Source organism: Microcaecilia unicolor, chromosome 6, assembly GCF_901765095.1.
Source record: "Microcaecilia unicolor chromosome 6, aMicUni1.1, whole genome shotgun sequence".
NCBI lineage: Eukaryota > Metazoa > Chordata > Amphibia > Gymnophiona > Siphonopidae > Microcaecilia > Microcaecilia unicolor.
Window position 1 is genome coordinate 344,057,226 of NC_044036.1, and position 139,910 is coordinate 344,197,135.

Genomic DNA, 139,910 nt, shown 5'->3' on the forward strand with positions numbered 1-139,910 from the left:
TAATTGTAATTGTTCTTCCACCAATTGATGTAAAATCAACAGTTTTTCTCTGGTAATCGGCCACTGCTCTACCCAAACAGGTTTGTCAGTTTTCCATTCCAAAGGAAGAGAAAAAGACATATTTATGAACTGTTAATCAGGTAGGATCAATGATGCATCTAATTGTTCCAAAAGGTCACGACCCCATAAATTAAAGGGTACTTGTAAAATACAGGGCTTAATATGTCCTAGAACCTTGGTATCGTTAGGATATGTAATAGATAACCATTGAGAACTTTGGGAGGCTGACTGAGTTCCCCCTATTCCTGTCACATGTGAAGTATCTTCAATGGGCCATTCCACAGGCCATTGTTTATAAGCTATGACAGAAACATCCGCCCCGGTATCTAATATACCAACAAAGGGCTTTTGTTGCAATAAAATTTGAGCAGTGGGTCGTGCATTAGAAACCGGTTTTAAAACTGCACTTACCTGTCGCGTAGATCCAAAGCCCCCTGTACGAGAGACAGTAGAAGGAATAGGTGCTGTAAAATATGGTAAAATAATTAATTGTGCCCACGAGTCCCCGGGAGAAATTGTTAAAGGTGATGAGGACCATACTTGAATTTTAACAATGCCTGTGTAATCAGCATCAATAACTCCAGGGATAACATGAATACCTGCCTTCGATGCAGAGGAGCGAGGTAATACTAAACCTACAGTAGCCGCTGGAATGGGTCCTTTAAAGGTAGTATTATATACCAAAACTTCATGAGGTAAGATGGCAGTTTTACATTCCGCTGCAATAAGGTCAATTCCTGCACTACCTTGTGTAGCAGTAGTACTATGAGCAAAAGACCCTTGCACTCCCTTTGGACCGAGGTTAGGAGTTAACCCGGAGCAAAGTTTTTTGGGGGTGGCGGTGTGGAATTAATTGGATTAGAGCGACATTGATTGGCCCAATGATATCCTTTTTGACATCGAGGACATTTTCGAGAAGGTCGAGAAGGTCCTTTTGCAAAGTTGGCACCCCCTCCTGGGGCTCTACACTGAGCTCGAAAATGTCCTGGTTTCTTACAATTAAAACACGTCCCCTGTGGCTTATTACCTTTTTGTATAGCTCCTGCTAACAAATTCATAGAATAACCATGAGTCCCCACATCTGCACATGCGCTCAATAAATCTGCTAAAGTAATTCCTGGGCGATGAGCTACAGTCTGCAATGCCTTTTTGCAATCTGAATTTGCATTTTCTTGGGCTAATTTAATCAATAACTCTGTTTGCGCATCAAGATTATCAATTTGCCTAGTTACAGCTTCCTGCAATCGATTAACAAATTGAAGGTAAGATTCGGTTGCACCCTGTTTAATTGATGCAAAAGATTTTGTTGGTTTATTCCCTTCTGGTGTTCTTTTAAATGCTCGCAAGATACAAGTGCCTATGGCTTGAAAACAGGTATCGTTTTGTTGAATTTGCATATCAAGGGTTGAAAATGGTCCCGATCCATAAATTTGATCAGGCACCAAATTAGTCCCAGTGATAAGTTGTGCTGCTTGCTTATATTCATTATCCCACACTACATATTGCGCAGGAGTTAACAGCATACGGAAAAGGTCTTTCCAATCTTTTGGAGTCATTAAGTAACCGTTACTAATCCCTTCTATCATGCCTTGAACAAATGAACTTTTTAAACCTGATTCTACGATAGCTCTACGTAATTCTCTCAAAACTTGATAAGGTAGAGCAGTCCATTCTGCATGATGTGTTTCGTTCCCTGCCTCTATTGTTGTAGTTCTAGTAACTGGGTATAAATTAGGATTAGGTTCCGAATTATCCCATAGATCATCGTTCCAAATGAATTCACCATTTTTTCGTGCTTGCTGTATACCTAATTGAATTAAACTAGGTCGTTCTACGCTCTTTGGTGTTTTGGTAATAATAACGCTATCATTAGCGTTGTTGTTTTGGATATTTTCAATTGGTTTATTAGGGGTAGTAGTAGTAAAGTCAGGAGTTTTGTTTTGCTCTTCCCTTCCCATATCGGTGGCCAGCCGACAAGAAGGAGGAGAAGGTGTAGGTCCAAGAGTCGCGGGAGGTAAAAGAGACCAGGTCTTGCCTGGCAATTTGTTGGATATATTTTCGTTAGTAATGCCTGTCAATCCAGAAGAGAGAATTACTATAGTAGAATATATCTCTCTCCAAGTCAATAATATAGGAGTCGAAACTCTAGGCTCTAAACGAAACTGCTGCCCTATCTTTTCCCATGTTTGAGGATCGAATGATCCCTTCTCTGGATACCAGGGACATTGACAAACTATTTCCTCAATTAAACGCTCTATATCTTTAAGAGTTATTGGATTTCGGGAGGAACCATATCTTTGCGTTATAGTATATAGCTCCTGTGCATGTTGTTTATGTGATGATGTTAAATTTCCCCCCATACTTACAGTGTTCCGTAGAAGGAATGGCGCGCTGACTGTTCCAGTCGTAGTAAGTACGTCACGTTTTCACCGATCACGTCGGGGATCACCAGATGTTGCAAAATAACTCTCCTCTCGTGTGTCTGGGCAAAAAACTCTTTATTTGGGAGTCAATCCCCTTCTTATATACTCTATGAATATTCATGGATATTACATGTATTATCATTACTATTGGTTACATTTTGCTTACACAACCATGATCATGCATTGCTTACAAGAACAACTCTACATGAACAGCTCGTGAACCTGCTCAGGAATGTACAAACATCACCTGCTATTCTGCTACTTTCTCAGGAAAGAACAAAAACATCACATGCTAGATTCTCAGGAATATACAAAACATCATCTGCTGCCTGTATCCAAATACATTCTATCTACAGTAATGACCATAATACTCTACATAAGAATGTAAGAATAGCCATACTGGGTCAGACCAATGGTCCACTAGCCCAGTAACCTGTTTCAAACAGTGGCCAATCCAGGTCACAAGAAACCCAAATAGTAGCAAAATTCCATGATACCAATCCCAGGGTAAGCAGTGGCTTCCCCATGTCTGTCTAAATAGCAGACTATCGACTTTTCCTCCAGGAATTTGGCCAAACGTTTTTCTAAAACCCAGATACGCTAACCGCTGTTACCACATCCTTTTAGTTCTATTCAGCTCATTCTTTAAGGCTCAAATCATCGTGCAAAAAACTCTTTCAATTTACTGCCATTTCATCTTGGGATTTGTTACCTGCCGCGTTATGGCTAGAACAAGGCTACCTGAGATTTTGATGATCTTTAAAATTTTGGCTTTTTCAAAAGTATTACAAATAATCATAGAAATTTTCTGCTCCGTTTGTTAATGAGCATAATACTCTACATAAGAACGTAAGAATAGCCATACTGGGTCTGACCAATGGTCCACTAGCCCAGTAACCTGTTTCAAACAGTGGCCAATCCAGGTCACAAGAAACCCAAATAGTAGCAAAATTCCATGATACCAATCCCAGGGTAAGCAGTGGCTTCCCCGTGTCTGTCGCAATAGCAGAATGTGGACTTTTGCTCCAGGACCTTGTCCAAACCTTTTTTAAACCCAGATATGCTAACCGCTGTTACCACCTTCTCTGGCAAAGAGTTCCAGAGCTTAACTATTCGTTGAGTGGAAAAATATTTCCTCATATTTGTTTTAAAAGTATTTCCATTTAACTTCATTGAGTGTCCCCTACTCTGTACTTTTTGAAAGAGTAAAACAAAATCAATTCACTTTTACCTTACAGTCAGTTGATTAGTTCTTTACTTTTGAAACTTAAAAAAAATCTATTTGTAAATCATCTGCAGTTATTGGTCAGGACAGTTTATGAAAAGTAGATGCTATGCTATGTTACTGCCTGTAGTGTCTGACAAGCTGCCAGTGTCATTTCCCATCACTTGTTTTTCAGAACTACAGCAGCGGGTGGCTCAGCTTCTAGGGACAGAGGATTCCCTATTTGTGTCCTCAGGCACCATGGGAAATCTCATTTCTGGTGAGTACTGAGAGCTACATTATCCCTGAGGATCACCATGTCTACTGGTCTGTCCTATTCCGCTTCTACAGGAGCTATAGGGAATAGCGCAGAAGCTCTGGCAATGGAGAGGAGAAGTCAGAACTTTCCAGCAGGATTTACTAGATGATAACCTATTCCGTTGCTGGAAGGATTGAGGTGTAGGTGCCTCCTGAACATATTGTGGTTATAGAGGTTTCTAGTGTACAATCCACGAACTCTCCTGTGAGCAGAGAACACGAGAAGCACTTTCACCGCAGACCATCAAGTTTGTGGGGGAAACATGCTCTCTTTTAGGTCCCTAGTGGTTCTTCATTTCTCCTCTTTCCCCTCACAGTGATGTGTCACTGCAGGACCAGAGGTGCAGAGCTGCTACTCGGTGAAACATCCCATATCCATATGTATGAGCAAGGAGGAATTGCTCAGGTAATGCACAGGGAGAGTACAAGACAGCAGCTGTATGTGCAGTTGTCATGGTGAGGATACAGGCGGGAAATGCTTTCTAAAATTATCCAACCCTGACCCCACCCCCCACCCCCGTGTTGAATCTATTTTACGTTTGAGAAATGGCAGGGCCATCCCAAGGAAAACCTTCACCTGTCCTAAGCATCCCGGTCCCCCCAGTGTCCCCTTTCTCCTCCCTACCCCAGCCAGGTGGACAGCATCTTCCCTTCCCTACCTGGAGCTGTGCTGCTGGTGCAATGCATTACGTTCCACCAGGGCAGTCCTTATGCAAAGCAAAAGCAGCTAGTGTAAGGCCTTGAGCGGACGCACGTGGTAAAGGCCTGCTGCATTCTGCCTCCTCTGAAGTACATCTGCTCAAGGCTCCACATGGGCAGATCTCACTTTGTTTAAGGCTGAGTGCCATGCCACTCTGCCACCCCAGATGGACACCTGATGAAGCTAATGGTAGAACCAGCCCTGGGAAATGGTTCTTATAGAATCGCTCAGATGCTCACATGTTATTACATGTGCTTTTCTATAGAAGGTGGGTGGGTGTCGCTGAAGGTGTAGTTTGAGTGGAACAGAGTGGAGCTATGTGGTGTGAGCGTATTTCATAAAACACCACATACTGCACACAGTAGAACAGTAGAGTATCTGGAACTGTTATTTTTGTGCCACTGGGAATTATTTTGGGACCCTGTTTTACTAGAGGTTGACTGAAACTGGGGTTCTCAGTTTTGACCAAATCAGCAGCTGAAATGTTCTGTTCAGGCCAGCCGCCGTCACACCTCCAGCCCCAGTCTTACCCCCCTGCCACAGCCCCTCCGCTCTCCCACTGCCCGAAGGCCTTCCCTGGCCCTCCCTTTTAAATGCCCTGGTGGTCTAGTGGGCCACCAGGGCCTACCTTTTAAATCATTTGGTGGTCTAGTGGCCTCTCCAGTCACTCCTGCTTATGCTGGTTCCAATCCCAAAATGGCCGCCAGGACCTCCCATGGCAGCCTTGGCATCCAGTATGGCCAAGTAACCAGCGAGGGCAAGAACGACTGGCGATTGCTTTTGCCCAGAAGAAGCCACTAGAGCATTTAAAAGTAGGCCCAGGGAGGGCAGAGGGGTTGTGGTGGCAGCTGGGTCGGGGGGTGTGGGGGAGTTTCGGTTTCAGCTGAAGATGCAGTGGCATTTTCAGCCGAAACCTGAACCCAGATTTCAAGTTGGTTTCAGTGCTGCAACTGAAATTCAGTCAGCCTCTAATGTGCACATCTTAGTTGTCTTCATAAAATAGGTTTATGTTTTAAAATGTACGGCTGCCCAGTTCTAAACTTTCCCTCCATGCGCTTTGCCTTTGTGATTTTTTATTTGTTTTGGATTTAGCTCACACCCTTTTCAGCTGTAGCTTCAGGTACAGGACATATTTCTTTCCCCCCCCCCCCCCCTCTCCCCCAGGGGGGGTCACAATCTAAGTTTGTACTTGAGGCAATGGAGGGTGAAGTGTGATTCTCTGCTGCCCCTTAGTGGCTTTTACTGGTAATGACTTTTTCTTACAGTGAAAAACAGCCTCCTTTTTTAAATCACAGCTTCACATCTCCTCTTTCTCTTGAGAACAGATAGCAGGAGTTCACCATCGGACAGTAAAGGATGTCCCAGATGGCAGAATGGATCTCCAGGAGTTAGAACATAGGATACAGCAGCAGTACCCAGACCCTCATGTCCCACGCACACAGCTGATCTGCCTGGAGAACACACACTGCGCTGCCGGGGGACGGATCCTGCCACTCTCCTATCTCCAGGAAGTAAGTGGACAGTCACAAGGGGGCTCCGTTTCGTGCTTTTAATGCCTTTGACTGGCTTTGCCATTGCTCCCCTCCAGGTCCGTCACCTCGCTGACCGCTATTCATTAGCTGTGCATATAGATGGCGCACGACTACTGAACGCAGCAGTGGCTCTGGACGTGCCACCGGCCGTGATCACACAGCACTGTGACTCTGTGTCCATGTGTTTGTCCAAGGTAAGGACCTCGTGCTTTAAACTTGTCTGGGGTGAGGGTCTGTGTGCTGTGAATTCTCTTTTGCCTTGTCTCTCCATCCTCACAGGGGCTGGGAGCGCCTGCAGGAGCAATGATTGGTGGCCGCAGGCACTTCATCGAGGAAGCTCGGCGCGTGCGGAAGGTGCTGGGGGGAGCCATGCGGCAGGTGGGCGTCCTGGCAGCTCCTGCACTTGTTGGCTTAGTGCAGGCAGAGGAGAAGTTGAAGGATGACCATTGTAAGGCCAGGACTTTTGCACAAGGTGCAATAAAGATTTGCAGTGTTAACAGTTTGTACTTGAACATTTCTTGAAAATGCGAGACAGGAAAAGTGTTAAATTGGAGTGGCAGCCTCCTGGCTGAGTCCTGTTTGGGAGTGGTGTATAGTGACTCCCTGGTCTGCTTTCCTTGACGTGACAGAATTTCATTAGCATTGAGTCTCTTATGTTTTCCTGCACTGAGAGGAGGCAGACCTGTTGGAGACTTTTCCTGTGCTGGACTGTCAAGGGTGGAACTCAGCTACTAATACTACTACTATTTAGCATTTCTTTAGCGCTACAAAGCGTACGCAGTGCTGCACAAACAGAGCCGTGCAATGACATCTGGCCTATCAGCCACCGCACTAAGTTTTTTGGGTTGTAAACCATCTTGGCTGATCTATTGACAAATCTGCTTCTATAATTAAACCGTGTTCCTTGCTTTCTCGTTTCAGGTGTGTACGACCTGGCAGCCCCCTTCTGCTCCGTTGACCTGACGTCAGTGGAGAGCAACATAGTGTTTTTCCGTGTGGATGAGCCCCGCATCTCTCCCCAGGAATTCTGTGACCGCCTGCAGCATGTAAGCGAGGAGGAGGTTGCGGTGTTTGGGTGGGGGACTCGTGTTTTGATGCAGGTGTTTTTTGAGCGGACTCTGCGAGCAGTCTGGTATGATGGTGTTTCAGCAGAGGACACAGAGCTGGCTTTGCAGAAGCTGAAGTTTGTGCTGCAGAAGTACAGGGAAGAGCTTAAGGTTATCTGAGAATGCAGGATGGGGCAGCAAGCAGGAGCTGCGTTTTTGATTGGTCAGTGATGATTCCTGTCCCTCCCACATTCAGGAAAGCCAAAAGAACGTCATTCTGCCAAACCTCCAGGACTCAGTATTTCCGTCTAGTGCCAAACTACACGTAAGCAGAACTTGCTTTCTGCGAAACCTCTCCAGGGCACTACATGTGAACATGAGCCCACCACAGCTTTTACCTCATGGGATAGTGTCTCAGATCACAGCTGAGAATAATCACTTTCAAACACTAGACTAAGGGAATCTCAAGGCCCATATTCTCCATCCGCACAGAAACATTTTGATTCCATGTTTATTACAAGATTACAAAATAAGTACCTGAATATATGTAAACCGCTTTGAATGTAGTTGCAAAAACCTCATAAAGGCGGTATATGAAGTCCCAGTTCCCTTTCACAGGCTGCTTAGTATTGGTAGAGGCTGATTTGAATTTTGATTTCAAATTCACCACCGAAACTGGCCTGAAATTTGGGTTAGGGTTTTTCGCATTTTCAGCCGAAAGTGAAACTCCCTCCCTCCCCAATCAGAAAACATGCCCACTGGCAGCAGCTTCCCTCTCTCAAGCCCCTCCTGAGCTTCCCCCCCCCCCCCCCCCCCCCCCCCCCCCAGTGGCAGCCTCCTCCAGGGCCTACAGTTTTGTTGGTGCGTAGTGGGAGCAGGAGCGTCCCCACTCGCTCCTGCCCACACCTGGCTCAGAAAATGGCTTCCAGAACGTCCACGTGAGGTGACAGCCTGGGTAAGAGCTGATTCCAATTGCAAAATGGCTGCTAGGACCAGGAGGGGGTGGAGGGAGCAGACTCGGGAGGTGCCATCAGGTCGAGAGTCAGTTTTTTTTTCTGCCGAAACTGACTGCTCAATTTTGGTCGCAGATTTGATTTCAGTTGGGCTCTAATACGAGTTGTGGTAAAATAACACATCTTAATGGTAGCCCCCCCCCCCCCCCCCCCCAATATTTTGGGCTTTAAAATCAGCCTTTTAAGATGTACAAGAGAGGTTTGTTCTTGAAATTGATGTCAATGGTCTTAAACTACATATTGAAGTATTCTGGATGTTTTTCCTTTTTGGAATTAATTTATGATGTTTTCAGAAATTTTTTTGAACAATGAGTAGGTAATTATACTTATCTGAATCTCCCTGTTAACGGTTAAAAAAATGGTTGAGACAATAAGTCTGTGATTGACCTAATGTCAGTGCGAGTTCTCAATGAATATGAGCACAGTGTCTGTTTTAGAAAAAAATCTCTGCACAAATATAACAGTGCTGGGGCGTTCCTGTAACCAGCCCCTCCATATGACACATTGATTACGATTTATAACAAATTACTACTCTACCTATGAAACGTTATTCCATTATTATACTTCCTCTGTGCACAAGCCGGCATGTTTGAAAATATGTCAGATTAAATAAAAATGTTACCAACAATAAAGAACAACATGGATGCAGCAGCTCATAGGTTTGTTTGCTTTGTTTTGAGTGTACGGCGATGATGGCTGCCTGAGGAAGGGGAAACAGAGCTTGACCTAATTGGCTTCAACTCCTTCCTTCCTACTCATACACAACGCCATCCATCCACCTCTCCTCCCCTGGGTGCCTTCCCTCCACATGCTTCGTCAGCCTGGTGGTCTAGTAGCTTGCTGTGGGGCAGGAAAGATCCCCATTCCTGCCCGCTGCTGCTGATCTCTCGCTGCCACCGCTTGTTTAAAATGGCTGCCGAGACTTCGTGGCAGCTTCGCAAGACCCGCTGTGCAGCTCTCAAGTTTGTGGTCTCAAGTTTTTGGACATTTTGGGTCAAAAGGTTCTGCCAAGTTTGGTTGTGTTTTAGTTAACCTGTGTTCAAATGTATAAAGAACAAAACAAAAAAAAAAACCTTCTGAAAATAATACATATATGTGATTTCATTTTGTGTTATAATTGCTTAAATGTGAGGAGGAGAGGACAGAGTTAGCTCAGGGTTTATGTCGGGATTCTGGGGTTACAAGTTCATACGAGCTCTGTAACCTATGGTAAATAGTGTACTATGTGTTATTTTTCTTGCAGAAATATTTGTGACAAAGTGATATAGTTGTGTGTTTGTATACGAAATACTTCTGCCAAAGCGGGACCACGCTAACAGCAACTAAAAGCCCCCTTTTCAACAGGGTTTTTGAAAGCAAAGCCCTCCAGGCACTACATGGGATGAAGAAATGAACCCCAGCCCCATCACTTGGCAGCTTTATTTTTGTGACCTGGCAGTTCTCTTCCAAATCCTCAAGGGCCACAAGTGGGACAGGTTTTCAGATTATTCCTAGTAAATATGTGTGAAACAGATTCATACAATGGAGGTGGTGTGCATGCAAATCTATCTCATGCATATTCATTAGAGACAGCATCCCCTTCTCTAGCTGGGAATCGAACCTGGACCTTCTGTATGGCAGCGATCAGCACTTGCCACTGAGCCGGCCCAGTCGCTCAATTCAGTGTTAAATGAGGAACATGTCAAAGATGCAAAATTCGTCAGAGCTCCTGAATACAACGTCTACACATTTATTTACCACTAGAACTAGAAACACAGGGGTAAATCTAAATATAAGTACCAGAACCCTACACTGTATCTCAAAAAAAAATTGTTACTGGTAGTACATTTATAGAATATACAAACTTTTATTCATATGGCTATAAATCTTTACAATTAAAATCCACTCTCAAACGAAGGAGATGAAATGAAGGAATCTGGTGCACTGAAGGTAATCCCATCAATCAATCTCTGAAACCTAACCACAGTCTATAACATCAGATGTTACAGTCCACATAAGAAACAGAAATGTGATGTAGCATGTCCTGAGACACAAGGAGCAGAGCGAATGACGAACACAAGGTGAAGGAGACCATAGGTAGGATTTCTGAAGATTCAACAGTGATTTTTCCTTTTTTTCAGGTTGCAAAGACAAGATAATACCAACAAAAAGGCCCCTTAGATGCACCAAGCAGTTTCTTTAGGCCATGCAAAACGCAGGAAGGAAGAACACAGTGTCTATTATTTGATTTTTAACAGGAGAAGAGAGCTTTCTGAGGCCAGTATTTGTTGTTTCGTTACACATTTGAAATGAGCCAGACCAGAGCGAACCTCAGCCCTACGCTAGAGTCAGTCGCAGGTTCATCCAAAGAGTTCCTCTTGTTACAGTTCATTAAGATTAACTTACACAGGCAACATCTGGATGAGCTTGGAATTCTTTACACAATTAGTGGCTTCCATTAGTTCTTGAAGATCTTTTCCCATATATTTTACAGAATTGACAATGACACTTCACTGCTCTTGTATGTTTCTTGTTAACCGTAGCATCAAACTTTGTGTCTGTGGGAATGTCCCAGATGATTATAATGCATTCATTCTCCTTAGTGCTGTCTGGGTGTTTTTCTACCACAGCAGTGTTATAGAGTTGACATAGCTTCCAGTGGATGAGATGTACCTTGTGGAAGAGGCTTATTTTTACGTCCAGTTTATCAAGATATTTTTGAGCCCAGTCTATCATTCCAAAGCTATACAACTGCACAGAGTTTGCAAGCTGATTGCTAACTTGTATCTTATTCTTGTCTGTTAAGCATTTTTTGTCCATATGAAAAAAGCCGTCCTGATGTTATCTGAAAAACACTTTACCACTTGGAGTTGTTCCATCAAATGCTAATCAGAATAGCTATACAGCTTCAAAACTGTCTACAAACAGGTGTGATGTTATCTGGGGATTATCAAAACCTCTGGGATGAAGGATAAATTTGTAGTCCAATAGGTTGATAATTTGGTGGCTTTAGTGCCAGACAAAACAGGAGTGGTGACAGGGAATCTTCCTTCATTATCCCTTTTTGAATCCTGATGTTAGGAATGACAGCTGTCCTTTATAATTTAGGTGACGTGTAGGCTGCCTCATCTTCATGTTGGACATGATGTACTCAATCAATAGGGGATGCTATCATAAGCTTATGATCAATCCATGCTGTACCAAAGTTTGTATTTTTCTTACAGGTAGCATAGTTCAAGAAATATTTAGTAACGTGTGAAAAAAAAAAAAAAAACCAAAAACAGCACAATACAGAATTTTCAGCTCAGAGCAGTCTGGGAGCCAAATGTTCTTAGGGGTAAAATGCTCCTTGCCAGAAAATGTGAACTTCTGGATAGTTCCAGCACAGTTTGTAGCAATAAAGAAAAGAAGTTTTTTTTTTCCAGATTGTGCTACAGTTCTTACGAGTCTTGTCAGGCTAGTGCCTTCCCAGTATGGCTCATATGACTACAGAATGCCTGGAGGGCTGGCTGTGAAGCATCTGTGCAGAGAGGAGGAAGAGGCAACCACAGGTGACTTCCGTGGTAAAGGAAAGCCAGGCCAGTGCCATAGACCAGCCAAAACTGATGTGAACCTGCTGGAAGTGCTTCTGGTCATACATCTGACCAATCTCACTAAATGCGGCCTGGGAATAACTGATGTACACGCTGATCCCTGACAAGGTCATCGCACCTGGAACCAAGAACAGAGACAGCAGCAGTGAGAAAGCTGCAGAACTCAACAGTAACTTGACACACTGTATATGCATGTAATAAATAATGTTATTATTATAATCATGCAGCATCACGGCGAAATGTGAATCCACATTTGGAAGGCAGCACTGTCTTACTCTCATGTCCTCTGGATGAAGTATGAAGGGCCTGCCTACTACTTCACAAGCCCAGGACGATCACAAGAAAGCTCTAATGGGTTTCAGAGCAGATGGGTCTCACATGCCACCCACCTTCTTCAGATAAAGAAGTACATGGCATAGGTCCCCCTGGCCTTTCTGCAGCACCATTTCAGACTAAAGGCCAATGAGATACAGGGCAGCAGGTGCCCTGGAGAACTCACAGTGAAACCTTATGGCTGATATTAACACAGAGAGAGCAACTCCTGATTAGGTGGGTAAGATGGTTGTTAATTAGGAGGACAGAAAAAAAAAAAGATGATGATGATACCTTCTTTAATGCACTAACATCTTCTTTTCTCTGTTTTGTTTATTTCTATTTATTACCTTTAAAAGTGGATTAACAAGGCTACCTCACCACTTTCAGCAGGAGAAGTATGTTTTAGGGCTGGAGTAGTTGGGTTGTTTATATTAGAGAGCTGATGAGATGAAATGTTGGTTTTAAACTCATGTAAACATTTCACTGTTGTAAAGTTGCTTCAGGCGTTTGTGTAGAAATGATGGATAAATGAAATGTTTCCATCAAGCCTCAGTCTTGCACAGGAGATTTGTTCAGTATATTTATTTATTTATGTATTTGTTGCATTTGTATCCCACATTTTCCCACCTCTTTGCAGGCTCAATGTGGCTTACAATACGTCATGAGTAGTGGAAATACATGAGAAAGTATACATTTAGTAATAACAGAAGGATTTTGGGTAACATGATGATAGAACATGAACATAATAAATATATAAGAAAATATACATTTAGTAGTAGTGAAAGGATCGTGGGTAACATGATAATGAAGAAACATGTTAATATTTTGGCAAGTAGATAATGTGGAGGCAGTTCTGGTTATGTGTACAGGAGTTCATATTTGTTGACCATTGTTGTAGCTAGGATTTAGTAGGACTTTAAGCCCTTTGCAAAGTAAACAAAGCAGGGGCTAAAGATACAATTTGGCTTTGACTCAAAAACAGGCTGAAGGTCCACGGTCGTCTTAATCTTTATTGTCATGGCCTGATTCAGGAGATTGATAGCTTGGTCCGATTCTGAACACTGGTTAAAAGAGGTACAGCATGAACAGGAGTGTGGTACTGTGGTTATACTAGAGAATACAGAGTGAATGGGGCAGTACTTCCTACAAGACAGGAATCAGTAGCCAAAGTCAGGTGTTAGCAAGTATAATGACTGTTAGCTTAGCACGGTCTAGCGTTCTTATGGAGGAACATCAGGGTTAGAGTTAACTTCTGTCTATAAAGAACTTCAGTTACAGGCTTCTACCCTGTATCTTCCATGGACCAGTGATTCCAAGTTAAGAAATTAAAAACCTGGGAAGACCACCATCTGGTTAGTTCCTGGGCAGTCTGGGGGGTGAAGTTGGTGGAGTCTGCCTAGGCAGAGGAACACTGAGATCCCACAAAAAACAATCAGAGAAAGAAGTGAGTGGGAAAATGACCAGGCTGACCAGGAACAAACGAGGAGACTTCTAAGAACAATAAACGTTTACTGGTGAAGACTACTACTACCAAAAACACAGAAGAAACCTGTCTTCGCAAAAAACAATAGCCGTCACAAACAGCGAAGATGACGTGAAAAAAGAAAAAAGAACAGAAAAAACACACGACACAAAAAATGAAAAATAAAAGCAAAAGACGACACAAGCAAAAATGAAGAAATACTATGTAGATTTATTGAGGTGATATGACTCGACACAGCTGTGTTTCGGCCCAATCGGCCTGCGTCAGGAGTCTGTTACACCATATGAATGTTCTCTGGTAGTATCGGTTCTTGAAGGGTTTTCAGTAGAACGTGCCTTCGCAAACACTCTGCCTTTAAAAAGGCTGTGTGTAAAATTAGACACAAATCGTTGAAGGAAATTCTGGTTTAAGAAATAGATATGGCGTGCCGATATCTGAGCGAAATACATATCTATTTCTTAAACCAGAATTTCCTTCAACGATTTGTGTCTAATTTTACACACAGCCTTTTTAAAGGCAGAGTGTTTGCGAAGGCACGTTCTACTGAAAACCCTTCAAGAACCGATACTACCAGAGAACATTCATATGGTGTAACAGACTCCTGACGCAGGCCGATTGGGCCGAAACACAGCTGTGTCGAGTCATATCACCTCAATAAATCTACATAGTATTTCTTCATTTTTGCTTGTGTCGTCTTTTGCTTTTATTTTTCATTTTTTGTGTCGTGTGTTTTTTCTGTTCTTTTTTCTTTTTTCACGTCATCTTCGCTGTTTGTGAAGACTACTACATATCATTTCTAAAGCGCTAATAGACGTATGCAGTACTGTACACTTGAACATGAAGAGACAGTCTCTGCTCGACAGAGCTTACAATCTAATTAGGACAAACAAGAGTTAAGGGAATATTAAAGTGAGGATGATAAAATAAGGGTTCTGAACAAGTGAACAAGGGTTAGGAGTTAAAAGCAGCATCAAAAAGGTGGGCTTTTAGCTTAGATTTGAAGACAGCCAGAGATGGAGCTTGACTTACCGGCTCAGGAAGTCTATTCCAGGCATATGGTGCAGCAAGATAAAAGGAACGGAGTCTGGAGTTAGCAGTGGAGGAGAAGGGTGCAGATAAGAGAGATTTACCCAGTGAATAGAGTTCCCAGGGAGGAGCATAGGGAGAGATGAGAGTGGAGAGGTACTGAGGAGCTGCAGAGTGAATGCACTTATAGGTCAATAAAAGGAGTTTGAACTGTATGCGGAAACGGATAGGAAGCCAGTAAAGTGACGAGAGGGCTAATATGAGTGGAGGAGTGGCCTAGTGGTTAGGGTGGTGAACTTTGGTCCTTGGGAACTGAGGAACTGAGTTTGATTCCCGGCACAGGCAGCTCCTTGTGACTCTGGGCAAGTCACTTAACCCTCCATTGCCCGCCGCATAGAGCCTGCCATGAGTGGGAAAGTGCGGGGTACAAATGTAACTAAAAATAAATAAATAAATAACGACACTGGCTGAATATTAGTCGTGCAGCAGAATTTTGAACATATTGAAGAGGAGAGAGATGGCTAAGTGGGAGACCTGTAAGAAGCAAGTTGCAGTAGTCTAAGCGAGAGGTGATAAGAGTGTGGATAAGGGTTCTGGTAGTGTGCTCAGAAAAGAATGGGCGAATTTTGCTGATATTATAGAGAAAGAAACGACAGGTTTTAGCAGTCTGCTGAATATGTGCAGAGAAGGAGAGGAAGGAGTCGAAGATGACCCCAAGGTTACGAGCTGATGAGACAGGAAGGATGAGAGTGTTATCCACAGAAATAGAAAATGGGGGGGGGGGGGGGGGAGAGGTTGGTTTAGGGGGAAAGATGAGAAGTTCAGTCTTGGACATGTTTAGTTTCAAATGGCGCTAAGACATCCAGGCAGCAATGTCAGACAGGCAGGCTGATACTTTGGCCTGGATTTCGGCTGAGACTTCTGGTGTGGACAGGTAGATCTAGGAGTCATCAGCGTAAAGATGATACTGAAAACCATGGGATTAGGTCAGAATACCAAGGGAAGAAGTATATATGGAGAAAAGAAGAGGTCCCACGACAGATCCCTGAGGTACACCAACTGACAGTGGGATAGAAGTAGAGGAGGATCCACTACAGTATACACTAAAGGTACGCTGGGAGAAATAAGAAGAAAACCAGGAATCAACAGAGCCCTGAAATCCAAGTGAGGACGGCGTATCAAGGAGTAGGCTGTGATCAACAGTGTCAAAACGAGCAGATAGATCGAGAAGGATGAGGATAGAATAGAGACCTTTGGATCTGGCCAGGAACAGATCATTGGAGCAAGCGCTGTTTCAGTTGAATGAAGGGGGCGAAAGCCAGATTGAAGTGGATCAAGAATAGCTTGAGATGAAAGAAAGTCAAGGCAACGGCGGTGAACAGCACGTTCAAGTATCTTGGATAGGAAAGGGAGGAGGGAGATGGGGTCCAATGAAGGTTTTTTAAGGAGTGGTGTGACAGATAAAAGGGATGACAGTAGGAGAGAAAGTGTTAAGTAGATGGATGGAAATAGGATCAGAGGAACAGGTAGTTAGTTTCGAGGAGGAATTAAGACGTGTAGTTTCCTATTCAGTGATTTCAGAAAAGAAAGCAAAGGAGGCAGGGGTTAGAGGGTTGAGAGAATGGACTAAGGGAAGGAGAGGTGGATGTGACCTGGTTGAGAATTCAAGTTTAATCTTGTGAACCTTATCATGAAAGAACTCAGCCAGAGTCTGGGGGGGGGGGGGGGGGGGGAAGTGAAGGTGGGGTTGGAGGTGAAGGCACTTTGAGGAGAGAGTTCAGTGTGGCAAAGAGACGTTGAGGGTTTGAGCCAATAGAATTTGTCAACTGGATGTAATAGTCCTGTTTGGCAAGTAAAAGAGCAGACTGGAAGGAGGTCAGCAAGAATTTGAAATGTATGAAGTCAGCATGGGCACAGGATTTCAGCCAAAGGCGTTCAGCAGAGCAGGCACAGGAACGTAGGTAGTGGATTCTACAGGTCAGCCAAGGGTGGGGTTTGGTATGTTTTACGGAATGGGGAATGGGAGGGGCGAGAGTATCCAGAGCAGAGGAAAGAATAGTATTATAGGAAGAGACAGCCTCATTGACAGACTTGGATAACATAGTGGTAGAGAAGAGATTTGAAACACTGGAGGACAGAGTAGAAGGGTAAATAGCCTGAAAATTCCTAAATGTATTGGTTAAGATTGGACGGGACTGGGGAGGAGGGTGTTTAAGTGTGAAAGTTATCAGATGATGGTCAGAGAGGGGAAGAGTTGAGGCACAGAAACTGGAGAGTGAGCAGTTTGAGAAGAGGATAAGATCAAGACAGTAGCCATTCTGGTGATTGGGGGCAGTGGAGCACAGTTGAAGATTGAAAGAGGATGTTAAAGCAAGAAACTGAGAAGCATAAGAGTCAGAGGGATCATTAGCATGAATGACGGAAGGAGATGAAGGTTCAAGAAGAAGGAAAGCCAGGCATCAAAGTCAGTGAGAAAGGAAGAAAGGGACTTATCAGGGGGTCGATACTCAGAGAGGCAAATAGACGGATGGAGTGGACTTCGAAGGAAGAAAAACAGTGAGACTGCGGTGGAAGAAGAGGTTGAAATCTACAAGAGGGTGAAAGTAGTAGCCCGACACCACCTCCACGACCAACCGGGCAAGGAGTATGGGAGAAAAGATAACCTCCATAGCATAGGGCCGCGACTGAAGCACAGTCTTCAGGGTAAAGCCAAGTTTCAGTTAGGGCAAGCAGATGGAGAGTATGAGAGATAAAGAGGTCATGGATGTAGGAAAGTTTGTTACAGACAGAGCGGGCATTCCACAGAGTGCAAGAGAAAGGCAGGGAAGAAGGGGGGAGGAGAGGAACAGAAATTAGATTGAAGATATCACGGTGTGACCTGCACAAATAGGATGAGAGCTGATGTGGAGGACCAGAATTGGGATTAATGTCTCCAGCGGAGAGCAGGAGAAGGAGCAAGAGAGAAGAGTAGGAGAGGTATGACGACAGCGAGATGTACTCAGATAGAAAGGAGATGGATGAATAGAAGGAATGAAATGTTGAAGGTTGAGAGCTGAGGAAAAAAGAGATGGTGAGATGATGAATACAGAGGGTGGACAATGTGTTCCTGCAGTGTACAGTGGTTTCAGATGGAGAAACAGATTAGGAAGGGACAGTACTAAGAAGAAAAAGTATACTGGAGCCATAAGTAGTAACTGGGAGAAAAATAAATGTAAAGAGAAAATGCCCCTAGAGCGGAGGCCCTGAATAGATTGGAGTGGACCTGGGAGTCACCCCGGAGAAGGCTGTAAAGGATATGCAGATGAGCTGCAAGTCCTCCACAGCACCTGAAAGGCAGAGCTGGGCACCTCTCAGCCGAGGAAAGGCTTACCAGGGGTTAGGCCGAAGCCAGCATTCCTCCCCCTGAGGGTCGCCTGATCCTAGCCAAAAAGCACCTGGAAACCCTGGGCACTTGGAGCAAGGGCCCTGGGAAGATCGGGGTAGACCTGGGAGTCACACCGGATACAGCTGTGAGGATATGCAGAAGGGCTGCACGTCCTCCACAGCAACTGGTGGGAGCGCTGGGCACCTAGAGCGGAGGCCAAAAACACAGCACTGTGTTTTGGCAGTGAGCCTGCTTCAGGAGTCTTCACAGAATGTATACTAAATCACCAAAAAGTAAACAATCGCTGGTAAAAGTGATGAGAAAATACGGTCTTGAAAAAGACCTTTGTCATAAAATTGAAAGTGCAGCGTTGGTGAGCGTTTTCTGCTCCGTGAAGTGGGCGGAACCAGGAGCTGCCTGGACACCATTAACTCAAGAAAGCCTAGTAGCTTTTGGTACTGCCACTGAATCCCAGCCGTACCCAGTAACTCCTGGAAAGGACGCAGAATGTCTGGATATTTCATGTGGTTATCCAAATAGCTGCTGCCACTGGATATTCAGGCACAATTTTGGAGGCGGTGACAGACCACTGTTACCCCTAAGTTGTTTTCTGCTTGGAGCTACAATCAAGTGAACCTCAGCTGCAGCTTAGCGTTGTCTTTTGAATTCTCATTCTCTGAAGTGTTCCAGACTCCTTTGCTGATATGAATGTTTCAATTCTCTTTTCTAAATTGAAGCCAACCTCATCTGTGCAGAGCTGTTAGCCCTTAAGGTCCCTTCTGAGTTCCAAGCACTCCTTCGTTGATAAACTGGGATTTTAATGGGTAGAGCCTAACAACAGCGACAGCTGGGGCATGCTTGGCACATCATGTGATGTGCTCGGCTCGGGAGGTTTGTACCTGCTTCGTACTCCGACAGCCACCTTATACACACCATAAAAATTAGCCAGAGGTCAGAAGTGAAGGACAAAGCGCATGGTAGCTGGGAGAAGCCAAAGGGTAAAAGTGTGTGTGTGGGGGAGGTAAAGAGTCATGGGTTTACATTTCCTATATGTAGACACCTAGGGAAGTGGTTTGGAAATGCATAGGAACAGCCACCTTTTGGAGGGCTAGGGGTAGCAGTAAGTTGGCAAGCTACAGGTGGGCACTGGGCAGCCAGGACTCTGATGCCAAAAGAGGGAAAATAGTGTGGTGTGAAGTATGAGTGTAAACAGGGTCAAAATAGAAGCGGGCATATAGGAGATGAGGAACATCCTAATTTACAAAGGATTTGGGTAAAGTTTTCTTTGCAGCATCATCAGGGAAAAGGAACAAAGGAGAATCAGTTTTAGTGAGTAAGTTAGTAGCCCGTACAGTAAATACGATCATTTTTGATTCAAAGGGTGATGTGTGCTTCTTGGCTCGAAGTGGCAGGATGAAGAAATAATTTAAACTAATATATATTCTCCTAATGTGGAGGAGAAGTGCCATTTCCCTTTCCCTATTTGAGATTCTACACGGAATGTTGCTATTCCACTAGCAAAATTCCATGTAGAAGCCTGCCCTTGCAGATCACCAATGCGGCCGCGCAGGCTTCTGTTTCTGTGAGTCTGACGTCCTGAGGTTTTTGCAACTACATTCAAAGTGGTTTACATAATATATACAGGTACTTATTTGTACCTGGGGCAATGGAGGGTTGAGTGACTTGCCCAGCATCACAAGGATCTGCGGTAGGAATGAAATCTGGTTCCCCAGGCTTTCAGGAAGCATTTCTTTACAAAATGAAAACGTAGATTTACAAGAACAGCAGTACAAATCTTTGGTGAGGGTGTTTATACAACCAAAGCAAGCCGTTAAGGATAACAGAAGATGGTAGATGACCCAAGGATGCATCATCTTTCGTACACTTGAAACATCTGTTTGAGAGCTGTGAATCTGTTCAGAGAAACTGGGAGCAACAATGTTTTAAGCTGCCTGTAAAAAGTAAAATAAGAGGATCACTTCTTAATAAAGATATTTAAAAAATGTTAAAAAGAGCATTGGGTTAGGGTTAGTATGAATCACGCAGAAGTAATTAATATGCATGAGAGAGATTTGCATGCACTGCCTCTTGTCTGTAAATTTCTCTCATGTCTATTCATTCTGGATATCCTAAAAACCCAGCTGGCTGGGGGATTTCCCCCCCCCCCCCCCCCCCCCCCCCCAGACAGGACTGGGATTATTGTTTTCAGAGCAAAATATTGGAGAGGGTGTCCTGATGTGGGAGAAAGTTCTGAATGAGGTTTTGAAACCGATCGCCAGATTTGGGGAGAGAATAGAACTCATTTTCACATGGATTATCTCCTACATAACCAGATGCTTATCTTTCAGTTGTCTGTCAATCCAATCACCTAAATGAGTAGTTGCTTAAGCATGTGAGCAGTTCCCTAAGCATGTGGTACAACACAGCGCAAACACTGGGCCTACTCTCTGGCTCTTTCAAGTTGGATGGTGACCGTATTGCTGAATAAAAACCTTTCAGCTATAGAGCACCTTAAAAGGATAAACAGTGACTGCTGCAGAAGAGAACTGGCCTAGTGGTTAGAGCACTGGTCTTGCAATCCAGAGGTGGCCGGTTCAAATCCCACTGCTGTTCCTTGTGATCTTGGGTGAGTCACTTAACCCTCCATTGCCTCAGGTACAAACTTAGATTGTGAGCCCTCCTGGGACAGAGAAATATCCAGAGTACCTGAATGTAACTCACCTTGAGCTACTACTGAAAAAGGTGTGAGCAAAATCCAAATAAATAGCAAGATTCTAGAATCCTAAAGAGTAACAAGATTCCATGCAGAATCTCAGAGTATCAACATTCCATGTGGAACCCCAAAGAAGAGGAGTGGCCTAGTAGTTAGAGCACCGGTCTTGCAATCCAGAGGTGGCCAGTTCAAATCCCACTGCTGCTCCTTGTGATCTTGGGCAAGTCACTTAACCCTCCATTGCCTCAGGTACAAACTTAGATTGTGAGCCCTCCTGGGACAGAGAAATATCCAGAGTACCTGAATGTAACTCACCTTGAGCTACTACTGAAAAAGGTGTAAGCAAAATCCAAAATAAATAAATAAAATATTTCTGCTTAATCATATAGTTATTACTCCCTGACAAAGCTCTGTAAACGGTGACACCAAGGACCTTGTTGCAGCGTTGTTATAACATTCATTCATAAGGAGTGTTTGGAGACATGATTCAGTTAAATATGTCAATTATGTAATTTTTTGATTAGGTGAATTTTGGGAGGCTTTTGTTGAAGGAAGATGAAATGATAGGAAACCTACTTTCTGTGTTTTGGGAATGAGCTCAACTTTTTCCTTCTTTAAAGCAGTGTTTAGATATGTAATTTTCCCCTACCTGAGCAAGCCAAAATAGATTTCCTGAGAAATAATTTGTAAAGAATAAAGGATTGGAAATATAATAATGAAGCAATGAATGGTAACAACATGTATAAAATGAGACCTTCAGTACTGCATAAGAGTTGTTAAATTGATTTTGGTACAGTTCAGTTTTAATCTATTTATAGGTAATTACAATATGCATTTACAGAACCCCTTTTTTCTGTGATTTTGTGAGTTATCATTGGGAATTTCACATTTGATACGTTTTAGAGTAATATTTTACTTGCCTTGACTATGAACAAAATCCAAATCAAGAAATAGACAGATGCTTTTAAATACTGAGCTCCATATGACTGGGTCCTGTCACTCTGCAGTTTTATTGACTGCTGCATGGGGGAACTATGAGTACAGTCGGCATCCTGCATGCGCTATTTAAGTTGTGGCTCTGCTACCACAGCGCTCGAATGTCCCAGCAGTGAAGAATGCAGCCCTCTAGAAGTGGAGTTTTCCAACGCGTTCCTTTTTCCCAGAGCTATGATCGCACTATGGTGCTGCCAGGTGGTTTACAAACCACAACTTAAGATATTAAAAGTGAAAGAAGGAAGTGCAAATAGGGAAAGAGGTGATGTAGAATGGACAAAGTGTGTTGATGAACTGACTAACTGACAGTGGAGTTAGGAAGTGAGGAGTCAGGGAGCAGCTGTAGGTTTGCTGCAAGTTTCAATGAGCTAAAACAATCTAGCAGCAGTACAGTACAGAGCCACCGAGAAGGGGGGCAGGGGGACAAAATTCCTCCGGGCTCAGCCTCCAAGGAGGGTCTGGCACCCGGGTCCGTCTCTCACCTGCTCCTGACCGGACCCGGGTGATCTTGTTAACGCAGTCATCCAGGTCCCGATAGGAGCAGGAGAGAGACAGACCCTGGTGTTGGGCCCCTCCCCTTAGAGGCCAGGGAGGAGCAGACACAGTTGGATTTGGGGCCCCTGGTTTGGCTGGAAGGGGTCCCCAAGCCTTCCCTTCAGCGCTGTTCACTGCATTGCCTGCCCTGCTTCCGCTCATGTGCGACATGAAGAGAAGCAGCTGCACTGGGCAGGCAGTGCGGCAGAGAACAGCACTGAAGGGAAGGCTACTGCTGGCGGGGCTTGGGACCCCCGCCCGCCAGCTAAGGTGTGTGTTGTGGTGGGGGGCAGGGAGATGGGGCAAAATGCCCCCTACTTTGGGCTCCGGCCTCCCCAATCTGGCCTGGCTGTGCGGTGTCCGGGGGACAGCAGCGGCAGTCCTTACCCGGACAGGCTCAGTCCCTCAGTGGCCCTGGTACGGTATAAAGGGAACATTTTCAGATGAAGAAATATCTCGTACTCATGTACATATTTGCTGTTTGTCTCTGTTTGTAATCCAGATCAAGACAGCTCTCAGATAACATCCAGAAACAGCAGGTGTGAGAAATTGTTTTAAACTCGATGGCCACTGATTACATGTAAATACAGTATATTAAATGTTGCCTGCTATCTTCAGTCTCTGTTCAACAGAAGAGAGAATAATCGTGGTAAGGTGGCTGTAGGATGTGGTTCGTGTTTCGATATGTCTGAACAGCTGGACCTGGTTGCATTTGACACTGGAGGCTGTTATTTATTCATTTTGATTTATTAATCGCCTTTATGAAGAGTTTCTCCCACGGTGGTCTACAGCGTGACATAAAATGTACAATTTTCTTAACAGCATAATATAAGCATAAGGTCAATCAATGAGGTAAACCTGGAAATGGCAAACTGAAACCTAGTAATGGGACTAACATGATACAGTATCAGAAATATAAACATTTAACATGACTGTCAAACAATCATATAACAGAAATATGATAAATGTCTGTACAATCAGAGCCACCGAGAGACATAGCCGGGCCCAGAGCAGAACTGGACCACTGCAAGCTGCCCCCCCCCCCCCCCCCCTCACATTGCTGCTCCCACTCGCCCCCTTACCTTTCTGTCTTTGACTCCAAGGGGGGGCTCGGGCCTAGAGCTCGGAGACGGCAAGCTGCTTCCTGCATGGCTGCTCCTACAGTCTGTCCTCTCCTGCTCCTGTCCGTGCCGGGAGTCCGGACACGGATGATTGTATTTACGTGACATCGGGTGGCACGCAGGAGCAGGGGAGGACAGACCGGAAGCAGGCAGAAAAAAGAAGCTTGACAGTGCTGGGCCTGGGCCCCCCTTGGAGGCCAGGCTCGGGAAATATTGCCCCCGCCAGCAGCCCTACAAATGATACCATAACAGACATACCATAATATATACATAAAACATCACTGTAGAACAGTCATATAACAGAAATATGATGTTAGCAGAATATGAATTATACAATAACAGACAGCACAAAACATTCAAATAACATAGATATAATATACACCTATAACAGCACTACAGAACAATCATATAACAGAGAGATGATCAATGTAATCAGAATACAAAAGATACTGACAGGCCAATGCTCAGAACCCCTGTGGTAAAGCCAACAGCGTAGAACGCCAGAACAGCGCAGAAAACTTGCTCGCCAAAGCTCAAAGGAAATGGTATTCAAATATATGTAAATGTAAAAACAAGGGGGGAATGTGCTTGGCACATGCGCAGAACAGTTTGTCAGTAAGCTCAGCTCTTGTGTGCATTTGCCATGCAAACCCAAAAGCAAAATACACATTAGCACCTGTTTGCTCCACCTTTAAATTTTTTTTTTTTTTTTTACTTGGAAGGCTTATATTTAAGCGCAGGAAACAGGCGCCAATATGTGCATTCACTTTCGGGTTTGCTCAGATTCACGCTTGCAGCCATGCAAGGGCTTCTTCCCTTCCAAAAGAAATCAAAACTGGTCGATTTTAAAGACCAAATCGTGAGAAATCCTCCCTTCAAACACCCTAATGCCTGCTCTGAGCTGGCGGTAGGTTTTTCAGCTGAAATGGCAGCTTTGTTGTGTGCATTGTTCTCTGAGATTTGAGAGGAAATGACTTCATTAACATCCGTTTGACTACATTTGCTGCTCTTTGCGTTAATCTGGCACAAATGCTCAAAATGTAACACTGGCTCCAGACGCAATTAGTACCGGACTAGTTTTGGCGTTAGTGAGCGCAAAATGCTCAGAGGGTTCTAGCATGGGAGACAATGTTTGTGCCAGATTAGCGCAAAGAGCAGCAAAGGTAGTCAAACGGATGTTAATGAGGTCGTTTCCTATTTCAAACCAGAAAAATGTCTGTCTTTTTGTTTCTTATATGTTTTGTGTTCAGTGCATTTTTCTTTTGTGACCATTTTCAGAAAAAAAAATGCACAAAAACAAGCCATTGGGAAATATGGGGATATGGGGGAGGGGAGGAGGAGGACAGCATTCTTAGTAGACTGGCCACACAGACATCCAGGGCCGCTGAGAGAGAGGGCAAGATTCCACCAGGCCCGGCCTCCAAGGGGGGCCCGGCACCAGGGTCTGTCTCCTGCTCCAAACGGGACCCGGGTGATCGCGTCCCAACAGAAACAGGAGAGAGAAAACTCCAGCGCTAGGCCGCCTTTATAGGCTGGGAAGGAACAGACACAGGACTTCGGTGACTCTGGTTTGGCTGACGGGAATCCCCAAACCCTGCCAGAAGAAGCCTTCCTCCAGCACTGTTCTCCGCCACATTGCTTGCCCTGCGGCTGCTTTTCCCAGGGGAAAAGATATGCTCACTGGCCTACGGAATAATTTTCAAATAGAATTACCTATATGCAACACAATAAAGGGGGCAAGAACCTATCTCGCCCTAAAATACACATCCTCATCTGAAAACCCACCAAAAACCTACTGTACCCCACTAAAATAGCTCTTATGTCTGCAGGTGTCATTTACATGTAGGTACAGTAGGTTTTTGATGGGTTTTGGAGGGCTGACACGTTCCACCACAAGTCTACCAGTTAGAGTGGGACACAAGCCTGGATCCCCTTCTCTAACGTCCACTGCACAAACCACTAGGCTACTCCTGGGACCTGTTTTCTGCTCTAATAGAACTGGCTATAACATCTGAGGCTGTCATAGAAGCTGGTATGTACTGTTTCTTTCATTTAGAGAGCATTGGTGTAATGCATGAGACTAAAAACATTAAGGAAAGGCTAATGGATGATCCTAGCAGGCAGAAGTCATGATGGATTGTTATGAAACAGTCTTTGGGAAGAGAAAGGTTTTTAGCAGTGAAACAGCTTACTATGTAACCAAGGGGCCAAGGTCAGATATAAAGATGAGATAAGATGGGTAATGCAGAGTCAACTGGGATAAACAGACGGGTGGCTAAACTGAAGGCAAATATATGTACAGCTAAACAAGATATAGGAACTGGTCTAAGGTACAGGGTATGTAGCAAGCTGATCCAGGTTTGGGGTGAGTGGATAGTCAGTTACCACATGTATTAAAGGCTTGGGAGAAGAGACAGCTTTTACCTGCTTTCTGCCCCTCCGAGACTAAGTTCCAGAATACGGGGACTACTCATGAGAAGGCTCACTGGCGGGTATCACATCGTGCAATTTCTTCTGATGAGGGTACAGACAGTGATTGATGCTCATTGACAGGACTCTAGCGGTCTGCAAGATATATAGAGGGCTAACTTATTCTTTAGGCAACTCTGGCCTTGAAAATGAGCTTTAAATTTAGCCCGTAAGGTACTTGGTAGCCAGTGTAGTTTTTGGAGGAAGAGTGCGGTGTGGTCTGTTAGTCATGGTCCATCGTTCTAAATTAATTGGAGTCTTTTTGATTTGACCAGTGTACAGGGCATTACAGGAGTTCATTTGTGATCTTCTCAAGACAATGGACCACTGTGGTCAGATTCCTCTCTTCAATATACAAAGAGAGATTTTGTAGGTAGGTTGGTTAAATTTGCTGAGTAATTTGGGCAGGTGCAGAAGACTGACAGAACTGTGCATTTGTGAATGGACTGATGCAGCTCTATTAAACTATATATGAAGGTTGGTGTTTGGGAGGAGGAGAGGCATCTGGCTTTTTAGAGTTGGTGAGTGTTTGGAGAGGCACCTTTGGGGGGAGGTTTGGAATAGAAGCACTCTTTCTGAATTAAATGGGGCTGAAATTCAACCAATGGCAGTCAGTGTTTCTTTAAATTGACACTTGAAGATCCAGGTGTTTGGCAAATGCCTAGAAGATATCCAGATACAGGAAATGGGCAGTGCTATACCCGGACTGCTAACCAGACATAGGACAGTTGTGTATGTGTCCGGCATGTCCAGTTAGCTATTCAGACCATATTGAATACTGCCAGTGCCTGGATAGTGCTCAACTCTGCCCCCAGTCTGCTCCGGAGAGTGCCAAGGGGGTCAGAGCAGATATTTATTATATTATATTAATGGCACTGTCCGGTTGAATATGCTCCTGGGCTGGCCAGCACGGTTTAACTGCGCAGGAGCCAATCAGTTAAATCACTTTGAAAACTGACCCAAAAATGTTTAAGAAAAAAGAATTGAAAATGAAAATGCAGTCATTTATTTCATATTGAGGCACATTTTCAAAGCATTTAGACTTACAAAGTTCCATATTAACCTAAGGAACTTTGTGGTTTTAAAATGTGTTTCTTTGTGTGTCTAAGTACATTATACCAATGTAAAAATTCATTCACTCACATTGAATCTAGATGTGTTTGTTGTTTACACTCTTTGGATAGACACTATAATCACAGCTACGCCATCCCTTGGCTTTTCAAAATCCCAGACTAAAAATGAACTGTCCGTGTTCAAAATGTAATAGCTGCTCTCTCAGTTCTTCAACTTCCCTCCAGAACACAACCATGCAGGACTAGATCTGTGTGAATGACAGGCAGAAAGCCAGAGGCAGGCAGAGAGCAGGAGATCTTTCAGCTTTTCTCATGAGGGAGGAGTTGGAGGAGCCATATCTACACCAGAGATCAACTGGAACTTCCACAGGACTCCCTGTGCAAAGTGAACTGAACAGGCAGAGATGCAATGGGAAGAAGACATTCCAGCTCTGGCACTGGGAGGGGGAAGAGGTATACTCCAGCTGTTGCTTGGGGAGTGAAAAGAGAGGTAGTCCAGCTGTGGAACAAGAAGGTCAAGAGGCAGATACAGTGGGAGAGGAATATTCCAGCTGTAGCATGAAGCAGAGAGTGGAGAGAAAGCCAAAGACTGGAGTAGTAAACAACCTTCTCATACCTGGTCATGAACTCACCTCCAAGCAAGAAGAATGATCCTGTCAACAGCAGCAGCTGAAAACTCTCCGACAAAGAGCTGATGAGGCCACAGATCCAACCAAAAACCAGGAGAATAAGGCTGAGGGGTAAGACGACCACAAACACTCGGTGCATACCTGCAAAAAGACAACATAGCAGAGTCTGACTGGAAAACCAAGAGAGAGAGAGCACTGAAGAGAATACCACTGAGCAGTGGAGGGAGAGAGATGATGAGGATACCACTGATCTGGTGATCGTCCCCGTCTCATCCGCCCGCAACCTCGGAGTCATCTTCGACTCCTCCCGGTCCTTCTCCGCGCATATCCAGCAGATAGCCAAGACCTGTCGCTTCTTCCTCTATAACATTAGCAAAATTCACCCTTCCTCTCTGTGCACACCACCCGAACGCTCATCCACTCTCTCATTACCTCTCGCCTTGACAACTGCAACCTACTCCTCACTGGCCTCCCACTTTGCCATCTATCCCCCCTTCAGTCCATTGAGAACTCTGCTGCACGTCTTATCTTCCGCCTGGACCAATATACTCATATCACCCCTCTCCTCAAGTCACTTCACTGGCTTCCGATCAGATACCGCACACAGTTCAAGCTTCTCCTACTAACCTACAAATGCACTCGATCTGCAGCCCCTCCTTACCTCTCTACCCTCATCTCCCTTACGTTCCTACCCGTAACCTCCGCTCTCAAGACAAATCCCTCCTTTCAGTACCCTTCTCCACCACCGCCAACTCCAGGCTCCGCCCTTTCTGCCTCGCCTCACCCCATGCTTGGAATAAACTCCCTGAGCCCATACGCCAGGTCCTCTCCCTGCCTACTACTACTACTATTTAGCATTTCTATAGCGCTACAAGGCGTACGCAGCGCTGCACAAACATAGAAGAAAGACAGTCCCTGCTCAAAGAGCTTACAATCTAATAGATTGTAAGCCTGTCCATCTTCAAATCCTTGCTCAAAGCCCACCTCTTCAATGTCGCCTTCGGCACCTAACCACTAAACCTCTATTCAAGAAATCTAGACTGCCCCAACTTGACATTTCGTCCTTTAGATTGTAAGCTCCTTTGAGCAGGGACTGTCTTTTTGTTAAACTGTACAGCACTGCGTAACCCTAGTAGCGCTCTAGAAATGTTAAGTAGTAGTAGTAGTAGCAGGGGTGTATCTGGACTCTGGCGGTAGGGGGGGCCAGAGCCAGAGGGAGGGGGCACATTTTAGCCCCCCCCCCCGGCGCCACCGATCCCCCCCCCCCCCCGCCATTTCCGGACCCCCCCGTCACTGCTAGACCCCCCCCTCGCCACCAATGACACTCTCCACCCCCCTCCCGCCGCCGCCAACCCTCCCCCGCTGCTGTCACTTACCTTTGCTGGCGGGGGACCCCAACCCCCCGCCAGCCGAGGTCCTCTCTTCCATGCAGGCTGCGCCGCTGCAAGTTGCAACGCTTCCTGTTCTTCTGAGTCTGACGTCCTGCACGTACAATGCGCAGGACGTCAGACTGAATTCCAAATTCTGAGTCTGACGTTCTGCACGTTGTACGTGCAGGACGTCAGACTCAGAAGAACAGGAAGCGTTGCAACTTGCATCCTGCACGGAATAGAGGACTTCGGCTGGCGGGGGCTTGGGGTCCCCCGCCAGCAAAGATCGGCGACGGGTTGGTGGCGGGCGGGAGGGGGAGGTGGAGAGGGTCTGTGGTAGGGGGGTCCAGGGCAAAATCTGCGGGGGCCCAGGCCCCTGTGGCCCCACGCAGATACGCCCCTGAGTAGTAGTGATAGGGTGAGAGAGAGAAAGGGGGTACCACAGAAGAGAGAAAGAGTGCTAAAGGGTATACCAGTGATCAAGAGATAGGGAGAGAGAAATGAAGAGGATACCACTGCTCAGTAGAGGGACAGCATGCTGTCTACCTGAGAAATGACAACAGCTCCAACAAAGCACCTCCTGCGATGTCTGAGTCATTCGTGCATGTAGTGAAATGCACCTTATTTGTTAATTATTCTAAGAATGAATGAAAGAAACAGCAGCTCCAGAGGACAGGATGCAGAGTGACTCACAGATTAAGTGTTGCAGTGATGGTGGAACCTCAGAGCTTTCAGTGCCAAAGGGTCTATCAGGGGTACACAGCCATTCCTCCCTAAAAAAAAGGAAGGCAGAGATAGTAAAACAAACCAGCAGCCCCGTCTCTGTCCCCAGCACACGCGCTCATACACACGCGCACACACACTGAACTGGAGGATCCTCTACAAAGAAACAGCACAATCAAAAGAAAGTAGAGGCTGGCCAATCGACAATCCAGCACAGGAAATGGTGCTTAAATACACTTTAGTTGCAGCTTGAGTAGAAGGACCCGACATGGTCCTTGTTTTGGCAGCATTATCCACCTGCTTCAGGAGTCACAATCACACTCTTTGCAACCAAACAATTGTGTTTAAAATGCTGGTACAGTACTCTGTTGTATAGTACAGGAAAGCACGAGGATATGCTGATCAAAAGGCGGCTGAGGGGAGATATGATAGAGGTCTATAAAATAATGAGTGGAGTTGAACGGGTAGATGTGAAGCGTCTGTTTACGCTTTCCAAAAATACTAGGACTAGGGGACATGCGATGAAGCTACAATGTAGTAAATTTAAAATTAATTGGAGAAAGTTTTTCTTCACTCAACATGTAATTAAACTCTGGAATTCGTTGCCAGAGAATGTGGTAAAGGTGGTTAGCTTAGCGGAGTTTAAAAAAGGTTTGGACGGCTTCCTAAAGGAAAAGTCCGTAAACCATTATTAAATTGGACTTGGGGAAAATCCACTATTTCTGGGATAAGCAGTATAAAATGTTTTGTACTTTTTTGGGATCTTGCCAGGTATTTGTGACCTGGATTGGCCACTGTTGGAAACAGGATGCTGGGCTTGATGGATCTTTGGTCTTCCCCAGTATGGCAATACTTATGTACTTATCTCAAGGGCACACACACTTCTCTGATGACTGTTGGATTGATATACCAGCATTCGCACCATGGTAGAGCAGTACAGCACAGCAATTTACAACAACACCCAAAAATGGGAGGAGGGGGGAATAATAGAAGCATAGACAGTTCTGAAGGGTGAGCTAGGACTGAAAGGTAGGAGGAATGGAGAGATAGAGATATTAGGCTGGAAGGGGAACGAGAGGGGGGTAATACCCCAAAAGCTAAGATGACCTGTCAGAAGGCTACATGGAATGTTGCTATTCCACTAGAAGTCGGCCCTTGCAGATCACCAATGTGGCCGCGCAGGCTTCTACATGGAATGTTGCTAGTGGAATAGCAACATTCCATGTAGAATCTCAAATAGTAGCAACAGAATCTCAAACAGTAGCCAACATTCCATGTAGAATCTCCAATAGTATCTATTTTATTTTTGTTACATTTGTACCCTGCGCTTTCCCACTCATGGCAGGCTCAATGCGGCTTACATGGGGCAATGGAGGGTTAAGTGACTTGCCCAGAGTCACAAGGAGCTGCCTGTGCCTGAAGTAGGAATCGAACTCAGTTCCTCAGTTCCCCAGAACCAAAGTCCACCACCCTAACCACTAGGCCAGTCCTCCACTGTTGCTACTATTTGAGATTCTACATGGAATGTTGCTATTCCACTAGCAACATTCCATGTAGAAGTCGGCCCTTGCAGATCACCAATGTGGCCGCGCAGGCTTCTGCTTCTGTGAGTCTGACGTCCTGCACGTACGTGCAGGACGTCAGACTCACAGAAACAGAAGCCTGCGCAGGCTTCTACATGGAATGTTGCTAGTGGAATAGCAACATTCCATGTAGAATCTCCAATAGTAGCAACAGAATCTCAAACAGTAGCCAACATTCCATGTAGAATCTCCCATAATATCTATTTTATTTTTGTTACATTTGTCCCCTGCGCTTTCCCACTCATGGCAGGCTCAATGCGGCTTACATGGGGCAATGGAGGGTTAAGTGACTTGCCCAGAGTCACAAGGAGCTGCCTGTGCCTGAAGTGGGAATCAAACTCAGTTCCTCAGGACCAGAGTCCACCACCCTAACCACTAGGCCACTCCTCCACTGTTGCTACTATTTGAGATTCTACATGGAATGTTGCTATTCCACTAGCAACATTCCATGTAGAATCTCCAACAGTAGCAACATTCCATGTAGAATCTCCAACAGTAGCAACATTCCATGTAGAATCTCCAATAGTATCTATTTTATTTTTGTTACATTTGTACCCTGCGCTTTCCCACTCATGGCAGGCTCAATGCGGCTTACATGGGGCAATGGAGGGTTAAGTGACTTGCCCAGAGTCACAAGGAGCTGCCTGTGCCGGGAATCGAACTCAGTTCCCCAGGACCAAAGTCCACCACCCTAACCACTAGGCCACTCCTCCACTGTTGCCACTATTTGAGATTCTACATGGAATGTTGCTATTCCACTAGAAGTCGGCCCTTGCAGATCACCAATGTGGCCGCGCAGGCTTCTGCTTCTGTGAGTCTGACGTCCTGCACGTACGTGCAGGACGTCAGACTCACAGAAACAGAAGCCTGCGCAGCTTTCTACATGGAATGTTGCTAGTAGAATAGCAACATTCCATGTAGAGTCTCCAATAGTAGCAACATTCCATGTAGAATCTCCAATAGTATCTATTTTATTTTTGTTACATTTGTACCCTGCGCTTTCCCACTCATGGCAGGCTCAATGCGGCTTACATGGGGCAATGGAGGGTTAAGTGACTTGCCCAGAGTCACAAGGAGCTGCCTGTGCCGGGAATCGAACTCAGTTCCCCAGGACCAAAGTCCACCACCCTAACCACTAGGCCACTCCTCCACTGTTGCCACTATTTGAGATTCTACATGGAATGTTGCTATTCCACTAGAAGTCGGCCCTTGCAGATCACAATGTGGCCCGCGCAGGCTTCTGCTTCTGTGAGTCTGACGTCCTGCACGTACGTGCAGGACGTCAGACTCACAGAAACAGAAGCCTGCGCAGCTTTCTACATGGAATGTTGCTAGTAGAATAGCAACATTCCATGTAGAGTCTCCAATAGTAGCAACATTCCATGTAGAATCTCCAATAGTATCTATTTTATTTTTGTTACATTTGTACCCTGCGCTTTCCCACTCATGGCAGGCTCAATGCGGCTTACGTATTGTATACAGGTACTTATTTGTACCTGGGGCAATGGAGGGTTAAGTGACTTGCCCAGAGTCACAAGGAGCTGCCTGTGCCTGAAGTGGGAATCCAACTCAGTTCCTCAGTTCCCCAGGACCAAAGTCCACCACCCTAACCACTAGGCCACTCCTCCACTGTTGCCACTATTTGAGATTCTACATGGAATGTTGCTATTCCACTAGAAGTCGGCCCTTGCAGATCACCAATGTGGCCGCGCAGGCTTCTGCTTCTGTGAGTCTGACGTCCTGCACGTACGTGCAGGACGTCAGACTCACAGAAACAGAAGCCTGCGCAGCTTTCTACATGGAATGTTGCTAGTAGAATAGCAACATTCCATGTAGAGTCTCCAATAGTAGCAACATTCCATGTAGAATCTCCAATAGTATCTATTTTATTTTGTTACATTTGTACCCTGCGCTTTCCCACTCATGGCAGGCTCAATGCGGCTTACGTATTGTATACAGGTACTTATTTGTACCTGGGGCAATGGAGGGTTAAGTGACTTGCCCAGAGTCACAAGGAGCTGCCTGTGCCGGGAATCGAACTCAGTTACCCAGGACCAAAGTCCACCACCCTAACCACCAGGTTCTACTGTCCTACTCCAGCTCCGACTCCTCATGATATTAGACTTGAAACTTTTTGTATTGGATCTAGAGTACTGGTAAATATAACATTTGAGTAGAGTCAGCTACCTCCATGTCCTGCAGAGACTATGTCATGGTGCAATGCAGAACTGTGGAATTGGACTTTTGCTATGACTTATCTATCCCATCCTAATATGGATTTCAGGTCCTTCTCTAAATAGTTTTATATTGCACCCTGTTCTAAAAGCCTTCTAAAGGGCAGCATATCAAACTGAATTAAACTTGAAACTTGAGAGGGCCAGTGCTCACTCCTGAAGATGAAATCTGAGAAATAGATCTACTTTTTGGGATCTGCTGGACACGTGATCCAAACCGAAATACCTAGCCAAGGAATGTTCTAAATAGAGGTGAGAGGAGACAACATTTCAAATGGCAGATGACGTTTAATGTGAGCAAGTGCAAAGTGATGCATATGGGAAAGAGGAACCCGAATTATAGCTACGTCATGCAAGGTTCCACGTTAGGAGTCACAGACCAAGAAAGGGATCTAGGTGTCGTCGTTGATGATACGTTGAAACCTTCTGCTCAGTGTGTGGCGGCAGCTAAGAAAGCAAATAGAATGTTAGGAATTATTTATTTATTTATGACATTTGTATCCTACATTATCCAAAAGAAGAATGAGTTCAATGTGGCTCACATGTAACGAATATTAATGTAATGAAGCAGTACAATAGTTGAAACATAGGAAATTAATTAGTACAAGTAAGACTCTAATAACACATTGAGCATAGGAGAGTAATTGATTATTAGAAAAATAATGGAAAACAAAAAGGAGAATGTTATAATGGCTTTTGTATTGCTCCATGTTGCAACCACACCTCGAATACTGTGTGCAGTTCTGGTCACCGCACCTCAAAAAAGATATAGTGGAATTAGAAAAGATACAGAGAAGGCGAACGAAAATGATAAAAGGGATGGGACGACTTCCCTATGAGGAAAGGCTAAAGGGGCTAGGTCTGTTCAGCATGGAGAAAAGATGGCTGAAGGGAGGTATGATAGTGGTCTATAAAATAATGAGTGGAGTGGAATGGGTAGAAGTAAATAGCTTGTTTACAGTTTCCAAAAATACTAGGACTAGGGGACACGCATTGAAGCTACTAAGTAGTAAATGTAAAACAACCCGGAGAAAATTTTTATTTAATGTGTAATTAAACTCTAGAATTAGTTGCCAGAGAATGTGGTGAAAGCAATTAGCTTAGCAGGGTTTAAAATAGGTTTGCATACTTTCTTAAAAGAAAAGCCCATAAACAATTATTAAGATGTATTTGGGAAAATCCACTGTTTATTTCTAGGATAAGCAGCATAAAATGTTTTAGTCTTGCCAGGTATTTGTGACCTGGATTGGCCACTGCTAAAACCAGGATGCTGGGCTTGATGGACCTTCAGTCTGTCCCCGTATGGCAACACTTATGTTCTTATGTTGGCTAATAGTTTTTTTTATAGGCTTTTCCTCCAAGAACTTGTCATACCTCTTTTAAATCCTCCAGCAAGACATTTCATAGATTAACTATGCACAGCATGAAAAATGTTTTTCTCTGATTTGTTTTTGATCTGCTGATGGTTCAGGTAAGTGTCCTCTTGGGGTTTTTTGTTACTTAACTGTTCCACTGCACTCATTTTATAAATTATCATATCCAACCTGTCAATCTGTGTAGCCTTTTTTTCATAAGGAAGGTGATCCATCCCCTTCATCGTTTTTGTTGCTGTTCTCTGAACTTTGTTGGTTCTGCTGTATCATTTTATGAAGGGGCAAAACCAGACGTGCTCAAAGTACTGAAGCTACATCATTATACAGAGGCTTAATGATATTACCAATTTTGTTCTCCATTCCCATTGGGATAATCCCTAACATCTGAACGGGGGGAGGGGTGGGCATTTTAAAGTAGTGACTCAAATCTGTACCTAGAGTGGAGGTTATTTTTCACTTTGCACTTGTCCACATTAAACCCAAAGGAACAGACCCCCCCACACCCCCCCCCCCCCCCCCCCCCCCCCCCACACACACACACACACACACACACACACACACACTCCCCTGCTGTCTATCAAGCTCACACCGAGAGTGAATGCACGACCATGTCATTTATTATTTTGAAGAGAAAAGCAGCCTGGGGCACAGTGTAATTCGCTGCAACCATTGAGCAGCTATTGAAAGAATTTCAGGTTGCTTAAACACTGAGCAGTACCCAGGGGTCTGACTGCGCCTCCCTCCCGATGGAGCAGCTGCCTCAAGCAGATCGTGTCCATCCCGACCGTAATCAAAGCAAGCGTTCATTATGCATAAAGTCCATTAGCAGCACCCGGATTAATGCTGCCTCATTAGTGAAAACAGAAATGTCAAATGCAAGCTCAGGGGTGGGGGCACTAGGGCGCTGGCCCCTGAATCCGCTCGTGCATGTGCACCCACCACCCCGCAGTCCATGCGTGTAATATAAAGTCTATGCATATGCACCCATCCCCTTTCAATCCATGCATTTGCACGTCTATGTACACCCGTCCCCCTGCAATCCACGTATGTGCACCCTTCTTTCTGCAGTGTACACATGCAACCTTTGCCACCTCCGAAATCCCTCAGCTCTGTGTAATCCAGACAGGGCCACACGGTTCGGTTCTGCAGTTTTGTGCGTATATGTCCACCCCAGCTGCCCTGCATGCGTACATCTGTCCACTCACCTTCGCAGATCCTCCAAAGGCCAGAATGGGAGTTGAGATCGCCCGGGGGCCCCTGGCTGGAGTTCCCAGGGCCCCTCTCGGCCACTTCCAGGATGTACCAGTAATCGGTGCCGATGGCAGACGCCAGGAAGGAGAAGCTCAGGATGCCACAGAGCCTGGCCAGCAGGAAGAGGTGGGGGAGCCCCATGCTGAGCCCCGCCACTGCCCCTCGCAGGCTCCACGACCACGATCTGACTCCGTCCTGTCCCCCTTCACCAGCAGCTGATCTCATCGCCCGAGCTGCCTGCTGAGTCCTAATCCCCGATCTCCTCCGGGAACTGCCTGCTGAGTCCTAGTCCTCTATCTCCTCCGGGAACTGCCTGCTGAGTGCTAGTCCCCGATCTCCCCCACGGCTGCCTGCCGAGTCCTAGTCCCCGATCTCCCCCACGGCTGCTTGCTGAGTCTTAATCCCCGATCTCCTCCGGGAACTGCCTGAGTGCTAGTCCCCGATCTCCCCCACGGCTGCCTGCTGAGTCTTAATCCCCGATCTCCTCCGGGAACTGCCTGCTGAGTGGTAGTCCCCGAGCTCTCCCACGGCTGCCTGCTGAGTCTTAATCCCCGATCTCCTCCGGGAACTGCCTGCTGAGTGCTAGTCCCCGAGCTCCCCCACGGCTGCCTGCCGAGTCCTAGTCCCCGATCTCCCCCACGGCTGCCTGCTGAGTCTTAATCCCCGATCTCCTCCGAGAACTGCCTGAGTGCTAGTCCCCGATCTCCTCCGGGAACTGCCTGCTGAGTGGTAGTCCCCGAGCTCCCCCACGGCTGCCTGCCGAGTCCTAGTCCCTGATCTCCTCTCGCCCGAGCTCCCCCACGGCTGCCTGCTGAGTCTTAATCCCCGATCTCCTCCGGGAACTGCCTGCTGAGTGCTAGTCCCCGAGCTCCCCCACGCCTGCCGAGTCCTAGTCCCCGATCTCCCCCACGGCTGCCTGCTGAGTCTTAATCCCCGATCTCCTCCGGGAACTGCCTGCTGAGTGCTAGTCCCCGAGCTCCCCCACGGCTGCCTGCTGAGTCCTAATCCCCGATCTCCTCGCGCTCTTCCTCTGCAGTTGGCTGCGAACAGACGCAGCTCGTTACACTTGCTGAAGCCCTGCTAGACCGAGAGACTGGGTGGCAGAGGGGATGACAAACAGCCTCTGTAACTTCCCTGCGATTTGTACATGTAGCTTCCTCGACACTAGAGACTCACCTATGAAAGCAACTAATCAAAACAAACAAACAAAACCCTAAAATACAGTGAATGGGAAAAAAGCAAGAAAAACACCCGTATAAACCATTATTCCTTCATCATTAGGCAGCACATGGCAGAAGAGAGCTTCCAAAGTACACAATGAGGGTGTCAGGGTCCACCCACTGATGGGGTTGGGTGGTCACCTCACTCACTTTTATCAGGGGTAGAGCTAGATCATGTTGGACTGGTGGGTTCTCGAGCTAATTTGAAAGGGTTACGCCTTGGAATTTGACCATCAACTTCCAGATTTGTTTCTAAAGGCTCCCTGTCATTCCCATTGGAAAGTACAGAAGCAAATTCTGCAAAGAAGAAAACGTCAAGCCTGCAACAATCGAGAGTCCTTTGTCAAATAGACCTGGCAGGGTTTTGTTCAAAGCCACAGCGTTTGTTTAATGACTGTTGCCCGTTTTTTTGTTGTTGTTGGATTCATTTCCCTTGTGGAGCAGACTAAGGGGACATATGTGTTGTGTTACTCTTTTGGTCTTACCTGCAGTGTTGTTTCAAGAACACTGTCACAACTAAAGTACTATTTTATATTGACCCCTGAGGCAGGCGTAGACAGACACACCGAAACACGGCCATGTCGGGTCGATTTAATAAAGGACTCTCGGTTGCTCTAGTCTTGAACGCTAATTTGTGCTTTTTTTTTCCTTGTTTGCTGTGATATAAGATATCATACTTGATCCTGTTATATCTGAGTTTTCAGGAACTGTAAAAGTTCCTCCAGCACCCAAGTGTACAGTACTTCTCAACTACTGGACTTACTGTCAAAGGACAAGGAATTAGGGGGTGGAACAATAAGAATGAATCATGGAACTGTGGAGAAAGAACTGAGAAAACAAATGTTTATTATGACTGTAGGTATACATAAAACAAATCCCCCCCCCCCCAAAAAAAAAAAAAAAATGTTAGAAATTCAGAAGGAAGACTCGGACTTGACACACAGTTCCATGTTTTGGCGCTAAGCATCTGCATTAGGAGTCAACAATGATCTGAATCATTGGAGCCAACTCTGTGGGTGCTTGAGCACCCCCAATATTAAGAAAGTTCCTTGTATGTGGCCAGGGAGCAGTGGCGTAGGAAGGGGGGCGGTCCGCCCCGGGTGCACGCGCTCAGGGGGTGCCGGCCCCGCTGGTTCCCTGCTCCCTCTGCCCCGGAACAGGTTACTTCCTGTTCTGGGGCAGAGAGAGCAGGGAAGTAGCGGGGCCGACGCAGCTCCGAGCGACGTGCACTCGGGGCGGATCGGCCCTCCCACAGGTAAAAATGCGGTCCGGGGGGGGTTGCACTCAGGGGGGGTGGGCCGCAGAGGGGGAGTGGCACCATGCTGCACCCGGGGGGGGGGGGGGGGTGCGCAGCGGCGACCCGCCCCAGGTGCCATTAGCCCTCGCTACGACCTTGCCAGGGAGGGATTATTTTCATTAGGTTTAGCACCCTCAATAATTTTGAAAAGTTGGCTCCTATGCTCTGAATGATTTAAAACACAAGTGACTGCAATTGGAGGTCCTTCGAGGGGGGTCGCAGTGGATTTCCCTGCCAGTGCTGGGGGACGTCAGGCGATTCAGAGCAGCGTCGTCTAAGTTAGATGTTCGACGGGTCTTACATCTCTACTTAAAAAGGACACAGGATTTTTGTACCACAGTTAGGCTGTTTGTTCTGTATGGTGGACCCAAGAGGGGTGCGGCTGCTGCCAAAGCGACTATAGCCAGGTGGCTCAAGGAGGCAATTGCCTCAGCCTATTTGGTGAAGGGTTGTGAGGTGCCTTTGGCTCTTAAGGCTCATTCCACTAGAGGGGTGGCTTCTTCCTGGGTGGAGAGTAGTTTGATTCCTCCACAGGATATTTGTAAGGTGGAGGTCTGGTCCTCTTTACATTCTTTTGTGAAGCATTATAGGATTGATGTTCAAGCGAGGGAGGAAGCGAACTTTGGAGCAGCAGTTCTGACCTCTGGCCTGCAGGGGTCCCACCCTTAGATGTTTTCAGCTTTGGTACTTCCCAAGCATCTTGATCGCACTCCTACCAGCAGAGGGAGACTGAGAAACACTGAACTTTGAACACTGCATATGTAACCTGCATATGTAACCCCAACTAGCCAGGATATCATCAACAAAGCAGAGAAATAACCAACCAACCTCACAGAACCCTGTACATGGAAACTCAAACCAAGAATGTAGTGCTTCCACAGACTGGACATAATTAGCATCCAAAACCTGCACCAGACTAGTACCAGAAACTTCACCTGGCAACCCCAGCGTGGATAAACTTGACCAACAATCATCAGCCACAGCAAAAAAAAAAAAAAACAGGCTCAAAAGAATAAAACAAAACCTGAGTATCTCTTAATCTTATATTCATACAGGGCGGGTTCTTGACCAGTCTGGAGGGTCTAGAGGAAAGAAAATTAGCAGGTAAGGCCTAATTTCACCTTCTTTTCTTGCGGATGCTATGACCTTTTGAGGGCATTGGCTGAGAATATGTGCTTGGTAGTAGCGGCCCACAGAGCCCTGTGGCTACAGGGTTGGGCTACTGACACAGCTTCTAAGTCTAAGTTGTGTTCTGTCCCCTTTCATGGTTCTATGCTCTTTGGTGAGGAACTGGATAAGCTGGTGAGAGGGCTAGGCGACACTAAGGTTCTGTGGTTGCCAGAGGACAGGCCTAAGGGTCTGGCCAGATATAGATATTCTTCTGCCAGAGACAGGTTGAGAGACTCACCATTACCATCCGGGTAAGACCAGTACTGTACAAAGAGGTCATTTCTTTCAGAGGACTCGGGACTTTCGTGGTGAGTCTGCCTTCTTCCCTGCTGCTCAGGACAGAGGTTAACAATGAGGGTGTCAGGGTCCACCCACTGATGGGGTTGGGTGGTCACCTCACTCACTTTTATCAGGGGTAAACCTAGATCATGTTGGACTGGTGGGTTCTCGAGGTAATTTGAAAGGGTTACGCCTTGGAATTTGACCATCAACTTTCAGATTTGTTTCTAAAATCTCCCTGTCATTCCCATTGGAAAGTGGAGACAATCGGGGACACCTTAAGGCATCTGCTTGATTTTATGTTCGGTGATTCCTGTTCCTTGAGAACAGCGAGATCTAGGCAGTTACTCCATCTATTTTGTGGTTCCTAAGAAGGAAGGCAACTTTCCTTCTATTCTGGATCTCAAGAATCAACAGAGCCTTGAAAGTGCCCAGTTTTGTACGGAGATGCTGCATTCAGTTACTGTGGTAATCCTGTGCGGGGAGTTTCTCAAGTGTCTAGATCTTGCCGAGGCCTACTTGCACATCTCGATTCACTAGACTCACCAGCGCTTTCTCTGGCAACACTATCAGTTGTGTGCTCTTCCTTTCGGTCTAGCCATGGCCCTGCACCCCCTTTCCAAGGTTATGGTTGTAGTAGCGGCAGCATTGTGCAAGGAAGACATTCTGGTTCATCCCTATCTTGATGACTGGTTGATTCGAGCAAAATTCTTTCAAAGAAAGTGATCTCTCATTTATCTCGGGATGCGCTTCAAGACCCAGATCGGCAAGGTGTTTTTGCCACAGGAAAAGATGAACAATTTGCAGGAGCAGGTTCACTATCTTCTGGTCTCAGCTGCTCCTTGAGCCAAGGATTATCTTAAGGTGTTGGGTTTCATGGTGCCTCCCTGGAAGTGGTTCAGGGGGTCAGGACCCATATGTGTCCTCTTCAGCGCACGTTGTCACAATGGTCCCTTCAATGACATGATCTGGAGATGCACCTGTCTCTTTGGGGAGCAGCAAGGAAGTCTCTCCAGTCTCTGCAGTAGACTAGTGACAATGGATGCCAGTCTCCAAGGGAGTGGGCTCATAGTCTAGATAAAGTGGCACAGGGGCACTGGTCTCCCAAGGAGGCAAAATGGTCAATCAACAGGCTGGAGACTCGGGTGACTTGTCTAGCCCTGGAATCCTTTCAAAGAGTTCTCCAATGCGCTGAGAGTCCTCTTTGACAATGCAACGGTGGTAGTCTACATGAATTGAGAGGGCATTATGTGTAGTTAGCACAAGAGGCTACTTGATTGCTGTCCTGGATGGAAGCCCATCTGTTGGATCTCTCGCCAGCACATGTGGCAGGGGTTGAGAATGTTCAAGTGGAACACCTTGGATCCTGCGGCGTGGAGTTTCAGTCCACACGCTTTTGACATCATTGTTCAGGCCTGGGGTCTACAGATGATGGCTCTCATGGCGACCACAACCAAAAAGCAGTCAAAGAACAGAGGTGAAGTCAGAAGGCATAGATGTCTTAATATAGCCCTGGCAGTTGTAGGGTCTCCTGTACTTGTTTCCTCATTGGCCATTAGTGGGTCGCGTAATCCCACGCATAGAAAATCATGTTGAGCTGTTGGTTCTGGATCAGATCTGCGTACCAGGAGACCATGATCAGCCTGAAAATGTGTGCTCCTGATTCAGCTCCAGGGGGTAGATGGCCTCCTAGCGCAGGGTCCAGTAAAGATGCCAGATCCATCTTCATACTCTTATGGCATAGCTGGAATTGATAGACTGCTTACAAGCATTCAACATGGTATCTGGTGTATTTTTGAGGATTGGTGCCACAGAAAGGGCTATGTTTCATTGTGGGCGGATGGCCTTACCTAAGATTTTGCAGTTTCTGCAGGATGGTTTTGAAGAGGGTCTACCTTTTGGTGTGTTGAAGGTGTAGGTGACAGCGCTTATTTTCAGGGACCAGTTACGTTGGCCCGTCGTATGCTCCGGACATCTTGCGTTTCTTTAGTGGGTGATAAGCGCCTAAGACCTCCAGGCCATTCATTCCTTAGTGGGGTTTGAATCTGGTCTTATCAGCTCTGGTGTCGCTGGGGTTGGACGGTTTCCTAAAGGACAAGTCCATAAACCGCTACTAAATGGACTTGGGAAAAATCCACAATTCCGGGAATAACATGTACAGAATGTTTGTACGTTTGGGAAGCTTGCCAGGTGCCCTTGGCCTGGATTGGCCGCTGTCATGGACAGGATGCTGGGCTCGATGGACCCTTGGTCTTTTCCCAGTATGGCATTACTTATGTACTTATATCTGCTGCTTTTGACACTGTTGATCACAGCCTACTCCTTGATACGCTGTCCTCACTTGGATTTCAGGGCTCTGTTCTTTCCTGGTTTTTTTCTTATCTCTCCCAGCGTACCTTTAGTTTATCCTCTAGTGGATCTACTTCTATCCCACTGTCAGTTGGTGTACCTCAGGGATCTGTCCTGGGACCTCTTTTTCTTTTTATTTGTACCCTGCACTTTCCCACTCATGGCAGGCTCAATGTGGCTTAGGTACTTCTTCCCTTGATACTCTGATCTCATCCCATGGTTTTCAGTATCATCTTTATGCTGATGACTCCCAGATCTACATCTCCACACCAGAAATCTCAGCCGGAATCCAGGCCAAAGTATCAGCCTGCCTGTCTGACATTGCTGCCTGGATGTCTCAGCACCGTCTGAAACTAAACATGACCAAGACTGAGCTTCTTATCTTTCCACCTAAACCAACCTCTCCTCCTCCCCCATTTTCTGTGGATAACACTCCCATCCTTCCTGTCTCATCAGCTCCTAACCTTCGACTCCTCCCTCTCCTTCTCTGCACATATTCAACAGATTGCTAAAACCTGTCATTTCTTTCTCTATAATATCACCAAAATTCGCCCTTTCCTTTCTGAGCACACTACCAGAACCCTCATTCACGCTCTAATCACCTCTCGCTTAGACTATTGCAACTTGCTTCTCACAGGTCTCCCACTTAGCCATCTCTCTCCTCTTCAATCTGTTTAAAATTCTGCTGCACGACTAATATTCCACCAGTGTCGTTATACTCATATTATCCCTCTCCTCAAATCACTTCACTGGCTTCCTATCTGTTTCTGCATACAGCTCAAACTCCTCTTATTGACCTACAAGTGTTTTCACTCTGCAGCTCCTCAGTACCTCTCCACTCACATTCCTCCCTGGGAACTCCGTTCACTGGGTAAATACATAGTAACATATAGTAGATGACGGCAGAAAAAGACCTGCACAGTCCATCCAGTCTGCCCAAGAAGATAAATTCATATGTGCTACTTTTTTATTTGTACTGTCCTCTTCAGGGCACAGACTGTATAAGTCTGGCCAGCCCTATCCCCGCCTCCCAACCACCAGCTCTGGCACAGACCGTATAAGTCTGGCCAGCCCTATCCCACCTCCCAACCACCAACCCCGCCGCCCAAACACCGGCCCCGGCACAGACCGTATAAGTCTGCCCAGCACTAGTCCCGCCTCCCAACCACCAGCCCCGGCACAGACTGTATACGTCTGCCCAGCACTAGCCCCGCCTCCCAACCACCAGCTCTGCCACCCATTCTAGGCTAAGCTCCTGAGGATCCCTTCCTTCTGCACAGGATTCCTTTATGTTTATCCCACGCATGTCTGAATTCCGTTTTCATCTCCACCACCTCCCGCGGGAAGGCATTCCAAGCATCCACTATTACTACTACTACTACTACTACTACTACTATTTAGCATTTCTATAGCGCTACAAAGCATACGCAGCGCTGCACAAACATAGAAGAAAGACAGTCCCTGCTCAAAGAGCTTACAATCTAATAGACAAAAAATAAATAAAGTAAGCAAATCAAATCAATTAATGTGAACGGGAAGGAAGAGAGGAGGGTAGGTGGAGGCGAGTGGTTACAAGTGGTTACGAGTCAAAAGCAATGTTAAAGAGGTGGCCTTTCAGTCTAGATTTAAAGGTGGCCAAGTATGGGGCAAGACTTAGGGGCTCAGGAAGTTTATTCCAGGTGTAGGGTGCAGCGAGACAAAAGGCGCGGAGTCTGGAGTTGGCAGTAGTGGAGAAGGGAACAGATAAGAAGGATTTATCCATGGAGCGGAGTGCACGGGAAGGGGTGTAGGGATGGACGAGTGTGGAGAGATACTGGGGAGCAGCAGAGTGAGTACATTTATAGGTTAATAGAAGAAGTTTGAACAGGATGCGAAAACAGATAGGGAGCCAGTGAAGGGTCTTGAGGAGAGGGGTAGTATGAGTAAAGCGACCCTGGCGGAAGATGAGACGGGCAGCAGAGTTTTGAACCGACTGGAGAGGGGAGAGGTGACTAAGTGGGAGGCCAGCAAGAAGCAGATTGCAGTAGTCTAAACGAGAGGTGACAAGGGTGTGGATGAGGGTTTTAGTAGAGTGCTCGGAAAGAAAGGGGCGGATTTTATGGATGTTGTAAAGAAAGAAACGACAGGTCTTGGCAATCTGCTGGATATGAGCAGAGAAGGAGAGAGAAGAGTCAAAGATGACCCCAAGGTTTCGAGCTGAGGAGACAGGGAGAATGAGAGAGCCATCAACAGAAATAGAAAACGGGGGGAGCTGGGAGGTGGGTTTTTTCCGGGTCCGTGAAAAAATACTTCCTGACATTCTTCTTGAGTCTGCCCCCCTTCAATCTCATTTCATGCCCTCTCGTTCTACCGCCTTCCCATCTCCGGAAAAGGTTCGTTTGCGGATTAATACCTTTCAAATATTTGAACGTCTGTATCATATCACCCCTGGTCCTCCTTATCTGCACCCTTCTCCTCCACTGCTAACTCCAGACTCCGTTCCTTTTATCTTGCTGCACCATATGCCTGGAATAGACTTCCTGAGCCGGTACGTCAAGCTCCATCTCTGGCCGTCTTCAAATCTAAGTTCAAGACATATTTCCTCAACATAATCCCTCAAGACATATTTCTTCAACAAAACCTACAATGAAAACCCAGAACCTCACTAATCCACTTCTGAAAGTCCTTCCTCTACTATACCTAATAAATTCCTTCCCTCTACTCTCTTCCCTAATTAATCTCTGCACAATAATAATTGTACCTGACATCCAAGATTAACTGTGTTACAAAACTATGTAAGCCACATTGAGCCTGCAAATAGGTGGGAAAATGTGGGATATAAATGCAATAAAATAAATAAATAAATAAAAGCCCACCTTTTTGATGCTGCTTTTAACTCCTAACTCTTGTTCACTTGTTCAGAACCCTTATTTTATCATCCTCACTTTAATATTCTCTTATCTCTTGTTTGTCCTGTTTGTCTGTCCTAATTACATTGTAAGCTCTGTCGAGCACGGACTGTCTCTCCATGTTCAAGTGTACAGCGTTGCATATGTCTAGTAGCGCTATAGAAATGATAAGTAGTAGTAGTAGCGATCAGGGAAGACAAAGCCGTAGCAGAGAGATTACATGAATTCTTTTCTTCGGTCTTCACAGAGGTAGATTTGGGTGGGATACCGGCGCCGGAAGCTGACAAGTTGGAGAAACTTAATGAATTCTCTTTAAACCTGGAGGATGTAATGGGGCAGTTGGAGGGTGGCCAATGTAACACCGATTTTTAAAAAAGGTTCCAGAGGAGATCCAGGAAATTATAGACCGGTAAGTCTGACGTCGGTGCCAGGCAAAATGGTAGACACTATTATTAAGAACAAAATTACAGAGCATATTCAAAAGCATGGATTAATGAGACAAAATCAACATGGATTTAGTAAAGGGAAATCTTGCCTCACCAATCTACTACATTTCTTTCAAGTGGTGAACAAACATGTGGATAAAGGTGAGCCAGTTGATATTGTGTATCTGGATTTTCAGAAGGCGTTTGACAAAGTACCTCATGAAAGACTCCAGAGGAAATTGGAGAGTCATGGGACAGGAGGTAGTGTCCTATTGTGGATTAAAAACTGCTTAAAAGATGACTCTGTGCAAGTCACTTAACCCTCCATTGCCCCATGTAAGCCGCATTGAGCCTGCCATGAGTGGAATAAAATAGATACTATTGGAGATTCTACATGGAATGTTGCTATTCCACTAGCAACATTCCATGTAGAAGCCTGCGCGGCCACATTGGTGATCTGCAAGGGCCGACTTCTACATGGAATGTTGCTAGTGGAATAGCAACATTCCATGTAGAATCTCAAATAGTAGCAACAGTGGAGGAGTGGACTAGTGGTTAGGGTGGTGGACTTTGGTCCTGAGGAACTGAGTTCGATTCCCACTTCAGGCACAGGCAGCTCCTTGTGACTCTGGGCAAGTCACCTAACCCTCCATTGCCCCATGTAAACCGCATTGAGCCTGCCATGAGTGGAAAAGCATGGGGTACAAATGTAACAAAAAAAAAAAAAAACCAAAGTAGGGTTAAATGGTCAGTATTCTCAATGGAGAAGGGTAGATAGTGGGGTTCCCCAGGGGTCTGTGCTGGGACCGCTGCTTTTTAACATATTTATAAATGACCTAGAGATGGGAGTAACTAGTGAGGTAATTAAATTTGCTGACAAAACAAAGTTATTCAAAGTCGTTAAATCACGGGGAGGATTGTGAAAAATTACAAGCGGACCTTACGAGAGTGGGAGACTGGGTGTCTAAATGGTAGATGACGTTTAATGTGAGCAAGTGCAAAGTGATGCATGTGGGAAAGAGGAACCCGAATTATAGCTACGTCATGCAAGGTTCCACGTTAGGAGTCACGGACCAAGAAAGGGATCTAGGTGTCGTTGTTGATGATACGTTGAAACCTTCTGCTCAGTGTGCTGCTGTGGCTAAGAAAGCAAATAGAATGTTAGGTATTATTTGGAAAGGAATGGAAAATAAAAATGAGGATCGCTCCATGGTGTGACCGCACCTCGAATATTGTGTTCAATTCTGGTCGCCGCATCTCAAAAAAGATATACTGGAATTAGAAAAGGTACAGAGAAGGGCGACGAAAATGATAAAGGGGATGGGACAACTTCCCTATGAGGAAAGGCTAAAGCGGCTGGGGCTCTTCAGCTTGGAGAAAAGGCAGCTGAGGGGAGATATGATAGAGGTCTATAAAATAATGAGTGGAGTTGAACGGGTAGATGTGAAGAGTCTGTTCACGCTTTCCAAAAATACTATGTCTAGGGGGCATGTGATGAAGCTACAATGTAGTAAATTTAAAACGAATCAGAGAAAATTTTTTTCACTCAACATGTAATTAAACTCTGGAATTCGTTGCCAGAGAATGCGGTAAAAGCAGTTAGCTTAGCGGAGTTTAAAAATGGTTTGGACGGCTTCCTAAAGGAAAAGTCCATAGACCATTATTAAATGGACTTGGGGAAAATCCACTATTTCTGGGATAAGCAGTATAAAATGTTTTGTACATTTTTGGGATCTTGCCAGGTATCTGTGACCCGGATTGGCCACTATTGGAAACAGGATGCTGGGCTTGATGGACCTTTGGTCTTTCCCAGTACGGCAATACTTATGTAATATAAGCACCTGTATTTGGTAATGTTCAGGAGGTGCCCCTCTTTCAGTTTTGATTATTGTATTTCTTGTCAGAGATTTTTTTTTTTTAATTACAAACAGGGTCTGGTATTCTGTATGGTTTGCAGTACATCAAGAAATTTTGAAAAGGTTGCTTTTTAGTTCTGAAGTTGAGAAAAAAATGGTTAAAGCCCTAAGAAAATTTACACAACATGTAATGGTGTTAGATGGAGGAGTAGTGTAGTATTAGAGCAGTAGGTTAAGAACCAAGGAAGTCAGGATTCAAATTCCAATGCTGCTTTTGTGACTTTAGGCAACCCATGTAAATGTCCTTTGGCTTGGGTACAAACTTAAATTGTAAGCCCTCTGGGGAAAGGGAGAATAACCTAGTGGACTTGAATGTCACTTACCTGAGTTATTGCTGGAAAAGTGTGAGCTAAATCTAATTCCCTTAGTCAGGGTTAGGGGTTCTCAATTCGGTCCTTGGGACAACCTACCCACTCAGGTGTTCAGGATACCCATAATGAACGTGCATGACAGATCTGAATACAACGCAGCTAGTAGATGCAAATTTCTCAGTGACTATATTTATAGTTATATTTGGTCATTTTACTATATCATTATGTAGTTAAAGTTTTAATAGTAAGCTGTACCTACTCTACACCGCTTTGGATGAATCTCTTCATAAAGCCAATTCATCTGCAGTCTGGTGTCCTTTAAATGAATTACCCACAGCAGGCAGCGCATCAGTCTCACATATTTTTTTCTTTACAATCAGTGCTAGTTTCATAAGCACCATGTTTAGAAGAACTTTTAGAAATAATGGTAAAATTAGTTAGGGTCCCAAAATATTCTTGTAGGATTAAGATCTCTCTTGGAGATGTCCCCAATGGGAAACTAGTGCATGTTTGTATTGCAATCTTCAATGAAGTAAAACCAAGTAGCTTAAAAGGTGTGGATCTGAGAGGCTACTGGGGAAGGGACAAAACAGCTTCTCAACATTCGTATTAGGCTGAACTAAGAAAGTTTTATGTTGAGCCTAGAGGCTTATTTTCAAAGACTTACAAAGTCATATATATTACTATGTAACAGCACCTTAATGTCCTAAGGTACGGTTGAGCAGCAAAGTATGGGACTTGGCATGTATCAGATTCAGTTTTTACCACCTGAAGAGCTGTTAGCTGTGCACAGGGATCCAGTCCTACTCTGGAGTGGGCATCTTTCTTATGAAGGCGGATCCTGAGATATGTAAAGGGGACTACAGCTGTTAGAGGCAGCACAGGGAGGAGCAGTTAGGATGAGATAAAGGAGACCCGCTCTGCAAAGGTGCAATCACCGACATTTTATCCTCAATAATGTCAGATCTGGAGGACATCTACCGATCCACCTTTATAAGAAAGGTACCAAGACTACACGTTAGAGCTAATATCCTTTGCTCTCTAGCCGTCTTGTTCAAAAGTTCCCAAAGTCCTGGACAGCCAGGTTGTCAGCACGAGCCAAACACCACTCCAGAGAAGCCAATGCAGAAAGCAGCACACAGCTTTCATTTTTTGATATGGCAGTACCAGCCTTTGATGATACATTTTAGGGAGGGATCTGGGTGCCAATAGACAGCAGGGAATTTTTTTTTTTTAGTTGGAGGGAGGGGAGAGGTGATGAAGGGGCCCCTGCACTACTAGGTAAATCTTTAAAATTACAATCATGGCAGGGGGAGCGAAGGTGTGGGCCACTAGATAAAAACTCATCAACCTTTTCTAATTTGAAGCACACTTGAGCTTCAGTTGGTGTACTGCAAGGGTTCATCAAATACTACATGATCATCAACTCCCACCAACAGGAAGGGAGTTGTAGTTTTTACCTGTATGTGCCTCATTCTTCTGGATTCAGTCAGATGCCTGAACATATGGGACCAGCGACTGTTGTGAGATTGCAGAGCTTCACACAAGTTCAAACATCAGATTGAAACCAATGGAGGAGGCACATGGGTGCAGGCAGTGATGTGGGGCCTCAGCCATAAAGGTTGAGGCCCTCACCTGGCTATTTCCCCCCTGCACACTAGAGATCTGAGCCTCGGTGGCCCTTCCCCAGTCCTCCTTGAAGGGCCCTGGTAGTCTAGTGGCTTCTTTGGAGGCAAGAAAGAACCCTTCCCTGCTGCTGCTACTGTGCTGTTGCCACCATCGCCATTTTCTCAAAATGGCACCAGGCAGAGTAGCAGGAAAGAGATTCTTTCCTACCCCACAGCGACTAGTAGACTACCTGAGCCCCTCAAGGTGGGGGGACATCTGGGCTCTTGGGCACTGTCCAGTTGCCCGTATGGTCAGTCCAACCCTGAAAGTATGAAGTGGAAGGGTAATAATACCATATTTCAGGTGGGCAAAACTGGGATACTGACACTTGATCTCTGCAGTAAGCCGTTCATTTTGAGGCAATGGAGTTAAGCATCAGTGGCATCTGAACCTTATCTTTCCTGCTTCTCAGCTCCTCCTACTCTTCCACCCTTATGCCTAGCAACACCCCTCATTGTTAACACCAAGGCACACTAGCTCTACATTTATCATGCATTTTAGAATCCTGTGCACCCATGTCTACTGCAGGAATTTTCTGCAGACGTAGCCATTAATGAGCCCTGTAAACCTAAGGATCGGACTCCTCCAGTGATAGCATTCATTAATTCAGGCCTTCTTTCGTTATTTTCTACAGCTAAGTATGGTCCTGCCCCTTCCCACAGCAATAAATACTCCCCCCCCCCAGCACACTTTAAGCATCCTTTTACCCTTTCCCCCCAACACAACTTAAGCATCCTTTCACCCCCCGCCCCCCAGCACCCTTTAAGCGTCCTTTTACCCCCTCCCCCCAGCACACCTTAAGCGTCCTTTTACCCCTTCCCCCAACGCACCTTAAGCATCCTTTCACCCCCCCTCCCCCAAGCACCCTTTAACCCCCTCCCCCCGGCACACCTTAAGCATCCTTTTACCCCCTCCCCCAGCACACCTTAAGCGTCCTTTTACCCCCTCCCCCAGCACACCTTAAGCGTCCTTTTACCCCTTCCCCCAACACACCTTAAGCATCCTTTCACCCCCCTCCCCCAAGCACCCTTTAACCCCCTCCCCCAGCACACCTTAAGCGTCCTTTTACCCCTTCCAACGCACCTTAAGCATCCTTTCACCCCCCCTCCCCCAAGCACCCTTTAACCCCCTCCCCCCAGCACACCTTAAGCGTCCTTTACCTCTTCCCCCAGCACCCTTTAAGCATCCTTTTACCCCCTCCCCCAGCACACCTTAAGTATCCTTTACCCCCCCCAGCACACCTTAAGCGTCCTTTTACCCCTTCCCCCCCAGCACCCTTTAAGCATCCTTTTAACCCCCCTCCCCCCAGCACACCTTAAGAGTCCTTTACCCCTTCTCCCCAACACACCTTACGCATCCTTTTATCCCCTCCCCCCAGCACACCTTATGCATCCTTTTACCCCTGCCCCCCAGCACAATTTAAGCGTCCTTTTACCCCTCCCCCCAGCACACCTTAAGCATCCTTTCACCCCCTCCCCCCAGCACCCTTTAACCCCCTCCCCCCCAGCACACCTTAAGCATCCTTTTACCCCCCTCCCCCAGCACACCTTACGCATCCTTTTATCCCCTCCCCCCAGCACACCTTAGGCATCCTTTTACCCCTGCCCCCCAGCACAATTTAAGCGTCCTTTTACCCCTCCCCCCAGCACACCTTAAGCATCCTTTCACCCCCTCCCCCCAGCACCCTTTAACCCCCTCCCCCCAGCACACCTTAAGCATCCTTTTACCCCCCTCCCCCAGCACACCTTAAGCGTCCTTTACCCCTTCCCCCCAACGCACCTTAAGCAACCTTTCACCCCCCTCCCCCCTTTAACCCCCTCCCCCAGCACACCTTAAGCGTCCTTTTACCCCTTCCCCCAACGCACCTTAAGCATCCTTTCACCCCCCCTCCCCCAAGCACCCTTTAACCCCCTCCCCCCCGGCACACCTTAAGCATCCTTTTACCCCCTCCCCCAGCACACCTTAAGCGTCCTTTTACCCCCTCCCCCAGCACACCTTAAGCGTCCTTTTACCCCTTCCCCAACACACCTTAAGCATCCTTTCACCCCCCTCCCCCAAGCACCCTTTAACCCCCTCCCCCAGCACACCTTAAGCGTCCTTTTACCCCTTCCAACGCACCTTAAGCATCCTTTCACCCCCCCTCCCCCAAGCACCCTTTAACCCCCTCCCCCCAGCACACCTTAAGCGTCCTTTTACCTCTTCCCCCAGCACCCTTTAAGCATCCTTTTACCCCCTCCCCCAGCACACCTTAAGTATCCTTTACCCCCCCCAGCACACCTTAAGCGTCCTTTTACCCCTTCCCCCCAGCACCCTTTAAGCATCCTTTTACCCCCCTCCCCCCAGCACACCTTAAGAGTCCTTTTACCCCTTCTCCCCAACACACCTTACGCATCCTTTTATCCCCTCCCCCCAGCACACCTTATGCATCCTTTTACCCCTGCCCCCCAGCACAATTTAAGCGTCCTTTTACCCCTCCCCCCAGCACACCTTAAGCATCCTTTCACCCCCTCCCCCCAGCACCCTTTAACCCCCTCCCCCCCCAGCACACCTTAAGCATCCTTTTACCCCCTCCCCCAGCACACCTTACGCATCCTTTTATCCCCTCCCCCCAGCACACCTTATGCATCCTTTTACCCCTGCCCCCCAGCACAATTTAAGCGTCCTTTTACCCCTCCCCCCAGCACACCTTAAGCATCCTTTCACCCCCTCCCCCCAGCACCCTTTAACCCCCTCCCCCCAGCACACCTTAAGCATCCTTTTACCCCCTCCCCCAGCACACCTTAAGCGTCCTTTTACCCCTTCCCCCCAACGCACCTTAAGCAACCTTTCACCCCCGCTCCCCCCAGCACCCTTTAAATTCCTCCCCCCAGCACACCTTAAGCGTCCTTTTACCCCTTCCCCCAGCACACTTTAAGCATCCTTTTACCCCCTCCCCCCCAGCACACCTTAAGCATCCTTTTACCCCCTCCCCCCCAGCACACCTTAAGCATCCTTTTACCCCTTCCCCCCAACGCACCTTAAGCATCCTTTCACCCCCCTCCCCCTTCACACCTTAAGCGTCCTTTTACCTCTTCCCCCAGCACCCTTTAAGCATCCTTTCACCCCCCCTACACTGTTCACTGCTTCCCTTTCATCAATCTACAGGCAAAGTCATATGGTAAAGGACCATTTTAAGCAAAGGTGTCCAAAGAAGCTTAAGTAGTGTTAAGCCAATCCTCTTGATTGTACAGTCTCAAAGTTTTTGCTGCAGGATTAGGAAGATCTTTAGTGCAGTGGTCCATTGCCGGTATCTTCCGTGGTTATGCGGAAAGGTTACAACTTTTAGCACAGAAGCCTAAGTCTTGGACTATTTAATGTCCAGATTAAGGAGTGGCGCATTCAGCAGTACAACTAAAGTGGGGTCCTTTCCCTCCTCCCCCCCAGCACACCTTAAGCATTCTTTTACCCCCTCCCAGCACACCTTAAGTGTCCTTTTACCCCTCCCCCAGCACACTACGCATCCTTTTACCTCTCCCAGCACACCTTACGCATCCTTTTACCCCTCCCCCCAGCACACCTTACGCATCCTTTCACCCCCCTCCCCTCCAGCACCCCTTAAGCGTCCTTCTACCCCTTCCCACCAACACACCTTAAGCATCCTTTTACCCCTCCCCCCAACACCCTTTAAGTATCCTTTACCCCCTCCCCCCCAGCACACCTTAAACGTCCTTTCACCCCCTCCCCCCAGCACCCTTTAAGCATCCTTTCACCCCCCCTACACTGTTCACTGCTTCCCTTTCATCAATCTACAGGCAAAGTCATATGGTAAAGGACCATTTTAAGCAAAGGTGTTCAAAAGAAGCTTAAGTAGTGTTAAGCCAATCCTCTTGATTGTACAGTCTCAAAGTTTTTGCTGCAGGATTAGGAAGATCTTTAGTGCAGTGGTCCATTGCCGGTATCTTCCGTGGTTATGCGGAAAGGTTACAACTTTTAGCACAGAAGCCTAAGTCTTGGACTATTTAATGTCCAGATTAAGGAGTGGCGCATTCAGCAGTACAACTAAAGTGGGGTCCTTTCCCTCCTCCCCCCCAGCACACCTTAAGCATTCTTTTACCCCCTCCCCCCAGCACACCTTAAACATCCTTTCACCCCCTCCTCCCAGCACAACTTAAGTGTCTTTTTACCCCTTCCCACCAACACACCTTAAGCATCCTTTTACCCCTCCCCCCCAGCACACCTTAAGTGTCTTTTTACCCCTTCCCACCAACACACCTTAAGCATCCTTTTACCCCTCCCCCCCAGCACACCTTAAGCATCCTTTCACCCCCTCCCCCCCAGCACCCCTTAGGTATCCTTTCACCCCTTCTCCCCAGCACACCTTAAGCACCCTTTCACCCCCTCCCCCCAGCACCCTTTAAGTATCCTTTTACCTCCTCCCCCCAGCACACCCTAAGTATCCTATTACCCCTTCCCCCCAGCACACCTTAAGCATCCTTTCACCCCCTCCCCCCAGCACACCTTAAGCATCCTTTAACCCCCCTCCCCCAGCACACCTTAAGCGTCCTTTCACCCCCTCCCCCCAGCACACCTTAAGCATCCTTTCACCCCCTCCCCCCCAGCACCCCTTAGGTATCCTTTCACCCCTTCTCCCCAGCACACCTTAAGCACCCTTTCACCCCCTCCCCCCAGCACCCTTTAAGTATCCTTTTACCTCCTCCCCCCAGCACACCCTAAGTATCCTATTACCCCTTCCCCCCAGCACACCTTAAGCATCCTTTCACCCCCTCCCCCCAGCACACCTTAAGCATCCTTTAACCCCCCTCCCCCAGCACACCTTAAGCGTCCTTTCACCCCCTCCCCCCAGCACACCTTAAGCATCCTTTCACCCCCTCCCCCCCAGCACCCCTTAGGTATCCTTTCACCCCTTCTCCCCAGCACACCTTAAGCACCCTTTCACCCCCTCCCCCCAGCACCCTTTAAGTATCCTTTTACCTCCTCCCCCCAGCACACCCTAAGTATCCTATTACCCCTTCCCCCCAGCACACCTTAAGCATCCTTTCACCCCCTCCCCCCAGCACACCTTAAGCATCCTTTCACCCCCTCCCCCCAGCACACCTTAAGCATCCTTTCACCCCCTCCCCCAGCACACCTTAAGCGTCCTTTTACCCCTTCCTCCAGCACCCTTTCACTCCCTCCCCCCAGCACACCTTAAACATCCTTTCACCCCCTCCCCCCAGCACAACTTAAGTGTCTTTTTACCCCTTCCCACCAACACACCTTAAGCATCCTTTTACCCCTCCCCCCCAGCACACCTTAAGTGTCTTTTTACCCCTTCCCACCACCACACCTTAAGCATCCTTTTACCCCTCCCCCCCAGCACACCTTAAGCATCCTTTCACCCCCTCCCCCCCAGCACCCCTTAGGTATCCTTTCACCCCTTCCCCCAGCACCCTTTAAGTATCCTTTACCCCCTCCCCCCCAACACACCTTAAGTATCCTTTACCCCCTCCCCCCAGCACCCTTTAAGCATCCTTTCACCCCCTCCCTCGTGTGCCCACATTGTGAGTCAGCTCTTTCGGGGAGGCGCCAGGCGGCCCTGAAAAGGGCCTTTGTGTTGGGGGTCTCCCCCCTCTAATACTCCTGCGACTGCTGCGACATCTTCTTGCCGCCCTTGGGGTGGGCAGTGGGCGCGGCCGAGCCCCCCGTCTTCTTAGGTAGGAGCACGGCCTGGATGTTGGGCAGGACGCCGCCTTGGGCGATGGTGACGCCGCCCAGCAGCTTGTTCAGCTCCTCGTCGTTGCGGACAGCCAGCTGCAGGTGTCGCGGGATAATGCGCGTCTTCTTGTTGTCCCGGGCCGCGTTGCCCGCCAGCTCCAGGATTTCGGCCGTCAGGTACTCCAGCACGGCGGCCAAGTACACCGGGGCCCCGGCGCCCACCCGCTCCGCGTAGTTGCCCTTGCGCAAGAGGCGGTGCACGCGGCCGACGGGGAACTGCAGGCCAGCGCGGGACGAGCGCGACTTGGCTTTGGCGCGAGCCTTCCCTCCGGTCTTTCCTCTGCCAGACATGGCTGTGAAATTAGGAGCTCGAGCGCAGCGCTAAGGATTTGAACACAAGCGAGCAGCACGTGATCCTCACGCCCAGGCTGCCGGGAAGGGTAGTTCAGCGCCGCTCACGATGCCAGCAGCCTGCGGACGCCGGGACCACTGATCCCAGAGCGCCCTGCGACAGCTTCCGCTCAGAGCCTGGGCGGTTTAGCCGCCTTGAGCCTCGAGCGCAGCGCTAAGGATTTGAACACAGCGAGCAGCACGTGATAATCGGGCCGAGGCTGCCGGGAAGGGTAGTTCAGCGCAGCCCACAATGCCCGTAGCCTGCGACTGCCGGGACCACTGATCCCAGAGCGCCCTGCGACAGCTTCCGCTCAGAGCCTGGGCGGTTTAGGCGCCTTTAGCTTTGAATGAAGGCGCGCGCGGGCGCTGTTCTAACCGCCGACTCGGCCTTACCTTTCTTGGCTTTTTCAATTGAAGGGAAGGGGCTCTACCTTGATCCAGATGTTAAAAGCCCCGCTCGCTTCACTGGGGGACTCGGAGATCCCGGAGCAATGGCGCCTTTATCTCTTAGACTCTCGTATCCGAACGTACAGTACAAAGGGAACAAGGTAGATTAAAAAAAAAAAAACAACAACAAAACCTATGACTTAATTTGCCTACCCATTCCATATACTATCCCTACTTCTCCCGCACAGAGTTTTACATTTCTCATAAGTACATAACATTTCTGAGGCGCTACTAGGGTTACGCAGCGCTGTACAGTTTAACAAAAAGGACAGTCCCTGCTCAAAGGAGCTTACAATCTAAAGGACGAAATGTCAAGTTGGTGTAGTCTAGATTTCCTGAATAGAGGTGTAGTGGTTAGGTGTTTAGGCAACATTGAAGAGGTGGGCTTTGAACATGGGTAGGGAGGGGGCCTGGCGTATGGGCTCAGGGAGTTTGTTTCAAGCATGGGGTGAGGCAGAAAGGGCAGAGCCTGGAGTTGGCAGTGGTGGAGAAGGGTACTGAAAGGAGGGATTTGTCTTGAGAGCGGAGGTTACGGGTAGGAACGTAAGGGGAGATGAGGGTAGAGAGGTAAGGAGGGGCTGCAGATCGAGTGCATTTGTAGGTAAGCTTGAATTGTATGCGGTACCTGATTGGAAGCCAGTGAAGTGACCTGAGGAGAGGGGTGATACGAGTATATCGGTTCTGGCGGAATATAAGACGTGCAGCAGAGTTCTGAACAGATTGAAGGGGGGATAGATGGCTAAATGGGAGGCCAGTGAGGAGTAAGTTGCAGTAGTCAAGGCGAGAGGTAATGAGAGAGTGGATGAGAGTTCGGGTGGTGTGCTCAGAGAGGAAAGGGCGAATTTTGCTGATGTTATAGAGAAAGCCGAGACCTGTCGCTTCTTCTATCTGCTGGATATGCGCAGAGAAGGAGAGGGAGGAGTTAAAGATGACTCCGAGGTTGCGGGCAGATGAGACGGGGAGGATGAGGGTGTTATCAACTGAGATAGAAAGTGGAGGAAGAGGAGAAGTGGGTTTTAGTGGAAAGACAATGAGCTCGGTCTTCGACATGTTCAGTTTCAGGTGGCGGTTGGACATCCAGGCAGCAATGTCGGATAAGCAGGCTGATACCTTTGCCTGGGTCTCCACGGTGATGTCTGGTGTGGAGAGATACAGCTGGGTGTCATCAGCATAGAGATGATACTGGAAACCATGAGATGAGATCAGCGAGCCCAGGGAGGAGGTGTAGATTGAGAAGAGAAGGGGTCCAAGGACAGATCCCTGGGGAACACCAACAGATAGGGGGATGGGGGTGGAGGAAGATCCATGAGAATGTACTGTGAAGGTACGATGGGAGAGATAAGAGGAGAACCAGGAGAGGACAGAACCCTGGAACCCAAATGAGGATAGTGTAGCAAGAAGTAAGTTGTGATTGACAGTGTCAAAAGCGGCGGATAGGTCGAGGAGGATGAGGATGGAGTAATGACCTTTGGATTTGGCAAGGAATAGGTCATTACAGACTTTAGATAGTGCCGTTTCTGTCGAGTGTAGAGGGCAAAAGCCGGATTGAAGCAGATCGAGGATGGCGTGAGAGGAGAGAAAATCAAGGCAATGGCTGTGAACGGCGCGCTCAAGTATCTTGGAGAGGAAGGGCAGGAGGGAAATGGGATGGTAGTTGGAGGGACAGGTAGGGTCCAGTGAAGGTGTTTTGAAGAGAGGTGTGACTACAGCGTGCTTGAAGGTGTCAGGGACAGTGGCAGTGGCTATAGCAACATAACTGTTGCTATAGCCTAGAGGAGTAGCCTAGTGGTTAGTGCAGTGGATTTTGATCCTGGGGAACTGAGTTCAATTCCCACTGCAGCTCCTTGTGACTGTGGGCAAGTCTCTTAACCCTCCATTGCCCCTGGTACAAAATAAGTACCTGAATATAGTAAACTGCTTTGAATGTAGTTGCAAAAACCTCAGAAAGGCTGTATATCAAGTCCCATTTCCCCCTATACTGCAACAGACCAAAGGTCCATCAAGCCCAGCATCCTGTTTCCAACAGTGGCCAATCCAGGTTACTTACAAGTACCCGGCAGGATCCCAAAACAGTACAATACAATTTATGTTGCTTATCCTAGAAATAAGCAGTGGACTTTCCCCAAGTCCATCTTAATAATGGACTATGGCCTTTTACATAGTAACATAGTAGATGACGGCAGAAAAAAAAACCTGCACGGTCCATCCTGTCTGCCCAACAAGATAAACTCATATGTGCTACTTTTTGTGTATACCCTACCTTGATTTGTACCTGTCCTCTTCAGGGCACAGACCGTATAAGTCTGCCCAGCACTATCCCCGCCTCCCAACCACCAGCCCCGCCTCCCACCACTGGCTCTGGCACAGACCGTATAAGTCTGCCCAGCACTATCCCCGCCTCCCACCACCAGCTTTGCCACCCAATCTCTGCTAAGCTCCTGAGGATCCACTCCTTCTGAACAGGATTCCTTTATGTTTATCCCACACATGTTTGAATTCCGTTACCGTTTTCATTTCCACCACCTCCTGCGGGAGGGCATTCCAAGCATCCACTACTCTCTCTGTGAAGAAATACTGTGTGAGAATACATAGGTCTGCTGGTCCTCAGAGAATTCAACAATTATCCAGGTACTTGAAACTTGAATTACCTTACATACCAACAACCAGGCAAGCAAGAACAGGGAGACAAAGGAGAAATTAGATCGTACTGCTAACTTACTTTCCTCGATTCTTTCCAGACCATTCCTGACTATTGGGCAATATGCACAACCACCAGCAGAGGGAGACTGACAGCTACTGATTCTGGACTAGAGAGTTGCATGGGGACAGAAATGCAACCCATCCCTGCCGGAATCAAACCCAACCCTGCTCATCCTCGGCAGAATCTAACCCGTCCCCATATCTAATCTCCGCCCCCGCCCGACCCCATAAAAAAAGGAAGCGCTGAGTGGATTGGACAGGGGGCACACAATGCAGAGTAATACATTTAAAACAAATCAGAGAAAATATTTCTTCACTCATTAATATACTGAATCTTAGAAAAAGGGCAATAAATACATAAAACAAACTGAAGTTTTTTCCCCACACTAAAATAGAGAATTATTGGTCACCCAATAATTGGTCACCCAAAGAGCACAATGCCCTCAACAAAAGAAACAAGTGGGTATGCTAATGCTTTAGCTGCAGTAAAACAGCTCACAAACAGCCAGTTCCCACCATGAGAGAAATAAACTGCCTATACACATATAAAAAATAAAAATAGTCAGCTGAGCTCACCTCTGTGCAGTTCTGTTCTGTGGATACCGAGGTCTGGCAGTGCCTGGAAGACTCACTACATACAACTTGAGCAAATCCGGGTGAAAATGTGCAAGTGCTCGTCAAGGACGTCCCTTTTTTTTTTTTTAGATTATGGATGAAAGACATCTAAGTGTTAGGCGCTCAAGTCCCACCTTCGCTATGCCTCCCACACCCTATTGAAATTTGGCCATCCCTGCGATGGAGCAGTTAAGTACACCCAAAATGGACGTTTCTCTAAGAAGGACATCCACGCGCCTTTGCTATGCCCGGCACCCCCCCGTTGAAATATTTGGCCGTCCCTGCAATGGAGCAGTTAAGGACACCCAAAATGGACGCTTCTTTTAAGAAGTTATCCAAATCTTTTTAAAACCCCACTAAGTTGTTTTTTTTTTTAACCACATTCTCTGGCAACGAATTCCAGAGTTTAATTACACATTGAGTGAAGAAACATTTTCTTCGATTCGTCTTAAATTTACTACTTTGTAACTTAATCGCATGCCCCCTAGTCCTAGGATTTTTGGAAAGCGTAAACGGACACTTCACATCTACCCATTCCACTCCACTCTATTTTATAGACCTCTATCATATCTCCCCTCAGCTGCCTTTTCTCCAAGCTGAAGAGCCCTAGCCGCTTTAGCCTTTCCTCATAGGGAAGTCGTCCCATCCCCTTTATCATTTTCATCGCCCTTCTCTGCACCTTTTTTAATTCTACTATATCTTTTTTGGGATGCGGCGACCAGAATTCAACATAATATTCGAGGTGCGGTCACACCATGGAGCGATACAAAGGCATTATAACATCCTCAATTTTGTTTTCCATGCCTTTCCTAATAATACCTAACATACTATTTGCTTTCTTAGCCGCAGCAGCACACTTAGCAGAAGGTTTCAATGTATCATCAACGACGACACCTAGATCCCTTTCTTGGTCCATGACTCCTAACGTGGAAGCTTGCATGAAGTAGCTATAATTCGGGTTCCTCTTTCCCACATGCATCACTTTGCACTTGCTCACATTAAACATCATTTGCCATTTAGACACCCAGTCTTGTAGGATCCTTTTGTAATTTTTCACAATCCTCCTGTAATTTAACGACTTTGAATAACTTTGTGTCATCAGCAAATTACCTCACTAGTTACTCCCATCTCTAGGTCATTTATAAATATGTTAAAAAGCAGCGGTCCCAACACAGACCCCTGGGGAACCCCACTAAATACCCTTCTCCATAGAGAATACTGACCATTTAACCCTAATCTCTGTTTTCTATCTTTTAACCAGGTTTTAATCCACAATAGAACACTAGCTCCTATCCCATGACTCTCCAATGTCCTCTGGAGTCTTCCATGAGGTACTTTGTCAAATGCCTTCAGAAAATCCAGATACACAATATCAACCGGCTCACCTTTATCCACGTTTGTTCACTCCTTCAAAGAAATGTAGTAGATTGGTGAGGCAAGGTTTTCCTTCACTAAATCCATGTTGACTTTGTCTCATTAATCCATGCTTTTGAATATGCTCTGTAATTTTGTTCTTAATAATAGTCTCTACCATTTTGCCCGGCACCGACGTAAGACTCACCGGTCTATAATTTTCCGGATCTCCTCTGGAACGTTTTTTAAAAATCGGTGTTTCATTGGCCACCCTCCAATCTTCCGGTACCACACTCGATTTTAAGAAGAAATTACATATTACTAACAATAGCTCCGCAAGCTCATTTTTCAGTTCTGTCAGTACTCTGGGTTGAATACCATCCGCCCCAGATTTGCTACTGTTAAGTTTGTAGAACTGCCCCATTACATCCTCCAAGTTTACAGAGAATTCATTAAGTTTCTCCGACTCGTCAGCTTCGAATACCATTTCTGGCACCGGTATCCCACCCAGATCTTCCTCGGTGAAAACCGAAGCAAAGAATACATTTAATCTGTCCGCTATGGCTTTGTCTTCCCTGTTCGCCCCTTTTACTCCTCGGTCATCTAGCAGTCCAACCGATTCTTTTGCCAGCTTCCTGTTTTAATATACCTAAAAAAATTTTTACTATGTGTTTTTGCCTCCGACGCAATCTTTTTTTCAAAGTCCCTCTTAGCCTTCCTTATCAGCAGTTTGCATTTGACTTGACATTCCTTATGCTGTTTATTATTTTTAGTCGGTTCCTTCCATTTTCTGAAGGATTTTCCTTTAGCTCTAATAGCTTCCTTCACCTCACTTTTTAACCACACCGGCTGTCGTTTGGTCTTCCGCCCTCCTTTTTTTAATACTCGGAATATATTTGGCCTGGGCTTCCAGGATGTTTTTGAACAGCATGATGTAAATTTTTGACCCTCGCAGTCGCTCCTCTAAGCGTTTTCTTCACCGTTCTTCTCATTTTATCATAGTCTCCTTTTTTAAAGTTAAACGCTAACGTATTTGATTTCCTATGTATACTTACTTCATGCGCTCCACTAAGGACTAGGTCTAGAATTTTTCCTTCTCATCGGCTCCTGTACCTCCCTAGCGTGCCCCAATGTTACATTTACCCAGTCAATATCGGGGTAATTGAAATCACCCATTCCATATCATCAAGCTGATCAATCCATAGACTGGTGGGTTGTGTCCATCTACCAGCAGGTGGAGATAGAGAGCAAACTTTTGCCTCCCTATATGTGGTCATGTGCTGCCGGAAACTCCTCAGTATGTTCTCTATCTCAGCAGGTGGTGGTCACACACAGCAGCAGCTCTGGCTAGGCCTCCAAGCCTAATCCTTAGGTTTTGTTGAGGCCTGGGGTTGAGGGCTCTTTTGAGCAAGTGCAAACCTGGTGGTGCCAGGTCCCTCCTTTTCTCCCCCCTCCCGCTGGCTCCGTTTAAAAAAAAAAAAAAAAAAAAAAAATTTTAAACGTCTTTAAAGGCGTTTAATTCGACGTTTCTTTAAACGTTCATTGCAGCTACTCACTGGGACACCAGTTCGTTACAGCTCGGAGCGGCAAGCAGGTAATTTTACCTTTTTATAGCGGGCAGGGGGTTCCCCGATTCTTCTCCTCGTGGCATATGGCGTCGGAGGGCGAGGGCGCAAAGGGTCGCTCCCCGGATCGCTGGAGCGCTTCTAGAGGGGATGCGGGGGTTTTACAACCTGATTCGCCCTTGATGGGTGACAGTTTAGTGACCGATGAATGTCCCGGTCGTTCCTCCGGCGTGGCGGTTTTTTCCCGCCATAAACGCCCATCCCCCGCTCCTCGCCTCCGCCATCTTGGCCGGCCACGCGGCTCGGACGGCTTCTTCGTGGGCCGCCCTTGAGGTTGGAGACATTAATGCCATGAACGCCCTTAATTTGGGCGACGGCACAAAGCGGCTAAAGTTAAGCGCCGTTCTTCCCGCGCGGCTCCTTCGCGGAGTTTCGCGCCGGACGCCATTTTGGATGCGCAGCATGTCTTTCCCCCGCTATTGCGAGCGCCGGTTGAGAGTGCGTCTAGGGCTGTTGCCCAGGCTGCGGAAGTGCACAGTCTGGGGGGTTTCTCCCCCGAGTTTGTTTTGCTGCTGCATCAGGCTTTCCTCATGCAAAACGCTGCCCCTGCTCCCTCTTCTGATAAAGAGTTTGAGGTTCCCAGAGGTAAACGCCCTCGGGTTGATTTCCAGGCCTTGGAGGACTTTGTCTCCTCCGATGTAGATGAGGGCAGCGTGTCTGAGGTCTCCCAACGGTCCTTTGCGGATTCCTTGGAGGAGATAGATCCCCGCTCGGATGGAGCGGATGACCCCTCTGCAGCGCGGCTTTTTAGCCCAGAGGATTTGCCTAACCTGTTGTTACAGGCCATGGACACTTTGAAGATTTCCTCTCCGGAGGACGTCTCTCCCTCAGCCCCTGTTGGCTCTGCCATTATGCTGGGGACGAAGCGCCCGCCTAGATCCTTCCACGTGCATGATGCCATGCACACCTTAATTGCGGCTCAATGGGATGTCCCGGAAACGAGCCTTAAAGTGGCTAGGGCTATGTCCCGCCTCTATCCTTTGGCTGTGAGTGAACGTGAGGCCTATCTGTGGCCTACCGTGGATTCTTTAATCACTGCGGTGACTAAGAAAACGGCGTTGCCGGTGGAAGGTGGCACGGCCCTAAAGGACGCCCAAGACAGAAGATTGGAGGCGGCCTTAAGGTCGTCCTTTGAGGCAGCTGCTTTAAGTTTGCAGGCCTCAGTTTGCGGCTCCTATGTGGCCAGGGCGTGCCTGACTATGGTGCAGCGGGCTTCCCCCTCGGATCTTTCCTTGAGGGCTGATTGGCCGGCCCTGGAATCGGGCTTAGCCTATTTGGCAGACTTGCTGTATGATGTCTTGAGAGCCTCAGCTAAGGGCATGGCTCAGACAGTCTCTGCGCGGCGGTGGCTTTGGCTGAAACATTGGTCTGCTGACCACGCCTCTAAATCCCGCCTGGCTAGATTGCCTTTTAAAGGCAAGCTGCTCTTTGGGGTCGAGCTGGACAAAATCGTGACCGATCTCGGCACGTCTAAGGGCAAGAAATTACCAGAGGTCAGGGCTCGGGCTAGTACTCGTCCCGGTACCTCCAGAGGACGGTTGCTGGAAGCCCGTCGGTACCGCCCGGGCAAGTCGGGTTCCTCTGCCCCCTCTTCCTTCAAGAGGAATTTCTCCCCCAAGCAGCATTCCTTTCGCAGAGACCGCCGTCCCGGAGGTGCTCCCTCCGGTCCTGCCCCAGGGTCTCGTACCCAATGACGGGGCCTTGGTCCACGCCCCAGTACAGATTGGAGGACGGCTGTCCTCGTTTCTGGGCGAGTGGACCACTATAACTTCAGACGCGTGGGTGCTGGAAGTCATCAGAGACGGCTACAAGCTAGAGTTCTGCCAACCCTTAAGAGACGGGTTTGTACTCTCTCCCTGCAAGTCTCCGGTCAAGCTGTGGCAGTGCAGCAGACCTTGGGCAACCTGATCCGCCTGGGTGCGGTCGTTCCGGTGCCAAAAAATCAGATTGGCAAGGGACATTACTCCATTTACTTTGTGGTTCCAAAGAAAGGAGGTTCTGTCCGGCCTATCCTCGACCTCAAAGGGGTCAATCGGGCCTGGAAAGTGAGGCACTTTCGCATGGAGACTCTCCGCTCTGTTATAGCGGCAGTGAAGGCAGGAGAGTTCTTGGCTTCCTTGGACATCAAGGAAGCGTACCTGCATATTCCCATCTGGCCTCCTCTCCAACGCTTTCTGCGTTTTACAGTCCTGAGACGACACTTCCAGTTCAGAGCCCTCCCTTTCGGGTTGGCTACTGCTCCGCGGACCTCTTCCAAAGTAATGGGGGTCATAGCGGCCTTCCTGCTAAAGGAAGGAGTACAAGTCCATCCTTATCTGGACGACTGGTTGATCCGAGCCCCCTCTTATGCAGAGTGCGGCAAAGCTATGGACCGGGTAGTTGCTCTTGTGAGCTCCCTGGGATGGATCATCAACTGGAAGAAGAGCCAGCTGCGCCCGACTCAGTCCCTGGAGTATCTGGGAGTTCGATTCGACACCCAAGTGGGCAGAGTGTTCCTGCCAGACAATCGGATTGTCAAGCTTCAGGCTCAGGTGGACTAGTTCCTAGTAGCCTCTCCTATTCGGGCTTGGGACTACGTGCAGCTGTTGGGCTCTATGACGGCCACGATGGAAGTAGTGCCCTGGGCCAGGGCTCATATGAGACCACTACAGCTATCTCTGCTGCTGCGCTGGACTCCGATGTCGGAGGATTATGCTGTGCGCCTTCCCGTGGACCCAGCAGTGCGCAAGGCGCTGAGCTGGTGGACGCAGACAGACAAGTTGTCTGCAGGATTGCCTCTGGTGACCCCGGAGTGGATTGTCGTCACGACAGACGCCTCTTTGATGGGCTGGGGAGCCCACTGCTTGGGAAGGACAGCGCAGGGGCTCTAGTCTCCTGCAGAGGCAAGTGGTCTATCAACCTCCTGGAACTCAGAGCCATTCGGTTGGTGTTATTGGAGTTCATCCCGGTACTGGTGTTGTAGCCTGTACGGGTCCTGTCGGACAATGCCACGGCTGTGGCCTATATCAACCGCCAGGGAGGTACCAAGAGCGCCCCTCTAGCCAAGGAGGCTATGAGTCTTTGCCAGTGGGCGGAAGCGAACCTGGAGCAGCTTTCAGCGGCCCACATTGCCGGAGTCATGAATGTCAAGGCGGACTTTCTCAGTCGCCATACCTTGGAGCCCGGAGAGTGGCAACTATCTGCTCAGGCGTTCTTGGACATCACGAAGCGCTGGGGCCAGCCGAGCCTAGATCTGATGGCGTCATCGGCCAATTGCCAAGTGCCGCGCTTTTTCAGCAGAGGACGGGACCCTCGATCCCTGGGAGTAGATGCTCTTCTCCAACAGTGGCCGACACAAGAGCTCCTCTATGTGTTCCCGCCCTGGCCCATGTTGGGCAGGGTGCTAGACCGGGTGGCAAAGCATCCCGGCAGGGTAATCCTGGTGGGTCCGGATTGGCCCAGACGTCCCTGGTATGCGGACTTGATCAGGCTCTCAGTCGACGATCCTCTGCGGCTGTCAGTGGAGCAGGGCCTGTTACATCAGGGTCCCGTGGTGATGGAGGATCCCTCTCCCTTTGGTCTTACGGCCTGGCTATTGAGCGGCAGCGTCTGAGGAAGAAGGGCTTCTCAGACAAGGTCATCGCCACTATGCTGAGAGCGAGGAAGCGCTCTACTTCTACTGCTTACGCCAGGGTTTGGCGTATCTTTGCAGCATGGTGTGAAGCAGGCTCACTTTCTCCCTTCACTGCTCCAATTTCTTCAGTGTTGGCGTTCCTGCAAGAAGGTCTGGAGAAAGGCCTGTCGCTCAGTTCCCTTAAAGTCCAGGTAGCGGCTCTGGCTTGCTTCAGGGGCCGCCTGAAGGGTGCTTCCCTGGCTTCGCAGCCAGATGTGGTGCGCTTTCTCAAGGGAGTTAATCACCTGCGCCCTCCTCTGCACTCAGTGGTGCCTGCGTGGAATCTCAACCTGGTGCTAAGAGCATTGCAGAAGCCGCCTTTTGAACCCTTGTCGAGGGCATCTCTGAAAGACCTGACGTTGAAAGCAGTCTTTTTGGTGGCTATCACTTCAGCCAGAAGAGTTTCCGAGCTCCAGGCGCTCTCATGTCGAGAGCCTTTTCTGCAGTTCACTGAGGCAGGAGTGACTATTCGCACAGTGCCTTCCTTCCTGCCCAAGATTGTTTCTCGCTTCCATGTGAATCAGCAGCTCTGTCTCCCTTCCTTTCGTAGGGAGGACTACCCAGAGGAGTACTCTGCTCTTAAATATCTGGATGTGAGACGAGTCATCTTCAGATACTTGGAAGTGACCAATGATTTCCGGAAATCGGATCATCTGTTTGTCCTGTTTGCAGGTCCTCGTGAGGGTCTGCAGGCTGCTAAGCCTACAGTGGCAAGATGGGTCAAGGAAGCCATTGCAGCGGCTTATGTGGCCGCGGGGAAGGTGCCGCCTATCCAGCTGAAGGCTCACTCCACGAGAGCTCAGGCGGCCTCGATGGCAGAGGCCGGATCCGTCTCCTTGGAAGAGATATGCAAGGCGGCAACTTGGGCTTCGGCTCATACATTCTCCAAGCATTACCGTTTGACTGTGGCTGCACGGGCGGAGGCCCGGTTTGGAGCTTCAGTGTTGAGGTCAGGGATTTCAATGTCCCGCCCTGGGTGAGTACTGCTTCGGTACATCCCACCAGTCTATGGATTGATCAGCTTGATGATATGGAAGGTAAAATTATGTATAATCATACCTGATAATTTTCTTTCCATTAATCATAGCTGATCAATCCATAGCCCCTCCCAGATAACTGTTCTGTTTTTATTCTGGTTGCATTTCAGGTTCAAGTTTAGTCTTCAGTTATTTCAGAAAGACTTCGTGTTCAAGTTCTTTCACTTGGATTCTTCAAGAGTTGAGACGAGTTTGTGTTACAGTGAGCTGCTGCATTCCTCTCCCCTCCGTTTTACGGGGCTGGATTGAGACATAAATTCTGCCAGCACTCCCTCCCGCTTCGTGCGGCTGTAGGGCAGCTTTGTACCCCTCCCGCTTCGGCGGTGTTAGGGTCAGTCAGCTCCTCCCGCAGTTGCGGTTGCAGGATAAGCCAGATCCCCCCGCATCGGCGGGTGTGGTGTCCCTCCCCCGCTCCGCGGGGATGAGCTGGACGGATTCCCCTCCCCCACTTGTGTGGGGATGAGCTGGGTTAATTCCCCTCCCCCGTTTCGGCGGTGGTGAGCTGGGCAGAGTGTCCCTTCGTGGGTGTAATTCTCTAAGTGCTGAGTCCTGCGGATGGAGCTTTGATATCGACATACTGAGGAGTTTCCGGCAGCACATGACCACATATAGGGAGGCAAAAGTTTGCTCTCTATCTCCACCTGCTGGTAGATGGACACAACCCACCAGTCTATGGATTGATCAGCTATGATTAATGGAAAGAAAATTATCAGGTATGATTATACATAATTTTACCTTATTATTGTGTTGCCCAGTTTGTTTGTGTCTCTAATTTCCTTTAACATTTCTGCATCCGTCTGTTCATCGTGGCCAGGTGGACGGTAGTACACTCCTATCACTATCTTTTTTCCCCTTTACACATGGAATTTCAATCCAGTGATTTCAAGAAGTTTTGTTTCTTGCAGAAGTTTTAATCTATTTGATTCAAGGCTCTCGTTAATATACAATGCTACCCCTCCACCAATTCGATCCACCCTATCACTACGATATAATTTGTAACCCGGTATGACAGTGACCTACTGGTTATCCTCCTTCCACCAGGTCTCAGAGATGCCTATTATATCTAATTTTTCATTTAGTGCAATATATTCTAACTCCCATCTTATTTCTTAGGCTCCTGGCATTCACATATAGACATTTCAAAGTATATTTATTGTTCCTATTTACATGATGCTTAGTACTTGACAGTATTGATTTGCAGTCTTTTGTCTGATTTTTGTTTAAGGACACCTGATCTACTATGGTCTCTTTTGCAACCTCACTATCAGGATACCCTATCTTCCCTGTTTTGGTGTTATCTTTGAAAGATACCTTATCCTGAACCATGCGCTTTTGAGCGACTGTCGGCCTTCCCCCCTTTCTAGCTGCTCTATCTCCTTTTTAAATGCCGCCAGCAGCCTGGTCCCACCCTGGTTAAGGTGGAGCCCATCCCTTCGGAATAGGCTCCCCCTTGCCAAGAATATTGTCCAGTTCCTAACCAATCTAAAACCCTCCTCCCTGCACCATCATCTCATCCACGCATTGAGACTCCGGAGCTCTGCTTGTCTCTTGGGCCCTGTGCGTGGAACAGGTAGCATTTCAGAAAATGCTACCCTAGAGGATCTGGATTTGAGCTTTCTACCTAAGAGCCTAAATTTGGCTTCCAGAACCTCTCTCCCACATTTTCCTATGTCATGGTGAAACGTGAGGTCCTCCACCTTCACACCAGGCAGGCAAGTCACCAATCAATCCTCACATCCACCAGCCACCTCTATGCCTAATGATTGATTCACCAACTAGAACAGCTGTCCTAACCTTTCCCTCCCGGTCAGCACTTGGAGACGTATCCTCAGTGCGAGAGGATAATACATCCCCTGGTGGGCAGGTCCTGGCTACAGGAGTACTTCCTTCTTCACCAGGGTGATGCTCTCCTTCTAGGAGACCTCCCTCCTCCAAGGTAGCACAAAGGCTACCAGACTGGAGGTGGGACTTCTTTACAACATCCCTGTAGGTCTCCTCTATGTACCTCTCTGTCTCCCTCAGCTCCACCAAGTCTGCTACTCTAGCCTCAAGAGAACAGACATGTTCTCTGAGAGCTAGGAGCTCTTTGCATCGGGCACACACATATGACATCTCACCAACTGGGAGATAATCATACATGTGACACTCAATGCAAAAGACTGGATAGTACCCCCCTCGCTGCTGGACTGCTGACTCCATCTTAGTGTTTTTGAGTTTTTCAATAATTTAAAACTTGCTACAGTATTAAGGATATTAGCCTAATATAAAAGTGTCTTTTAGTTTATATAGTATATTGCATGATTTATTTAGTGTTTCCTTCTTACATGGTAATGAAATGTATTTAAAACGCTGTAAGAGCTCACCTTGCTTGTTACCCTAAATCACAATAACTGACTATAAACTAATTCAGAGAGCTTACCCCAATGAAAAATCTTAACTGAGGGATCCTGTCATCCTCCTCTAGATCACTGAAGGCCCCTTCTGACCTCCAGGAGGTTATAACCTCCCAAGTTATCAGCCCAGGCAATCCTGGGGCGTTTAGCCATAGAGGAAGCTTGAGCAGGCAGGACTCTATCCCTCCCAGGCCCTTAACACCCACACAAACTCAGGAGGAAAAGTGCACGTCCCCCTCGAGTGCCAAAGATAAGCCAGAGTGTTTCACTGACAAGATGCAGAGGGACATCAGACGCATGGGCCATGTCAGAAATGGTGACGGTTCCCACCAAAAGCATCCCCGAAGGAACAGACACTGCCTCCGCAGCCAACTGAGGGATACTCTTCCACAGCGTGATCCTTACCAGACCCCTCTGAAGCAACAAGCACTGCCAACTTTGGCTCCCCACACAACTTAATAGCTGCCCTTCCACAACTGCACACTTTACAGTGCTTAAGCTTCAACAAACTCATGGCTGCTGGAATACTGCCAGACCATGGGACCACAGCATGGGAGCGAACTAGGACTACCCACAGAACTCAGTCGTGAAGGACCACACTGCTACAGCACTGGGCTCTTGCCTATGTCTTCTTTCTTTCCACAGAAACAGAAAAAGTGCTGTAGACTAGAGAAGGCACTCAAGGCTGCAACTCACATTACAGCAGAGGCACAACTGTCTACCCAGAAAGAAGTCAGAGAGGGGGAGAGACCAGGACCCAGCCACTCAGGTATAAAACCCCATAGCTAGCAGGCTCAGAAATAGAACAGTTGGTGCCCCCCCCCCCCCCATATGAGGTAAATCAGACCAGAATTCACTAAAGACTCCAGAAGTAAGGGATACCCCTATCCCCTTTGGGGCCTACTGGACAGGCACAGCCTGCAGGTCCACCATCTGATGAAGACTAAGAACAAAACTGGCAACTGCACAGGGATTTTATACAAGTTAAAGTTTGAGTGTTCTCAGTCTCCGTCTGCTGGTAGGCGGTCATAACCCACATGTTAGTGTCTGGACTAGAGTTGCACAGGGACAGAAATTTTACCGAGCCCCACTGGAATCTCCTCTATCCGCACCTGTCCTTGCAAGTAATCCCCACCCATCCCTTGAACATAAATAACCCGACTTGTGGGAAAATAACCCAACTTAACAGTAGCCCAGGTCGATAACTTCCCCTCTCTGTGCTTATGGGGATTTCAATGCTATTGACCTGCGTCCAGTTCCACGGGAGCCCCGTAGACCTTGAGGGGATCCCTGCTAACCCCATTCAGCTCTGTAGTCTGGACCAGTTTGGCATGGCCGACAAAGAAAGGGCTCCATTCCAGTCACTGAACAGTTCAAAAAAAGTCTTCATCACCATACCAGCACGAAAAGTGACTTATCTGACAGTTGTTTAGCAGTGAACCCAAATAGAACATACTTTTCGTGCTGGTACAATTGTGTTTATGAAGACTGAGTGGAAAAATATTCCCTGTTTGTTTAAAAGTATTTCCGTGTAGCTTCTTGAATAAAAAGTAGATTCACTTCTACTCGTACACCACTCGGGATTTTGTAGACCTCTTATATCTCCCCTCAGCCGAAGAGCCCTAACCTTTAGCCTTTCCTCATATGAGAGGAGTTCCATCCCCTTTATTATTTTGGTCACTCTTCTTTGAACCATCTAATCACCGCTAAGTTTGTTTGGTTCTATGCCTTTCATATCTGGTTCTTTTGCGTTTATCCCATAGATTTTTGAACATAGGTTTGTTTCAAAGGAGGTAATACCAGTTTCTGGTTTGTGAAGTACTGGAAGCATGAAATTAAGACATTGTCCCTATGTAAAACTCCTTGCAATTTAGGGAAAAAAACACACACAGTCTTAAGTGTGGCTATTTTCTCATTGCAGAATTATTCATTAATTGAATGTACTTACATGTAAAGTAAAAATGGAAAATAAATTAACCTATAATTATGTATTTATCTTATATAATGCCTGCAATTTTATCAATACATAGTGCAGTTATCTGTTTTATGCTTGTACACTGCTTAATTACATTGTAGCAATCAAATAAATTGGAAAAACAGCAAATTGGAGAGGAGATTAACACCTTATTGGAAACATTTTAGATACCACCTTTTGAGCATCAATACATGGATGGGAAGGAAAACAATTCAAATTACACTCCCAGGAGAAAGTTAATATCCTTTATTGAGCTATACTCTGAACAGTAAGACTTATTTATCATGCTATCATTGTTGCAGACTGACAAGAAGGTACAACAGTTTTACCCACATTAAACCATCAGGTGCAGTATAGTTGAAGGAAGATCAAAAGCCCTAGAAATACTTAAATCTCTGCTGTAACAAAGAATACATGAGCTTTTTTTAATTGAGAAAAATTAGAAAATTGAGGGTGGCTGCTGATATGAAGCAGAGGAATGCAAGTAGGCAGCCCAAAGATTATGCCTACACCCTGCTACTGTACAGCAGAATCCAGCCTGCACAGAGAGCACTTTGCTCTGAGCAACTACCAAGTCACTGCTAAAATCTCTCTCTTTATAGATAAGAACCAGATAAAAGCCAACTATGGACTGCAATGTTCAGTGGGCTCATGCTGCCACTATTAACAAAACCAGGAGAACTTCAGAAGTCAGAATGCAGTCCCAGGCAGAGTGAAGAAATGACTCATTCCAGGGCAGACATGTCTAGTCCCATCTTCTGGATGGAAGATCGCACCTGCTTAGCTGCTTCTTGAAACTGATCAATTTTCTGCATAACTTTCTTTTGCTAGAAAAGTTAAAAAAAAGAAAAAAAGCTACAAATAGTAAAAATGGTGAAATTAGATCTTACCTGCTAATTTTCTTTCCTCTAGACCCTCCAGACCGGTCAAGACGCTTGGGTTATGCACGCCTACCAGCAGAGGGAGACTGAGAACACAAAAACTGAACCAAGCATAAGCCAGCAGCCAACCCCCAAGCAGCCAGTAAATCTTTAACAAAGCAAAACGCAACCAATAAAACCTCAACTATAACCCCGAAAGGTCAAAGAACCCTGTACTCAGAAACAATTCTTGGTAACGTGCTTCAAATAACCGAACGCCACCGCGTTGCGGTCCTTCTCTGAAACCCAGAGGAAAACAACGGAACTTCAGAAATCCAAAGCTCCCAATTTAGAGTCCTATCAGCAATAGCAACATAGAAATGTCCATATCAATCATCTCTCAAGCACACTAGGACAAAGCACCAGAATTATACACAGCGGGAGGGTTCTTGACCGGTCTGGAGGGTCTAGAGGAAAGAAAATTAGCAGGTAAGATCTAATTTCACCTTCCTCAGCGACCCTCCAGACCGGTCAAGACGCTTGGGAAGTACCAAAGCAGTAAACATCTAAGGGCGGGAACTTTGCACCCCAGAAGTCAACACTGCCTCCCCAAAACTGGCATCCTGCCTGGCCTGCACATCAATTCTATAATGCTTCACAAATGAATGCAGCGAGGACCAGACCGCCGCCTTGCAAATATCCTGCGGCGGCACTAAACCACTCTCTGCCCAGGAAGAAGCTACTCCCCTGGTCGAATGTGCCTTTAGTACCTCTGGCACCCTACGTCCCTTGAGCAAATACGCAGAAGAAACTGCTTCTTTCAACCATCTGGAAATTGTTACCTTAGAAGCCGCAGCTCCCTTCTTAGGTCCTCCATACAACACAAACAATCTATCCGAAGACCGAAACTCTCTCGTCCTGACTAAATAAGACCGCAAAACTCGACGGACATCCAGCTTAGCCAAACGGCGCTGAGAAGAATCTCCGAGTCTATCTCCCAGAACCGGTAAAGAAATGTCCTGATTCACATGAAAGGAAGAGACCACCTTAGGCAAAAAAGACGGGACCGGCCTCAACGACACCTTCTCCTTAGAAAAGGTCAGAAAGGGCGCCCGACAAGACAAAGCCTGCAACTCCGAAACTCGCCGAGCCGACGTAATAGCCACTAAGAACACTGTCTTCAAAGTCAAATCCTTCCAAGTACTTGTAACCAAAGGCTCAAAGGGCGGTCCCACCAAGACCTCCAAGACCAAGTTCAAATCCCACGGCGGAACCACCGGACGAACAGGAGGACGGATCAACTTCACCGCTCGCAAAAACCGAACCACATCGGGAGCAGATGCCAAGGAAACCCCCCGGAGCCTCCCCCGGAAACAAGCCAAGGCCGCAATCTGCACCTTCAAAGAAGAAAGGGCTAGACCTCTGTCCACCCCATCCTGCAAAAACTCTAACACCTGCGGAAGAGACGAGTTCCAAGGCGAATAAGAACGATCCCTACACCAGTTCTCAAAAATCCGCCACACCCGCACATAAGCAAAGGACGTGGACTGCTTACGAGACTGCAACATAGTCTCGATTACTCTAGCTGAAAACCCTTTCTTCTTCAACCTGTCCCTTTCAAGAGCCAGGCCGTAAGCGAGAATGGAACCGGGTCGGGCATTACGATAGGGCCCTGCAACAACACCACCGACCCGTCCAACCTCAGGGGACCCTTGATCGCCAACCGCACTAGATCGCCGAACCACGGACGACGTGGCCAATACGGAGCCACGAGTATCACCGTGCCGACGTATCGCTCTATTCTTTGAACTACGCGCCCCACTAGAGGCCAAGGAGGGAACACGTACAACAGTTGACGCGGTGGCCACGGAAGCACCAGAGCATCGATCCCCTCGGACCGAGGGTCCCGCCTCCGACTGAAGAACCTGGGCACTTGAGCATTGCTGGCTGTTGCCATAAGATCTACCACCGGCAGTCCCCACTCCATCACCAGCCGATGAAACAGCGGACGATGCAGCGACCACTCTCCTGGATCCAGAGTGTGCCTGCTCAGAAAGTCCGCCTGGAGATTGTCCACTCCGGCCACATGACCTGCGGAGAGACTCTGCAGATGAAGCTCCGCCCACTGCATCAACTCTGCCGTCTCCTCGGCTACATCGCGACTCTTTGTGCCCCCCTGATGGTTTACGTAAGCTACCGCCGTGGCATTGTCGGACAGAACTCGAACTGCCTTCCCGGCGAGAAGAGACTGCAGGGCCTGCAACGCCAACCGGACCGCCCGAGTCTCGAGCCGATTGATTGACCAAAGGGCCTCCTCCGGAGACCAGAGACCCTGTGCCACCTGACCCAGACAATGTGCTCCCCAGCCTGCCAGACTGGCATCTGTGGTCACCACAATCCAATCCGGAGAATCCAAGGGCATCCCTTTCTCCAGATTTGGAGTATGAAGCCACCACCGCAGACTGGATCGCACCGCCTCCGGCAAGAATAGTCTGACCTCCAAACTCTGAGACTGCGGAGACCAACGATTCAACAGCGCTGACTGCAACTGCCTCATGTGAGCTCTGGCCCACGGCACCACCTCTATCGATGCCGCCATCAGCCCCAAAATCTGAAGATACCCGTGAGCTGACGGGGACCGCTTGGCAGAAAACTGACGGATCAGCCCCTGAATCTTGGCAATCCGAACGGGCGGCAGAAACACCAGGCCCCGCACCGTATCGAAACGAACCCCCAGATATTCTAGGGATTGAGACGGAACCAGATGACTCTTGACACTGTTCACCACCCAGCCGAGCGACTCCAAAACAGATACTACCTTCGCTGTTGCTTCCACACTCTCCTGATAGGATTTGGCTCGAATCAGCCAATCGTCGAGATATGGGTGAACCAACACTCCTTGCTGCCTCAAAGCCGCCGCCACTACCACCATAACCTTGGAAAAAGTACGCGGCGCCGTAGCCAGACCGAACGGCAGAGCACAAAACTGAAAGTGATGTCCTAGAACCGCAAAGCGCAGAAACCGGTGATGCGCCTTCCGAATGGGAATATGCAGATAAGCTTCCGTCAGATCCAGAGAAGTGAGAAATTCTCCCGACTGAACCGCTACTATGACCGACCGCAACGTTTCCATGCGAAACGAGGGAACCTTCAACGCCCCGTTGACTCGTTTTAGATCTAAAATAGGCCGGAAGGAATCCTCCTTTTTGGGAACCACAAAATAAATCGAATAACAACCGGTCCCTCTCTCTGAAACCGGCACTGGAACTACCGCCCCTAAATCTACCAACCGCCGGAGAGTCTGCCGAATTGCCCTGGCCTTGAGCCGAGAGCGGCATGGGGAGGCTACAAAGAAATCTGGCAGAAACTCTTCGAACTCCAAGGCGTACCCGTCTCGCACCACTTCGAGGACCCACTGGTCTGTCGTGATATGGGCCCACCTCTGATAAAACTGACTCAACCGAGCACCTACTCGCACCAGAGGCTGGACCCGCAAACCCTCATTGAGAACCACGACCGGAGGACAGAGCTCCTCCCGAGACCTCACGTCCTCCTCGACGACCCCCACGAAAGGGCTGAGTACGCTGAAAATATCTGCCTCTAAACGGCGCACTAAACCTACCTGGCCTATAGCGCCGGGCATCCTTCAAACGAGCACGCCCTGACATGCCGCGACCCCCTCCTCTAGGTCGCAATTCCGGCAACCGCGGAATCTTAGCCTCCCCAAGACCACGCACCAACTTATCCAACTCTTCTCCAAAAAGCATGGACCCTTTAAAGGGAAGCGAACACAACTTGGATTTAGAAGCCGCATCCGCAGTCCATCCACGAAGCCACAGGGCCCGACGAGCTCCAACCACCAAAGCCATATTCTTCGCCGAAGCCCTCAACAAATCATAACTAGAATCTGCCAGAAAGGAAGATCCCATCTCCAACTTGGCTAACTCCTGCACCACGGAAGCCCTGTCCAGCGCGGGACCATCCAGAAGCTTTTCAGCCCAACGGAAACACGCCCGAGCCACTAGACCTCCACATAGAGCGGCTTGCAGAGACAAGGCCGAGAGATCAAAACTTCGCCGAACAAAAGACTCCAACTTCCTATCCTGAGGGTCTCTGAGGGCAGTCCCCCCATCAACCGGAATGGCAGTAGCTTTGGTGACTGCCGTCACCACCGCATCCACTGTAGGAGATTTAAACGAATCCCTATCCTCTTGGGGAATAGGATAAAGTCTCGCCATCGCTTTAACCACCCGACAGGCTGAATCTGGAGAGGACCACTCCTGAAAGATCATATCCCTCAGATCCTGGTTCATAGGGAAAGAGCGAGAAGACTTACGAATGCCCTTAACCAAAGGGTCTATCTGCTTAACCTCCGCTACAACCGGCTCAGGAGCCTCAAACCTAAGCGTAGACATCACTTGATCAATGAGCTCCGGAAGCTCATCCCTAGGAAAAATCCTTACCACCGAGGCATCCTCCCCTGGGAAGGATCCCTCCTCTTCAGGATCCATGTCTAAAGGGAACTCATCACCCAATCCACTACCCTCATCTTCCGAGGGAGGTAAAGACAAAAAATCAGGATCCTCCACATAGTCTAGCCGTGGGCGCTTGACCCCCAAAGGAGCTGCCCCCTTCTGTACATCAGGCTGAGAAGCCCCTGCCTGCCAGGCCTGAAACATCGACCAGACAAACTCCGGTGGAAATCCCATAGCTCCTGAAGGCCCTGGAGAGCCCCCAACATTCTGTCCCGGGCCCTCCACCACCCGCTGAGCCGGGATCGCCATAGGAGCCGAATCCAAGATGGCGGCGGTTCCCGCCAAAATCGGGACCGCCGCCACCGCACCAACACCTGAGACAGACCCCGGGAGGCCCTTACTGCCGCCCGAAACCTCAGCAGACAAAACCGGAGGGGAAGAGAGAGCATGCTTAGGCTCACCGCAAAACTTGCACGGAGCTCCGGGCGTTTCAATCCCCCGACGCGCGCAGGAACGGCAACGAGCCGCCTTTCCCGCCGACATCGCTAAATTTAAAGCGGTACACACACAAACCGCCAAAATCGCCCCAGCTCTACTCCCTTCCTCAAAAACCACACTAAAACCCTTGCCAGCCCCCAAAAGAGGAACAACAAAATGTTCTGATGCCGAACAGCACTGTCTGCTGCTTACTTTCCTCCTTTTACTCCTGGTTTTCTTTCCTTTTTTTTTTTTTTTTTTTTTTTTTTTACACACACAGCAAACAGCCCAGTTGCTATATACTGACAAGGGCTAAGGCTCTCAAGGTTCCTGTAGCACAGGAGCCGAGGCACCAAGCTGCCTTCACACAAGGTACAGCAGGGGCAAAACCCGGACACGGGTGCACACCCTAGGGGAACAGGGAGCCCCACCGGACCCGCTTCCCCGAAGCACAAATTCTAAGTACAGGGTATAAAAATCAGAATCTCTAATCCTACCAGACCAGACTGACTGCTCAGGCTGCACGTCTACCCTCTGCTGGAGACTGAGATTTACTGGCTGCTTGGGGGTTGGCTGCTGGCTTATGCTTGGTTCAGTTTTTGTGTTCTCAGTCTCCCTCTGCTGGTAGGTGTGCATAACCCAAGCGTCTTGACCGGTCTGGAGGGTCGCTGAGGAATACACCCATTAATTCAAATAGTAAAAATCTTTGCTTGGCAAGGCAGGTAAAATTATATCTCCTAGGTTTTAAAATCTCGGCAAACTTGTAAAACTAAGCTGACCTGTGTGAACTTCTCCAAGGAACCAAACAAAAATAATTGGGTTTCTGTGCAAATGCCCATCTGTATGCTGTTTGGCATCATTTTTCAAACGTTTTCTAGATCAGTGCTTCTTGATTCACACCACAAATTATGGATATCCTGAAAACCCAACCAGCTAATACAGAGGAGATAGATTTGCATATGGTGGATGCAGTGGATGCAAATCTTGCAAGTAATTTGTTGTGAAAATCCTGAAAACTCAACTGGCAGGGCCAGGACAAAGGCATAGTAAAGCATTGTTGCTTACCTGTAACAGATGTTCTCCATGGGTAACAGAACTCAAACATGAAATTGCTAATCTGTTGTTAGTGATCTGTAACCTGTTAAAATCATCCCAAGTACCTGAAGATTGGAAGGTAGCCACTGTAACGCCGATTTTTAGAAAGGTTTCTGGGGTGATCTGGGAGATTACAGACCAGTAAGCCAGCCTGACTTCAGTGCCAGGAAAATGCTGAAAATTATAAAGAATAAAATTATGGAACACATAAACAAACATGATTTAATGGGACAGAGACAGCCCGGGTTCAGCTAAGGGAAGTCTTGCCTCACCAATTTGCTTCACTTCTTTGAAGGTGTAAACAAAACATGTGGATAAAGGTGAGCCGATTGATATAGTTTATCTGGATTTTCAGAAAGCATTTGACAAAATTCCTCATGAAAGACTCCTGAGAGAATTAAAAAGTCAAGGGATAGGAGCCAGTGTCTGTTGATTAGGAACCGGTTATTGAACAGAAAACAGATGGTAGAATTAAATGGTCATTTTTCTCAATGGAGGAGGGTGAATAGTGGAGTAGCACAGGTATCTGTACTAGGACTGGTGCTACTTAACATATTTATAGCTCATCTGGAAAACAGAACGAGTGAGGTGATTAAATTTGCAGAAGACACAAAACTGTTCAAAGTTCTCAAAACACATGCGGACTGTGAAAAATTGCAGGAAGACCGGGCATCCAAATGGCAGATGAAATTTAATGTGGACAAATGCAAAGTGATGCATATTGGGAATAATAATCCAAATAAGTTACCTGATGCTAAGGCTCACCTTAGGAGTCAGCAATCAAGAAAAAGAATCTAGGAGTTGTTGTAAACAATACAGTGAAATCTTCTGTTCAGTGTGTGGTGGCAGCCAAAAAAAGCAAACAGGATGCTATGAATTATTAGGAAAGGGATGCAAAATAAGACCATTATAATGCCTGTGTATCGCTCCATGGTGCAATCTCACCTTGAGTACTGCGTTCAATTCTGGTCACCTTATCTTAAAAAAAAAGATATAGCGGAATTAGAAAAGGTTCAAAGAATAGTGACCAAAATGATAAAGAGGGGGGGGGGGGGGGGGTTAGGGATCTTCAGCTTAGAAAAGAGACAGCTGAGGGGGGATATGATTGACATCTATAAAATCCTGAGTGGTGTAGAACGGGTAGAAGTGAATCAATTTTTCACCAGAGGGCACTCAATGAAATTACATGGAAATACTTTTAAAACAAATAGGAGGAAATATTTTCACTCAAAGAATAGTTAAGCACTGCCGGAGGATGTAGTAACAGCATTCAGCATATCTGAGTTTAAAAAAAGGTTTGATCGGGGATGGGGGGGGGGGGGGGGGGGGATAGGTGGGGAGAAGGGACAAAAAAGAGTCTGTATTCACTGTAACATTGTACATTTGGTTGATGGAACAATTTGCTTTTCTTTGAAGATTTTGAAGAGCTATTGTTTGTTTGTTCCACTTTTGTAATAGAGAGATTTAAACATAAAAAAGAAGGTTTGGACAAATTCCTGGAGGAAAAGTCCATAATCTGTTATTGAGATGGATATGGAGGAATTGCCCGCCACTGCTTGCCCCAGGATTCTACCAGGTACTTGTGACCTGGATTGGCCAGTGCTGGAAGTAGGATACTGGGCTAGATGGACCACAATGCAGACACACTGGTAGCCCTTTCTGCGGGCTGCCTGCCCGGATACACTCTGCTAGCTTAAATCTGATTGGAGTTGTCCAGTCAGTAGAGAAAGACTCCTTCCCGCCTTGTGTTTGAACCGCAAAATCACCAGTTAGCTGCTAGAACAGCTGAAAACTGAAAAGGAAGAGTGAATAGAGAAAGACCACATGCAAGATGTCAAAACTTCAAAATGAGAAGTATATTTAACAAGGAGAGAATAAAACAAACAGGAATAATAGTTTAGTTTCTAAAATAATAAATTAGACATGAACCCCCATTGAGGGGATGGAGTATCTGCATTATCCTGTTACTCATGGAAAACACCTGTTACAGGTAAGCAGCAATGCTTTCTCTGTGGGGCAGGATAATGCAGCCACACTGGAGATTCCCCACCAGTGGGCTGTGAATAACAAGTCTCTAAAGAGCAACCCAAAAATAAGACAGGATGAGGGCACAGTTATGAAACCAGTTGCAACATTTGCATAGGAAGCTATATCATGACAGTAATGCTGTGCAAAGGTTATGTGGTGTAGACCATGTGGCTACTCTACAGATGCCCAGAAACGGAACTCCCTTGAGGAAAGCTGTAGATGTCACCTCTGCACGAAGTGAATGAGCCCCAATGTTGGATGTCAGTGGCTGGTTCTGCTGGAGAGACAGTCTGCAATCCAGGTGGATAAAGTTTGTTTGCTCACCTGTGAGCCAAGAGATTTTTGATGATAGGAAAGGAAAAGATGTGAAGAATGATTAAAAAAATGAGAGTGTGTCAACAATCCAGAAATGCTTCTGTGGGGGAACAGTGGGTTTTGGAAAGAAAACAGGTTAAAAAAAATACCTTGGTTGAGATGGAAAGTAGTGATAACTTTAGGCTAGAACTTAGGGTGAGTGCATCAGGTCACTTTAGTTGGGAATAATTGGGTATATGGAAGATAGTGCACCAATGCCTGAAGTTCACCAACTCTGAGGTTACTGCAATAAGGAATGTCTTTCATTTTTTATTTTATTTATTTATTGCATTTGTATCCCACATTTTCCCACCTCTTTGCAGGCTCAATGTGGCTTACAATACATCACGAATAGTGGAGATATATGAGAAATAAACATTTAGTATTACAGAAGGATCTTAGGTAACATAAGTAATGCCATACTGGGAAAAGACCAAGGGTCCATCGAGCCCAGCATCCTGTCCACGACAGCGGCCAATCCAGGCCAAGGGCACCTGGCAAGCTTCCCAAACGTACAAACATTCTATACATGTTATTCCTGGAATTTTGGATTTTTCCAAGTCTGTTTAATAGCGGTTTATGGACTTGTCCTTTAGGAAACCGTCCAACCCCTTTTTAAACTCTGCTAAGCTAACCGCCTTCACCACTTTCCCCGGCAACGAATTCCAGAGTTTAATTACACGTTGGGTGAAGAAAAATTTTCTCCGATTTGTTTTAAATTTACTACACTGTAGTTTCATCGCATGCCCCCTAGTCCTAGTATTTTTGGAAAGCGTGAACAGACGCTTCACATCCACCTGTTCCACTCCACTCATTATTTTACATACCTCTATCATGTCTCCCCTCAGCCGTCTCTTCTCCAAGCTGTATAGCCCTAACCTCCTTAGTCTTTCTTCATAGGGAAGTCGTCCCATCCCCGCTATCATTTTAGTCGCCCTTCGCTGCACCTTTTCCAATTCTACTATATCTTTCTTGAGATGCATGATATTAATATAACAAGCAAATGGTAAAGACAATTCTGGGTATATGTGAAGGAGTTCATATTTGTTGGTCTTTGCGGTATGCCATGTAAGGAACTGAAGGAAGCCGATGCCAAAGGCTCAAAAGGTGGATGCAACGGTTAAGTAAGAACTAGATTGAGGTCCCAGGAAGGAGGTGGTGATTTGATTGGAGGTGAGTAGATGTGACGGAAGTGATAATGATCCAGGTGTGGAAAGGACACTGGAAACTGCAGCTAGATGCACTCAAAGGAAGGCTTTAAACCTCAAATAGGTGAGTTTAAAACAGCCAAGACTGTCAATGTGGCAGGAAGTGACATGACTCTTAAAGGCTCCACGCTGTCAATAATAATTTCTTGGTATTGGGATGCAGAAGTGTGCCGCTCCAAGAGGTATTGGGCTTGACTGAGAAAGTTTGAGGAGCCATGGACGAGGTCAATTGGGTGTTATGAGGATTAGCACCACTGCACCCTAAACCACCTAGCGGATAATCTTGGGAATGAGAGGAAATACATAATAGAGGCCTTTTGTCCAAGACAGGTAAAAAGGATCTTTGCAAAGATTGAGTGTGGAACAACAAAAAAATAAAATAAAAAAATAACTGTTGGCATTTGTAATTGTGATCTGAAGTAAATAGGTCTATGAGAGCTAGGGACTACTCATGAGGGTAGAGAATACAGATCAATTTGTTCACCACGGCATTAGACGGTGCTGGGAGGAAAGAAGCCCGGAGAGCTGCTTGAAGGCGAAGAAGGGGGGTCCATGTCTGGGATGCTTCTACACAGGACAGAGAGCCTGTGCTTCCCTGCTTGTTCACATAGAACATCGTGACTTGGCTTGTCTGTTTGTAGCAGAATTACTAGTCCTTTGAGGAAGAAATCAAGTGTCTGAATTGCATAGAAAACTGCTCCAAGTTCGAGCAGATTGATATGCAAATTGGCTTCTGATCGAGTTCAATGTCCCTGGGTACTGTAAGGGGGCAGGGGAAAGTTGGACCAAAAGAATACAGGAACAGGGGCTGAAACCGATAGGAGGTTGCAGAAAGAGAAAGTTTCAGTATTAAGTTCCCAGTACACCAAAGGTTCGCCCCCTAGTGGCTGAGAGACCAGCCCAAGTATTGAGGAGGGTGAGGGACTACCAGTCCCAAGAATCCTCTCTTCCTAGGCAAGTCACACAGAAGCTGGGAGGCAGGGATTGGGAAATGATTTCTGATGACAGTGATGAGGAACAGATGGGAGAGCCAGGGGAGGAGGTGACTAGGGATTATGATAAAATGGAGATAGCTGAGGAGCTGGAGGAGGAAGGTATGGAGATTTGCAGCCCTGGCTCAAACTGAGGAGAATGCAAGGAGAGGTTTCCTAGTGGCCACGCTGAGTCAGTTGTGGAAGACTGGAGAAAGCAGGTTGAGGCGATGGGGGAAATCCCTATGGGAAAGATGTGCAGGTAATTTGCCTCAGAGAATAGAAAGGAGTGTTGCAGAGATTAAGCACCGGAGTAGAAGAAATGCAAGAGATTGGCTGGTTTGATGAACTGTGACTATGTGAAGAAATATACTGACGTTGTAAAGGTGTAGAAGCACATTAACTGCTGAGAGTTTTGAAACAGTGCCCGAAAAGTAAAGGCACAGTAAAACTTCTGCTAGCTGTGTGTGGGACTGAGGGGAGAAAGAAATTTCACTGTGAAGCTGTAAGCAGTACTGCTATGAATTGCTCAAATAAACTTTCATTTATAAGAAGGTTTTGCCGTGGGTGTGCATTTGTGGATAGAAAGAGCAGCAATACGGGCAGTTAGGACTGAAACTGAGCCACACTGAGCCTGCAAAGAGGTGGGAAAATGTGGGATACAAATGCAATAAAATAAATAAAGAGTTAAGTGAAGATCAGAGTGTGGCAGACCTGTCCAGTTGGCAGTGCGTCTGAGGAAGCTAAGCAGGGCTGACCAAGGCCAGACCTTGGATGAGGGACCGGCTGACACTACGAAAATGGTGAAGATGAGCCCCCCCCCCCCCCCCCCCCCATGGGGTGAAGCATCTGTTAATGTTAGCGTTTTGTTCAGGGAATGGAAGGGAGCTCCCTCGAGCAGACTGGGAGAGAAAAGCCACCATTAAAGAGCCTATTTGATCTGCTGGGTGGTGGCATTGATCTCATTGTTGTTTCAAAACCCATTGTAGTGGGCAAATCCTGAGTCACACTGTAAAGACCATCACCGTGTGTGGGCTTAAGGAGGGCAGCTGTTGAAGTTGATCGAGATTTCCTCCCTCTAGGTCTGGGATGTTGGTAGAAGTTTGGTTTTATTGCCTTGATAGCAGCTGACTGAAATATGTTTGGTAGCATTTGCGGTTGAAGGTTGATACTGAAAATTCTTACGCAAGGAATAACAACTCCGTTTTAAAATTCAAAGCAGGATCTGCCGATGGATTAGAAAGTTCTTTAAAAGTAGATCTGTCATCTTTGACTTGCGAGACTGCATCCTGTACTTTGTTCCCATGGGGCATCCGTTAGTCTGATGCAACCCCCCCCCCCCCCCCCCCAAACACAAGCATGAAATGAACATCATAATCCCAAAGGGAAGCAGGAAACAAGAACAGGAGTGGGAGACGGATCCCGACACTTCAAAATTAGACCGAGGAACACCAAAGATGAAAAGTAAACCATTATTAATAACTCAGAGATGAGTCGACACAGAACCGTGTTTCGGCACATGCCTCATGAATCTCTTTATATACGAATATAACAACTACATATAAGTCAGTCATCAAAGAGTGAATTGTGAAAAAGGGTCTTGAAAAAGACCGTTTGAAAATTACAGAGTCTCAAAAACCATGTGCTATCAGCTGTAATGGAAGAGTGGAAGGCTCAATGGACCCTATCCCATAAGTACATAAGTAATGCCACACTGGGCACGACAGCGGCCAATCCAGGCCAAGGGCACCTGGCGAGCTTCCCAAACGTACAAACATTCTATACATGTTATTCCTGGAATTGTGGATTTTCCCCAAGTCCATTTAGTAGTGGTTTATGGACTTGTTCTTTAGGAAACCGTCTAACCCCTTTTAAACTCTGCTAAGCTAACCACCTTCACGTTCTCCGGCAACGAATTCCAGAGTTTAATTATGCGTTGGGTGAAGAAAAATTTTCTCCAATTTGTTTTAAATTTACTACACTGTAATTTCATCGCATGCCCCCTAGTCCTAGTAGTTTTGGAAAGCATGAACAGAGGCTTCACATCTACCTGTTCACTCCACTCATTATTTTATATACCTCTATCATGTCTCCCCTCAGCCGTCTCTTCTCCAAGCTGAAAAGCCCTAGCCTCCTTAGACTTTCTTCATAGGGAAGTTGTCCCATCCCTGCTATCATTTTAGTCGCCCTTCGCTGCACCTTTTCCAATTCTACTATATCTTTCTTGAGATGCGGCAACCAGAATTGAACACAATACTCAAGGTGCGGTCGCACCATGGAGCGATACAACGGCATTATAACATCCTCACACCTGTTTTCCATACCTTTCCTAATAATACCCAACATTCTATTCGCTTTCTTAGCCGCAGCAGCACACTGAGCAGAAGGTTTCAGTGTATCATCAATGACGACACCCAGATCCCTTTCTTGGTCCGTAACTCCTAACGTGGAGCCTTGCATGACGTAGCTATAATTCGGGTTCTTTTTTCCCACATGCATCACCTTGCACTTGCTCACATTAAACATCATCTGCCATTTAGCCGCCCAGTCTCCCAGTCTCGTAAGGTCCTTCTGTAATTTTTCACAATCCTGTTGCAAGTTAACGGCTTCGAATAACTTTGTGTCATTTAATTACCTCGCTAGTTACTCCCATCTCTAAATCATTTATAAATATATTAAAAAGCAGCGGTCCTAGCACAGACCCCTGGGGAACCCAAATAACTACCCTTCTCCATTGTGAATACTGCCCATTTAACCCCACTCTCTGTTTCCTATCCTTCCAGTTTTTAATCCACAATAGGACATTTCTTCCTATCCCCCCCCCCCACACACACACAGTGAACCAAAGCCATATGGAGTCTTCAAGATATAATCATTGTTACACCTTTTCTGAAGCAACCTTGTTCTTGGCTAATTTGCTGCCATTTGAACAAGGCATTACTGCCATTCCAAATTCCTCATCCTCACAGAACATAATGACAGATGCATCCAATCTGGGGTGGGAAGCTAATATAGATAGTCTCCACACTCAGGGTCAGCAGTCTGCTCAGAAGAGGCAACATCAAATCAAACTCCTGGGCTTAAGAGCTATCTAAAATGCTCTAAAGGCTTTCAGATATTGGCTGGCAAACCAAATTATATTGATTCAAATAGACAACCAAGTTGCAATGTACCGTGCCTCCCTGCTTGGTGACAAATCATGACTCCTGTATCAGGAAGCAGTCATACGTGGAAATGGGCCCTCTCCTACAGAATGGTGGTCAGAATCACTTACTACTTGACATTTCTATAGCGCTACTAGGGTTACGCAGCGCTGTACAGTTTAACAAAAAAGGACAGTCCCTGCTCAAAGGAGCTTACAATCTAAAGGACGAAATGACAAGTTGAGCAGTCTAGATTTCTTGAATAGTGGTCAGGTGCCAAAGGCGTATGGGCTCAGGGAGTTTGTTCCAAGCATGGGGTGAGGCGAGGCAGAAAGGGCGGAGCCTGGAGTTGGCGGTGGTGGAGGAGGGTACTGAAGGAGGGATTTGTCTTGAGAGCGGAGGTTACGGGTAGGAACGTAAGGGGAGATGAGGGTAGAGAGGTAAGGAGGGGCTGCAGATTGAGTGCATTTGTAGGTTAGAAGGAGAAGCTTGAACTGTATGCGGTACCTGAAGTGATTTGAAGAGAGGGGTGATGTGAGTATATCGGTCCAGGCGGAAGATAAGACGTGCAGCAGAGTTCTGAACGGACTGAAGGGGGGATAGGTGGCAAAGTGGGAGGCCAGTGAGAGGAGTAGGTTGCAGTAGTCAAGGCGAGAGGTAATGAGAGAGTGGATGAGAGTTCGGGTGGTGTGCTCAGGAAGCAAGGGGCGAATTTTGCTAATGTTGTAGAGGAAGAAGCGACAGGTCTTGGCTATCTGCTGGATATGCGCAGAGAAGGAGAGGGAGGAGTCGAAGATGACGCCAAGGTTGCGGGCAGATGAGATGGGGACGATGAGGGTGTTGTCAACTGAGATAGAGAGTGGAGGGAGAGGAGAAGTGGGTTTGGGTGGGAAGACATTAAGCTCGGTCTTGGCCATGTTCAGCTTCAGGTGGCGGTTGGACATCCAGGCAGCAATGTCAGACAAGCAGGCCGATACTTTGGCCTGGGTTTCCGCAGTGATGTCTGGTGTGGAGAGGTAAAGCTGGGTGTCATCAGCATAAAGATGATACTGGAAACCATGAGATGAGATCAGCAAGCCCAGGGAAGAGGTGTAGATTGAAAAAGAAGGGGTCCAAGGACAGAACTCCAACAGAGAGCCAAAGGATCACAACGTTGTCCTTACCCAGCTGATGAAAGCTCCTTTTGAGCCACTTGATACCTGCTACCTGAAGTACCTGACCTGAAAGATCTAGTTTTTGGTAGTGCTTACTTCAGCATGCCATGTCGGTGAGCTACAGGCCTTAGTAGTCGATTCACCTTTCTACATACATCCTACATTCCTTCCTAAGGTAGTGTCAGAGTTCCATCTTAATCACGTGATTGTTCTGCCAATATTTTCCCCCAAAGTAACATGTCCATCAAGGTGAAAGCACATGTCATACTCTGGACTGCAAGAGAACCTTGGCCTATCTGGAGAACACTAAAGCCCATAGCTCACCAAGCTTTGTTTACCTTTGACCCCAATAGGATGGGGGTTGCCATCTGCTACCCAATTTGACAGACTGTGGTAGTTGACTTCATTTCCTTTACTTATGCCCCAGCTGGGCTAACTCTAGTGGATTGTGTCATGGCTCACAATGTCAGAGCCACGGCTATATTGGTAGCCACTTGAGGTTGGACGCAATAGAAAAGATCTGCAGGGCTGTAACATGAACTTCAGTCCACACAATCACATCTCATTACTGTTTAGAAGAGGACTCAACTCGACAACTGGTTTGGTCAGACAGTCCTTCAAACTCTTTAGGTTCTAGAAGCCACCTCTTACCCCCCCCAGGCCCATTTGTTTTCTGTTCCAAGCTATTAAAAAAATTACAAGCTTAAAAGTGCTGATATTTAGCCTGTTGCACAGCTCTATTTCATTCCCCTTTTCTTTCAGGTAGCCTAATAGCTAGGGATTCCTATCAGCAAGACGACTATATCCAGTTTGTCCTTTGAGAAAGAAAAGTTACTTAGCTGTAGCATGTGTTCGAAGACAAGCAGAATAAGTACTCTCACTACCCCGCCCACTTCCCCTTAAAGTTGAATTTTATCAGCTATTGTATCAGACTGAACTAGTTCCACACAATGAAAGTGGGTGGTATGGCACATGTACATGTAGGGAGCAATTTCCAAAAGCTTCTGGAGGGGATGCTGGGGAGATAACATAGTCCATCATTGAGAATACCCATACTGCTGTCATCAGAGAACATTTGCTACAAAAAACTTTGCTTTATTCTCTTTCCTATTAGCTGTCCAATCTTAGACTTAAATACCAAAACTAAAAACAGAAGAAACTTTCAATCTGTAATAACCTCATGAGGAGAATTTAAAAAACTGAAATCTAGCAAACCCAATAGAACATAACCAAGTATTCACAGAATGTCTGGGAGGGTTTCTGGACTGGTGTGGTAGGACTAAAAAAAAAAAAAAAGGCAAGCATAATTTTGCCTTCCTTAGCATTCTTACCAGACCAGGATCTGTTGGATGCAGCAAAGCAATCCTTAAGAGTGGGGATAATGAGATCCTTGCTCGAACTTGAGCACCAAAAAAAAAAACATCTGCTCGGACATACAGTAAGTCTTATAATGCTCTGAAAGTTTATGAAGGGACAACCATGTTGCCATTTTACAAAATGGCAAGGAAAGTTACTGCACTGAAGTTCACTCAGTATGCAGACACTCCTCTTGTTATATGTGCCCTTAAAACCTTGTGGTAGCTGCTTCCTCTTTGGAACATAGGTTGAAGAATCATTTCTTTAAGACTCAGATAAGAAGCATGCAAAATACACCAGTGTTTCCCAAGTTCAGTCCTGGAGTACCCCTTGCCAGTCAGGTTTTCAGGATATCCAATTGGGAAATACTGGAATACACAACCATCCGCCACCTAATCCCCAGCATGCAAGAAAAATAAATCTTCTCCAAGCTGGAGAGAGCCCAAATGCACAGATATTACACACCGTTTCATTCTTCAGCCTTTCCTTGTCCAATTTGAGAAACTCATTCTGACTTAGATTTTCAATCTTCTTTTTGATGTTGATGAAAGCACAGCCAGAAGAATGTTTCTTATGTTCTTCCCTATAAAAACGACAGACAAATTTCTTTTGTTAGGAAAGCTAGCCTTATTGCTAAATAATGCATTCTTACACATTAGATAAATGAGGGGTCTATTGGATCTCACTTTGTGGAGAAACCAAAACACAATTTAAAGAGAATGACAAGATCTGTGTCAAAGGCTGGGGGGGAAAAAGTAGTAGTAAATTCCTGCAAATATGAGATCATTTCCTTGGATCATTAATGTGTCTCTGCAGTGCAATCCTTAACACATTCAAGGTATAAGAGGGGAAGAGGGAAAGGGGGTGGGATTGGGTTAAACAGATAAAAAGTTGCTCTAAGACATGGGCGATGACATGAGGCTATTAGATGTATATAGAAGCTGTATGAGATAAGCCTGAATAAAACATCTGATATACAAAGAGCACTGAAAATGACAACCATCTGTTTCTGAATTAAGTACATATAAAGCTATACAATAAAGGCCATAAGAACATAATAGCAACCATATTCAGTAAGACCAATGGTCCATCTAGCCCTATTTCCAACAGTGGCCAATCCAGATCACACATACTCAGCAGAAACCCAAATAGTAGCAAGATTCCATGCGAACAATCCCAGGGAAAGCAGTGGTTTCTCCATATCTATTTCAATAGCAACTATGGACCTTTCCTCCAGTAACTTTTCTAAACCTTTTTTAAACCCAGATACACTAACCACTGTTACCACATCCTCTGGCAAAGAGTTCCAAAGATTAACTATTCATTGAGTGAAAAAAATATATTTGTTCCTACTTGTTTTAAAAGTATTTCCAGATCACATGATGCCACAACCACAGGATGCTGGTCTGTTCTGGCTACCCCATTCTAAGCCCCGATTTTAAAAGTACTCTGGTTCCCTCAATCGGCTCAAAAACTTTCTGCCATGCTAGCGGAAGATCTCAGGATCTGCAAGTGCATGCCGGTGTAGAGCGACAGCAACAAAATTACAGCAAAAAAAAAAAAAAAAAGAATGGGAACATGGCAAGATGGCACCTTCAAGCCAGACCACAGAAGGTGCTTCCACTATTCCCCAGGGATGAGCTATGGGGACACAGTTTTTCCATTTGCCACTCGATGGCTTTTTTCTGGGGAGATTGCTCTCGACTGGTATTGAGTACCTTTCATGCACTACCCTTCATCTTTTGCTCATAAGCAGGATTTTGGTTTTGATTTGCTCCTCTCTATAGCATCCTTTTGAACAGGCTTGCTATTGTTTTTTTCCTTCAATGGAGCTCCAATTGCACTCGTTGGTGGGTCTGAATACATTACTTGGAGACCTCCCTGCTTGATGTTTGGAATCTTTTCACTGCTATCAAATTGTGCAGGAGAATTGATAAACCACTGGTCCAAGGCAACAGAAAAGATGGTAATCGTTCAGTCAGGAGACTTGGGGATGTCTTACTGGGATGGACCTTGCTCTCTACTGCCCTGGCAGAATCAGGACCATTTGGGGGTGCCTGATGGAGGTCTGGCATCTCACTATTCCATATCATCAAGCTGATCAATCCATAGACTGGTGGGTTGTGTCCATCTACCAGCAGGTGGAGATAGAGAGCAAACTTTTGCCTCCCTATATGTGGTCATGTGCTGCCGGAAACTCCCCAGTATGTTCTCTATCTCAGCAGGTGGTGGTCACACACAGCAGCAGCTCTGGCTAGGCCTCCAAGCCTAATTTTTAGGTTTTGTTGAGTGCCTGGGGTTGAGGGCTCTTCTTGAGCAAGTGCAAACCTGGTGGCGCCAGGTCCCTCCTTTTCTCCCCCCTCCCGCTGGCTCCGTTAAAAAAAAAAAAAAAAATTTTGAACGTCCTTAAAGGCGTTTATTTCGACGTTTATTTAAACGTTTATTGCAGCTACTCACTGGGACACCAGGTCGTTACAGCTCGGAGCGGACAGCAGGTAATTTTTACCTTTTATAGCGGGCAGGGGGTTCCCCGATTGGTCTCCACGTGGCCCATGGCGTCGGAGGGCGAGGGCGCAAAGAGTCGCTCCCCGGATCGCGTGTGCGCTTCCAGAGGGGATGCGGGGGTCTTAAAGTCTGATTCGCCCTTGTTGGGTGACAGTTTCGTGACCGATGAGTGTCCTGGCCCTTCCTCCGGCGTGGCGGTTTTTCCCGCCATAAACGCCCATCCCCCGCGGCTCGCCTCCGCCATATTGGTCGGCCACGCGGCTCGGACGGCTTCTTCTTGGGCCGCCCTTGAGGTGGGAGACATTGATGCCATGAACGCCCTTAATTTGGGCGACGGCACAGAAGCGGCTAAACTTAAGCGCCGTTCTTCCCGCGCGGCTCCTTTGCGGAGTGTCGCGCCGGACGCCATCTTGGATGCGCAGCATGTCTCTCCCCCGCTCTTGCGAGCGCCGGTTGAGGGTGCGTCTAGGGCTGTAGCCCAGGCTGCGGAAGTGCACAGTCTGGGGGGTTTCTCCCCCGAGTTTGTTTTGCTGCTGCATCAGGCCTTCCTTATGCAAAACGCTGCCCCTGCTCCCTCGTCTGGTAAAGAGGTTGAGGCCCCCGGAGGTAAACGCCCTCGGGTTGATTCCCAGGCCTTGGAGGACTTTGTCTCCTCCGATGTAGATGAGGGCAGCGTATCTGAGTTCTCCCAACGGTCCTTTGCGGATTCCTTGGAGGAGACGGATCCCCGCTCGGATGGAGCGGATGACCCCTCTGCAGCGCGGCTCTTTAGCTCAGAGGATTTGCCCAACCTGTTAGTGCAGGCCATGGGCATTTTGAAGATTTCCTCTCCGGAGGACGTCTCTCCCTCAGCCCCTGTTGGCTCTGCCATTATGCTGGGGACGAAGCGCCCGCCTAGAACCTTCCACGTGCATGATGCCATGCACACCTTAATTTCGGCTCAATGGGATGTCCCGGAAGCGAGCCTTAAAGTGGCTAGGGCTATGTCCCGCCTCTATCCTTTGCCTGAAAGTGAACGTGAGGCCTATCTGTGGCCTACCGTGGATTCTTTAATCACTGCGGTGACTAAGAAAACGGCGTTGCCGGTGGAAGGTGGCACGGCCCTAAAGGACGCCCAAGACAGAAGATTGGAGGCGGCCTTAAGGTCGTCCTTTGAGGCGGCTGCTTTAAGTTTGCAGGCCTCAGTTTGCGGCTCCTATGTGGCCAGGGCGTGCCTGACTTTGGTGCAGCGGGCTTCCCCCTCGGATCATTCCTTGAGGGCTGATTGGCCGGCCCTGGAATCGGGCTTGGCCTATTTGGCAGACTTGCTGTATGATGTCTTGAGGGCCTCAGCTAAAGGCATGGCTCAGACAATCTCTGCGCGGCGGTGGCTTTGGCTGAAGCATTGGTCTGCTGACCACGCCTCTAAATCCCGCCTAGCGAAATTGCCTTTTAAAGGCAAGCTGCTCTTTGGGGTCGAGCTGGACAAAATCGTGACCGATCTCGGCACGTCTAAGGGCAAGAAGTTACCAGAGGTCAGGGCTCGGGCTAGTACTCGTCCCGGTACCTCCAGAGGACGGTTTCAGGAAGCCCGTCGGTACCGCCCGGGCAGGTCGGGCTCTTCTGCCTCCTCTTCCTTCAAGAGGAACTTCTCCCCCAAGCAGCATTCCTTTCGCAGAGACCGCCGTCCCGGAGGTGCTCCCTCCGGTCCTCCCCCAGGGTCTCGTACCCAATGACGGGGCCTTGGTCCACACCCCAGTGCAGATTGGAGGACGGCTGTCCTCGTTTCTGGGCGAGTGGACCACAATAACTTCAGACGCTTGGGTGCTGGAAGTCATCAAAGACGGCTACAAGCTAGAGTTCTGCCGACCCTTAAGAGACGGGTTTGTACTCTCTCCCTGCAAGTCTCCGGTCAAAGCTGTGGCAGTGCAGCAGACCTTGGACAATCTAATCCGCCTGGGTGCGGTCGTTCCGGTGCCAGAAAATCAGCTTGGCAAGGGACGTTACTCCATTTACTTTGTGGTACCAAAGAAAGGAGGTTCTGTACGGCCTATCCTCGACCTCAAAGGGGTCAATCGGGCCTTGAAAGTTCGGCACTTTCGCATGGAGACTCTCCGCTCTGTTATAGCGGCAGTGAAGGCAGGGGAGTACCTGGCATCCTTGAACATCAAGGAAGCGTACTTGCATATTCCCATCTGGCCTCCCCATCAACGCTTTCTGCGTTTTGCAGTCCTGGGCCGACACTTCCAGTTCAGAGCCCTCCCGTTCGGGTTGGCTACTGCTCCGCGGACCTTCTCCAAAGTCATGGTGGTCATCGCGGCCTTCTTGAGGAAGGAAGGAGTACAAGTCCATCCTTATCTGGACAACTGGTTGATCCGAGCCCCCTCTTATGCAGAGTGCGGCAAAGCTGTGAACCGGGTGGTTGCTCTTTTGAGCTCCCTGGGGTGGATCATCAACTGGGAGAAAAGCCAGCTGCGCCCGACTCAGTCCCTGGAGCATCTGGGAGTTCGATTCGACACCCAAGTGGGCAGAGTGTTCCTGCCAGACAATCGGATTGTCAAACTTCAGGCTCAGGTGGACAGTTCCTAGTAGCCTCTCCTCTTCGGGCTTGGGACTATGTGCAGCTGTTGGGCTCTATGACGGCCACGATGGAAGTAGTGCCCTGGGCCAGGGCTCATATGAGACCACTACAACACTCTCTGCTGCAGCGCTGGACTCCGATGTCGGAGGATTATGCTGTGCGCCTTCCCTTGGACCCAGCAGTGCGCAAGGCGCTGAGCTGGTGGATGCAGACAGACAAGTTGTCCGCAGGAATGCCTCTGGTGACCCCGGAGTGGATTGTTGTCGCGACGGACGCCTCTTTGTCGGGCTGGGGAGCCCACTGCTTGGGAAGGACAGCGCAGGGGCTCTGGTCTCCTGCAGAGGCAAAGTGGTCTATCAACCTCCTGGAACTCAGAGCCATTCGGTTGGCGCTTTTGGAGTTCATCCCGGTACTGGCGTTGAAGCCAGTACGGGTCCTGTCGGACAATGCCACGGCTGTGGCCTATGTCAACCGCCAGGGAGGTACCAAGAGCGCCCCTCTAGCCAAGGAGGCTATGAGTCTATGCCAGTGGGCGGAAGCGAACCTGGAGCAGCTGTCAGCGGCCCACATTGCCGGAGTCATGAATGTCAAGGCGGACTTTCTCAGTCGCCATACCTTGGAGCCCGGAGAGTGGCAGCTATCTGCTCAGGCGTTCTTGGACATCACGAAGCGCTGGGGCCAGCCGAGCCTACATCTGATGGCGTCTTCGGCCAATTGCCAAGTGCCGCGCTTTTTCAGCAGAGGACGGGACCCTCGATCCCTGGGAGTAGATGCTCTTCTCCAACAGTGGCCGACACAAGAGCTTCTCTATGTGTTCCCGCCCTGGCCCATGCTGGGCAGGGTGCTAGACCGGGTGGCAAAGCATCCAGGCCGGATAATCCTGGTGGGTCCGGATTGGCCCAGACGTCCCTGGTATGCGGACTTGATCAGGCTCTCAGTCGACGATCCTCTGCGGCTGCCAGTGGAGCAGGGCCTGTTGCATCAGGGTCCCGTGGTGATGGAGGATCCCTCCCCCTTTGGTCTTACGGCCTGGCTATTGAGCGGCAGCGTCTGAGGAAGAAGGACTTCTCAGACAAGGTCATCGCCACTATGCTGAGAGCGAGGAAGCGCTCTACTTCTACTGCTTACGCCAGGGTTTGGCGTACCTTTGCAGCGTGGTGTGAAGCAGGCTCATTTTCTCCATTCACTGCTCCAATTTCTTCAGTGTTGGCATTCCTGCAAGAAGGTCTGGAGAAAGGCCTGTCGCTCAGTTCCCTTAAAGTCCAGGTAGCGGCCCTGGCTTGCTTCAGGGGCCGCCTGAAGGGTGCTTCCCTGGCTTCGCAGCCAGATGTGGTGCGTTTTCTCAAGGGAGTTAATCACCTGCGCCCTCCTCTGCACTCTGTGGTGCCGGCGTGGAATCTCAATCTGGTGCTAAGAGCATTACAGAAGCCGCCTTTTGAACCCTTGTCGAGGGCATCTCTGAAAGACCTGACGTTGAAAGCAGTCTTTTTGGTGGCTATCACTTCAGCCAGAAGAGTTTCCGAGCTCCAGGCGCTCTCATGTCGAGAGCCTTTTCTGCAGTTCACTGAGGCAGGAGTGACTATTCGCACAGTGCCTTCCTTCCTGCCCAAGATTGTCTCTCGCTTCCATGTGAATCAGCAGCTCTGTCTCCCTTCCTTTCGTAGGGAGGACTACCCAGAGGAATACTCTGCTCTTAAATATCTGGATGTGAGACGAGTCATCATCAGATACTTGGAAGTGACCAATGATTTCCGGAAATCGGATCATCTGTTTGTCCTGTTTGCAGGTCCTCGTAGGGTTCTGCAGGCTGCTAAGCCTACAGTGGCAAGATGGGTCAAGGAAGCCATTGCAGCGGCTTATGTGGCCGCGGGGAAGGTGCCGCCTATCCAGCTGAAGGCTCACTCCACAAGAGCTCAGGCGGCCTCGATGGCAGAGGCCGGTTCCGTCTCCTTGGAAGAGATATGCAAGGCGGCAACTTGGGCTTCGGCCCATACATTCTCCAAGCATTACCGCTTGACTGTGGCTGCTCGGGCGGAGGCCCGGTTTGGAGCTTCAGTGTTGCGGTCAGGGATTTCTATGTCCCGCCCTGGGTGAGTACTGCTTCGGTACATCCCACCAGTCTATGGATTGATCAGCTTGATGATATGGAAGGTAAAATTATGTATCATACCTGATAATTTTCTTTCCATTAATCATAGCTGATCAATCCATAGTCCCTCCCAGATATCTGTACTGTTTATATTCTGGTTGCATTTCAGATTCAAGTTTAGTCTTCAGTTCCTGTTCAGGAAGACTTCGTGTTCAAGTTATTTTTTCACTTGGATTCTTCAAGAGTTGAGACGAGTTTGTGTTACAGTGAGCTGCTGCATTCCTCTCCCCTCCGTTTTACGGGGCTGGATTGAGACTTAAATTCTGCCGGCACTCCCTCCCGCTTCGTGCGGCTGTAGGGCAGCTTTGTACCCCTCCCGCTTCGGCGGTGTTAGGGTCAGTCAGCTCCTCCCGCGGTTGCGGTTGCAGGATAAGCCAGATCCCCCCGCATCGGCGGGTGTGGTGTCCCTCCCCCGCTCCGCGGGGATGAGCTGGACGGATTCCCCTCCCCCACTTGTGTGGGGATGAGCTGGGTTAATTCCCCTCCCCCGTTTCGGCGGTGGTGAGCTGGGCAGAGTGTCCCTTTGTGGGTGTAATTCTCTAAGTGCTGAGTCCTGCGGATGGAGCTTTGATATCGACATACTGAGGAGTTTCCGGCAGCACATGACCACATATAGGGAGGCAAAAGTTTGCTCTCTATCTCCACCTGCTGGTAGATGGACACAACCCACCAGTCTATGGATTGATCAGCTATGATTAATGGAAAGAAAATTATCAGGTATGATACATAATTTTACCTTATGCCTGTTGCACTGGGTAGAAGTACCTATCAATTATTCTATTACCAACCCCAGGGTAAATTCACAATAGTCAGTCATATATACTACTAGTAAAAAAGGCCCGTTTCTGTTTTAAAGGAAACGGGCGCTAGCAATGGTTTTTTTTTTTAATTTGTTTGGTAACCATACAGTTGTAGACTCTGTGTATGTGTGTGTGAGTGTATTCTGTATGTGACACTGAGCTACAGTGTGCCAGTGTATGTGTCTGTGTGTGTGCGTGACCCCCTCATTCCGTCCGAAGTGCAGGTACCCCCACCCTTTGTGTTCAAAGCTCTGGGACCACAGGGGCGGGCAGTGAGACAGAGTGTATGTGTGAGTGTGGGTGTGACAGAGAAACAGTGTGTGTGTGTGTGACAGTGAGACACAGAGAGTGAAAGACTGGTTGCGTGTGAGAGAGAGCGTGTGTGTGTGTGACAGAGTATGTGTGTGTGTCTCCATATCATTCTCCTTCCAATAAGCCATTGCAGGATCACAGGGGTGGGCAGTGAAACAGAGTGTATGTGTGACAGAGAGACAGAGTGTGTGTTCTAGAGAGTGTTTGTCACAGTGACACACAGAGAATGAAAGACTGTGTTTGTGTGTGTGTGCATAACCCCCTCCTGTCTGAAGTGCAGGCCCCCCCCCCCCTTTATGTTCAAAGTTCGGGCCCTCCTCCCTCCTGTGAGTTGCAATGTAAGGTTCCTCTGCATGACAGAGTATGCGTGTGTATGTGTGTCTTTCCATGACCCCCTCCTTCCGTCCGAGGTGCAGTGTCGTCCCCCCCCCCCCCCCCCCCCGTGTTTAGATTTTTAGTTCCTTTTCCTTTTTTTATCCAGCGACTGTGCTCTCTTTCCCATGGCCTCCAGCTGCAACCTTTGTCCTCTCCCCTTCCCTCCCGTTCTGTTCTCGCCCCACCTCTCCATGTCTCTTTGTCTGTCTCCCCTTCAAGTTCCAGGCCCCCTCCCTCGCTCCCCTTCAAGTTCCTGCCCCCTCCCTCCCCTCCAAGTTTCTGAGCTCTCCCTACCCCCCTCCCTCCCCTTGAAGTTTCTGGCCTCTCTCTCCCTTTAGTGTACCTGCTCGCATAGACTTTGCACTGCTGTGCGTGAACCTCATCCAGCTTGCGTTGTGTTCGATGTCCCCTGTTGAGGCACTGGGAGGGCGGCAGTGTCTTCACCCTTTTTTTTTTTGTTAGTGCAGCAGGTTCGGGAGGGCGGTTCGGGGCGCCATGAACCTCGGCTTGCGTTTTGGTCGACGTCCCCCCCCCTTTTTTTTTTATTGCGGCAGGTTCGGGAGGGCGATTCGGGCCGGCGGTATTCTCGTCAGCTGGGCGGCAATTTCTGGAGGGCGGCAGTCTCGTTAGGTGCAAGCATTGTCAGGGCGGTTGGTTTGCGCAGCAGGTTTGGGAGTGCGTCTCGTGCCTTTTTGTTTTTCCGATTTGTTTTTTTTTATTTTGCGCGTACCAGTTCCTCCGATCAGCTGTGTGGGTTCACTAACGTCATCGCGTTCTAACCTGCTTAGCAGAACACCTCCGTGGGGTCCATGGTCCCAGGCAGGTTAGAACGTTGGAGGTGAGTATTATTATATAGGAAATGCCACTACCATTTAACTAATACATTACTTTTTTCTTTTAAACATATTACAAACACATTATTATGTGCATTAAATTTTACAATCTTTATTATGAAAAGCTCACTAACAATAAAACACTCTCTATCCAGCACTCTCACAGTATGCTCTCCATGTAATGCCTTTTACAAACCGCTCATCCCCAGTACCAATAATCAGCTGTGACTCTTCCCAATGTTCCAAATTTGAGACCCATTTCACCTTACAGTTCTTACTGTTCTCCTAAACCGGAGACATCACACGTTAAACAAAATGTTTCTTTCAGCTTGCTCTCAAATCCTTATTAGTTTCTGAGAAGAACTTATTAATCCATGAAGAAAAACTGTGGATTGCTTGACAGGAAGTGAGGTAGAAGTACTGGATGCTGGAGAGCTCCATATGGTATGCCTACGGAGTTTAGAGGTCGGAAACAGTCTCCTGATGAAGTGGCAAAAAGAAACACGGCCAGTGTTGGGACCAAAAAGTTTATGAGACCAGAAGATATTGTGTATAAGTGGATGGAATAGATGTCAAGCAATCCACAGTTTTGTTTGCTTTGGAGGAGGCAAGACGGCAGGACTTTGAGTGCTGGCATGTGCTCAAGGCCCTGAGCTCAGTTTTTAAGATATGAAAGTACAACAGCAGCAGCAGAAACAGCAAAGGCAAGTGAAATGAAGTGAAGTATAAGGAAGAAGGACAGATGCTGGCCTATGGAGGGGAAGGAGAAGGAAGTAATGGAGGGAGGAATGGTGGATTTGGGAGAGGGAATTGCTGAAGGTTTTAACTTAGGGCTGGCCCTGCTTCCCCCTCTGTTCCGCTGGCAGAAGAGCAGTACTTCTTTAAAAAAAAAAAAAAAAAGCCATACGCATCACCATAGCGGGACAGACTAAGGTCTATCAAACCCAGTATCCTGCTTCCAACAGTGGCCAATCCAAGTCACAAGTACCTGGCAGAAATCCAATTAGTAGCTTCATTTCGTGCCCCTAGTACTTGTATATTTGGAAAGCGTAAACAGATGCTTCACGTCTACCCGTTCAACTCCACTCATTATTTTTATAGACCCCTCAGCCGTCTCTTTGCCAAACTGAAGAGCCCTAGTCTCTTTAGCCTTTCCTCATAGAGAAGTCGTGCCATCCCCTTTATCATTTTCATCACCCTTCTCTGTACCTTTTCTAATTCTGCATTATCTTTTTTGAGATGGGGTGACCAAAATTGCATACAATATTTGAGAGACGGTCTCACTATGGAGCAATACAAATGCTTTATAATATTAGTTTTGTTCTCTGGTCCTTTCCTAGTAATTCCCAACATTCTAATTTGCTTTCTTAGCAGATGCTGCACACCGAGCAGAGGGGTATCAAAGAACCAGCAATGACAACACCTAAATCCTTATTCTGGGTGGAGACTCCTAAGTTGTAAGCGTACATCATGTAGCTATAGTTTGGGTTCCTCTTCCCTAAATGTATAGCTTTACACTTGCTCACAATAAACATCTCCTGCAACTTGGATGCCCAGTCTGCCAATCTCATTAGGTCATCTTACAGTTGTTCACAATCCTCTTGTGATTTAACAACTTTAAATAACTTTGTGTTGTCAGCAAATTTAATCACCTCACCCCTTATTCCCATTTCTACATCATTTATAAAAATGTTAAAAAGCAGTACAGACCCCCTGAGGAATCCCACTATTTAACCCTTTTCTTAGAATATTGACCATTTAACCCTACTTTTTTTTTTTTAATCTTTTAGCTGGTTCTTAATCCACAATGGGACACTGCCTCCTATCCCATGACTATCTAATTTCCTCAGGAGTCATTCATGAGGTACCCTGTCAAATGCCTTCTGAAAATCCAGATACACAATATTGACCGGCTCACCTTTATCCACTTGTTTATTTCTCTCTTCAAAGAAATGCAGCAGTTTGGTGAAGCAAGATTTCCCCTGACTATATGCTCAATAGTTTTTGCATTGCCTTCTATATGGACTTTAAAATATATGACTTCACCAAAGACAATGCTCACCAGGAACCCTGTGAATTCTCTTATTTTCTGTACCTTGTGACTTACTGTTATTACTATTACTTTATAAATGCTTTTTTTAAATCTCTTTTAACTTAACCTATAAATGCATTATTTTGCCAACTGGGGTTAATATCATGCCAACAAAGTGTCACAGGATCCACCAGTACTGTAATCAGGCTACTGAGGCATAAAGTGCTGTTCTCCTGCCAACAGGAAGAGGAGGATCATAGTCATAGCACTCCTAGACATATACTTAATGAAAAATCCAACCCTGAATGTAATAGCTTTTAGTATATATACATCATATACAGAGCTATGGAGTCGGTACACCAAACCTTCAGCTCTGACTCCAACTGATATTAGGCTTTACAAAGCAACCTACACATCCAGCTTCTCCTATATAAGCACAAAATTATGGAATGCACTGCCAAAAACTGTGAAAACAATCTACGACCATCTAAACTTTAGGAAATCACTAAAAACCAACTTGCTCAAAAAGGCATACCCTACTGACCCAACATAAATGCCTACACCCTGCAACACAGCAAAACCAAAGATCGTATTGGACACTATATAACCTTCCCTTTAGCCGACCCACATTTTTTTTATTTTTTTGTTACATTTGTACCCCGCGCTTTCCCACTCATGGCAGGCTCAATGCGGCAGGCAATGGAGGGTTAAGTGACTTGCCCAGAGTCACAAGGAGCTGCCTGTGCCGGGAATCAAACTCAGTTCCTCAGTTCCCCAGGACCAAAGTCCACCACCCTAACCACTAGGCCACTCCTCCACTCCTCCATTGTGCCTGAAACGCACGAACCTCTTTCAAGCACACATTACTATGTAACTGTCTATCTACCGGACTTGGCGAACACCTTTACAGTACTATGTAAGCCACATTGAGCCTGCAAATAGGTGGGAAAATGTGGGATACAAATGTAATAATAATAATCTAAAATCAAACAGGACAAAGATATGTATATGTAAGTATAAAACGATATAAACAGGAGTTGGTACATTTTAACCGACTTCGACTTCACAACTCCAACGACACAGCCTGTTTCATATATATGATTTGTGTATACGGAAAAATTAGGTTCTTACCTTGGTAATTTTCTTTCCTTTAGCCATAGCAGATGAAGCCATTACGTATGGGTTGGGTCCATCAACCAGCAGGGGGAGATAGAGAGCACTCAACTTTTCACAGTGCCTCATGGCCAGCCAGCTCCACTGCCTCTTCAGTATTTGAAGCTTCCAAAGCAATATGGCAAACCTTGGGGTCATCTTTGACTCTTCTCTCTCCTTCTCTGCTCATATCCAGCAGACCGCCAAGACCTGTCGTTTCTTTCTTTACAACATCCGTAAAATCCGCCCCTTTCTTTCCGAGCACTCTACCAAAACCCTCATCCACACCCTTGTCACCTCTCGTTTAGACTACTGCAATCTGCTTCTTGCTGGCCTCCCACTTAGTCACCTCTCCCCTCTCCAGTCGGTTCAAAACTCTGCTGCCTGTCTCATCTTCCGCCAGGGTCGCTTTACTCATACTACCCCTCTCCTCAAGACCCTTCACTGGCTCCCTATCCGTTTTCGCATCCTGTTCAAACTTCTTCAACTAACCTATAAATGTATTCACTCTGCTACTCCCCAGTATCTCTCCACACTCGTCCTTCCCTACACCTCTTCCCGTGCACTCCGCTCCATGGATAAATCCTTCTTATCTGTTCCCTTCTCCACTACTGCCAACTCCAGACTTCGCGCCTTCTGTCTCGCTGCACCCTACGCCTGGAATAAACTTCCTGAGCCCCTACGTCTTGCCCCATCCTTGGCCACCTTTAAATCTAGACTGAAAGCCCACCTCTTTAACATTGCTTTTGACTCGTAACCACTTGAAACCACTCGCCTCCACCTACCCTCCTCTCTTCCTTCCCGTTCACATTAATTGATTTGATTTGCTTACTTTATTTATTTTTTGTCTATTAGATTGTAAGCTCTTTGAGCAGGGACTGTCTTTCTTCTATGTTTGTGCAGCGCTGCGTATGCCTTGTAGCGCTATAGAAATGCTAAATAGTAGTAGTAGTAGTAGCTCAGGGCTCTCCATCTCTACGGAGGCCGCGCCTTGCAGAGAATTCAAAATGGTGTCCGCTGCCAGCGCTGAGCGGGAAGAATCATCGCTCGCCGTGCTCGGGCTGGCTCTTACACCTGTGCAGCATGATTTACAGAGCCCCGCTGCTGATTTGCGCTTGCCACACCGGGAATAGCGCTTTACATTCTCTGCAGCCATCGCCGAAAATGGCGGGAAAATTCAAAATGGCGGTTTTGCGCCAAACACACCCCGATTGCGGGCCCACCCCGGAGGAGTTAGAAAACACTCTTACCTCACCGGACCGAGTATCATAGTTCCGGTCCCATAGAAGAATCAAAGGAAAGGAGAAATTAGATCTTACCTGCTAATTTGCTTTCCTTTAGTCCCTCCGGACCGGACCAGGATTGGACTGATGGGTTGTGCTCGCCTACCAGCAGGTGGAGACTGAGAAAAAACTCTGACTCTAGAGAGCCAATAGGAGCCCTGGCCATGTGACCTTAGCCTCAGTATTTGAATAACAAAGCAGGAAAGAAAGAAAGACCTTCTGTGCCGTATGGAATCCTAGCAGCCACAAAGCACTCGGCAACGCCAAGTATCAGAGCTCACCAGCAACTCTCACCAGAGAAGTGGTATGGCCCGATATGTATTACAGCTCACCAGCAACTCTCACTAGAGAAGTGGTATGGCTCACTTGTACTATAGCTCACCAGCAAATCTCACCAGAGAAGCGATATGGCTCACATGTAATATAGCTCACCAGCAACTCTCCCCAGAGAAGTGGTATGGCTCACTTGTCTTATAGCTCACCAGCAACTCTCACCAGAGGAGTGGTATGGCCCTCTTAAGATTTTATATATATTCCATCAACTGAGCTTACCAGCAACTCTCACCAGAAAAGTGGTAAATCATATTTAAGGTTTTATAGATATTCCAGCAACTGAGCTCAGCCACAACTCTCACCAGAGAAGTGGTATGGCGTATTTAAGGTTTTATAGATAGATTCCAGCAATTGAGCTCACCAGCAACCACCAGAGATGTGGTATAGACCACGTAAAGTTCTGTATATATATAGTATTGTTCCACGAATCGTAAAGGAATGAATACACTTCCTACTGAATACACTTCCTACTTAATAAAAGAAGCTAAAGAGTAGAGAGAACATGGGAGGGGCCTGGTCCGGTCCGGAGGGACTAAAGGAAAGCAAATTAGCAGGTAAGATCTAATTTCTCCTTCCTTAGCGTCCCTCCGGACCGGACCAGGATTGGACTGATGGGAAGTACCAAAGCAGTAATCTGAAGGGAGGGACCCTATGAAAACTGCAGAGAAATGTTCATGCTGCATAGACCACCTGGCGACAACTAACATGTAGTGTGTCCCAATGAGCAAAATAAAATGAAACTAGGACTAAGTTGCCAACTTACCAATGTGCACCGAGAGCACCAAAAATCGCCGTAGTAAGAATAGAGCCCGCTTCTGAAGTTGTGGAATATGTTGTAATACGCTGTGGAACTGCCCTCTCAGCGAGAAGAGAAATAGACATTCTCATTTCCTTGATCCTTCGCGATATAGCGGGTTAGAAACAATGAAAAACTTTTACGCCTACTGGCTAGAAGGACAAAACCAATAAGAAAAAACCGATTGGGAAAGGTGAAAACTTTAAACTACAGCAGACCGAAAAGAAGTTACCAACCGTAGAAGTATTCCACACATAGATCTACTTGCTGCAATGGCTACTGGGAAATACTGCTTGAAGAGGAAAACTTTATAGAAAAAGTTATGGCTACTAGAAAACAGAACTTTAAGAGTCTGTTCACCTAGTTCACCTAGCTGGTGGACGAAGCGGGAGGTACAGGTGCAGGACTCCTTTAAGAAACCGCTTTGACAGTGGATGCTGCATAAGCGTGCGGTTGTCAACAGTATCATGCATCACTGATAGAGCTGCCAAATGAACTCTAATGGATGAGTAAGACAGACAAGATTTCGCAAGATGCAGAAGATATTCCAAAACATGCAAAATGGATACTGTTTGTGGAATGAAGTGGCGAGAGGAGTACCACAGAGTGAACCGTCGCCACTTTGATTCATAGGACTTTAATGTAGATTTCTGTCTGGAAGCAATTAAAACTTGAAGTACTTCCTGCGAAAATATCAAAGATGTTGCAGACCCAGTAACCACGCCATAAGTTTGAGTGACTGGGGGTCCGGATGTAGAAGGGTGCCTTGGTTCTGCGTAAACACCTAGTGAGATGATGGAAGAAACGCATAAAGAAGGTTGAAAAACCCCTGCTGGACGTTGGCATCTGTCCCTGTCTCCGTCAAGACTGTTGCTGAACGGAAGAAGCAAGAAATGTTCGTGAGCCTGAAGGCAAAAAGAGATAGCCCTGAAGTGTCGCAGTGAGGAAGTAAGGCTGAAAAAATGAGAGTCCATTCACCTAAACGCAGGGTGACACAACTAAGAAAAAATGAGTACAAACTCAAGAGTATACTCTTAACTCCTCCTTGGCGGATGACATAACCCATTGCCATGGCAAGGACCAACATAGCTCTCTCCGCCTTGTTTGTCAGTAGGGAAAACAAAATTCACCCGAAGGTAAAACGAATTGCTGAGGTCCCCCAGAAAAAAAATATATAAAAACAAGCTTCTGCCAAAAAGTGTACTGCACGAAGCATCCCAATGACAGAACTAAGGTTCTTGAGATAACTAGATGACACTTAAATAGCGCGATTGATGACCCTGAGATTCGCAATAGGATGAAGGAAAATTCCTTCTTGGGCATTAGAAAGTAAAATTGCATTCTGCAGACTAGAGCGAGGAAATGGCCGAAGGCCCAAGGTCACCAAGAAAAATATAAACTGGGATGTTTGCAGAGGAGACAAAAGACTGTGCGCCAACCTGACTAAACAAAGAGAAAATCAGAGATATCTGATGAGAGATCAAATGAGAGATCAAATGAGAGGCCTGGCTACAATCACCACCCAACCTAGAGACTGTAAGAAATGCAACACCCGGTGCGTGTCCTGAGAACTCTGCTGATAAGACTTTCTCCAATTAGGCAGTCGTCTAGGTAAGAATGAAATGACCCTAAGAGCGCAATGAACATCCTCTTAGATCTATAAAAGAACGGAAGAGAGAGTACTGCTGAAAATGACCGGTTAATGCATAAGCAAAAAACTAGCCATTCTCTGGATCCTGAGGAGAAGAGGAAGGGTGACCAAGGACACCAGTTAAATAGGGCTACAAACTCCAACCCTATCTCTATGGCGTTCCATAGTTGGGTAAGTTCTGAATATAGAAAGTTCTGAATATAGGAGTCCACCAGCTATGGTAGTACGCTCCGGACAGAAAAAAATTGTCCCAGTATGAACGTCTGATTCACCGGCCTGTAATTTCTTGGATCTCCCTAATCCACATACCACTAATCCACGTACCACGGTCATGCGTCCTCCCTCACTGAGATGTAGATTGTAAGCTCCTTTGAGCAGGGAACGTCCTTCTTTGTTAATTTGTACAGCGCTGCGTAACCCTAGTAGCGCTCTAGAAATGTTAAGTAGTAGTAGTAGTACCAGACTCACACCCAATAGATATGAATGTTGAGCTTGTTTCAGGTTAAAACACCGAACCTAGGCCCAGGGTCCCCGGTGTTCCTAGTGGTGAACAGCCATGGCAAATATTGTATGCGTTAGTTTGCAGAATTACTGCAAAGCCTTGCTTTTGGAGCAGAGATTTCTGTTCGATACTCTCGTGAGAGGTTTTTTTTTTTTTTTTCTTTAATGCTGTTCTGGCTGTAGAAAGGTGGACATTTGAGCTTCCCCAGAATGGCAAAACTTATGTACCTATGCCCATTAGATATGAATGCTGGACTTGATGGACTTTAGGCCTTACCCAGCATAACCATACTTATGTACCTATGGTATAAATACACAGGAAGTGAGTGAATACCCTTCCAATTGAAAGAACACTCTGGAGTGAAGGCGCATAGAATGAAAATGAAAAAGGACAAACTTGGAAATTACCTGTAACGAAAAAAGTGAAGTTGTGCCACAGCCACTTGGTGAAGGCAGTGTAGACAAGACTGTATCTGAATTCAAGAAAGCTTGATATAACATCAGGTCTCTAAGGAAGAGGAAGAGATAGCAGATGGTATGTATAGGCATACTGGACCAAACCAGGATGTTTATAATCTGCCAATGCTGAACTGATAGAGTAGAGACAAACACGAGTAGATGGTTTGAGGACCGTCCACTATCTTTAAGTGAAAGGATGACTTTATTCTCTAAGTGACCATATGTCCTGTAAAAACCAGAAGAAAGCTAAAATGAAATATGAGAGGCTTCAAGGCAGTTGGAAAAGAAGGGAAGACATGAATAAAGCATGCCTGCTAAGGCAGCTGAGTGACTGGGAGCTTGGTAGACAGGACTGTCCCTCAGAGAATATGAAAGAGCTGATATATCCCCATGGCATCTGAACAATATACTGTATGCCTCTAGAGAAGGCTTCTTAAAGCCGGAAAAAGAAAACACTGTATAACACTACAGCCATTGAGAGTGATTGTCTGTTAAGTTCTTAAAACACTATATAACATCATAGGCATGGAGTAAAATGCTTGAAAGGAACTAAGATATTATGGTCAGAATTGCAAAGTACCAATCAATTGACTCTTAGACAATGTAGTCCTATTCATCAGGGAATGAGAAAGACAGAAATTTACTCTATGCCTATAGAGAAAGTTTCTAAAGTTCTTAAAACACTGTATAATACTACAGCTATTGAGGAAAATGCTTGAAATGAATTATGATATTATATTATGATAAGATGTAGATTTTCCACCAGGCAATGAAAAATGACCGAGCACCAGAAAAAACTAGTGTTAACAGCCCCGTGATACATAGAAATTTAAAAGAAGAAAAGCTTGTTATATATCCATATATGAAAGGAGCCCCCTTTCAACCAAATATTGCCTGCTGATGTGAAGAGCATTTTAGAATACGCCGTTCAGCACATACAAAAGTGTACACATTTTGGAGCCGAACTGCTCTATGAACTGCAGCCTTACCTTCAGCAGAGAGATCCCCGACTGATAAGATGGAGGGAGAAACAAAATGGCCGCTGTTCGCGCCACTGGCCCCGTGGCAATCGACAGCGCGCCAGACACCTCCGAACAAGTGGAGCCCAGTGGAACGTTGAAGAAACAACAGCCGGCGAAAAAGGCCCCGAAAAAACCGGAGGCAGCACCGGACCCGAAGAAACCTAGAAGGGAGAGCAAAATTTACACGTTCCGGCTGCGTGAACTGCGCGACGCTGACCAACAGCAGCTGTTTGAACTTTTAAGCCATATCGGAAAAAACAGGTGGTTGCGCTTACGCGGTTCGCACCTTTCTTTTTTTTTTTTTTTTCATTTGTTTAAACTGCCGCCGCCGCCAAAACGCAAGAAAATGGAGGAAATTAAATCTGACGAGAAAAATCGCTGTTTAAAGTCACAGATACTGAATTATTTTCTTCTGTTTGTTTTTTTTTTTTTTTTTTTTTTTTATAACCCCTCAATCATAATAAAACACTGGAGCTGCCTGCTCGTTAGAAGTCTGGGGAAAGAAAGGCTGCTTCTTTGAATTTCCTTTTATTTGATTTAATTCTTTTAAAGCAGCTACCTGTTAAAAGTGGCTGCCTCTCCCAAAGATGGTACACCTTTCCAGAGAAAGGGACGGCCCTTCCCTGCTAAGCCAGGGAGATGGGGAGGAAGGGGGGTGGACTCGAGACACCCGAGTTTAACACCCCCGAGGCTGTCAAAGAAAGAAGAGAAAGGAAACCCTGTCAAGCCTCTAAATAAGATTCCAGGCACAGAAGAATTATCACAAATATCTGTAATATCTAAAGAGAAAAGGAGAGAGACTAATGGGCTCACTTCCTACCTGCTGGGAGACTGAGAAAATACTGAGGCTAAGGTCACATGGCCAGGGCTCCTATTGGCTCTCTAGAGTCAGAGTTTTTTCTCAGTCTCCACCTGCTGGTAGGCGAGCACAACCCATCAGTCCAATCCTGGTCCGGTCCGGAGGGACGCTAAGGAAACCTCTGTTCCATTTTTTTTTTTTAACGCTGTGAGGAAAGCAGAAGTAATAAGAACTCCGGAGGCTCAGATGAGTGGGAAAGGCAGGGAAAGGCGAACCAATGTGCCTGCATCCACTGAGTGGGAAAGGACAGGGAAAAGCAAGCTAATATGTCCACATCCACGGGGGCATGGGTAAGGCAGGGAAAGGGCTAACCTATGTGCCTTCAAAGTGAAGCTGCTAAAGCCTCTAACACCCCAGCTAACAACTGGCAAGCCAGGAGCCACCCCCAGGCAGATTTTTGATGGAGCTCGAAGAAGCTGCAGCCACCCTGCTTAGGGAGATAGAGAATACTGAAGAGACAGTGGAGCTGGCTGGCCATGAGGCACTGTGAAAAGTTGAGTGCTCTCTATCTCCCCCTGCTGGTTGATGGACACAACCCATATGTAATGGCTTCATCTGCTTGATGACAAGGAACATCTGTTTTTGCTGCAAAGGATAGGATGGGCAGTTTTACAAATATTGAAGTAAATAATATGCCACAGCTTATACACTAGTAACATGCAACTGGCCTAATTATGCAAGGCTTATACAATAATGAAAATACCATAATAAACAGAAATGAGGAATCACAAAACAGAAAGCACATCTGAAAAAGGGATATGCAGGAGGGGGGTGGGGGTGGGGGTGTTAACAGAAACCAAGCAACTTTATCATGGGATCTGAAAGAAATGCAGGAGTAGCCTGCACTGAGCAGAGAGCCAGCGTTTAAAACCTGCCCCTTGGGACCCTGGGCAAGTCATTACCTCCATTACCTGAGGTGCAAATCACCACCCTCACTATGGGAAAGGTAGGTAACATGTATATGGATGCTTACATTGGGTCGTCATCAGGCTCCCACCCCTCCAGCTCCTTGAAACAGAAGAAGCATTGAGCCACATCAGGGCTGTTCTCGCTTGGACAGTGGATGAATCCTGCAGCAGCCATCTAACGAAGGGGAAAAACAAAACAAAAGAACTCACCTCTTAACAAACTTACCAAATCCTCCAACACCCACATCTCTACCAACTACTTAAACACAGCACTGGTAACTTTACAAAAGAGCACAACCCATCTTTTGAGGACCCTTTACTGGGGCACAAATGCACCCCTACCACTCTGAATCCCTCTTACCCCTGCTATAGTACTGGCACACCCCCCCCCCCCTTCCATTCTTACCTTACTGCAAGGTACAGGTGCACACCTACCCTTCCTCCCTCATCCCACTTACATTCCCCACCTATGACATCTTGGCATCTTCTAAAAAGGTAATATACAAATCTGTATTCTCATTTTGGCTGCAGAGTGGTGGAATGCTTTACCAGTCAGAGCCAAGTAGGGATGGACCAAAGTCTCATCAGCTGAGGGCTGATTGAAGTAACTTTACTGCACCAAATACTTGTATGTGACCCGATACGGGTCAGTGTTTCAACGGTTCTACCGTCTGCCTCAGGGGTCAAAATACTTCTGGGAAGTATTATGAATGCAAAAAATGAAATCTTAGTAATACAGTATGGTCGCAACGGACGCTACTGAAAAGCCCACCAAAACAAAAAAGCTTTACCAATCACAAAAAAAACCCCATTATCTCATTACAAACTATTTTGCAAAGCAATTGAAATTATTTTATTTCTATTATTTGTGTTGCTTAAGAAGTAGCCTGATGGTTAGTGCAGAAAGTGTTGATCCTGGCAACCTAGGCTTGATTCCCACTGCAGCCACTTGTGACCTTGGGCAAGTTATTCAACCCTTCATTATCCCAGGTTCAAAAACTTAGATTGTTTCGTCTAGTAGCATAGTAGTAGTATTAGTACCTAAGGATTGAAAGATGTTGGTTCTGCTTTATTTTATTGTTAAGCTCCTAGGAATTCCTCGTTCTCCTTTAGATAAGCACACAATTTCATGGAAGGTTACAAATACTAGATGTTAGACTGAGTAATCTTTCTTGGCAAAGTAGACTCCTTGTGACCCTGGGTGACTTACCCCAGGTGCAAAAATTAGATTACATAAGTATTCCCATACTGGGAAAGACCAAAGGTCCATCAAGCCCAGCATCCTGTTTCCAACAGTGACCAATCCAGGTCACAAGTACCTGGCAAGATCCCAAAAAAGTACAAAACATTTTATACTGCTTATCCCAGAAATAGTGGATTTTCCCAAGTCCATTTAATAATGGTCTATGGACTTTTCCTTTAGGAAGCCGCCCAAACCTTTTTTAAACTCCACTAAGCTAACCGCCTTTACATTTTCTGGCAACAAATTCCAGAGTTTAATTACACGTTGAGTGAAGAAACTTTCTCCGATTCGTTTTAAATTTACTACAGGATACTTCCTGACATTTTTCTTGAGTCTGCCCCCCTTCAATCTCATTTCATGTCTTCTAGTTCTACCGCCTTCCCATCTATGGAAAAGGTTTGTTTGCGGATTAATACCTTTCAAATATTTGAACGTCTGCATCATATCACCCCTGTTCAGGTCAGCAAGTCTCTCCTCATATGTCTTGTAACGCAAATCCCATACCATTTTTGTAGCTTTTCTTTGCACCGCTTCAATTTTTTTACATCCTTAGCAAGATACGGCCTCCAAAACTGAACACAATACTCCAGGTGGGGCCTCACCAACGACAGAGCGATGGGGTCTGATGGGATACACCCGAGGGTGCTTAAGGAACTCAGAGTTCTTTCGGCTCCGCTGATGGACCTATTCAGTGCTTCCTTAGATACTGGAGTGGTCCTGGCGGACTGGAGAAGGGCGAATGTGGTTCCTCTGCACAAGAGTGGAAGTAAGGAGGAGGTTGGGAATTACAGACCTGTCAGTCTGACCTCGGTGGTGAGTAAGCTAATGGAAACGCTTCTAAAGAGGAGGACTGTGAGCTTTCTTGAACTACATGGAATGCAGGACCCGAGGCAACATGGCTTCACTAGTGGCAGGTCGTGTCAGACGAATCTGTCTTCTTCGACTGGGTGACCAAACAGTTGGATGTGGGAGGGGTGCTTGATGTGGTATACTTGGATTTCAGCAAAGCCTTTCACATGGTTCCGCACAGGCGACTGATAAATTGAGTGCCCTCGGTATGGGACCTAGAGTAACAGATTTGCTCTGAAAAAAAGGATGTCATCAGTGGAGTACCACAGGGATCTGTCCTAGGGCCGGCTTTTTTAAACATCTTTGTGAGCGATATTGCGGAGGGGCTGTCTGGTAAGGTTTGTCTCTTTGCGTATCATACTAAACTCTGCAACAGGGTGGACGCTTTGGAGGGTGTGAATGACATGAGGAAGGACCTAGCGAAGCTAGAGGAATGAACCGATATTTGGCAACTAAGGTTTAATCCCAAAAAATGCAGGGTCATGCACTTGGGTCTGAAAAATCTGAGGGAATGGTACAATATAGGGGGTGTAGTGCTTCAGTGTGGGAAGGAAGAGCGGGACTTGGTGGTGATTGAAAGCTTTAAGGTCGTCACACACAAACAGGTAGAAAAAGCGACCGCCAAAGCCAGAAGGATGCAGGATGCATAAAGAGAGGCATGACCAGCAGGAAAAAGGCGGTGATAGTGCCGTTATATAAGTCTCTGGTGAGGCCCCATTTGGAGTAGTGCGTGCAGTTCTGGAGACCGCACCTATGGAAAGATATAAACAGGATGGAGTCGGTCCAGAGGGCGGCTATGAAATTATTAAGTGGTCTTGAATGTAAAAATGATATGGACAGGCTTATGAACCTCAACATGTACACACAGGAAGAGAGGAGGGAGAGATAATACATGATAGAGATGTTTAAATATCTCAAGGGCATTTATGTACAGGAAGGGAGCCTTTTTCAAATGAAGGAGAACTCTGGAATGAGGGGGAAGAGGGAATAGGCTTAGGAGAACCTAAGGAAGTAGTATTTCACAGAAAGGGTGGTGGAGTCAAGGACTGTTCCAGAACAGGAAGAATTAGGGGTTACAGAGGATGGGTCATATGGCCTTTATCTGTTGTCATGTTTCTGTATTTCATCGCATGCCCCCTAGTCCTAGTATTTTTGGAAAGCGTAAACAGACGCTTCACATCTACCCGTTCAACTGTACTCATTATTTTCTAGACCTCTATCATATCTCCCCTCAGCCGCCTTTTCTCCAAGCTGAAGAGCCCTATCCGCTTTAGCCTTTCCTCATAGGGAAGTCGTCCCATCCCTTTTATCATTTTCTGTAGATAGAATGTATTTGGATACAGGCAGCAGATGATGTTTTGTATATTCCTGAGAATCTAGCATGTGATGTTTTTGTTCTTTCCTGAGAAAGTAGCAGAATAGCAGGTGATGTTTGTACATTCCTGAGCAGGTTCACGAGCTGTTCATGTAGAGTTGTTCTTGTAAGCAATGCATGATCATGGTTGTGTAAGCAAAATGTAACCAATAGTAATGATAATACATGTAATATCCATGAATATTCATAGAGTATATAAGAAGGGGATTGACTCCCAAATAAAGAGTTTTTTGCCCAGACACACGAGAGGAGAGTTATTTTGCAACATCTGGTGATCCCCGACGTGATCGGTGAAAACGTGACGTACTTACTACGACTGGAACAGTCAGCGCGCCATTCCTTCTACGGAACACTGTAAGTATGGGGGGAAATTTAACATCATCACATAAACAACATGCACAGGAGCTATATACTATAACGCAAAGATATGGTTCCTCCCGAAATCCAATAACTCTTAAAGATATAGAGCGTTTAATTGAGGAAATAGTTTGTCAATGTCCCTGGTATCCAGAGAAGGGATCATTCGATCCTCAAACATGGGAAAAGATAGGGCAGCAGTTTCGTTTAGAGCCTAGAGTTTCGACTCCTATATTATTGACTTGGAGAGAGATATATTCTACTATAGTAATTCTCTCTTCTGGATTGACAGGCATTACTAACGAAAATATATCCAACAAATTGCCAGGCAAGACCTGGTCTCTTTTACCTCCCGCGACTCTTGGACCTACACCTTCTCCTCCTTCTTGTCGGCTGGCCACCGATATGGGAAGGGAAGAGCAAAACAAAACTCCTGACTTTACTACTACTACCCCTAATAAACCAATTGAAAATATCCAAAACAACAACGCTAATGATAGCGTTATTATTACCAAAACACCAAAGAGCGTAGAACGACCTAGTTTAATTCAATTAGGTATACAGCAAGCACGAAAAAATGGTGAATTCATTTGGAACGATGATCTATGGGATAATTCGGAACCTAATCCTAATTTATACCCAGTTACTAGAACTACAACAATAGAGGCAGGGAACGAAACACATCATGCAGAATGGACTGCTCTACCTTATCAAGTTTTGAGAGAATTACGTAGAGCTATCGTAGAATCAGGTTTAAAAAGTTCATTTGTTCAAGGCATGATAGAAGGGATTAGTAACGGTTACTTAATGACTCCAAAAGATTGGAAAGACCTTTTCCGTATGCTGTTAACTCCTGCGCAATATGTAGTGTGGGATAATGAATATAAGCAAGCAGCACAACTTATCACTGGGACTAATTTGGTGCCTGATCAAATTTATGGATCGGGACCATTTTCAACCCTTGATATGCAAATTCAACAAAACGATACCTGTTTTCAAGCCATAGGCACTTGTATCTTGCGAGCATTTAAAAGAACACCAGAAGGGAATAAACCAACAAAATCTTTTGCATCAATTAAACAGGGTGCAACCGAATCTTACCTTCAATTTGTTAATCGATTGCAGGAAGCTGTAACTAGGCAAATTGATAATCTTGATGCGCAAACAGAGTTATTGATTAAATTAGCCCAAGAAAATGCAAATTCAGATTGCAAAAAGGCATTGCAGACTGTAGCTCATCGCCCAGGAATTACTTTAGCAGATTTATTGAGCGCATGTGCAGATGTGGGGACTCATGGTTATTCTATGAATTTGTTAGCAGGAGCTATACAAAAAGGTAATAAGCCACAGGGGACGTGTTTTAATTGTAAGAAACCAGGACATTTTCGAGCTCAGTGTAGAGCCCCAGGAGGGGGTGCCAACTTTGCAAAAGGACCTTCTCGACCTTCTCGAAAATGTCCTCGATGTCAAAAAGGATATCATTGGGCCAATCAATGTCGCTCTAATCCAATTAATTCCACACCGCCACCCCCAAAAAACTTTGCTCCGGGTTAACTCCTAACCTCGGTCCAAAGGGAGTGCAAGGGTCTTTTGCTCATAGTACTACTGCTACACAAGGTAGTGCAGGAATTGACCTTATTGCAGCGGAATGTAAAACTGCCATCTTACCTCATGAAGTTTTGGTATATAATACTACCTTTAAAGGACCCATTCCAGCGGCTACTGTAGGTTTAGTATTACCTCGCTCCTCTGCATCGAAGGCAGGTATTCATGTTATCCCTGGAGTTATTGATGCTGATTACACAGGCATTGTTAAAATTCAAGTATGGTCCTCATCACCTTTAACAATTTCTCCCGGGGACTCGTGGGCACAATTAATTATTTTACCATATTTTACAGCACCTATTCCTTCTACTGTCTCTCGTACAGGGGGCTTTGGATCTACGCGACAGGTAAGTGCAGTTTTAAAACCGGTTTCTAATGCACGACCCACTGCTCAATTTTTATTGCAACAAAAGCCCTTTGTTGGTATATTAGATACCGGGGCGGATGTTTCTGTCATAGCTTATAAACAATGGCCTGTGGAATGGCCCATTGAAGATACTTCACATGTGACAGGAATAGGGGGAACTCAGTCAGCCTCCCAAAGTTCTCAATGGTTATCTATTACATATCCTAACGATACCAAGGTTCTAGGACATATTAAGCCCTGTATTTTACAAGTACCCTTTAATTTATGGGGTCGTGACCTTTTGGAACAATTAGATGCATCATTGATCCTACCTGATTAACAGTTCATAAATATGTCTTTTTCTCTTCCTTTGGAATGGAAAACTGACAAACCTGTTTGGGTAGAGCAGTGGCCGATTACCAGAGAAAAACTGTTGATTTTACATCAATTGGTGGAAGAACAATTACAATTAAATCACATTGAGCCTACCAATTCTCCATATAATACTCCGGTATTTGTGATCAAGAAAAAATCCGGAAAATGGAGATTTTTACATGACCTACGAGCTATTAATGCGATTTTAGAACCAATGGGCCCGTTACAATGTGGTATTCCAAATCCTAATTTGATTCCTTATGATTATCAATTAGCTATTATAGATCTGAAGGATTGTTTTTTTTCAATTCCTCTCCAGGAAAAAGATTATAAATACTTTGCTTTTTCTGTACCTGTTTACAATAATGCACACCCTACTACTAGGTATTGTTGGAAAGTTTTGCCCCAGGGAATGTTAAATTCACCCACTATTTGTCAATACTATGTTCATCAAGCCTTGCAACCATTTCGTGCCTATTTCCCTCAACTTTTGGTATATCATTATATGGATGATATACTAATTGCAGGGATAACTCTTCCCCCTTCTTGGAAATCTACTTTAATTTCTATCTTGGCCTCCTCAGGATTAACAATTGCCTCAGAGAAGGTTCAAGAAAAGGAACCCTATTTATATCTAGGTTTCCGTATGACTAAAGCTGCAGCCCAACCTGTCGCTCCTCATCTCAATTTACAGTCTCCCACGACATTACATCAATTACAAGAGATTTTAGGAAATCTCAATTGGTTACGTCCCTACTTGAAACTTCCTACAGAATTTTTACAACCCCTGTTTCTCGCATTAAAAGGTCATAAAACACCTGCTGAATTAATTACACTCACTGCATCGCAACAAACAATTCTGTCACAATTGGATCAAATCTTACAAACAAAATGGACAGATAGACGAGATGCATTTGCCCTTTTTTGTTTTTGCGTTCTCAAAGACCCCACCCACCGACAACCGTTTGGTGTCTTATATCAAGATACAACTCCTCCGAAATTGATAGAATGGGTCTATTTACAGAATACTCTCCATTCTACTATTACACAATGGCCCCAGCAACTAGCCTTGCTGATTACTAAAGCTCGAGAGCGAGCAACATTCATGACTGGTTTCGACATTCTTAAACTCATCATTCCTCATTCTTTGTGGCAGTGGGAAAAAATGATTCAGTTCTCCGACGACTTGCAATTTATTTTAGCCACTTATGTTGGTATTATAGATTGCCACTATCCTAAAGACCCTCGCATACAGGGCACATCCATTTTGCCAATCACTCTTCATGATCCCATTTCTTTACGTCCACTCCCTACTGCTCTCACCGTCTTTACAGATGGTAGTCCCACTCGTGGGGTGGTTACTTGGTACAATCTGAACAAATGGCACGTCAAATTTACCTCTCCACAAACCTCTGCTCAACGTTCAGAGCTTGCTGCCATCATCCTGGCTCTTTCTTTATTTTCAGATCAACCACTGAATCTTATTGTTGACAGTCAATATTGTGCTAATCTTGTCCGTCGCATGCCCGACAGTTATGTATCATTCAAAATGGATGCCTCTTTTTATGCTTTACTGTTAACCCTCCAAGGTTACTTGGAGAATCGCCTTTCTTCTCTCTTTATAGGTCATATCCGCAGTCATCAACCTTTTCCTGGTGGTCTGTCTGAAGGGAATGCTCGAGCGGATCGCCATCTTCATTTTTTCTCCACAGCACACTGCAGTCATGAACTTCATCATCAAAATGCACCTAGCCTAGCTCGCCAGTTTCAAATTTCTTTAGAAGAAGCTAGAGCTATTATCAAAAATTGTCCACAATGTTCCTTTTCAGCTCCTACTACCTTTTTTCCTGGAGTTAATCCTCGTGGTCTGGAAGTTAATAGCCTCTGGCAAATGGACGTTACTCACTTTCCCCCTTTTGGTCAATGGTCTAAGCTTCATGTGGTTGTTGATACTCATTCTGGATTTTTGTGGGTCACTGCACAAAAAGGGGAAACTACATCTCATGTCCGCTCTCATCTTCTCCAAGCTTTTGCGGTCATGGGTGTTCCTAAAACTCTCAAGACAGACAATGCCCCTGCTTATACTTCCACCTCCTTACAGGAGTTCCTGACCCTCTGGCATATTGAGCACCTTTTTGGTATCCCCTATAACTCCACTGGTCAAGCTATTGTTGAACGTGCTAATCGCACACTGAAAACTGCTTTAAGTAATCTGACTACAAAAAAAGACGGTATTCTCCGTCATAGAGTAAGCATTGATGAATGCTTAGCACAAATCCTTTACACACTGAATCATCTCAATCTCATCAATAATCCTGCTACAAAAACTTTTTCTTCCTGATTTGAACAACATTTTCGTACTCCTGCCCCACCTTTATCTCGTCCTTTGGTCATATACCGACAACTACCTTCTGATCAGTGGAGTTCCCCTGTGCCTCTCCTTACCTGGGGTCGTGGTTACGCTGCTGTTCAAACAGATTCTGGCCCGGTGTGGATTCCAGCAAAGTGGGTGAAACCTCATGTCGTGGCATCAAGGTCTTCACAACCCAATTCCCAATTTCACACTCACCCTTCAAGGACCGCAGATGCAAACACGCAAACGGTCAGTGACTCGTCAACCTAATGCTCCTGTTACTTGGGGACAAATTAAAGCCTTGAGTCAACAAGCTACAGAGACTTTAGAAAAAGCTCATATTGAAAAGACTGATGATAACTTCGTAGTGGCTATTATTGCAGCGCTTAATGCTAATTCCATTACATTGCTTCTACTGTGTTGTTGTTTGTACATACCTTGTGGACAGTCACAATTACTTCCCACAAAAAATATTTGGGAAGCGTTTGCAATTTCACTGAACCAAACTGATTTCTGTCTTTCTCATCAAAAGGCAGTTGGAGAAGTTTTGGCAACTTGCCTGATTCCAGTATGTCATGATCCTAAAGATATGCAAAATGATACTTGGTTTTATTCACAGCTTCCTGTTAATTCATCCTATCGAAATGCTTCTTATGAATACCATAATTGGGGAACACAAACCCTGTTGCCGCCTACTTTGGCAATGCATGTGAGAACCAATCAAATAGCTAGTATCAATATGACATGTGCTCGTATGGTTAATTGTACCCGATCAAATTGTGTTAATTTTGGACCAACTTTGTTAAATTGTAGCTCCTACGAAAATGTTTCATATATTTATAAATTTACTCATTTACCCCCTGGCTGGTTTTGGTCATGTGGAATGTATACCTTTAATTATATTCCAGCTAATATATCTGATGGTACTACATGCTGTCTAAGTCGACTCACTATGGTACTTCCCAGTAAACATATTTTATTTTCTAACTCCTCACATATGCGATCCAAGCGTATGACCCTTGCTGCCAATTGCAATGATAATGTTAAATTTCTGAGTCAAACTGAATATCTGGCACTTGCATTTTCATTAATAGGTGTCCCTGCATTGGCAGCGGCAAATGCAAAAAATATTCGTGAATTAGCCTGTTGGGCAATTAAATCAATCAATGCAACCTCCACTGCTATTAGTTTACTTAATGCTGAGCAACAGCAATTACGTCATGGAGTTTTACAAAATCGAGCAGCCATTGATTATCTTTTATTACTTAACCATCATGGTTGCGAAGAGTTTCAGGACATGTGCTGTTTTAATTTATCTGACAATTCAAAGGCCATTGACAAACAATTAGCTTTCCTACGGAATTTAACTACTCATATTACTATTCATAATAACCTACTCTCTGATGTATGGGATCAATTGTGGCAATGGATCCCTTGGACCTGGCTCCGCCCTATTATCCAGTATTTAGTCATTGGTATTTTGTTTTCACTATTTTTTGCTGTTGTATACAATGCATTCCTAACCTTTTTTCTTTATGTTTTCCTCGTCCATTCGCTCCAACACGTCACTCTGCTCAATATGTTTATAAGCTATTACAAACATCTCCACCTCCATCTCCAGCTGGCACACCACGGAGATTTCATTAAAAAAAAAAAAAAAAAAAAAAAAGGTGGAGATGTAGATAGAATGTATTTGGATACAGGCAGCAGATGATGTTTTGTATATTCCTGAGAATCTAGCATGTGATGTTTTTGTTCTTTCCTGAGAAAGTAGCAGAATAGCAGGTGATGTTTGTACATTCCTGAGCAGGTTCACGAGCTGTTCATGTAGAGTTGTTCTTGTAAGCAATGCATGATCATGGTTGTGTAAGCAAAATGTAACCAATAGTAATGATAATACATGTAATATCCATGAATATTCATAGAGTATATAAGAAGGGGATTGACTCCCAAATAAAGAGTTTTTTGCCCAGACACACGAGAGGAGAGTTATTTTGCAACAATTTTCATCGCCCTTCTTTTCACCTTTTCTAATTCCATTATATCTTTTTTGAGATGCGGTAACCAAGCCTCATTTTTGTTTTCCATTCCTTTCCTAACTAACATTCTATTTGCTTTCTTAGCCGCAGCAGCAGAGCCACAAAGGGCAAAGAAAGTGCAACACATGATATATAAACTGTAGTAGAGGAAGGTGGAAGATAAAATCCTTGAGTCCACGTTCCCACCGTTACCCCTCTTACCCTGGCCGGGGTACAAGCACAACCCTCGATAAAGGGCCAATTGCTGTACGTTCGGATACGAGAGTCTAAGAGATAAAGGCGCCATTGCTCCGGGATCTCCGAGTCCCCCAGTGAAGCGAGCGGGGCTTTTAACATCTGGATCAAGGTAGAGCCCCTTCCCTTCAATTGAAAAAGCCAAGAAAGGTAAGGCCGAGTCGGCGGTTAGAACAGCGCCCGCGCGCGCCTTCATTCAAAGCTAAAGGCGCCTAAACCGCCCAGGCTCTGAGCGGAAGCTGTCGCAGGGCGCTCTGGGATCAGTGGTCCCGGCAGTCGCAGGCTACGGGCATTGTGGGCTGCGCTGAACTACCCTTCCCGGCAGCCTCGGCCCGATTATCACGTGCTGCTCGCTGTGTTCAAATCCTTAGCGCTGCGCTCGAGGCTCAAGGCGGCTAAACCGCCCAGGCTCTGAGCGGAAGCTGTCGCAGGGCGCTCTGGGATCAGTGGTCCCGGCGTCCGCAGGCTGCTGGCATCGTGAGCGGCGCTGAACTACCCTTCCCGGCAGCCTGGGCGTGAGGATCACGTGCTGCTCGCTTGTGTTCAAATCCTTAGCGCTGCGCTCGAGCTCCTAATTTCACAGCCATGTCTGGCAGAGGAAAGACCGGAGGGAAGGCTCGCGCCAAAGCCAAGTCGCGCTCGTCCCGCGCTGGCCTGCAGTTCCCCGTCGGCCGCGTGCACCGCCTCTTGCGCAAGGGCAACTACGCGGAGCGGGTGGGCGCCGGGGCCCCGGTGTACTTGGCCGCCGTGCTGGAGTACCTGACGGCCGAAATCCTGGAGCTGGCGGGCAACGCGGCCCGGGACAACAAGAAGACGCGCATTATCCCGCGACACCTGCAGCTGGCTGTCCGCAACGACGAGGAGCTGAACAAGCTGCTGGGCGGCGTCACCATCGCCCAAGGCGGCGTCCTGCCCAACATCCAGGCCGTGCTCCTACCTAAGAAGACGGGGGGCTCGGCCGCGCCCACTGCCCACCCCAAGGGCGGCAAGAAGATGTCGCAGCAGTCGCAGGAGTATTAGAGGGGGGAGACCCCCAACACAAAGGCCCTTTTCAGGGCCGCCTGGCGCCTCCCCGAAAGAGCTGACTCACAATGTGGGCACACGAGGGAGGGGGTGAAAGGATGCTTAAAGGGTGCTGGGGGGAGGGGGTAAAGGATACTTAAGGTGTGTTGGGGGGGAGGGGGTAAAGGATACTTAAAGGGTGCTGGGGGGAAGGGGTGAAAGGATACCTAAGGGGTGCTGGGGGGGAGGGGGTGAAAGGATGCTTAAGGTGTGCTGGGGGGGAGGGGTAAAAGGATGCTTAAGGTGTGGTGGTGGGAAGGGGTAAAAAGACACTTAAGGTGTGCTGGGGGGGAGGGGTAAAAGGATGCTTAAGGTGTGTTGGTGGGAAGGGGTAAAAAGACACTTAAGTTGTGCTGGGGGGAGGGGGTGAAAGGATGTTTAAGGTGTGCTGGGGGGAGGGAGTGAAAGGGTGCTGGAGGAAGGGGTAAAAGGACGCTTAAGGTGTGCTGGGGGAGGGGGTGAAAGGATGCTTAAGGTGTGCTGGGGGGAGGGGGTGAAAGGATGCTTAAGGTGTGCTGGGGGGAGGGGGTGAAAGGATGCTTAAGGTGTGCTGGGGGGAAGGGGTAATAGGATACTTAGGGTGTGCTGGGGGGAGGAGGTAAAAGGATACTTAAAGGGTGCTGGGGGGAGGGGGTGAAAGGGTGCTTAAGGTGTGCTGGGGAGAAGGGGTGAAAGGATACCTAAGGGGTGCTGGGGGGGAGGGGGTGAAAGGATGCTTAAGGTGTGCTGGGGGGGAGGGGTAAAAGGATGCTTAAGGTGTGTTGGTGGGAAGGGGTAAAAAGACACTTAAGGTGTGCTGGGGGGGAGGGGTAAAAGGATGCTTAAGGTGTGTTGGTGGGAAGGGGTAAAAAGACACTTAAGTTGTGCTGGGAGGAGGGGGTGAAAGGATGTTTAAGGTGTGCTGGGGGGAGGGGGTAAAGGATGCTTAAGGTGTGTTGGTGGGAAGGGGTAAAAAGACACTTAAGTTGTGCTGGGGGGAGGGGGTGAAAGGATGTTTAAGGTGTGCTGGGGGGAGGGGTAAAAGGATGCTGGAGGAAGGGGTAAAAGGACGCTTAAGGTGTGCTGGGGGAGGGGGGTTAAAGGATGCTTAAGGTGTGCTGGGGGGGAGGGGGTGAAAGGATGCTTAAGGTGTGCTGGGGGGAAGGGGTAATAGGATACTTAGGGTGTGCTGGGGGGAGGGGGTGAAAGGATGCTTAAGGTGTGCTGGGGGGAGGGGGTGAAAGGATGCTTAAGGTGTGCTGGGGGGAGGGGGTAAAAGGATACTTAAGGGGTGCTGGGGGGGAGGGGGTGAAAGGATGCTTAAGGTGTGCTGGGGGGGAGGGGTAAAAGGATGCTTAAGGTGTGGTGGTGGGAAGGGGTAAAAAGACGCTTAAGGTGTGCTGGGGGGGAGGGGTAAAAGGATGCTTAAGGTGTGTTGGTGGGAAGGGGTAAAAAGACACTTAAGTTGTGCTGGGAGGAGGGGGTGAAAGGATGTTTAAGGTGTACTGGGGGGAGGGGGTAAAAGAATGCTTAAGGTGTGCTGGGGGGGAGGAGGGAAAGGACCCCACTTTAGTTGTACTGCTGAATGCGCCACTCCTTAATCTGGACATTAAATAGTCCAAGACTTAGGCTTCTGTGCTAAAAGTTGTAACCTTTCCGCATAACCACGGAAGATACCGGCAATGGACCACTGCACTAAAGATCTTCCTAATCCTGCAGCAAAAACTTTGAGACTGTACAATCAAGAGGATTGGCTTAACACTACTTAAGCTTCTTTTGAACACCTTTGCTTAAAATGGTCCTTTACCATATGACTTTGCCTGTAGATTGATGAAAGGGAAGCAGTGAACAGTGTAGGGGGGGTGAAAGGATGCTTAAAGGGTGCTGGGGGGAGGGGGTGAAAGGACGTTTAAGGTGTGCTGGGGGGGGAGGGGGTAAAGGATACTTAAAGGGTGCTGGGGGGAAGGGGTAAAAGGATACTTAAGGTGTGTTGGGGGGAGGGGTAAAAGGATGCTTAAGGTGTGTTGGTGGGAAGGGGTAGAAGGACGCTTAAGGGGTGCTGGAGGGGAGGGGGGTGAAAGGATGCGTAAGGTGTGCTGGGGGGAGGGGTAAAAGGATGCGTAAGGTGTGCTGGGGGGAGAGGTAAAAGGATGCGTAGTGTGCTGGGGGAGGGGTAAAAGGACACTTAAGGTGTGCTGGGAGGGGGTAAAAGAATGCTTAAGGTGTGCTGGGGGGGAGGAGGGAAAGGACCCCACTTTAGTTGTACTGCTGAATGCGCCACTCCTTAATCTGGACATTAAATAGTCCAAGACTTAGGCTTCTGTGCTAAAAGTTGTAACCTTTCCGCATAACCACGGAAGATACCGGCAATGGACCACTGCACTAAAGATCTTCCTAATCCTGCAGCAAAAACTTTGAGACTGTACAATCAAGAGGATTGGCTTAACACTACTTAAGCTTCTTTGGACACCTTTGCTTAAAATGGTCCTTTACCATATGACTTTGCCTGTAGATTGATGAAAGGGAAGCAGTGAACAGTGTAGTTCTAGAAAATACAATAGTTGGAATACATTGTATTAACTACAAATTCTGTTTAGATTTCACACGTTCCGAACTGATAAATATAATGACATTTTTAAATGCTATTAAATCCTGACAAATTGATAACATTTTCTGCTATTTACTACTACTTATCATTTCTATAGCACTACTAGACATACGCAGCGCTGTACACTTGAACATAAAGAGACAGTCCCTGCTCGACAGAGCTTACAATCTAATTAGGACAGACAAACAGGACAAATAAGAGGTAAGGGAATTACTAAGGTGAGGATGATAAAATAAGGGTACTGAACAACATTTAACTATAATTTAAATAAGCTCTGCGGTATTCCCTGGTGCTCTCACGCCAAACCCTCTCTGATCATCCCAGAGATGAAGATATGATTCCATGTACCCCAATGAAAGGCGAATTTAATTTCAATATATTCCATCTTAATAACACCAGGCGTCCCACTGCACATTAGAACAACAGTTAAGATGAACACTATAAGGAAACAACATATACTCACTGAGATTTGACCATGTATTACTGTATTCTACAGAACAGTGTAGAAAAATGAACACAAAATACAGCGTTTAATACTGCTGTTTCTACCAGCTACAGTAATTTTTAATACTATTTTAGTGATTTTCCTTCCTTCCTTTTCAGACGCATTGAGGTTGCTAAAGATTTTTTTTTATAGCATTCAGCGTAATTAAACTGGATATTGGCTCCAATTGCCTTTTTTTTTTTTTTTTTTAAGTGCAAGAAAGGAGTGTTTTGGGGCAGAATTGGGGAGGAGCTGACAGGCATGCAGGTGCTGATAATAAATGCCAAATAGCTGTATAGCTATGCAACCAAACAGGATTGTATAAATAGCAGACTTCTTTGTTTGGGCACGAGAGTGCTGGCATAAAATTTTGGCAGGCACCTGCATAGCTGATAGTCTGACCGAAACTTATCGCTCCCCTCTTTACTGGCCCTGGTATTGGTGCCCTATGGCCTACTCGGCCAATCAGCTTTTCATGATCCCTCATGTGAAACCTTTTTTTCTTTGAAGGGGTAAAATGTGATACATGGTCTTAAAAATGCTGAAAACAAGCTGTTGGGATACTAGGTATTTTATTTCATTCCTAGAAATAGACTGATATTCTGGGTTGGTTGTTTTGAGGTCAGTTGTGCCAACTTGAATGCAAATGGCCATATGAGTTGTCAGAAATGCAAAGTACAAAGTAACATTTATTACTAGGAGATTTTAAAAATATATATAAATTGTTATGCCGTACTTCACTTTTTTAACTGTAACATAATCAGTGGGTACCATTACTAGCAGTTCCTTGACTGCAACTGTTTTTCCTGATTATTTTAATGAGGTGTCAAAATTGAGTTTGTTGAATAGCAGTGCTGGGTCGTCGTCCCCCCCCCCCCCCCCCCCCCCATCAGATTTGTCTGAGTCCGAACAGTCTTCTGATTCAAATGGATTAAGTGCTGTTTGAGATCAGTTTCAATCTGTTAAATAAGGTGTTAAAATTGAGTTTGTTGAACAACTGAATAACAGTACTGAATCGTTGCCTCCCCCCCCCCCCATATTTTGTCTGAGTTTGAACAGATTTCTGATTCCAATGGATTAAGTGGTGTTTGAGATCAATCTGTGTTAAATATCGTTCCATAGATTCATCAGTTATTTTATTAGATACAATTGCTAGTCTGTGTACAACTATTTCTCCGAGGACAAGCAGGCTGCTTGTTCTCACTGATGGGTGACGTCCAACGGCAGCCCAGGATCAGAAAATCTTCCCTAGCAACAAAAGTTTGCTAGCCCCATGCGCACCGCGCATGCACGGCCGTCTTCCCGCCCGAACGCGAACGTGCTCGTCAGTCTTCTTTTTTTCTGCGGTTCGGGAACGCTGCTTTGCCACTTCTCTGCCCAGGATTCCTCTTGCGCTATTTGTTTCTTCGCCCGTTTTCAGCGATTTTCTTTTTTGAGTCTTTGACTCTTCTTTCTTAGTTTTCCCCTTAAGTTTACTTTCTTTTTTTTTTCGCGGCCATTTTGGGCCGCCCGTGTGGGTCTTTTTCTTGAATGGCGTCTTTTTTTCAGACACCATCGCGTTCGACCTCGCCGGCACGATTTTTCTGCTCATGTCCGCGAAGCCTACCAGCAGCTTCAAAAGGTGCACGCAGTGCAGCCGGACCATCTCCCTTACTGACAGACACGCTTTGTGTCTTCGGTGCCTAGGTGAGAGTCATCGACCTGATGCCTGTCTTCAGTTGAAGAAGCAGACTCAGGCGGTGCGTTTGGCTCAGTGGAACGTCTTGTTCGGAGCCCGGTCCGGTCCTTTGGCGTCGATGGAGCCAGCGGTACCGAGGTCATTGCAGGTATCGATGTCTTTATCGGAGGGTGCATCGTAGGTTATGGCTGTCCAGAGACCCCATGCTGGTAGCAGTGAGCCATCGAGTGGGTCTCCACCTGCCTCGAGGACTCCTGCGCAGGCCCACCGGGACTGACCTTCTTCGGACCCGGCCCCGAGGAGCCATTTGGATACAATGTCCTCTTCGGCACCAGGAGGTACCAGTACCGAGCTTCGAGCTAAGGCTAAGAAGCATCGGTCACCGTCCCGTCATGGTGCCGAGAGCTCCGGGGCGCCGAAAGAGTCAGCACCCGAGAAGCGCCGATGCCGGAGGGACCGCTCGCCCTCTATTCAGGAGGTGTCAGTGCGCTCATCTCCAGACAGCCCAGTACTGCCTCCGCACTCCAGACAGGTTCTTACATCTTCTCCTGTACAGGTGCCTTTGCCTTTTTCAACAGCCACTCTCAACGAGAGCCTCCAAGCCGTTCTCCCAGAGATTCTGGGGGAGCTGTTGCGCCCATCTCTGGTACCTTCAGTGCTTGCACCGTTGGTACCGTCTTTTTCAATGCCGTCGAGGGAGGCGGCAGCTGGCTCATCGCCCGTGGTGCGGTCTCCGACTCCAGTACCGCTTGCAGTGCCGGGGACGAGTGCCACCCAGGCTGATTCCCCGCCGTCGTCGATGGAGGGAGCTTCATCGCCTCCGGCGCGGGAGTCTTCCTCTCGACGACACTACGATTGGCATCAGTCCTCGGAGTCGAGACGGGCTCGGCTTCGGACTGAAGTTCATGAATTCATGTCCAACTCCACAGAGGAGGGCTCGTGGGAAGCAGAGGCGGATACCAGGTACTTCTCGGACGAGGAGTCCTGTGGTCTGCCCTCTGACCCTACTCCCTCGCCCCAGAGGAAGCTTTCTCCCCCAGAGAGCCTTTCCTTTTCATCTTTTGTCCGGGAAATGTGTATGGCCATTCCCTTCCCGGTGGAGACTGTGGATGAGCCCAGGGCTGAGATGTTCGAGGTCCTGGACTATCCATCCCCTCCTAAGGAATTGTCCACTGTTCCTCTGCATAATGTCCTCAAGCAGACATTGTTGATGAACTGGACGCATCCATTAACTAATCCCCACATTCCCAAGAAGATTGAGTCCCAGTACCGAATCCACGGGGATCCGGAGTTGATGAAGACTCAGTTGCCTCATGATTCTGGAGTTGTGGATTTGGCCCTTAAGAAGGCCAAGAGTTCTAGGGATTACGCCTCGGCGCCCCCGGGGCGTGAATCTATGTCACGTGCTCGAGGACCTTGGCATACTGTCAGGCTTCTTCCCTGGGAGCACTGGATTCGTGAGTCCTTGGGCTACTACTGTGGGGCGGCAGTGGCAGGCAAGATCACCTTCAAGGTAGAGATGAGACAAGACTGGATCGGAACCCCGGACTGGAGTTCTACACAGGAATACTCGGAACTGGAACGCACCGGACGGGTGCGCACTGGAGTGGAGCCCGCTGGACTGGAACACTGGAGTGGCCCCACTGGACTGGAACATACAGGAGTGAAACCCGCTGGACTGGAAACACACTGGCCCGGAACCCGCTGGATTGGAACACACTGGACCTAGGCTTCACCTACGCTTGACCACCTTTCCCCGAGGGTTGAGCCCTCAGGTTCGGGCGGCCGGCAGGGCTTACAGGAAAAACCGGAACTGGAACTTGCAAGCAGGAACAGCAGGAATGAGGATCCAGGAGTGCCCCCTGGCACCTCGGCGAAGGCAAGGCAGCCAGGCAGGGAATGTCCGGGTTCTGGCAGTCGGCAGGTTAGACACAAGGACTAGTAGACTGTACCCAAGCTAATAGGAAAGCTATGCCCAGGCAAACCAGTCATACACAGGAAACATACACTAGGTAACTCAGGAGACTAGTAAAGCTATACACCAGCTAACAACAAAGCTGTGCCCAAGCTAACACTGGAAACAAACACAGAGAACTAGCAAAGCTATACACAGGCTAACAAGCCACACGGTGCCTAAGCTGGCTAGTCTAACACTAGGAACAAACACAGAGAACTAGCAAAGCTATACACAGGCTAACAAGCCACACGGTGCCTAAGCTATCTAGTCAAACATAGAAACTCACACAGAGCAAACACTGAAACAGTGTACAGAGCACTCTATACACCAGGGCCCTTAGATGAAATGCAAAGGCCAGGGCTGTAGTCTCTAAGTGATTAATAAAGCCCTTCCACACCAGAGGCACAGCTGCAGCAATCACCTTGCATCCAAACAGAGGCTTGACACACAGAGAAGTCAGCCCGCGGGAGCCATCTTGGATACTGGCATAGAGGAGTCGGCGGCAGCCATCTTGGAAAAGGCATAGCCCACACAGGTGAGGTTCAGTAGGGCAATCAGCACACAGAGCCAGAGAGAAACTAAGACAGACACAGAGACAAGCAGAAGCCAGCACAGCCACTGACTCCCAGAAACAGGGTAAGTCTGAGGGTGGTCACGGCCACAGACGTAACAGTACCCCCTCCTCAAGACCCCCTTCTCGGTCTCCCTGAGGAGTTCAGGTGTCCAGGGGGTAACTATGGTGAAACCTCCTGATGGGTCTCAAAAGCCAGACATAGATCACTGGACTGGAAGTCACAAGGAAGTTCAAAACTGGCAGACAAAAGTAGAACCTGTGACCAGGAGGCTCCTTCGAATCACCACGGGGCAACCTCAGGAACATGGATGCATCAAGAGGAACAAAATTCAAAAATAACCCTTCCCAGAGGGAACCCACAATGTCCTGGACCTCTTGGCAATTCCGTGTAATGGCAAGAGCAAGGCTGAAGCCACTACCCAGCTGACATCAGAAGCTGGGCTGGGGCCCGAAGTGGCATCCCAGTCTTGACAGGAACTAGAAGTCTGAACAGAAGCAGATCTGGAACTGGAAACCTGGGTTGGCATCCAAAACGGAGCCGGGATTTGGACCCGGACTGGAATCAACCCCTTGACTGTAACTGGAACTGCAACTCGGTCCAGACTCAGCATCTTGCCTGGAACTGCAACTCGATCCAGACTCAGCATCTTGCCTGGAACTCCAACTCGATCCAGACTCAGCATCTTGCCTGGAACTGCAACTCGATCCAGACTCAGCATCTTGACTGGAACTGCAACTCGATCCAGGACTCAGCATCTTGACTGGAACTGCAACTCGGTCCAGACTCAGCATCTTGGCTGCCACTGCTGCAACTTGGAGTGGACACAGCATCACGGCTGGCCTCAGTACTCGGAGTGGACACAGCATCACGGCTGGCCTCAGTACTCGGTGTAGACTCAGCCCACAGCACGGACTCAGCATCTCGGCTGGGACTGGCACTTGGTCCGGGACTACTAAGCCACCTTCTTTCAGCTTGGGCTTCAGGAGTATCCCGTAGGGTTGGCTCCGAGAGGAGTCGGAAGCGGTATAAGAACAGCTTGGTAGAGGGATCAATAGCAGAAATTGGGTTTTCTTCAAACCCAAGCCAGGAGACACACTTTCTCTCTGCGGCAGCTTCAGGGGTATCCTTCAAGGCTGGATCAGACAAAAGGGCAACCCGGTACTCCTGGAGCGTCATAAACGGATCCAGCTCAAAAATGGGGTTGGAACTGGGATCCACACTGGTACTAGGAGACTCCGTAGACAGCGCCACTTGAACTGGGATAGGAGGCTCGGTTCGAAGCGCCCTCTGGACTGGACTCGGAGGCTTGGTCAGGAGCATCCCTCGGACTGGACTCAGAGGCTTGAGTGGAAGCGCCACTTGAACTGGAGTCGGCAACTCGGTTAGGAGCTTCCCTTGGACTAGGCTCCGAGGCTTGAGTGGAAGCGCCCCTTGAACTGGCATCGGAGGCTCGGTCAGCAGCGTCCCTCGGACTGGACTCTGAAGCTTGGCTGAACGCGCTGCTCGGACTGGATTCAGAGGCTTGTCTGGACGCTCTGCTTGAATGGGCCTGGACCCCTGCTGGGCCCAGAGCGTGGAATTCCCAAGACGTCTTCTCTCAGCGACAGCTTCCGGAGTATCCCACAAAGCTGGATTCAGGACAAGGCTGCGGCGATACTCTGAGAGCGTGATGAAAGGGTCCATATCTGAAACTGGGCTTTCAGTGATTCCAAGCCACCGGACACGTTTTCTCTCAGCTGCCGCTTCAGGGGTCTTCTTCAAAACAGGATGAGACAACAGTTTCCCACGATACTGACGAAGAGTCATAGAAGGATCAAGCACAATGACGGAGCTGGACCCCAGCTGGGTCGGCTGGGTGGGGGTTCTTGCCGGGCTCATGGCCTTTGCATTCTGTCGCGTGCTCGAGGACCTTGGCATACTGTCAGGCTTCTTCCCCGGGAGCACTGGATTTGTGAGTCCTTGGGCCACTACCGTGGGGCGGCAGTGGCAGGCAAGATCACCTTCAAGGTAGAGATGAGACAAGACTGGATCGGAACCCCGGACTGGAGTTCTACACAGGAATACTCGGAACTGGAACGCACCGGACGGGTGCGCACTGGAGTGGAGCCCGCTGGACTCGAACACACTGGAGTGGCTCCACTGGACTGGAACATACAGGAGTGAAACCCGCTGGACTGGAAACACACTGGAGCGGAACCCACGGGACCGGAACCCGCTGGACTGGAACACACTGGACCTAGGCTTCACCTACGCTTGACCACCTTTCCCCGAGGGTTGAGCCCTCAGGTTCGGGCAGCCGGCAGGGCTTACAGGAAAAACTGGAACTTGCAAGCAGGAACAGCAGGAATGAGGATCCAGGAGTGCCCCCTGGCACCTCAGCGAAGGCAAGGCAGCCAGGCAGGGAATGTCCGGGTTCTGGCAGTCGGCAGGTTAGACACAAGGACTAGTAGACTGTACCCAAGCTAATAGGAAAGCTATGCCCAGGCAAACCAGTCATACACAGGAAACATACACTAGGTAACTCAGGAGACTAGTAAAGCTATACACCAGCTAACAACAAAGCTGTGCCCAAGCTAACACTGGAAACAAACACAGAGAACTAGCAAAGCTATACACAGGCTAACAAGCCACACGGTGCCCTAAGCTGGCTAGTCTAACACTAGGAAACAAACACAGAGAACTAGCAAAGCTATACACAGGCTAACAAGCCACACGGTGCCTAAGCTGGCTAGTCTAACCCTAGGAACAAACACAGAGAACTATCAAAGCTATACACAGGCTACCAAGCAACACGGTGCCTAAGCTATCTAGTCAAACATAGAAACTCACACAGAGCAAACACTGAAACAGTGTACAGCGCACTCTATACACCAGGGCCCTTAGATGAAATGCAAAGGCCAGGGCTGTAGTCTCTAAGTGATTAATAAAGCCCTACCACACCAGAGGCACAGCTGCAGCAATCACCTTGCATCCAAACAGAGGCTTGACACACAGAGAAGTCAGCCCAGCGGGAGCCATCTTGGATACTGGCATAGAGGAGTCGGCGGCAGCCATCTTGGAAAAGGCATAGCCCACACAGGTGAGGTTCAGTAGGGCAATCAGCACACAGAGCCAGAGAGAAACTAAGACAGACACAGAGACAAGCAGAAGCCAGCACAGCCACTGACTCCCAGAAACAGGGTAAGTCTGAGGGTGGTCACGGCCACAGACGTAACAATCTAGAACTATGGATTCTTTTGGGAGGAAGGCCTATCATTCTGCAATGCTCGTGTCCAAGATTTAGTCTTACCAGCTCTACAAGAGCATCCACTTGCGGAATAATGTGAGGCAGTTGGCGGGTTTGGTTGATCAGCTCCCGCAGGATTAGGCCAAGCCATTTCAGGAGGTGGTCAGGCAGCTGAAGGCGTGTCGTAAATTCCTGTCCAGGGGTGCTTACGATACTTTTGATGTTGCATCCAGGGCTGCCGCTCAAGGTATAGTGATGCGCAGACTCTCATGGCTGCGTGCCACTGACCTAGACGGTAGAGTCCAAAAGCGTGTTATGGATGCTCCTTGCTGGGGGGATAATATTTTTGGTGAGAAAGTCATACGGGTGGTAGATCAGCTCCACCAGCGGAATACCGCATTCGACAAGCTCTCAGCATCTACCTCTACGGGTAGACGTTTTTCGGGGGTAGGAGGACTGCTCCCTACGCTTATAATAAGCACAGGTACAATCCACCTTCCCGGCAGCCTGCGCCTCCTCAGGCCCCTGCGGCTCCCCAGCAAAAGCCAGGGACGGGCTTTTGACTGGCTCCAGCAGAGCATAGCTGAGACGACGGACGATCTGCCGGTAGGAGGGAGGTTAAAGTTTTTTCCACCAACGGTGGCCTCTTGTAACCTCCGACCGGTGGGTTCTTCAAATAGTCCGGCTGGGATGCTCCCTCAATTTGATCTCCAAATTGTCCCCCGGGAGCTCAGTCCTTCAGCTTCCAGCACAAGCAGGTACTTAGAGGAACTCTCTGCCCTTCTCAGCGCCAATGCGGTCGAGCCTGTGCCACCGGGGCAAGAAAGGCTGGGATTCTATTCCGGGTACTTTCTTGTGGAAAAGAAAACGGGGGGATGCGTCCCATCCTAGACCTAAGGGCCCTAAACAAATATCTGGTCCGAGAAAAGTTCAGGATGCTTTCCCTGGGCACTCTACAGAATTCAGGAAAACGATTGGCTATGCTCTATGGACTTAAAGGACGCCTATACTCGCATCCCGATATTGCCAACTCACAGGCCAGTATCTGCGATTCCGTCTGGGAACACGGCATTTTCAGTACTGTACGCTACCCTTTGGTCTCACCTCTGCGCCCAGAGTGTTCACAAAATGCCTGGCTGTAGTAGCGGCGTCTCTTCGCAGACTGGGAGTGCATGTGTTCCCTTATTCGATTGGCTGGTGAAGAACACCTCAGAAGCAGGAGCTCTACAGTCAATGCAGATGACTATTCAACTCCTGGAGCTGCTAGGGTTTGTGATAAATTAGCCAAAGTCCCACCTTCTTCCAGTTCAAAGACTAGAATTCATAGGAGCTCTGCTGGACTCCCAGATGGCTCGTTGCCTACCTTCCCGAGCTGAGGGCCAACAATCTTCTGGCTCTCGGTCTCTTGGGTACCGGCATCTCAGCAGATCACAGCTCGGCAGATGTTGCGATTGCTCAGCCACATGGCCTCCACAGTTCATGTGACTCCCATGGCCAGTCTTCACATTGCGATCAGCTCAATGGACCCTAGCTTCCCAGTGGTTTCAGGCCACGGGGGACCTAGAGGATGTCATCCTACTGTCCACAAAATTTCTCAAATCCCTGCATTGGTGGACAATTTGATCCTGGGACGTCCCTTCCAAATTCCTCAGCCACAAAAAGTGCTGACGACGGATGCATCTCTCCTGGGTTGGGGAGCTCAAGTCGATGGGCTTCACACCCAAGGGAGTTGGTCCCTCCAGGAAAAGGTTTTCAGATCAATCTCCTGGTTACGAGCGGTCTGGAACGCTCTAAAGGCAATCAATTATTCAAATTCAGACAGACAATCAGGTTGCCATGTATTATATCAACAAGCAGGGGGGCACCGGTTCTTGCCCCCTGTGTCAGGAGGGCCGTCAGAATGTGGCTTTGGGCTCGCCGGAATGGCATGTTTCTTCAAGCCACGTATCTGGCAGGCGTGTAAACAGTCAGGCCGACAGGTTGAGCAGGATCATGCAACCTGGTGGAGATGAAAACGGTAATGGAATTCAAACATGCGTGGGATATACATAAAGGGATCCTGTGCAGAAGGAATGGATCCTCAGAAGCTTAGCCGAAATTGGGTGGCGGAGCATGGTAGGGGGGAAGAGAGGGTTGGTGGATGGGAGGCGAGGATAGTGGAGGGCAGACTTATATACGGTCTATGCCAGAGCCGGTGATGGGAGACTGGACTGGTGGTTGGGAGGCGGGGAATCCTGCTGGGCAGACTTATACGGTCTGTGCCCTGAAAAGACAGGTACAAATCAAGGTAAGGTATACACATATACTACTACTATTTAGCATTTCTATAGCGCTACAAGGCGTACGCAGCGCTGCACAAACATAGAAGAAAGACAGTCCCTGCTCAAAGAGCTTACAATCTAATAGACAAAATAAAGTAAGCAAATCAATTAATGTGTACAGGAAGGAGGAGAAGAGGGTAGGTGGAGGCGAGTGGTTACGAGTCAAAAGCAATGTTAAAGAGGTGGGCTTTCAGTCTAGATTTAAAGGTGGCCAAGGTTGGGGCAAGACGTAGGGGCTCAGGAAGTTTATTCCAGGCGTAGGGTGCAGCGAGACAGAAGGTGCGAAGTCTGGATTTGGCAATAGTGGAGAAGGGAACAGATAAGGATTTATCCATGGAGCGGAGCGCACGGGAAGGGGTGTCGGGAAGGACGAGTGTGGAGAGATACTGGGGAGCAGCAGAGTGAGTACATTTATAGGTTAGTAGAAGTTTGAACAGGATGCGAAAACGGATAGGGAGCCAGTGAAGCGACTTGAGGAGAGGGGTAGTATGAGTAAAGCGACCCTGGCGGAAGACGAGACGGGCAGCAGAGTTTTGAACCGATGTAGAGAGGGGAGAGGTGACTAAGTGGGAGGCCAGCGAGCAGCAGATTGCAGTAGTCTAAGCGAGAGGTGACAAGGGTGTGGATGAGGGTTTTGGTAGAGTGCTCGGAAAGAAAGGGGCGGATTTTACGGATGTTGTAAAGAAAGAAACGACAGGTTTTGGCGATCTGCTGGATATGAGCAGAGAAGGAGAGAAAATATGAATTTATCTTGTTGGGCAGACTGGGATGGACCATGCAGGTCATTTTCTGCCGTCATCTACTATGTTACTATGTAACCTCACGAGTGATCTCTCAGCTCGAGAGTAAGTGCGCGAGATCTTTCAAGCGTGGGGCACCCCCTTGATCTTTTTGCCACTCAAATCAATCACAAGGTCCCTCAGTTCTGTTCCAGGCTTCAGGCCCACAGCAGACTAGCGTCGGATGCCTTTCTCCTTCATTGGGGGGAGGGCCTCCTGTACGCGTATCCTACCATACCTTTGGTGGGGAAGACTTTGCTGAAACTCAAGCAAGACTGCGGAACCATGATTCTGATTGCTTCGTCAGATCTGGTTCCCTCTTCTTCTGGAGTTGTCCTCCAAAGAACCCTCATCACTCAGAACGAGGGGGCGCTTCTGCATTCCAACCTCCAGTCCCTGGCCCTCACGGCTTGGATGTTGAGAGCGTAAACTTTGCCTCCTTGGGTCTCTCGGAGGGTGTCTCCCGAGTCTTTGTTGCTTCCAGGAAAGATTCCACTAAAAAGAGTTACTTCTTTCTATGGAGGAGGTTTACCGTCTGGTGTGACAGCAAGGCCCTAGATCCTTGCTCTTGTCCTACACAGACCCTGCTTCTACACTTATCCGAGTCTGGTCTTAAGACCAACTCCGTAAGGGTTCATCTTAGTGCTATCAGTGCTTATCATTACTGTGTAGAGGGTAAGCCGATTTCTGGACAGCCTTTAGTTGTTCGCTTTATGAGAGGTTTGCTTTTGTCAAAGCCCCCTATCAAATTCCTACTGTGTCATGGGATCTCAACGTCGTTCTCACCCAGCTGGTGACAACCTCCTTTCGAGCCTCTGCATTCCTGCCATCTGAAGTACTTGACCTGGAAGGTCATTTTCTTGGTGGCAGTTACTTCAGCTCGCAGTCAGTGAGCTTCAAGCCTTAGTAGCTCATGCTCCTTATACCAAATTTCATCATGACAGAGTAGTCCTTCGCACTCACCCTAAGTTCTTGCCAAAGGTGGTGTCGGAGTTCCATCTGAACCAGTCAGTTGTCTTGCCAACATTCTTTCCCCATCCTCATATCCGCCCTGTCTGAACGTCAACTGCACACATTGGACTGCAAAAGAGCATTGGCCTTCTATCTGGAGCGGACGAGCCCCCACAGACAGTCCGCCCAATTATTTGTTTCTTTTGATCCCAACAAGAGGGGTGTGGCTGTAGGGAAACACACCATATCTAATTGGCTAGCAGATTGCATTTCCTTCACTTACGCCCAGGCTGGGCTGACTGTTGAGGGTCATGTCACGGCTCATAATGTTAGAGCCATGGCTGCGTCAGTGGCCCACTTGAAGTCAGCCACTATTGAAGAGATTTGCAAGGCTGCAACGTGGTCATCTGTCCACACATTCACATCTCATTACTGCCTTCAGACAGTCGGTTTGGGCAGTCGGTGTTAAAGAACCTGTTTGGAGTTTAGAATCCAACTCCTCCTCTCTAGGCCCATTTTTATTCTGTTCCAGGCTGCACTCTCTGTTAGTTGTTAACATGTTAGGTCAATCTCAAGTTATGTCCTCGCCGTTGCAAGGCCCAATTGACCATGTTTATTGTTTTGAGTGAGCCTGGGGCTAGGGATACCCCATCAGTGAGAACAAGCAGCCTGCTTGTCCTCGGAGGAAAGCGAATGCTACATACCTGTAGAAGGTATTCTCCGAGGACAGCAGACTGATTGCTCTCACAATCCCGCCCACCTCCCTTTCGGAGTTGTGTGTTCCCTTGTCTTAGCTCTGTACGGGACTGACGAGCACGCTCGCGTTCGGGCGGGAAGACGGCCGCGGCATGCGCGGTGCGCACGGGAGCAAACTTGCTGCTAGGGAAGAATTTTCCGATCCTGGGCTGCCGTTGGACGTCACCCATCAGTGAGAACAATCAGCCTGCTGTCCTCGGAGAATACCCTCTACAGGTATGTAGCTTTCGCTTCTGACCTATCTATTTCTTTTAGTACAGGTGCTGTTCCAGCTTATTGACCATTCAGTTGCCTGCCATCACAGCACACTACAACCCCCCCCCCACCCCCCCCACCCCCAGGCCTACCTTCAAGGGCCATGGTAGGCTCTGTTGGGGGGTAGGGAGCCATGAATCAACACATTTCTTTCCTGCCCGGTGCGACTTGTTTTAAAAATGGCTGCTGAGAATCCCTGTGGCAGCCTTGCAAGACTGTTGAAACCTGTGAGATTACCGCGGGGAAGTCTGTTATTTTGAAAACATGGCACCAGGTAGAATAGCTGTAGTAGGCAGGAAAGGGGGGCTCTCTCCTACCCCCAAAGAAGCCACTAGACTACCAGGGCCCACTGAGGCTTGTGAAACAGGGTGGCGTGGTGGCCAGGGGGGGGGCCCAGATCACTGTCAGTTCGCCCTTGCCAGCTCATCTTAGAGGTTATAATCACTCCAGTTCTTAGGAAAGGGAAAAATTCATGTGATGGATATTCAGTCTTTTGACCAGTTTCAAATTTATCATCATTAACAAAGGTTCTAGAGAATTGTTCTTTTATAGTTGAATGATTGTATGCCAATGATCTTTTACATCAACAATTAGGGTATTGCTGTGACTATAGTATTCAATCTTTATTGCTGGACATAGTGAATGAGAAGCTGGTAAAGGCTGATCAAGTCCACGATGCCCTTTGCTACGGTGTCTCATCGTTAATGCAATATCTAGTCACACTGGCATCAGATCAGTGGTATTCTACTGGTTTGGTACCTATTTTTTGTATCGTACACTGCTTGTTGGAATCACAAAATTCCTTATCGACCCTCCAGACCAGCCAAGATGCTTGGGTTATGCATACCTACCAGCAGACGGAGACTTGAGAACCACCGACTTTGAATATCCTATACCTAGCCTTTGCAAATCCCCAGCCAGCCAGTATTTCTCAGTCTCCAGCAGAGGGTAGATGTATAGCCTGTCTAGTCTGGTAGGCCCAAAGGGGTTCTTTTGGGGGCCTTTGGCTTTTTTCTTTGTCTCGTGGTTTTAGAATTAAAAAAAAAAAACAAAAAATAAAATCTAGATCTCTCTTTGTACTTCTGTGCCCATGTGCTTCTAGGGGAGTGGGTCCAGTGGGGCTCCTGTTTTTCCCTTTGGGGTGTTACACCTAGGTGGCCAGGTCCCTCCCCCTCCATTGCCCTCCAGTTGGAGTGGACATCATTGTGCCTCGGCTGCCGTGTCTACACAGGAACCTTGAGTGCCCAAAGCCTGCAGCAATCTGCTTTTTATTAAAAAAAATAAATTTCAGAATGGCTCTGGTCCACCTCTGGTAAAACTCCCATAACTGAGCACCCATCACCAGAGGGTGGCCCTGTGCACCTTCATTGGGAACTTGCCAGTTTGGAAGCCTGCTGGAAAAATTGATCCCTGGAGGCACCTGGCCTATAACGCCTAGCCTCTCAAATGGCCATGTGATGACCCGCCACAGCTACTTGCCTTGGACCGATCCTCTGACAACCAAGGAATCTTAGCATCCCCAAGAACTCGTACCAGCTTGTCTAACTCGTCACCAAAACAGCATCGAACCTTTAAAGAGGAGAGAACACAACTTAGACTTGGAAACTGCATCTGCAGCCCAACCATGAAGCCAAAGCACTCTATGAGAAGCCACTATGAGGGACATTTTTGTCCAAAGCTCACAACAAATCATACAGGAAGTGAGCCAAGAACAAGGGGCCCATTTCCACCTTGGCTACCTCCTGCAGTACCACTACCCGGTCGAATGCCGGCTCATCCAACACTTTCTCCACCCAGCGAAAGCAAGCTCAAGCAACCAGGCCCACGCAAATGGATGCCTGCAGAGCAGACAAATCAAAGTTGCGCTTGAGGAGGGTCACCATATTCTTATCCCAAGTGTCCCAAAGGGCCCTACCACCATTCACCGGGGTGGTAGCGAGCATGAGCGGCGATAGAGAAGCTTGATAATGTCTGACCAGTGGGTCCTTGAGGTGATTCAAGATGGCTTCGCATTGCAGTTTGAGAGCCTGCTGTCGGATTTGTTTCTCAAGTCTCCATGTCGTTCTTAACCGAAGCTGGGGCGATTTGGGAAACATTGCTTCATCTAGTTTGGCTTTGGGCAGTGGTACTGGTACCCGAGGGGGAGCGAAAAATGGGTGTGGTGTTCCATTTATTTTGTGGTGCCAAAAAGGAGGAATCTATCAGCCCGTCTTAGGTCTCGAGAGAGTCAACGGGGCCCTCAAGGTCCCGTCTTTTCACATAAAGATGTTGCACTTGGTCATTTCACAGTTTGGCACAGCGAGCGAGTTTCTCACGTCCCTGGATCTCACTGAGGCATAGCTGCACGTTCTTATTTGCCCAGATCACCAGCAGTTCCTTCAGTTTGCTGACTTAGGGAGGCATTTTCTGTTTTGTGTGCTGCCATTCGAACTCGCAATGGCACCACAGATGTTTACAAGGTCATGGTGGTTGTGGCTGCAGCCCTCTGGAAGCAGGACATCTTGGTCCACACATCTGGATGACTGGTTGTGCGAAGTCCCATCTGGAGAGCAAGAGGGCCACAGCCCATGTAGTTTCCTGGAGTCCCTGGGTTGGGTGGTGAATGTCGACGCAGCCGGCTCAGTCCTTCAAATATTTGGGGGCTTGTTTTGATACATTGGTGGAGCGCTTTTGTTTTTGCCTCCAGCTCAGATTCACAACCTGCAAGGGCAGATTCAGATGCTCTTGTCAGAGATTTCCCTCAGTCCGCTTGTTTCTTCAGGTTCTGGGCTTGATGGTGGCTGCATTGGAGGTGGGGCCAGGGCTTACATGAGGCCTGTACAGCACTCTGTTTTCCCACTGGTCTTTGCAGATGCAAGATTTTGAGGTGCATCTCCCTCTTCGAGCAATGGTGGCTGTGCACGTCCCATCTGGAGGACATGCCTCTGGAGCCACAGGAATGGATAGTGGTCACCACGGATGCCAGTCTGGTGGGCTGGGGAGCCCATTATCTTAGGTAGATGGCTCAGGGTCTTTAATTGCTGGACAAGTCTCACTGGTTGATGGTGTTGGGAGTCATTCGGCCGCTTCTCATCAGCAGAGCTGGGCAGGTCCTCACCAATGCGACGGCCATGGCCTATGTCAGTTGGCAGGGTGGCACAAAGTCGGGGTGTGGGTGGAGCAGACAGTGTTGCTGGGAAGAGTCCATCTTCAGGACTTATCCATGGTTCATGTGGCAGGGTGGACAAAGTGCGGGCGGATTTTCTGAGCAGGTATAAGTTCAATCCCAGCGAGTGGTCTCTTCATGCGTCAGTGTTCTCCAGCGCATTGTACAGAAGTGGGCC

General features: G+C 47.3%; 5 protein-coding genes across 5 annotated transcripts in view; 2 read left to right on the forward strand and 3 right to left on the reverse strand.

Annotated features, from left to right (window-relative positions):
* LOC115473574 (probable low-specificity L-threonine aldolase 2) overlaps positions 1-8,092 on the forward strand; it is a 13,339-nt gene extending 5,247 nt beyond the window's left edge. Inside the window, exons 2-7 of the mRNA XM_030208648.1 lie at positions 3,884-3,967; positions 4,323-4,411; positions 6,031-6,216; positions 6,294-6,431; positions 6,517-6,709; positions 7,159-8,092. Of these exons, the coding sequence (XP_030064508.1) occupies positions 3,884-3,967; positions 4,323-4,411; positions 6,031-6,216; positions 6,294-6,431; positions 6,517-6,709; positions 7,159-7,463 (995 nt within the window). The 3' untranslated portion in view covers positions 7,464-8,092. The remainder of the gene's footprint in view (positions 1-3,883; positions 3,968-4,322; positions 4,412-6,030; positions 6,217-6,293; positions 6,432-6,516; positions 6,710-7,158) is intronic.
* A 3,661-nt stretch (positions 8,093-11,753) lies between these two features.
* On the reverse strand, positions 11,754-36,263 carry LOC115472585 (transmembrane protein 235-like). Its single transcript, XM_030206878.1, has 3 exons — positions 36,077-36,263; positions 27,592-27,729; positions 11,754-11,986 (listed from the first exon to the last, which is right to left on the reverse strand). Exons 1-3 carry the CDS (start codon positions 36,261-36,263, stop codon positions 11,754-11,756), a joined length of 558 nt encoding a protein of 185 aa, XP_030062738.1.
* An 18,919-nt stretch (positions 36,264-55,182) lies between these two features.
* On the reverse strand, positions 55,183-55,712 carry LOC115472374 (histone H2A-like). Its single transcript, XM_030206622.1, has one exon. It carries the CDS (start codon positions 55,688-55,690, stop codon positions 55,256-55,258), a length of 435 nt encoding a protein of 144 aa, XP_030062482.1. The 5' UTR covers positions 55,691-55,712; the 3' UTR covers positions 55,183-55,255.
* Positions 55,713-71,540: 15,828 nt separating this feature from the next.
* Positions 71,541-120,195, reverse strand: LOC115473575 (baculoviral IAP repeat-containing protein 5-like). Its single transcript, XM_030208649.1, has 4 exons — positions 119,924-120,195; positions 109,246-109,355; positions 89,116-89,233; positions 71,541-72,356 (listed from the first exon to the last, which is right to left on the reverse strand). Exons 1-4 carry the CDS (start codon positions 120,056-120,058, stop codon positions 72,255-72,257), a joined length of 465 nt encoding a protein of 154 aa, XP_030064509.1. The 5' UTR covers positions 120,059-120,195; the 3' UTR covers positions 71,541-72,254.
* A 324-nt stretch (positions 120,196-120,519) lies between these two features.
* LOC115472376 (histone H2A-like) lies at positions 120,520-121,049 on the forward strand. Its single transcript, XM_030206624.1, has one exon. The coding sequence runs from the start codon at positions 120,542-120,544 to the stop codon at positions 120,974-120,976; it is 435 nt and encodes a 144-aa protein (XP_030062484.1). The 5' UTR covers positions 120,520-120,541; the 3' UTR covers positions 120,977-121,049.
* Positions 121,050-139,910: the final 18,861 nt, after the last annotated feature.

Coding starts and splice junctions, on each gene's coding strand:
- LOC115473575 (XM_030208649.1), bottom strand. CDS start 120,058: ATGTTAAAAGCCCCGCTCGCTTCACTGGGGGACTCGGAGATCCCGGAG. Junction 89,234..109,245: donor GAGCCTGATGACGACCCAAT/GTAAGCATCCAT, acceptor TCGTTTTTATAG/GGAAGAACATAAGAAACATT. Junction 72,357..89,115: donor AAAGGCTGAAGAATGAAACG/GTGTGTAATATC, acceptor TAACTTTTCTAG/CAAAAGAAAGTTATGCAGAA.
- LOC115472374 (XM_030206622.1), bottom strand. CDS start 55,690: ATGTCTGGCAGAGGAAAGACCGGAGGGAAGGCTCGCGCCAAAGCCAAG.
- LOC115472376 (XM_030206624.1), top strand. CDS start 120,542: ATGTCTGGCAGAGGAAAGACCGGAGGGAAGGCTCGCGCCAAAGCCAAG.
- LOC115472585 (XM_030206878.1), bottom strand. CDS start 36,263: ATGGGGCTCCCCCACCTCTTCCTGCTGGCCAGGCTCTGTGGCATCCTG. Junction 27,730..36,076: donor CCTTTGGAGGATCTGCGAAG/GTGAGTGGACAG, acceptor GTCTTTTTGCAG/GTATGCACCGAGTGTTTGTG. Junction 11,987..27,591: donor ATCATTCTTCTTGCTTGGAG/GTGAGTTCATGA, acceptor TCTTGGTTCCAG/GTGCGATGACCTTGTCAGGG.